Consider the following 144179-nt stretch of genomic DNA (forward strand, 5'->3'; position numbering starts at 1 on the left):
CTAAGGTTCGAAACCGGGTCCTGACACTATGGGGGTGTTTAAGTTGATGACGAATGCGTATTGCTGTTGCTGACAGGCAGTAGACAACAACGCATGTAAAGTCATACTTACGAGGTGATAGCTAAATATAAAGCTTCACATGACAGTCTGCACTCTGCAAAATAAACTTTGCTCCATATCATACTTTCTTCATTCGATGGGAAAGCATATACAGGTATAAAGAACAAAAATATATACGCAAAGACTTAACTGAGTTACAGTTCATAGAAGGACATCAGTCAATTGAAATAAATTCATTATGCCCTAATCTATAGATTATTACAGACAGAAATAAACCTCAGCAGAAATGTTGCTTATATATTGAGTCCGGGTCAAAACGGTGGACACACCTACCCATTCCAGGGTTTTTCTTTATGTTTACTATTTTTACATTGTAGAATAATAGTGAAGACATCAAAACAATGAAATAACAGAACAAATGTTTAATCAAAATATATTTTTTATTTTTGATTCTTTAAAGTAGCCACCCTTTGCCTTGATGACAGTTTTGGACACTCTGTCAACCATCTTCACCTGGAATGCATTTCAATTAACATGTGTGCCTTGCTAAAAGTACATTTGTGGAATTACTTTCCTTCTTAATGCTTTTCAGCCAATCAGTTGTGTTGTGACATGGAAGGGGTGGTATACAGAAGATAGCTCTATTTGGTAAAAGACCAAGTCCATATTTGGCAAGAAGAGCTCAAATAAGCAAAGAGAAACAACAGTCCATCATTACTTTAAGACATGAAGGTCAGTTAAGCCGTAAAATGTCAAGAACTTTGAACTTGTGCAGTCGCAAAACCATCAAGCGCTATGATGAAACTGGCTCTCATGAGGACAGCCATAGGAAAGGAAGACCCAGAGTTAACTCTACTCCAGAGGATAAGTTCAGTAGAGTTAACTGCACCTCATATTGCAGCCCAAATAAATACTTCAGAGTTCAAGTAACAGACATCTCAACATCAACAGTTCAGAGGAGACTGCTTGAATCAGGCCTTCATAGTCAAATTGCTGCAAAGAAACCACTACTAAAGGACACCAATATCAAGAAGATACTTGATTGGCCCAAGAAACAGAATCAATGTATATTAGACTGGTGGAAATCTGTCTTTTTGTCTGATGAGTCCAAATTTGAGATTTTTGATTCCAACGGATGTCTTTGTGAGACGCAGAGTAGGTGAACGGATGATCTCTGCATGGGTTGTTCCCACCATGAAGCATGAAGATGGTGGTGGTGGTGTGATGTGTGGGTGTGCTTTTCTGGTGACACTGTCAATTATTTATTTAGAATTCAAGGCAAAATTAACCAGCATGGCTCCCACAGCATTCTACAGCAATAAACCATCCCATCAGGTTTGCGCTTAGTGGAACTATCATTTGTTTTTCAACAGGTACACACAGGTGGATTGTATTTATCATCATTAGTCATTTAGGTCAACATTGGATCATTCAGAGATCCTCACTGAACTTCTGGAGAGAGTTTGCTGCACTGAAAGTAAAGGGGCTGAATAATTTTGCACGCCCAATTTTTCAGTTTTGATTTGTTAAAAAAGTTTGAAATATCCAATAAATGTCGTTCCACTTCATGATTGTGTCCCACTTGTTGTTGATTCTTCACAAAAAAATACAGTTTTATATCTTTATGTTTGAAGCCTGAAATGTGGCAAAAGGTCGCAAAGTTCAAGGGGGCCGAATACTTTCGCAAGGCACTGTAGTTCTAATATTTCTTAATTCCTTTCTTTTAATTTTGGCAATTTGTGTGTAATTTTTATTGTTCGGTATTTCTGCATTGTTGGAGCTAGAAATAAGCATTTCACTACACAAAATGTGTATTCGACCAATACAATTTTATTTGATATGTACAGTTGAAGTCGGAAGTTTACATACACCTTAGCCAACGACATTTAAACTCAGTTTTCACAATTCTCGACATTTAATCCTTGTAAAAAAATTCTGTCCAAGGTCAGTTAGGTTCACCACTTTATTTTAAGAATGTCAGAATAATAGTAGAGAATTATTTATTTCAGCTTTTATTTCTTTCATCACATTCCCAGTGGGTCAGAAGTTTACATGCACTCAATTTGTATTTGGTAGCATTGCCTTTAAATGGTTTAACTTGGGTCAAACGCTTCAGGTAGCCTTCCCCAAGCTTCCCACAATAAGTTGGGTGAATTTTGGCCCATTCACCACAGAGCTGGTATAACTGAGTCAGGTTTGTAGGTCTCCTTGCTTGCACATGCTTTTCAGTTCTGCCCACAAATGTTCTATTGGATTGAGGTCAGGGCTTTGTGATGGCCACTCCATGTCCTTAACCATTTTGCCACAACTTTGGAAGTAACTTGGGGTCATTGTCAATTTGGAAGACCCATTTGCGAACAAGCTTTAACTTCCTGACCGATGTCTTGAGATGTTGCTTCAATATATCCATATACTTTTCATGCTGAGCAGTCTTTTAGGTTATGTCAATATAGGACTTGTTTTACTGTGGGAATTGATACTTTTGTACCTGTTTCCTCCAGCATCTTCACAAGGTCCTTTGTTGTTGTTCTGGGATTGATTTACACTTTTCGCACCAAGTACGTTCATCTATAGGAGACATTTGCATCACCTTCCTGAGCAGTATGATGGCTGCGTGGTCCCATGGTGTTTATACTTGCGTACTATTGTTTGTACAGATGAACGTGGTACCTTCATGTGTTTGGAAATTGCTCCTAAGGATGAACCAGACTTGTGGAGGTCTACAACTTTTTTCTGTGGTCTTGACTGATTTCTTTTGATTTTCCCATGATGTCACGCAGAGGCACTGAGTTTGAAGGTGTGCCTTGAAATACATCCACAGGTACATCTCCAATTGACTCAAATGATGTCAATTAGCCTATTAGAAGCTTCTAAAGCCATTACATAATTTTCTGGAATTTTCCAAGCTGTTTATAGGCACAGTCAACTTAGTCTATTTAAACTTCTGACCCTCTGGAATTGTCATACAGTGAATTATAAGTTAAATAATCTGTCTGTTAACAATTGTTGGAAAAATGACCTGCGTCATGCACAAAGTAGATGTCCTAACTGACTTGCCAAAACTATGGTATGTTTAACAAGAAATTTGTGGAGTTGTTGAAAAATTTGTTTTAATGACTCCAACCTTAGTGTATGTAAACCTCTGACATCAACTGTATATGACAATGACCCATTAAAATTGCATGTAGCCAGAATATATTAGACAAATATATACAAAGGCAAATGTAATTACATTTGTTTTAAATCTCGATAAACAATCCCAAATAACCAATATTCTCTGAAATATCTATGTATTTTAGAAAATGCTTAATTATTTGTATAATGTTCTTCACATTCAAAGCATTTGTGGTTTTAGTTTCTCTCCTTGTACAGACAATCAGATGGTACTTTCAAGCAACCACAAAAAGCTGCAGTTACGGGACAAAGATTTACATCCTAAATCACTTCTCAGCCCTAGTCATTCTAAACGGAGAAAGAAGTTTAGTACGCAAGCAAAGTCTTCCCAAGGTACTGATACAATCTGTTAGTGGAATTGTAAAATATGAACTATTGATCAAATATTTTTAGCTTAGTGGCAAGTATGTGAAATATTTTCAGGTAAACTTCAGTAACTACAATGCTGTCATGAGTTTCTTGAATGAGAACCAGAACCACTGGAAGTTCATTGTGAGTAAAATCCTTTTTCCAAAATTGATTTAGATACATTTTGTGAAGAGTTATGATGGTTGTGATATGGGTAATTTAATAGTAAAATCATTTAAGGGATCAATACATTTCTATATTGCTTCCCCAGTATCTGCATGAACCATCAGGCCAAGTGTTTTTGGTTGACCGTGCTGGACAGAAAGCGAAGGAGGAATCGGAACATGCATCATTCAAATTCCTTTCTTAGTTATTCCATTCTTCTGGATCTAATACATATTTGCATTTTACTTACATTCATAAGTGTAATAATTTTTTATGACATACTGTGAAAAACTTGGCTGCTGGCTCTGTCACTTTCAGACATGCGCAGAGCAGATTGAAAGAGGAAGGATAGCTCTTGACTTGAACCACAGGGGTTCTCTGTAAAGAGAGAGTAATCCAAAAGGCACAGACACATTCCTTGACTTTCAATTGGCACCCTTGACCTGGGTATTTTCTCCCAATTTGCTCTGTGTTGCTTAGTCAATGGGAACTACATTGCTGGCTCCATCATAAAGTTTTTACACAGTCTGGCAGGCTGACTAAAGTGCCAGAGGTATGAGGAGAGACATCCTCCTTTGTATTTATGGGTACAAATATTTGGATCCTATTCTTGGACAGTTAGAAGACAATGCTTCAATGCAAAAAAATATATAATTTCTAATTACTGTCCATGAGTAACCTCAACCTTGTGGTTCTGAGGGTGTTTCGGCCAATAACGTGCCAACTAAATTCTACCACTGATTAGTCTCTCATGCCCCTATGAACAGGGATACAGGGCAGTAGTTTTTAATCTAAACCATACTTTTTTACTGGAGTACACTAACCCCTAATTGGGGCTCTTTTTTGACACACAGTAGCAGTTTACAGATAAGAAATCAAGAAGATCAAAAAGTAGATTGTTGTAAGTGTGTATTACGTCCTGTGCTGGCCCCATTGTCATATCCATTCTGGATTCTGAGTGGTAAAATCATAGTTGAAAAATGCCTCTATGTATGTGTATACTGTATGTGGGAATAATTTATGTCCGTCCTACATGTAGTGTTGGTACATGGAATATTCTTCAACGGCATATATCATAAATTGCTATTTCAAATAGAAGTATTATGTTAAACAACTGACATTTTCAGATATTATTTTGACAATCACACTTTAACACACTTTGGTACTTACAATTCATTCTCTATTGTCATAGATTTGGTGGGCACTGTCATCTGTGATCTTTGTGATATGACTTTCTTTAAGCACGTACTGATGAAACTGTCACTTAATATTTTTTTCTTTAAATTTACAAACGCTCTACATTTATTCACTCTGTGATAGGGTTGGATCCTATATTGTACATATGTACATGAATTTATTGTGTGGTATCCCAGGAGGTCAACACCGAGGGAAGGGAATAGCGGGGAGGTGCGTGAGGTGATGTTGGCTCCCTCTGCTGGGAATACGGGAGCAGGGCACCCCGACACGGACAGCTAAGTGGAGGTAATTTGAGGAAAGTGCCAACCAGCCGTGGAGGCTAAATAAAAGGAGCACGATGGCACACTGCGGGAGAGAGATGGACACCAGGTAAGCAAGAGAAGGAAGACTGAGCTAAGCCTAAATTATTTATTTGATATATCTATTTTCTGTCTTAAGTAAAGTTGTTTTTCTGACAAAAGCCTCCCTGTCTCTGTGTCAATCTCTGCACGCTCAACCCAACACCCCACGCTTACCACAATAGTTAAATTGACTGTGCATATATGATAAACAGAGAGTAGCAGCACTTTAAAAGAGGTTGGGTGGTGGTGGTGGTGGGGGGGGTGGGGTGGGGGGGGGGGACTCAATGCAAATAGTCTGGGTAGCCATTTAATTTCCTGTTCATGAGTCTTAAGGTTTAGGGGTAAAAACTGGCACGGTCTCTGCTTTCTTAAAGTGGGAGAAAGGCAGGCAGGCTGGCAGATTCTCTGAGCGATGGTCCTAAAGCCAACCATTCAATACGCTAAACAGCCGTTGCATTTTAATTGGGATTGGAATGATTTTTGGTCTTGTGCTAGGGTGGATTTCGTGTTGGATAAGCTTCAAGATTTAAGAGACTTACCCAGTGATATTTTGTATGATATTCATGACATAATCTGTGTTTTAGCACTGTAGTGGGATTGCAATTTTCCTAATAATTCCTAGTTATAAAGTTGTCCTATCATTTACTTGCATCATGTCGCAATGGGATTCATAGGATTTTTGTATTCTAAAATCAAATCAAATTTTATTTGTCACATGCACTGAAAACAACAGGTGAAATGCTTGCTTACAAGCCCTTAACCAACAATGCAGTTTAAAGAAAATACCCCTCCAAAAATAAGAGAAAATAACAACAAAATAATTAAAGAGAAGCAGTAAAATAAAAATAGCAGGGCTATATTTTTTTTACCTTTATTTAACCAGGCAAGTCAGTTAAGAACACATCCTTATTTTCAATGACGGCCTGGGAACTGCCTGTTCAGGGGCAGAACAACAGATTTGTACCTTGTCAGCTCGGGGGTTTGAACTCACAAACTTCCAGTTACTAGTCCAACGCTCTAACCACTAGGCTACCCTGCCGCCCCTGCACCAGAGGGTACTGGTACAGAGTCAATGTGTGGGGGCACCGGTGTCGAGGTAATTGAGGTAATATGTACATGTAGGTAAAATTATTAAAGTGACTAGAGTATCCAATACTCCAATACTCTACTCAGCAAACTGGATGCAGTTTATCACAGTGCCATCCGTTTTGTTACTAAAGCACCTTATACCACCCACCACTGCGACCTGTATGCTCTAGTCGGCTGGTCCTCGCTACATATTCGTCGCCAGACCCACTGGCTCCAGGTCATCTACAAGTCCATGCTAGGTAAAGCACCACCTTATCTCAGTTCACTGGTCATGATGGCAACACCCACCCGTAGCACGCGCTCCAGCAGGTGCATCTCACTGATCATCCCTAAAGCCAACACCTCATTTGGCCACCTTTCCTTCCAGTTCTCTGCTACCTGTGACTGAAACAAATTGCAAAAATCGCTGAAGTTGGAGACTTTTATCTCCCTCACCAACTTTAAACATCTGCTATCTGAGCAGCTAACCGATTGCTGCAGCTGTACACAGTCCACCCATAAATAGCCCACCCATTTTGTCTATGACTATGGTGGCTGGAGTCTTTGACAATTTTTAGGGCCTTCCTCTGACACTGCCTGGTATATTTTTTTAAATAATATGTTGTGCAACTGGCCTGAGACGATTTGAAGTTTAATATGTAGCCTAGTAGGCACACGGTAACTAGCTAGATAACTTAGCTGGTTCATTGTTGTCCATGCAAGGAAGTTAGGCTAGCAAGCATTTTAGCTAGGTAACCTATGACAACAAAAACTAAAAGTGTACTGTATGACAGTGCCACAGACCATTTTGCCAACATGAAAGGGGAGGATGGCAATGGCGTTCAACTAGTCTTAAGTAGGGTGAGTCAACAGTTCTTGTTTTACTTGCGCACACACACATACACACACATACACACACATACACACAATCAGTACCATGGACATGATATTTAAACACATTGAGTGGACTAAATCGTTTTTGGTATCTTTAAGTTTGTTTTCTCTGTATTATACAAAGCATACAGTGCATTCAGGAAGTATTCAGGATCCTTCCTTTTTACACATTTCGTTGCAGCCTTAATCTAAAATGGATTAATAAAATTGTTCCTGATTACAATCTACAAACTACTACCTCATAATGACAAAGTGAAAGCAGGTTTTTAGAAATGCTTGCTCATTTATTAAAAGTAAAAACAAGTACCTTATTTACATAAGTTTTCCGACTTTTTGCTATGAGACTCCAATTTGAGCTCAGGTGCATCCTGTTTCCATTGATCATCCTTGAGATGTTTCTATAACTTGATTGGATTCCACCTGTGGTAAATTCAATTGATTAGACATGATATTGAACACACTCTAATATAAGGTCCCACAGTTGACAGTGCATGTCAGAGCAAATACCAAGCCATGGAATTGTCCGTAGAGCTCTGAGACAGGATTGTGTCGAGGCACAGATCTGGGGAAGGGTGCCAAAAAATGTCTGCAGCATTGAAGGTCAAATCAAGGGAAAGATGAAAACCTGCTCCAGAGCGCTCAGGACCTCCGACTGGGGCGAAAGTTCACCTTCCAACAGGACAACGATCCTAAGAACACTGCTAAGGTAACACAGGAATGTCTTCGGGACAAGTCACTGAATGTCCTTGAGTGGCCCAGCCGGAGCCCGGACTTGAACCCGATCTAACATCTCTGGAGAGACCTAAAAATATCTCTGCCACGACCCTTCTCACCCAACCTGACAGCGCTTGAGAGGATCTGTAGAGGTGAATGGGAGAAACCACCCAAATACAGGTGTGCCAAGCTTGTAGTGTCCTATCCAAGAAGATTAAGGCTGTAATTGCTGCCAAAGGTGCTTCTACAAAGTAAAGGGTCTAAATACGTATGTAAATGTGATATTTCCGTTTTATTTTTTGCAAACATGTTTTTTTAAACTGTTTACTTTGTCATTATGGGGTATTGCTTAGATTGAGGAAAAAATTACAGTTGAAGTCAGAAGTTTACATACACCTTAGCCAAATATATTTAAACTCAGGTTTTCACAATTTCTGACATTTAATCCTGGTAAAAATCCCCTGTAAGGTTAGTTAGGATCACAGATTTATTTTCAGAATGTGAAATGTCAGAATAATAGAGAGAATGATTTATTTCAGCTTGTATTTATTTCATCACATTCCCAGTGGTTCAGAAGTTTACATACCAAATACGAATTGAGTGTAGCATTGCATTTAAATAGTTTAACTTAGGTCAAATGTTTCGGGTAGCCTTCCACAAGCTTCCCACAATAAGTTGGGTGAATTTTGGCCCATTCCTCCTGACAGAGCTGGTGTAACTGAGTCAGGTTGTAACGGTTCTCGCCTGGTGAAGGAGAAGCGGACCAAAATGCAGCGTGGTATTTTTGAGACATGTTTAATGACGATGAAAAACCACGAACAATACAGAAAACAACAAACGGACCGTGAAAACCTATACAGCCTATCTGGTGACAACAAACACAGAGACAGGAACAATCACCCACGAAATACTCAAAGAATATGGCTGCCTAAATATGGTTCCCAATCAGAGATAACGATAAACACCTGCCTCTGATTGAGAACCACTCCAGACAGCCATAGACTATGCTAGATACCCCCACTAAGCCACACACCCAACAACACCCCAAGACAAAACACACCACAATAAACCCATGTCACACCCCGGCCTGACCAAATAAATAAAGACAAACACAATATACTACGACCAGGGCGTGACACAGGTTTGTAGGCCTCCTTGCTCACACACGCTTTTTCAGTTCTGCCCACAAATTTTCTATTGGATCAAGCAGCTGTCGGGAGACCTCAAAACAGTTGATCCACACAGCTAACCCAAAGTGTGCTAAATCGAAACAGAACCGAACACATAAAAAGTGAACCGGTATGGTACTAGGGGTGGTTCAAAAAGTGCATCGGTCCGCGAGACCCCAAATCGATCAAAATGTAGCATGCATTGGTCATATAATTGATTCAAACGTTACGAATCGTCAGTTCACTTTCTTTCTACCTTCTGAAAATACACTAGGAAGAGTGATTCGCACATTGACCAACAACAGAGGTAAAGACAGTTTCAAGTTGGATATTCAACGTATATTTGCTCTTTCAAACCTCCAATAGCTTTCAAACCACTTGAGCCACAGTCTTCAATAAGTGTCATGATGATGGAAAAATTGCACACAACATTGCACAGGTGTTATTTACACGATTTGGACATTAATTCGCTTTCTAAAGCTGATAAACATGTGGAAATGTTTATTGTATTCCTAGTTGAATTAGTTAGGGAGCGTAAACAAAGTACACACTTTTATTTACATTTGAATTTCAATAGCTCCCTGGTCATGTGACCTAATGACTTCAAACAGGGTTCAGAATGTCCACTCAGTGGGCCTACACATTGCACACCCTTTAGTTTGTCAATTTTCATCTCACTGTCACATTCTGACCTTAGTTTTTGACCTGTTTTTGTCTGTGTTTTAGTATGATCAGGGTGTGAGTTGGGGTTGGCAGTCTACGTTTGTTTTTCTATGTTTTGTGAGTTCGGCCTAGTATGGTTCTCAATCAGAGGCAGCTGTCAATTGTTGTCCCTGCTTGAGAATCATACTTAGGTAGCCTGGGTTTCACTTTTGGTTTGTGGGTGTTTGTCCTCCGTGTCAGTGTTTGTCGCTACACGGGACTGTTTTGTTCATTTCACGTTTATTGTTTTGTAATTCGTAGTGTTCAGTTTATGTTGTAAAATAAACATTATGGACTCTTACCACGCTGCATTTTGATCCTCCGATCCTTCACACTCACATGATTTTCCATGAATTTTTTTTAAATTAAAAATGTCAATAGCTCCTTGGTCATGTGACCTAATAACTTCAAGCAAGGTTCAGAATGTCTACTCAGTGGGCCTACACACTGCACACCCTTTAGTTTGTCCATTGTCATCTGACACTTTACTTCAAATAAGTACAAAACATTTTAGTGTTAACTTTCTTTATCCCTGGTTGATGTACATTTCAGAGCCTCTTCGGTGTGGATGGGGTATAGCATACATTTTCAACAACAAAGACAGCACTTCCAGTTTGTGTTCTTTACTCTGTTGAACTCCTTTGTCTTCATTCCTTGGCACAGCAAATAGAACTACCGTTGGCATGCAAAACATTCAATTTAAAACAAAACAAAGCTTAACACGTTATAAATAATATCAAATATCAATGCAGAATGACGAATTAGCCATCCATCGTGTTATTTCATAAAATGTCTTACATGTGTCACTGTTGTCAAAAGATTATAAACATGTTAAATAAAGTTACTAACCCAGTCAGTCTTTGGGCCAAATCCAGGTTCTTTATCAGTGGCAGTTGTTGGCTTGTTGAAATCTGAAATCATAGGCATGAACTGAACATATGGCTGTCCCACACAGCTACATAAATATAAAGAATTCACATTTACTTAGAATTAAATGTCATTACATGCCAGACATGTTTAGTATATCCTCAGCCATTTCTTTTCACAGTTGCTTCATGTGTTTTTGTGAAGGTTCTATATCAATTTTGGAGGAGATGTTGGGAAAGTTCTGTGCAACTACCTTGGCCATCTACACTAAAAAATACAATAGAGTTTTCGACCGAATTGTCACATAACAGCTAACCATTCATTGTTGAAAATATAACTATCAACCCTGTATTACAAAGACCCCACAGGTGAAAGTGTCCTGCTACACGGTGTGAATTATTTCCCCTCCTTTTCACTTTGTCTTTTCCATGGCAGGATCTTCTCATTTTGAAGTATTCTCTTTTTTATGTAAACATAATGGAATTCTTATTAGTTATAGGCAAATGAATACACAGGCCAACATTGTATGCTGTTTTCCTTATCACTATAATCTAGTAGAGGTAATTTCCTTCATGCCCCATTATACATACAGCCTAAATTATAGGCACTGAACAATTTACAGGATAATAATAAAACTAGCATACAGTCTTGGCCAAAATTCTGGAGAATGACACAAATATTAATTTTCACAAAGTCTGCTGCCTCAGTTTGTATGATGGTAATTTACATATACTCCAGAATGTTAAGAATGTGATCAGATGAATTGCAATTAATTGCAAAGTCCCTCTTTGCCATGCAAATGAACTGAATCCCCAAAAATAATTTCCACTGCATTTCAGCCCTGCCTCAAAAGGACCAGCTGACATCATGCCAGTGATTCTCTCGTTAACACAGGTGTGAGTGTTGAAGAGGACAAGGCTGGAGATCACTCTGCCATGCTGATTGAGTTTGAATAACAGACTGGAAGCTTCAAAAGGAGGGTGGTGCTTTGAATCATTGTTCTTCCTCTGTCAATCATGGTTACCTGCAAGGAAACACGTGCCGTCATCATAGCTTTGCGTAAAAGGGGCTTCACAGGCAAGGATATTGCTGCCAGTAAGATTGCACCTAAATCAACCATTTATCATTAAGAACTTCAAGGAGAGTGGTTCAATTGTTGTGAAGAAGGCTTCAGGGCACCCAGCAAGTGCCAGGACCGTCTCCTAAAGTTGATTCAGCTGCGGGATCAGGGCACCACCAGTACAGAGCTTGCTCAGGAATGTCAGCAGGCATGTGTGAGTGCATATGCACGCACAGTGAGGCGAAAACTTTTGAAGGACGGCCTGGTGTCAAGAAGGGCAGCAAAGAAGCCACTTCTCTCCAGGAAAAACATCAGGGACAGACTGAAATTCTACAAAAGGTACAGGGATTGGACTGCTGAGGGCTGGGGTAAAGTCATTTTCTCTGATGAATCCCCTTTCCGATTGTTTGGGGCATCTGAAAAAAAGCTTGTCCGGAGAAGTCAAGGTGAGCGCTACCATCAGTCCTGTGTCATGCCAACAGTAAAGCATCCTGAGACCATTCATGTGTGGGGTTATTTCTCAGCCAAGGGAGTGGGGCCACTCACAATTTTGCCTAAGAACACAGCCATGAATAAAGAATGGTTCCAACACATCCTCCGAGAGCAACTTCTCCCAACCATCCAGGAACAGTTTGGTGACGAACAATGCCTTTTCCAGCATGATGGAGCACTTTGCCATAAGGCAAAAGGGATAACTAAGTGGCTCGGGGAACAAAATATCAATACTTGGGGTCCATGGCCAGGAAATTCCCCAGACCTTAATCCCATTGAGAATTTGTGGTCAATCCTCAAGAGGCGGGTGGACAAACAAAAACCCACAAATTCTGACCCACAAAACCCACAAATTTGATTATGCAAGAATGGGCTGCCATCAGTCAGGATGTGGCCCAGAAGTTAATTGATAGCATGCCAGGGCGGATTTGCAGAGGTCTTGAAAATGAAGGGTCAACACTGCAAATATTGACTCCGCATCACCTTCATGTAATTGTCAATAAAAGCCTTTGACACTTATTAAATGCTTGTAATTATATTTCAGTATTCCATAGTAACATTTCACAAAAATATCCAGACACTGAAGCAGCAAGCTTTGTGGAAATTAATATTTGTGTCATGAGGATTTTTTAAAAGGCAGTATATGAGGCTGAATTAACTGTTTCGCTGCCAGACAATGCTCTGCTGATAGCCAGGTGTAGCAGTGGTAAGGTGTTGGGACTGCTGTTGGGACTCTGCTAGAGGGACAGCTTTATGTAGGCCCTAACAGTTTGTAGGCACTGTTTGTCACCGTTATAGTGCAAATAATACTTGATCAGTTTGGGTTTCTTGCAGTAAATCTGCAGTGTCCAAATTATTTATATCTATGTTCCAGCCCCCAGATAATCCGCTCGAGGAAAATCGGGACCCCAGTTGTATTGTGTGATGCCCATATCCCTATATGTCTCTCAGAAGTATCTATATGATCAACAAAAGCCTTTTTAGCATAGCAGTTAAAAATAGCAACGATGAGCACTAACACATCAACTATAGTCAGGAAGTAATTTAGCATCAAGGACTTCATTCCTCAGTTTGGGCCCGGTCACCTGTTTCTAGCTCACTATTTGCCCTCTAGTGGTTAAAAAAATAATTGCAAATACTATCAGATTTGCAAATGTGTGCTTGTTCAAGGGATCTCGGTGAGATGTGTCTGGTCAATGTTCATTTGGAAGGAAGACAGTAGGTAGGCTACATCACCATTGAATATCTCATGTGCCAGTGTAGGGTGTTGTCTTTCGGATGGGACGTTAAATGGGTGTCCTGACTCTCTGTGGTCACTAAAGATCCCATGGCACTTATTGTAAAAGTAGGGGTCTTAACCCCAGTGTCCTGGCTAAATTCCCAAACTTGCCCTCATACCATCATTGCCACCTAATCATCCTCAGTTTCCAATTGGCTCATTCCTCTCCCCTGTAACTATTCCCCAGGTTGTTGCTGTAAATGTGAATGCATTCTCATTCAATTTACCTGGTAAAAAAAATATATTAAATCAGTATTCCTTTAAAATATTTTTTATGTGTGTGCAATGCATCCTTTAATGTTTATGAACTCAAAAGGGAAAGCTGTGTGTGTGTGTGGAATGAGTGAGTGAGACCTATGATATGGCCAGAGGGTGGAATCTTAAGCGCGCCTGACCGCCTCCCCGCATATCTTGAGCGCACTGGCAGGACGTCGCAGGATCAGAGAGAGGGAAGCTCGAGCTTCTCTCCTTCATGCACACCCCTCCCATCCATTCCCGGCTATGCTTTGGGTATTACGTCACATGTGCTCCCTTAGGTTGCCATAGCAATTTCTTTCCCAAACCCCGTTCTTTTTTATGTCCCTCCTCCTTTCTGGTACGTTCCCAATGGTACAGCCAGCATCTTGCAGCATAATGCTTACAAGACGGTAAACGGGGATTGATTCAGCATTGCAATCGTAATTTCTAGGCTATACCGGTATTTTTTTCTTCCATCGCTGCATTTTTTTCTAGTTATCTCCATGTTCACTTGTATCTTTCTGTGTGTGCTAAGTCGTTAAATGTCTCTCGTCGGAATGTTTTGAACAGAACTGTCACCGGCCTAGGATCGTCGTCAGCTGGCACGGAATGGTATGTTCGCTCGGTGTGGTGTGGTGGAACAGTGATGTTGATGCAGCGGGAACCTGCTGACGGATGGGGTGATGATTATTGCTCTATGGTTAAAGACGTCGACTAATGGCGTTTCTTTCAGTCTTAGAACGCGACAGCGACAATAACAAACCTCTTTTGATTTGACTTGTCCAGTGTTTGTTATATATATGTGGTCAGGGATGGAATTAATAAGGTGTTGATTTGATATGTTATTGATGCAGGACACAAATGTTGTTGTCCACGAGGATGTTTTTTTCTACCCTTGATTGATGGTCCTGCCTATACATGCACCGACATTTCATAACATCCCTTTCATTATCACTAGGCTGATGTGTTAGTATGTAGGCCTATCAACAATTGAGAATATAATATCAACAATGTTGCAATATAAATATGTCAATACATCAATGAATTATATGAATTATAAACGCTATATTATTTAGCGTTTATAAGGCATCGCGATAGGACTTAAAGCTAGATCTGGGCCTGGCTACATTTAACTTACATTTGATCAATTTAAACGGTAGACCATTCAGCCAGGACTTTATATATAGGCCTATGCACCCACTCTCAGATGTCAGCTGAACCTTGTGTGGGCTATGGACTCAATCACCTACAGAATGACTTTGCATCAATGCATCTCCGTTATAAAAGTGCACATTTACAAACTCGTCCAGAAACAAACTAGTTCAGAAAGATCATGAATGAATGGACCACCTGACATATTATTGCACAATGCATGATGAGATGTGAGAGATCTCATGAGATTGGATCTCAAGAGATTTAATACATTATTGATACAGTAACAGGTGCTTGAAATTTGAACACAGCAAAACACACTGATTGTTTTGGAGTTGTCAATATATGAATGGGAGCTTCTTACTGAGTTGTGTTATGCTACGTGAATGAGACAATCATCAGTTTTAAGGTGGTCAATATACTGTATAGCCATTAAGTTGTTGTGGTGATCTTGGTACAATGAGAAAACAAGGTCTCATTAGAATATGTCAAAATAGTGGCCTTCAACCATTATAGTTTTACAGTACCAGTCAAAAGTTTGGACACCTACTCATTCAAGGGTTTTTATTTATCTTTACTATGTTCTACATTGTAGAATAATAGTGTAGACATCAAACCTATGAAATAACACATGGAATCATGTTGTAATCAAAAACGTGTTAAACAAATTATATGGATTCTTCGAAATAACCACCCTTTGCCTTGAAGACAGCTTTGCTCTCAACCAGCTTTACCTGGAATGCTTTTCCAATACCCTTGAAGGAGTTTCCACATATGCTGTGTCACGCCAGGGTGAGCATTCTATGTCCTTTTTTCTATGTTTTGTATTTCTATGTCTTGGCCTGGTATGGTTCTCAATCAGGGACAGCTGTCTATCGTTGTCTCTGATTGAGAACCATACTTAGGGTACCCTTTTCCCCCCATGTGTTTTGTGGGAAGTTAACTTTGTAGTTGTTCAGGCCACATAGCCCAAAGCTTCACAGTTTTTTTTTTGTTCTTCGTTTTGTCGGCGTCATTTTTAAATAAAGTTCAAATGTACGCTTACCATGCTGCACCTTGGTCCAGTCCTTCAGCCAGCCGTGACATGCTGAGCATGCATGTTGGCTGCTTTTCCTTTACTCTGTGGTCCAACTCATCCCAAACCATGGCAATTGGGTTGAGGTCGGGTGATTGTTGAGGCCAGGTCATCTGATGCAGCACTTCATCACTCTCCTTCTTGGTCAAATAGCCCTTACACAGCTGGGAGGTGTGTTGGGTCATTGTCCTGTTGAAAAACAAATGATATTCCCAATAAACGTAAACCAGATGGGATGGCATTTCGCTGCAGAATGCTGTGGTAGCCATGCTGGTTAAGTGTGCCTTGAATTCTAAATAAATGACTAACAGTGTCACCAGCAAAGCACCCCTACACCATCCCACCTCCTCCATGCTTCACTGTGGGAACCACATATGCAGAGATCATCCTTTCACTTACACTGCGTCTCACAAAGACACAGCGGTTGTAACCAAAAAATCTCTCATTTGGATTCAGACCAAGGGACAGATTTCCACGGGTTTAATGTCCATTGCTCACGTTTCTTGGCCCAAGCAAGTCTCGTATTGGTGTCCTCTAGTAGTGGTTTCTTTGCAGCAATTCGACTATGAAGGCCTGATTCATGCAGTCTCCTCTGAACAGTTGATGTTGAGATGTGTCTGTTACTGAAATTATTTGGGCTGCAATCTGAGGTGCAGCTAACTCTCATGAACTTATCCTCCATAGAAGTATGGACTTGGCCCAAATAGAGCTATCTTCTGTATACCACCCCTACCTTGTCACAACACATCTGATTTGCTCTAATGTATTAAGAAGGAAATAAATTCTACAGATGAACATATAACAAGGCACGCCTGTTATTTAAATAATTGAAATGCATTCCAGGTGACAACCTCATTAACTGGTTGAGAGAATGCCAAGAGTGTGCTAGGCTGTCATCAAGGCAAAGGGTGGCTACTTTGAATAATCTCAAATATATTTAACACTTTTTTTTGGTTGCTACATGATTCCATGTGTTTTTCCGTAGTTTTGATGTCTTCACTATTATTTTTCAATAGATAAGATAATGATGAGGATACTGTAGTAGGAAAGTCTGATCTGGTCACTAATTAAATGTTGCAATACGAAAATAAGAACAGACATTTGAATAATGTGTTTTTGTAAATTTGACACCTCAAGAGGTAGCGACAGACTGCAAATTGGCCTTTGACAAATTGTTGTAAATGTGTTTGGAAACATAATCATAAAAGTCAAAGGTTAGAAACAAGGAGTCAATGTCTTAACTGCAGCCTAAAGTCATTTGTATTTGTGTTTATTAAAGATCCCCATTAGCTGTTAGCCAAGGCAGCAGATACTCTTCCTGGGGTCCAAACATTAAAGCACTTACATTACATATAAAACAAAATGTTAAACATTACACCACTACATACAGTGGGGCAAAAAAGTATTTAGTCAGCCACCAATTGTGCAAGTACAGAAAACATGTGACCTCTGTCATTGCCAACAAAGGGTATATAACAATGTATTGAGACAAACTTTTGTTATTGACCAAATACTTATTTTTCCACCATAATTTGCAAATAAATTCATTAAAAATCCTACAATGTGATTTTCTGGAATTTTTTTTCTCATTTTGTCTGTCATAGTTGAAGTGTACCTATGATGAAAATTACAGGCCTCTCTCATCTTTTTAAGTGGGAGAACTTGCACAATTGGTGGCTGACTAAATACTTTTTAGCCCCACTGTGTATTGTCCTGCTAATAACAGGGTTAATGATATATCTGTGAGAATATCCAATGGGCTTTTATATAATTCTAAATTCATCATTAATAATAATCGCTTTGTTCATAAAATAACAATATTTTGGAGATTATTTTGTTTTCAAATAACGTAAAATGAGCAAGAAAAAGGCCATTCTTGAACATGGGGTGAGACTTTGTGACTAATTTGTAAATAAAGGCTTTTTAAAATCTTTTTAGAGGGAGATAAACCTACAATCATGTTTTTAGTGTTTTAGACCGTTGCGCCATTCAGGCGCTGTATAATATGACCGGTCGGGAGTGGCCTATAGTTCTACAGTAAGAGCAAAATAATCCTAACAAAATAAAATAATACAAATCTTAGTGCAACAACAGTTTTAGTAAATAATACTGAAATCATGCACAATTATCAGTTTATATTTAGGTTTATGTCGCCCAGTTCATTGTCAGTTAGAGACACAGTATGACCCAAAAGCATAATCAATGCTCTAACTCCCCCTTGCGCAATGAAGTGGTGACGCAGGGTACCGTACTAAACCACAAATTATCTCAAAGTCCCGCAGCATAATCGCAAAACTTTTAGTGAAGCAACCACTGTAGTGCACTACTTCTGACCAGGGGCCATAGTACACTATGTAGGGAATGGGATGCTATTTGCGACGTAGCCATCTCTGCCCAGCCCCTCCCCATGATAAGCAGCAGCATAGGGAGAGGGATTATGTGTGTGTGTGTATAGTCTCTGCCCAGTCCTCTCCTATGATAAGCAGCAGCATCACATCTGTAACGGGAGCAATCTCATTAAGGGGTCACACAGCAAGGCAGGGGCCATCAAAGGATTTAACAGACAGCATTAATCTGGACTGAAAGCCACAGTGAAACTGATCCTGATGTGTCCTGATATTATAACGTCTTTATGTGGAACAATGGGCTTGAAATAACTTGAGACAGTTTTGCTGTACCTTCTGTCCTCTTTGAATAGAGGACAAGTTTAATTGCTCAGTGGAATTCAATAGTATGCTTTATTGTACTCATGTGAAGACATTCACAAATGTAGGTCACAATTTCTCAAACTACAGTTCTACACTATAAGTAGCACATTAAACCAGAATGTTTAGCAGTAAAAATATATTATTATTGCAAGTGATTTACTTATGTTTAAAGACTGTGCGGAACTGCTTGCTCACTGAAGGGCTAGATGTTCCAAGTGGGTTGCTCCGGCCCGAGCTTCCAGCTTGATTATGTTTCAGGTTGATTTAAGAATGTGATAAATGGACTCACTATCCATGTTCATGTTCCAGCCCTCAAATGCAGCATCAGCAAGTTTCCATTTCACACCGCCATCATTCAGACAGACAGACAGACAGAGAGAGAGAGAGAGAGAGAGAGAGACAGAGAGAGAGAGGTGTGTGTCTGTGAATAACACAAGCTATTCAAGCTGTGTTTTTGCTATTTCTACCTCTTCAAATTCAAATGACAAATTCAAATGACCATCTTTCTATTGTGTATAAAGCTGCCCATTTTAAATGTACATCTAGCAATATGAAATATATTATTAGAACAATGATCAAAGTATTTGTAGAGTATGATCAAATCAGTTAACCTACCTTGTGTGTTTGTCTGAAGACCCGCTCTGTCTCCTTGTTTATGTGCTGGTGTGCATTACGCAAGAGGCAAATTAGACTACGAGAATATCCGAAGTGATGAATTACTTCATGAATGTGCATTGTGTGACTTAAAGAAGAAGTTATTTCACAAGTTACTGAAGTGTGTGTATATAAAACTGTTGTTTATGATGTTGTATGTCCATGGGAAATTACGCATTTATAGTAGAAATATGATTTGGGGCTATCATTCCTAGCTGAAGGGAGTTCCTGGAACGAGTACTTAGGTGCTCAGTTGGCTTTTGACTGGGGGGAGAGCAGGCAATAGGTTGGCTAGAGTAGAGTTAAACCAGAGTTTTGTTATAGAAAATAGAGTTGTTGCCAGAATAGTATATACTGAGAATATCTTTGATTTATTCAAGTCTTTTACAACTTCCTGTTTGTTATTTTCCATACAAAGTTTATTGGCCAATTAGTCCTGCTAATATTTGTAAATATGATTTAACATGATTTGACGTCATTTATTTCTGTGGCCAATGACCTTGAGTCTTCTTGGATGGGGACTTCTAATGTAAATCTATGGCAGTACAAACTGTAGATTTTGTACTTGAGTGACAGAACACTGAGCCAATCATGACGCAACTAGATAACAACATTGCTGTATGTAAAAAAAAAGCAAACAATTGCAAATGTTGCTACATAAGACCGAATCAGGTGGTGAGTCATAATTGTTCAGCAGTCTTATGGCTTGGAGGGTAGAAGCTGTTAAGGAGCTAGAATTGGCGCTCCGGTACCGTTTGCCGTGTGGTAGCAGAGAGAGAACAGCCTATGACTTGGGTGACTGGTCCTTTCTCTGACACCGCTTAGTAATGAAGTCTTGGATGGCAGGTAGCTTGGCCACAATGATGTACTGGGACGTACGCACTACCCTCTGTAGCACCTTACTGTCGGATGCCAAGCAGTTGCCACACCAGGTAGTGATGCAACTGATCAGGATGCTCTTGATGGTGCAGCTGTAGAATTTTTTAAGGATCTTTTCAGTCTGCTGAGGAGGAATAGGCATTGTTGTGCCCTCTTCACGACTGTCTTAGTGTGTTTGTACCATGATAGTCTGTTGGTGATGTGGACACTGCTCCACTACAGCCCCATTGACGTGAATGTGGGTGTGTTCAGCCCTCCTTTTCCTGTAGTCCATGATCAGCTCCTTTGTCTTGCTCATGTTGAGGAAGAGGTTATTGTCCTGGCACCACACTGCCAGGTCTCTGATCTCCTCCCAATAGGCTGTCTCATCGTTGTCGGTGATCAGGCCTACCACCGATGTGTCGTCAGCAAACTTAATGACGGTGTTGGATTTGTGCTTGGCCACGCTGTCGTAGGTGAACAGGGAGTACAGGATGGGGACTGAGCACTCACCACTGAGGGGCCCCTGTATTGAGGATCAGTGTGGCAGATGTGTTGTTTCCTACCCTTACCACTTAGGGGCGGCCCGTCAGGATGCCATTACCACCAGGGGGCGGCCCTTCAGGATGGTCCAATTGCAGAGGGAGGTGTTTAGTCCCAGGGTCCTTAGCTTAGTGATGATCTTTGTGGGCACTGTGGTGTTGAACGCTGAGCTGTAGTCAATGAACAGCATTCTCACATAGGTGTTCCTTTTGTCCAGGTGGGAAAGGGCAGTGTGTAGTGCTATTGAGACTGTGTCATCTGTCGATCTGTTGGGGTGGTATGCGAATTGGAGTGGGTCTAGGGTTTCCGGGATGATGGTGTTGATGTGAGCCATGACCAGCCTTTGAAAGCACTTATTTTAGGCAGGTTTCCTTCGTGTTCTTGGACACAGGGACTATGGTAGTCTGCTTAAAACATGTAGGTATTACAGACTCGGTCAGGGAAAGATTGAAAATGTCAGTGAAGACACTTGCCAGTTGGTCCGTGCGTGCTCGGAGTACACGTCCTGGTAATCCGTCTGGCCCTGCGGCCTTGTGAATGTTGACCTGTTTAAAGGTCTTGCTCACATCGGCTACATCGAGATTGGATACGGAGAGCGTGATCACAGTTGTCCGGAACAGCTGGTGCTCTCATGCATGTTTCAGTTTTGCTTGCTTCGACGCCAGCATAAAAGGCATTTAGCCAGTCTGGTAGGCTTGTGTCACTGGGCAGCTCGCAGCTGGATTTCCCTTTGTAGTCCGTAATAGTTTGCAAGTCCTGTCACATCCGATGAGCGTCATAGCTGGTGTAGTAGGATTCAATCTTAGTCCTGTTTGACGCTATGCCTGTTTGATGGTTCATCTGAGGGCACAGCAGGATTTCTTATAAGCGTCTAGATTAGTGTCCCAGTCCTTCAAAGCGACAGCTCTAGCCTTTAGCTCGGTGCGGATGTTGCCTGCTATCCAAGGCTTCTGATTGGGATATGTACTTACTGTCACTGTGGGGACGGTGACTGAGGTGGTATACTCCTAAATGCCATTGGATGAATCCCGGAACATTTTCCAGTCTGTGCTAGCAAAACAGACCTGTAGCGTAGCATCTGTGTCATCTGACCACTTCCCTATTGAGAGAGTCCTTGGTACTTCCTGCTTTAGTTTTGGTCTGTAAGCAGAAATCAGGAGGATATAATTATGTCTTTGTGCATGGAGTTAAGCTGGTCTAAAGTTTTTTTTTCCTCTGGTTGCACATGTGATATGCTGGTAGAAATGAGGTAAAACGGATTTATGTTTGTCTGCATTAAAGTCCAGGTCCACGAGGAATGCCACTTCTGGATGAGCATTTTCTTGATTGCTTATGGCCTTATACAGCTCGTTGAGTGCGGTCTTAGTGCCAGCATCGGTTTGTGGTGAAAAATATAGAGGAAAACTCTTGGTAGGTAGTGTGGTCAACAGATTATCATGAGGTACTCTAACCTCAGAGATATAACCTGTATATATAGCGTAGGGTCCTACTGGGGAGAATAGGATGGCCAGAGATATTCGGGCCAAATAAAGGATCACTACTTTAGTAATATGCTGCCCAATGCTCAGCCACTATACTATGTAAGGGATATAGACATTCTGTAAATTACCTTGGAAATAATAGACGAGGCAGTGCTGAGTCCCTTCAGGGAGTTCAATTTTCCAAGCTAATGTACAGAATGGAGGCGGTTTATCCCACGTATACCACAGTTGCCAAAGAAAACGGCTAACTACACTGACATCATGGGTGGACTGGCGGCCATTGCGAGTGTATCCATAAGAGCAAAGCAGGAAGTAAAAGCAGGAAGTAAAAGCAAGTGTACTTATCAATATGTGCTGTGATTTGTTGATTCAACTCAACTGACCTTACTAAAAATACATTCTGTAGCATGAGCCACTTCAGTTAACAATTTGAATGAACATTCTACATTACCATGGAAATCATTGCATCATAATACCAGGCAGCCATTGTGTACACATGAGTCAAATTGCCAGTGTTTCAGCCTGTTGTATACATTGTTTTTATATGTCTGCTGCTGCAATTTACTTTAATTTTTTTGTGCTTCTTTGCAGTGCTTCTTTTTTTGCTTCTTTTCATTTTTTTGTGCTTCTTTGCAGTGTTGCAGGACTTGAGACCGGTCTCAGTCCTGAATCCAGTCTCAACACCACATATTGAGTCCCTAGGTTTTGTCTCAGTGTCTGCATTTTTTTTACTCGGTCTCGGACAATGAGGACTCGTAATTTCTTGCCGAGACCAGCAGAGTGAAGAACTCATAATTATCGGCCCCTAAAAACCGCTTCGCCAGGCCATATGTCCACACTCCTTCCATGACACATTAATATCTAGTTGCCTATTGAAACCTGGGTTTCCTGTTTTACTCGTAACATTACTGTCCTTTACTTTTGTTGAAAAATATCCTAAAATGTTGTCGTGCTCATCAGAATTTCCTTGATTCGCTGTTAAGGAAGAGTGGGGGACATTGTTTGGAAGTTGTACACTCACTATTAGTAAGATGAGACCAGAGGAAGTTGTAACATAATTTGTCTTTTTATCTATACTGAACATAAATATTAATGCAACATACTACATGATTCCATATGTGTTATTTCATAGTTTTGATGTCTTCACTATTATTCTACAATGTAGAAAATAGTGAAAATAAAGAAAAACCCTTGAATGAGTAGGTGTGTCCAAACTTTTGGCTGGTACTGTATGTCTAAAAGACACATCTGGATTCAGGTATAGGATATGGTGCATATCCACAAAACTCAAATTATGGATTGAAAATGGTCTCTATTCTCTAGAATATAAAAAAAACGTGTCATGTAAAGATATCCCTTTTCGCCCAGTGTCTTGACCACTACTAAAGTCATTGACAGATCTGAGACCAGGCTACACTGCCAGAGTCTAGAAAGACCCCCACTCTCCTCTACCTTCCACAGGTTGTTGCTGTAGAGAACGTGTTCTCAAGCAACCTAACTGGTATAACAAGGATTAATAAATGAATGAACCTCAAATCTCTAACCTCTCCTCTCTCCTCTGTTTGTGTATTGCAGGTATTTATGAGCAGGCATTTCTTCTATTACTGCGGTGAACCAGTCCTAGATGTGAAAATAGCCTTTTGTCAGGTGTGTGTTCCTTACAGGTAAAATAAGGTACAGTATTCATTCACTTCCATTTCCTCTTCATTGGTGTTATGTCTGTTTCATAGAGCTGGAAAGAGTGTTAGCACTATTGAGGGACTAGGTCTGCCTTAAAATGGTGGTGGTGAAAACCTTCTACGGGGCCACCCATGCTAAAACAGGCTTTGTGGCAAGTGTACCATCTATCCAAATCAATGGTGTGTTTGTGTCATATGATGACCCAACAGGTACTGTAGCCTTGTCCTATACTGTATGTGCTGTAGCTAACTACTTTGTGTTAGAGTTAGTGTTAATAAATCAGTGATTCCCAAACCAGGGGTCATGACCCCATGTTGGGCCACCTATTGTGAAAATGGGGTCCCGGGAGAATTTCCAAAATCGCGAAGAAAAAATATACATACAAAAATATATATATATTATAATATCGTCTTTGTATCTAAACATCATTCTAATGTGGTTAGCCTTAAAAATTTATTTAAATGAGAATTTTTCAAATCTTAAAGAGAAATTCAATCAGAGAGCGCCCTTAGATCATGGGAAAAGGCCACACATGGCTTGGCCCGATATGCTATGAAACCACACACTATTGCAGAGACTTCAAAGTCATTACATTACCGGCCGCCAGGGGCGGACTAAAATAATAATTCAGGCTGGGAATTTGACTCCATCCCAGGCCATCCTGTTCACGCAAACCACCAGACTAACCCTATTTGTTGATGTAACGGGTACTGAACTAGTTATACATTTGGTCACTATGTTCATCTGGGAAGAATAACGCACATAACGCATAACGCACATTACAAAATACAAACACTTAGGCTACTTGTTGGTCAGTCCCATCTGAACACTGAGTTTTCAAGGTAAGCTATGGGTGCACCCTCAAAAACTCACTAGGAATACATCAATCATAGCACATACAAATATACAAGGCTAGACACACAAAACTATTAGCCTACATTTAAAAAAGAGAAGGTGATATACAGACTTAGCTCAAATGTTCAAATGATTATCTTTATATTCAAGCATCAAGCATATCAAAAGTATCAAAAACTTCACACACATTCACTGAACTTGAACATAAGCTACAACAATGTAAGTAAGTATAATACAAAAGTTGAAAAAGCACTCCTCTACAAAAAAAATGTAGATTACAATGTTCACTCACTGGTGTCCATAAAGCAAATAGCACAAAAATAAACACATCTATACACTGAGTCAATGAAATTGAACATTGGCTACATAACTGCAAGTATAATATGAAAGTCCCAAAAACATTTTTAAATTAAGTTTTACCTTTATTTTACTAGGCAAGTCAGTTAAGAACAAATTCTTATTTTCAATGACATCCTAGGAACAGTGGGTTAACTGCCTGTTCAGGGCCAGAATGACAGATTTGTACCTTGTCAGCTAGGGGATTCAAACTTGCAACCTTTCGGGTACTAGTCCAACGCTCTAACCACTAGGCTACCCTGCCGCCCCTGCCTCTGTACAAAAGCTTTAACTCAACAGCAAATTTTCTTTCACCCATCTCTGCCTGTTATGGAAGAGTCATAGCATCACTACTTCAGAGTAACCAGTAAGTAATTACCACTAGTAAACCAGTAGGCGGCGAAGTAACTCACTGCTCTCTGCCATCTTGTCAATGATGTCATCTTTGTCAAGTCCCATAAGAATATCCTTCTCTGTTGCCATCAAAAAGGAATGCTTCAAGGTTCTCTTGAGTGAGGGAGGTTCTTAGGCGGTTCTTCACGAATTTCAGGGTTGGCTACATAACTGCGGTCCTCTCACTAGTCACCTGAGTGATGGATAGAGTGAGGAGGAACTTGTAGCCCAAACCAATGATGTGATTCTCATCCGTGAGCAGATTGTACTGAGAAAGGAGAAGATAGCAGCATATCGGGCAGTTTTTACATGTGGAACAACTTCTGCTCACCAACTCCACATTTTCATCAGGATCCTCAAAGCCTTCCGCTGATTCATCACTGGTGGCGGCGGCCCTGGTGTTGTACTCCTCCAATGCTGACTGTTTCAGTCTTTCCCACTGTTATGCAAGGCTGATCAGTTCAGCTTGCAATGCCTCAACAGTGGCATGTTTATCAAATTCCATTTGCTGAGCTCCTTCATGGCTGTCTCACAGCACTGCATTTGCTGCATAAATGAGGTGAATACTTTCAACAACAGTGTCCAGTACCACATGTGGATCTTGATTTTGTAATCCATGTCTGCATTTAGCAATGGGCTCGTCTTCTGCCAACTCACCTGATTTTCTCTTCTCTTTTTTGTTCTCTTCTCTGGGAGAGCAGTCTGAACTTTGGCATCACAGTCCTGCTACTCCTCCAGAATGCCATTGTCCCACTCAACAAAGTTGTCTGCTGCCTTCTTCACACCCTCAGTCTCAGGCACACTTTCTCAGGTTATCCTCTGTTCCGGTCACCAAGTGCCGTGCTGTTACGATGTCCATGCCACTTGTTTGCAAGTATTTAGAGAGAGGGGATATCTGCTCAAATATCCTGGTAAAACCTCAGCTGTAAGTATGGTTTCATACTTTAGGAGAGCATCATTGTACCCTTGGGCCTTGCTTCGGAAGGCAGGTTTTATGGTCACATCCTTTTCACTTCTTTCCATAGTGATGACCACATCTGTGTAAAGTGCACGGTCAGATTTTGCAAAGCTTCCAAATACTTTCCTCATGGCCTCGTCTTTGGCCCACCAGCGTGTTTCACCAATTACATCAAGCCGTCTGTGAATCCTGTCCTCACTGGTTTCCTCCCATAGCTTCATGTGCTTGTAGGAATCTCGAACGAACACTGCAATGTCATTCAGTAGTGACAAAAGGGATTCACTTGCCACAAAAACCCCAGTGGTGTCAGTTAGCACAAGGTTGAGGACATGTGAGTGAAACCATATGTGTACTTGGTTAGGAGACTCTACTGTGAGCAATGCAGAGAAGCCCCTGTATTGTCCCTGCATATTATCTGCTCTGTCTGTTGCATTACCAACACACTGTTTGATATCTATGTCCATCTTCTCAAGGGGCTGTTTCACAAGGTCCACTAAGTACTGTCCAGTCGATGACTCACAGTCAATGACCGCGATCAGTCTCTCGTGGACAACATCAGTGACATATCGCAGAACTACTGCACACGGGTCTTTGGATGTTAAATCCTATGTTGCGTCCATTTGTATTGAAAACATCCCTGCCTTTCTCACTTCAACAGCAATTGTCTGCTGAATCAACATTCTAATGATTCTGATTTTGCTTAACAACAATATAAGCTCAAGAAACTTGCCATGATTGACTCAAGTCTGCTTGCTGGCTCTGTGGAAAAAGGCTTCTGCACTTTCTCTATGGGTCTTGCTTCTCTCATGTTCCTGTACTCTCTGATGGGCATGTTTCCAGGCCTGCATGCCTCCTTTGACAAATGCACTATCACTGGCTGAAGGTTTTGCAAATGCAAGACATATTGAGCAGAAGTGAGTTACTTCATTGTATGTCAGACATTTTCTGTTTGTGCCATCTTTGGAGTGGAATACATTGGGAATGACACATTGAGAGGATTGTCTCTGCTAGGTAAAGCCCCGCCTTATCTCAGCTCACTGGTCACCATAGCAGCAGCCATTCGTAGCACGCGCTCCAGCAGGTATATCTCACTGGTCACCCACAAAGCTAATTCCTCCTTTGGTCATCTTTCCTTCCAGTTCTCTGCTGCCCATGACTGGAACTAATTGCAAAAGTCTCTGAAGCTGGAGACTCACATCTCCCTCACTAGCTTTAAGCAACAGCTGTCAGAGCAGCTTACAGATCACTGCATCTGTACATAGATGGGCTGTTTACAGATGGGCTATCTACCTACCTACCTCATCCCCATACTGGTATTTATTTATTTTGCTCCCTTTGCACCCCAATCTCTATTCATCTTCTGCCGATCTACCATTCCAGTGTTTAATTGCTATATTGCACTCACTGTATATAGACTTTTTGTTTTATTTTGTTCTACTGTATTATTGACTGTATGTTTAGTTTATTCCATGTGTAACTCTGTGTTGTTGTATGTGTCGAATTGCGAATCTATTTTCCCTGTACTGGGCTATGAATCTCTCACTCTCTCACTCTCACTCACTCACGCACTCACTCACTCACTCTCTCACACACACACACACGAGAATAACTTAAACATGTATTACTTGTGTAGTCATTGTATCCCCCCCCGATTACAGTCCTACTGATAATCTAAAATCATAGCCTACATGTTTAGGTTTGTGCTCTTAAGTTTTACCTGAAGCTCTAGTGCTGCTTCCTTCTCCACCTTTGCAAAGAACATACTCTATTATCATATTTTACTATCATTAGTGTATCAGTAGGCTACATTAATACAGCTCTTTGCAACATTTAGCTGCGTCTGTGGCAAGGACCTTTCTCTTTTTTATTCTCTCCCTCTCTGCTCCACCTTTCCTTTTCCGACCGTCCATTTCGCCGTGCGACTTGTCTAAAATGTTATCGGTAGACAAGCAGGTAGACGGTTGCTATGTGCGCCGTGCGCACCCTTGTGAGAAGACACTGCAGCGAGAGAGTGAGAGTCGCGCCTGATGCGTGGATTCTCCTTCAACTCATTCTTGCTTGCTATATTATCGCTGGTCAAGTTGACTATTCACGGCAGTCTAAAGCGACCCTCAGGCCACCGGGAAATGTCCGCCACTGCCAGCTGCAATTGATGTGGTGAAACAATGTGTGGGGAAGTAGAGGCACAGAAACTTAGATCAATACCTTTGTCAGATAACACTATTAAGCAAAGAATGTATGCTATTGCTAGCAATTGAGACGGAAATCTGACTGAACAACTCAAAAAGTCCCCAATTGGACGTTAGCTGTGAGGGCCAAGACGCCCAGGCTATATTGCCGAAAAATTCCATGAGATCGAATGGTGGGCTTTTGCACAGATGGGGTTCCATCTATGGTGGGAGGGCATTTAGGCCTCTGCACTCTAGTCATGAATGTGTCTCCCTCTGCCATATTGACACATTGTATGAAAGAGCTGAGCACAGAACTCTGAGATATACTGCAGCAGGTAACTTTGATTATAAATCACATCCACTGTGCGCTCGCTTATTCACAAAACTATGTGGAGATATTGATCAGAGCATGACAATGTTTTATTTCACACCTTGGTGGTTATCGAGGGGGAGTGCTGGAAATATTTTTCGCATTGAGAGAGGACCTGTTGTCATTCACAATGGATGTAAAACAATAAATAATAAACCTGGTTGACTTTCTGTGTATGATATATTTGAGAAACTGAATGAACTGAACGCAAGCATGCAGGGGAAATACAAAAACATGCATAAAACAGTGACCGAATCAGTGGATTCAGAGGAAATTATTATTATTGGAGAGAGAGTCTTTCAAAAGCGAAACATGCCAACTTCCATCGGCTGCGCAAGATTCTAACAGAAAACAGCATCAGTAAGTGTCCCACACGAGTGATGACTGCTCACCGCCAACGCTTGGAAGAGCACTTTGGGACCTACTTCTCAATCCGTTTGACTGTGATCCTGGCTCAGGTGACATGCTGGTAAGTGAAATCGGACAGCTGATCAAGCTGTCATGTGACCTAATGCATTCACAGGTCTCTACGGGGGAAATTTGGTTCCTGACTCAAAGGGAATAAATACCCTGCTCCCTCTGAGCATTAATGCCGCTTTCAAAATAACTGGGAACTCGGAAATCTCCGACTTCATACATCAGTGAATTCAAGACAACTGGGAAATATAGCTCTGACTGGAATTTTTTTGTTTTGAATGGACATTCATCTTGAATGACTTTCTGACCTGAAGATCACTGACGTCATGATTTGACCTCTTTTTCAGATTTCCCATTTGTCTTGAAAGTACCATCAGTGCTCTCATCTGCATTAAAACCAAATATCGATCCAGGTTGGATATGAGATGAGGTGATGAGATGAGGTTCACACTTTTGACCACGTCCCCTGATTTTGAGAAGCTCTGACGCGACATGCATCTAGCACACCCATCTCATTAGTGGTGGTGAGATAAAATACACATTAAAAGTATGTGATGGTTAGTTGAGAAGACCATCATAAATACTGTTAGAATGTTTTTTCATTGACTGTTATAGCCCAAAATAAAAAAGTTAACATTGGCTGTAAATTATATACTTTTTTTTCACATGGTCAGGGTCATGAGATTTTTCAAATATCAAAATGGGGTTGTGAGTCAAAATAGTTTGGGAAGCTCTGTAATAGATTGTTATCATCATAGTTGTCATGCCATCCAACAGTTAGCTACATCACATACAGTATGGGACAATGTTACACTACTGGTGCTAGTGGTGATAACGAACCAATGGAAGATTCTTATGTTAGACTGAAACTGATTGGGGTTGATTATTTGTTGCGATTCGAACCACTGGCCTCATATCAGAAATGGCGTCCAACTGTGTAAAATATATAGAAAATATATATTTTGATCATTTGCAGCAGAGTCAACGATGAATGGATGGATACATCTCTGGGATGTAAACCTGTAGTTAATCAAAGCTGTCTAGAGCCCTCTCACTAACTTCAATAAAATATTGCCATTATATAAAATCTTTATTAATTACGATCAAATTAGCCTTGTCAGTTTAATTGTTAGTCGGCTCTAGGATGAAAAGCACGTCTCTTGGTAGAACTGGATTTAATGGACTGACTGTTGATTTTCTTCCCGTAGTCTAGTTCTCTTCAGATATTGCATGTGACCCAAGTGCCACCCTATTTCCTATGTAGTGCACTACTTCTGACCAGGGCCCACAGGGTGCTGTGCATAGAAATATAATTAAAGCACTATATACAGTATCTCTGTAGTGCAAGTTCACAGCTCTCTTATCCAGAATTATGCGGACGTGATTTGTCATGGAATATAGTTGGATTGTGTACGCATCTTTGGACAAGCAATTACTAGTTTGGACTGGACATGTACTGATATGCACACGGAGTCATGTGTGTGGCTCAGTTGGTGAGAGCGTGGCGCTGGCAATACCAAGGCCGTGGGTGCAATTCTTGCAGGGATCACATGGATTTCTTTTGGTGTGGAGCGGTCCCACTCCTTTTGTAATTTCATTACTTTATTGAAGAGATAGTAAAATGATGGAAAGACAGGGGAGATAGGAGGAGCATGAGTCAAATGGTTTTGGGCCGTATTCGAATCCATGCCAACTCTGGCAAACAGTGGGGCAAAATAGTATTTATTCAGCCACCAATTGTGCAAGTTTTCCCACTTAAAATGATGAGAGAGGCCTGTAATTTTCATCATAGGTACACTTCAACTATGACAGACAAAATGAGAAAAAAAAATCCTGAAAATCACATTGTAGGATTTTTTTATTAATTTATTTGCAAATTATGGTGGAAAATAAGTATTTGGTCAATAACAAAAGTTTTATTTCAATAAAAAAACTTTGTTATATACCCTTTGTTGGCAATGACAGAGGTCCAACGTTTTCTGTAAGTCTTCACAAGGTTTTCACACACTGGTATTTTGGCCCATTCCTCCATGCAGATCTCCTCTAGAGCAGTGAAGATTTTCTATGGGGTAGAGATCTGGAGACTGGCTCGGCCACTCCAGGACCTTGAAATGTTTCTTACGAAGCCACTCCTTCGTTGCCCGGGCGGTGTGTTTGGGATGATTGTCATGCTGAAAGACCCAGCCACGTTTCATCTTCAATGCCCTTGCTGATGGAAGGAGGTTTTCACTGTATGTGTGTGCCGGGTCAGCGGCTGGACTACACCGGCCACTGGGATCACATGGAGTTTTAATGCAGACCTACACCGTAGACATACCCACAGCACCATGTTGCATCCCTATCCTGTCCGGTTTATGCTGCCTGCTGGTTATGTCTCCCTGCTAGTTGTGTATGATGATACGCCCACTCTCATGCAAGTCCTTTGCCCACAGAATACTGTACTGTATGTTTTGTTTTTGTACAGTGCTTTCAGAAAATATTCATACCCCTTGACTTATTCCATATTTTGTTGTGTAACAGCCTGAATTCAAAATGGATGAAATAAAAAAAAATTCACCCATCGACACACAATACCACGTAATGACAAAGTTTAAACATGTTTTTAGAAAACTTTGCAAATGTATTTAAAGTGATACAGAAATATCTAATATCTTTACACAAGTAATCACAACCTTGAGTCACTACATGTTAGAATTGCCTTTGTCTTTCTGGGTAAATGCCTAAGAGCTTTTGCACACCTGGATTGTACACTATTTGCACATGATTCTTAAAAAATCTTCAAGCTCTGTCAAATTGGTTGTTGATCATTGCTAGACAACCATTTCCAGGTCTTGGCATAGATTTTCAAACTGCATCTTCCAGTGTCTGGTGGAAAGCAGACTGAAACAGGTTTTTCTCTATGATTTTGCCTGTGCTCTATATTTAGTATTTTCTTTTAATCCTGAAAAACTCCCCAGTCCTTGGCAATTACAGGCATACACATAACATGATGAAACCACCTTATTCTTGAAAATATGGAGAGCGGTACGGAGTGATGTTTTGAATTTGCCCAAAACATATCACTTTGTATTCAGGACAAAAAGTGAATGGCTTTGCTACATTTCTTGCCATATTATTTTAGTGCCTTGTGGCAAACAGGATGCATGTTTTGGAATATTTTTATTCTGTACAGGCTTCCTTCTTTTCATTTTGTCAATTAGGCTAGTATTGTGGAGTAAATACAATGTTGTTGGGCCATCCTAAATGTTCTCCTATTACAGCCATTAAACTCTGTAACTGTTTTAGTCACCATGGTGAAATCCCTAAGCGGTTTCCTTCCTCTCCGGTGACTGACTTAGGAACGGCGCCTGTTTTTTTGTAGTGACTGGGTGTATTGATACAACATCCAAAGTATATTTAATAACTTTACCATGCTCAAAGGGATATTCAATGTGTGCCCATCTACCAATAGGTGCCCTTCTTTGCGAGGCATTGGAAAACCTCCCTGGACTTTGTGGTTGAATCTGTGTTTGAAATTCAGTGCTCAACTGGGGGACCTTACAGATAATTGTATGAGTGAGGTAAAAAATCAGATTAAACACAATTATTGCACACGGAGTGAGTCCATGCAACTTATTATGTATAGTTGAAGTCAAAAGTTTGCATACACTTATGTTGGAGTCATTAAAACTTGTTTTTTAACCACTCCACAAATTTCTTGTTGAACAAACTATAGTTTTGGCAAGTCGGTTAGGGCATATACTTTGTGCATGACACAAGTAATTTTTCCAACAATTGTTTACAGACAGATTGTTTCACTTATAATTCACTCTATCACAATTCCAGTGTGTCAGAAGTTTAGATACACTAAGTTGACTGTGCCGTTAAACAGCTTGGAAAATTCCAGAAAATTATGTAATGACTTCGGATAGGCTAAGTGACATAATTTGAGTCAATTGGAGGAGTACCTGTGGATGTATTTCAAGGCCTACCTTCAAACTCAGTGCCTCTGCTTGACGTCATGGGAAAATCAAAAGAAATCAGCCAAGACCGCAGAAAAAAATTGTAGACCTCCACAAGTCTGGTTCATCCTTGGGAGCAATTTCCAAATGCCTGAAGGTACCACGTTCATCTGTACCCAAGTATAAACACCATGGGACCACGCAGCCGCCATACCGCTCAGGAAGGAGATGCGTTCTTTCTCCTAGAGATGAATGTACTTTGGTGCGAAAAGTGCAAATCAATCTCAGAACAACAGCAAAGGACCTTGTGAAGATGTTGGAGGAAACAGGTACAAAAGTATCTATATCTATAGTAAAATGAGTTCTATATCAACATAACCTGAAAGGCCGCTCAGCAAGGAAGAAGCCACTGCTCCAAAACTGCCATAAAAAAAGCCAGACAACGGTTTGCAACTGCACATGAGGTCAAAGATCGTACTTTTTGGAGAAATGTCCTCTGGTCTGATGAAACAAAAATATAACTGTTTAGCCATAATGACCATCGTTATGTTTGGAGGAAAAAGGGGGAGGCTTGCAAGCCGAAGAACACCATCCCAACCGTGAAGCACGGGGGTGGCAGCATCATGTTGTGGGGGTGCTTTGCTGCAGGAGGGACTGGTGCACTTCTCAAAATAGATGGCATCATGAGGAAATATAATTATGTGGATATATTGAAGCAACATCTCAAGACATCAGTCAGGAAGTTAAAGTTTGGGTGCAAATGGGTCTTCCATTGACCCCAAGCATACTTCCAAAGTTGTGGCAAAATGGCTTAAGGAAAACAAAGTCTGGTGATCTTAGGCTTATGTGCGGCTACATGTTCATGGAAACCCATTCCATGATGCTCCCGACAAACAGTTATTGTGCTGCGTTGCTTCCAGATGCAGTTTGGTACTCGGTTGTGAATGTTGCAACCGAGGACAGGCGGTTTTTACATGCTTCAGCACACGGCGGACACGTTCGGTGAGCTTGTGCGGCCTACCACTTTGCGGCTGAGTAAAACAGCACAATAATATAACTTACAGTTGACTGGGGTAGCAGGGCAGAAATTTGATGAACTGACTTGTTGGAAAGGTGGCATCCACATTGAAAGTCAGTGAGCTCGTCAGTAATGCCAATGTTTGACTAAAGAGATTGCATGGCAGTGTGCTGGATTTTTTATTTTTTTTGTCAGCAATGGGTGTGGCTGAAATAGCAGAATCTACGAATTTACTTTTGTATGTATAGTGTATTTGTTGTATTTTTTGAAACTGCACTGTCGGTTAGGGGCTCGTAAGTAAGCATTTCACTGTGTTGTATTCGGCGCATGTGACTAACATTTGATTTGATTTGAATGAACGAATAAACACACAAACAAATGGACGAAGAAATTACTTAAATGTAATAAGAGCCAGTCAGAGAGGTGAAAGTGACATCACTGACCTTTGTTTGTTTGTTTACTGCAGGGTTTTGGTAAACAATTGGATGTGTCATACATTGGCAAGCATTACAACATGAGCAAATGCAAAGTGGACAACCAGTTCTACAGTGTGGAAGTAGGAGATTCCACCTTCACAGTTCTCAAACGTTACCAGAATCTAAAACCCATCGGTTCAGGGGCTCAGGGAATCGTCTGGTGAGTACTGGAATCCTCATTTTACACTCTTTATAGTGTAGTGAATGAAAATGTACATTATAGTGGCAAAACCAACTGTATACCTTAATATTTGGTTGATGTATAATGTGTTAGTAGATAGAGTTGTGTGGCTGTATGGTCATTGCATTATGATCTTTGCAAAGATGTATACTGTGTATCAAGGTGGCACGTGTATTTGTATATGTGTTTGTACAGTATGTGTGAGATTAAAACCTTGAGTTTGATTAATGAAGAGTTCTAGAAGAATACCAAATTGATTATTAAAGCAGCAATGCTGGGGTTCAAGCTGTGGGCCCACTGTACCACCATCAGGACAAATAGGGCACATCACCTTAGGATGAGCTACTTCTGTAATTTTACCATGCTTGCCAAATATCAGAACTCAACATCAAACAGATCATGCAATATGCGATTGATGTATTTTGGACCATTTGTATTGATGTTGACTACTTTATAAATGTCTTCTTCTCCAGAACCGCTTAACTAATCAGTACCAAATTTGGTACATAACATCTATGTACCCATGTTTTTGAATGCAGGACTGTAGCTCAAACAATATGAGCCAATGAGCTTGCATTAATGTTTTTTCTTGTCCAACAAGGCCACCATGCAGCCAAACTGAACCATACTTTTATTTATTTTTTTTTTTATTTCACCTTTATCTAACCAGGTAGGCTAGTTGAGAACAAGTTCTCATGCACAACTGCGACCTGGCCAAGATAAAGCAAAGCAGTTCGACACATACAACAACACAGTTGCACATGGAATAAACAAACATACAGTCAATAATACAGTAGAAAAAGGCTATATACAGTGTGTGCAAATGAGGTAGGATAAGGGAAGAAAGGCAATAAATAGGCCATGGTGGCAAAGTGATTACAATATAGCAATTAAACACTGGAATGGTAGATGTGCAGAAGATGAATGTGCAAGTAGAGATACTGGGGTGCAAAGGAGCATGATAAATACATGCATACAGTATGGGGATGAGGTAGTTGGATAGGCTATTTAAAAATGGGCTATGTACAGGTGCAGTGACCTGTGAGCTGCTCTGACAGCTGGTGCTTAACTTCTCTAGGATAGGGGGCAGCATTTGGAATTTTGGATGAAAAGCATGCCCAAATTCAACTGTCTGCTACTCATCTCCAGAAGATAAGATATTCATATTATTAGTAGATTTGAAGTTAAAACTGTTTGAATCATGTCTGTGAGTATAACAGTAGAAGGCAAAACCCCGAGGACAAACCATTCAGATTCTTTTTTTTTTAGGTCACTCTCTTTTCAGTGGTTTCTAAGGGACTTACTTGCAGTTCCTACCAGTTCCACTGGATGTTACCAGTCTTTAGAAATTGGTTGAGGTTATTCCTTTGTGTAATGAAGAAGTCCGGCCATCTTGCACGAGGGTCACTTCATGTGTACTGTTTGATAGAGGAGCATGACCAGAAAGCATGCTTCAGTTTGTCTTCAATTTTATTGATTATTTACTTTAAAAATACCTAATGTGTATTACAGAAGTAGTTTGAAATGTTTTGGCAAAGTTTACAGGTACCTTTTGAGATATTTTGTAGTCATGTTGCGCAAGTTGGAACCGGTGTTTTTCTGGATCAAACGCACCAAATAAATGGACATTTTGGATATGTGTGGACGGAATTAATCAAGCAAAAGGACCATTTGTGATGTTTATGGGACATATTGGAGTGCCAACAAAAGAAGCTCATCAAAGGTAAGGCATGATTTATATTTTTATTTCTGCGTTTTGTGTCGCGCCTGCAGGGTTGAAACATGTTTTCTCTCTTTTGTTTATGGAGGTGCTATCGTCAGATAATAGCATCGTTTGCTTTCGCCGAAAAGCCTTTTTGAAAATTGACATGTTGGCTGGATTCACAACATGTGTGGCTTTAATTTGGTATCTTACATGTGTGATTTCATGAAAGTTAGATTTTTATAGGAATTTATTTGTTTGGCTCTCTGCATTTTCTCTGGCTTTTGGCCAAGTGGAACGCTACCACATATCCCAGAGAGGTTAAAGCTAGTGAGGGAGATATGAGTCTCCAGCTTCAGTGATTTTTGCAGTTCGTTCCAGTCATTGGCAGCAGAGAACTGTAAGGAAAGGCGGCCAAAGGAAGAATTGGCTTTGGTGTGACCAGTGAGATATACCTGCTGGAGCGCGTGCTACGGGTGGGTGCTGCTATGGTGACCAGTGAGCTGAGATAAGGCGGGACTTTACCTAGCAGAGACTTGTAGATGACCTGGAGCTAGTGGGTTTGGCGACGAGTATGAAGTGAGGGCCAGCCAACGAGAGTGTACAGGTTGCAGTGGTGGGTAGTATATGGGGCCTTTGATGACAAAATGGATGGCACTGTGATAGACTGCCTCCAATTTGTTGAGTAGAGTGTTGGAGGCTATTTTGTAAACAACTTCGCCAAAGTCGAGGATCAGTAGGATGGTCAATTTTACGAGGGTATATTTGGCAGCATGAGTGAAGGATGCTTTGTTGCGAAATAGGAAGCCGATTCTAGATTTAATTTTGGATTGGAGATGCTTAATGCTTAATGTGAGTCTGGAAGGAGAGTTTACAGTCTAACCAGACACCTAGGTATTTCTAGTTGTCCACATATTCTATGTCAGAACCGTCCAGAGTAGTGATGCTGGACTGGCGGGCAGGTGCAGGAAGCGATTTGTTGAAGAGCATGCATTTAGTTTTACTTGCATTTAAGAACAGTTGGAGGCCATGGAAGGAGAGTTGTATGGCATTGAAGCTTAGTTAGTTATTTAACACAGTGTCCAAAGAAGGGCCAGAAGTATACAGAATGGTGTCGCCTGCATACAGGTGGATCAGAGAATCACCAGCAGCAAAAGCGACATCATTGATGTATACAGAGAAGAATGTCGGCCCGAGAATTGAATCCTGTGACACCCCTATAGAGACTGCCAGAGGTCCGGACAACAGGCCCTCTGATTTGACACACTGAGCTCTATCAGAGAAGTAGTTGGTGAACCAGGCGAGGCAATCATTTGAGAAACCAAGGCTGTTGAGTCTGCCGATAAGAATGTGGTAATTGACAGAGTCGAAAGCCTTGGCCAGGTCGATGAATACAGCTGCACAGTACTGTCTCTTATCGATGGCGGTTATGATATCGTTTAGGACCTTGAGCATGGCTGAGGTGCACCCATGACCAGCTCTGAAACCAGATTGCATAGCAGAGAAGGTACGGTGGGATTCAAAATGGTCAGTAATCTGTTTGTTAACTTGGCTTTCGAAGACCTTGGAAAGGCAGGGTAGGATAGATATAGGTCTGTAGCAGTTTGGGTCTAGTGTCTCCCCCTTTGAAGAGGGGGATGACCGCAGCTGCTTTCCAATCTTTGGGAATCTCAGACGATACGAAAGAGAGGTTGAACAGGACAGTAATAGGGTTTGCAACAATTTCGGCAGATAATTTTAGAAAAAGAGGGTCCAGATTGTCTAGCCCGGCTGATTTGTAGGGGTCCAGATTTTGCAGCTCTTTCAGAACATCAGCTATCTGGATTTGGGTGAAGGAGAAGTGGGGGAGGCTTGGGTGAGTTGCTGTGGGGGGTGCAGGGCTGTTGACCGGGGTAGGGGTAGCCAGGTGGAAAGCATGGCCAGCTGTAGAAAAATGCTTATTGAAATTCTCAATTATGGTGGATTTATCGGTGGTGACAGTGTTTCCTAGCCTCAGTGCAGTGGGCAGCTGGGAGAAGGTGCTCTTATTCTCCATTGACTTTACAGTGTCCCAGAACGTTTTTGAGTTTGTGCTACAGGATGCAAATTTCTGTTTGAAAAAGCTAGCCTTAGGAAAGCTGACTGCCAGTGTGTATTGGTTCCTAACTTCCCTGAAAAGTTGCATATCACGGGGGCTATTCGATGCAAATGCAGAAATTCACAAGATGTTTTTGTGCTAGTCAGGTCTGGAGAGAACCAAGGGCTATATCTGTTCCTGGTTCTACATTATTTGAATGGTGCATACTTATTTAAGATGGTGAGGAAGGCACTTTTAAAGAATAACCCGGTATCCTCTACTGACGGGATGAGGTCAATATCCTTCCAGGATACCCGGGCCAGGTCGATTAGAAAGGCCTGCTCGCTGAAGTGTTTTCGGGAGCGTTTGACAGTGATGGGGGGGGATGTTGTTTGACTGCAGCCCCATTACGGATGCAGGCAATGAGGCAGTGATTGCTGAGATCTTGGTTGAAAACAGCCGAGGAGTATTTGGAGGGCAAGTTGGTTAGGATGATATCTATGAGGGTGACCGCGATCACGGATTTTGGTTCATTGATAATTTGTGTGAGGTTGAGGGCATCAAGCTTAGATTGTTGGATGGCCGGGGGTTAAGCATGTCCCAGTTTAGGTGACCTAGCAGCACTAGCTCTGAAGATAGATGGGTGGCAATCAATTCACATATGGTGTCCAGGGCACAGCTGGGGGCAGAGGGTGGTCTACAGCAAGTGGCAACATTGAGAGACTTGTTTCTGGAAAGGTGTAGTTTTAAAAGTAGAAGCTCAAATTGTTTGGGTACAGACCTGGATAGTAAGACAGAACTCTGCAGGCTATCTCTGCAGTAGATTGCAGTTCTATTTTGTCGGAAAATGTTATAGTTAGGGATGGAAATTTCAGGGTTTTTGGTAGCCAGGATTCAGACATGGCTCGGACATCCGGGTTTGCAGACTGTGCTAAAGCAGTGAATAAAACAAACTTAGGGAGGAGGCTTCTAATGTTACCATGCATGAAACCAAGGATTTTACAGTTACAGAAATCAATAAATGAGAGCATCTGGGGAGTAGGAGTGGAGCTAGGCACTGCATGGCCTGGATTAACCTCTAAATCACCAGAGGAACAGAGGAGGAGTAGGGTAAGGGTATGGCGAAAGGCTATCAGAACTGGTCGTCTAGTGCTTTCGGAACAAAGAGTAAAAAGTGCAGGTTTCTGGGCACGGTAAAATAGATTCAAGGCATAATGTACAGACAAAGGTATGGTAGGATATATTTACATTGGAGTAATGATGAGAGAGATATTGTCCCTAGAGACGTTTAAACCACTGCATATGTGGGAGGTGGAACTAAATGGTTTGTTAAGGCATATTGAGCAGGGCTAGAGGCTCTACAGTGAAATAAGACAATCACTAATCAGAACAGCAATGGACAAGGCATATTGATATTAGGGAAAGGCATGCATAGCCGAGTGATCATAGGGGTCCAGTGAGTGGTTGGGCTGGCTGGAGTCACGGCGATTCAGACAGCTAGCAGGCCGGGGCTAGCAAGCTAGCAGAAGGGCCTTAGGAGGGACGTCATGGCGGAGGAAAGTCTGTTTTAGCCACGGCGTGCGGTGACGTCGATAGACCAGTCGTGATGGATTGGTAGGGTTCTGAGTAGCATAGGGGTCCAAGTCCAATTGGCAAAATAGGTATAGTGGCCCAAGAAATTGGCCAATGGATCTATTCAGCTAACAGTCCAATATGCTCTAGACAGCTAGTGGGCCATGGCTAGCAGATGGGCATTCGGGGGACGTCACGGCGGAGGGGCCTGTTGGAAAAAATCCCTCGGGCAGATTACGTCGATAGTCCAGTCGTGATGGATAAGCAGGGCTAGTAGCTAGTGAGCTGGCTAGCTTCTGTTGAGGGATTTCGGTTCCGATGTAAGTAAAAAATACTTTAGAATAAACAGATCCACACCACATTGGGTGAGGCGGGTTGCAGGAGAGTATTTTGAAGTTGAGGTTTGGAAAAATATATAAAGCATATGCAAAGAAAAAAATATATACATGGGACACGACAAGACGAAGGACAAAGACGTCTGACTGCTACGCCATCTTGGATACTTTACAGTTTAGCTAGACTCCTATGCCTGAGCATGTGTGCCAAATTCCATCACTGAGTCAAACGGATCACGACAGCTCCATTAGAGGCTAAGGAACAATAGCCAATACTTAACTTGCGCATCCTTGGAAAAATAGTTATCCATTTTGACACTTTGTCAATGTTATTCTTCCCTGGTCTGTCTGTCCACTGGAATCAGGGGATCTGGGCTTTTTTAGTCTGCTTAGTCTTGTGCCTCCGCTAGGGCACCACCCGTGCCCTCCTTTCCAAGGCGATTGGCAGTCCCAGCTCTTTGCAAATGTACACAATGTGAGGATTGGGCTAGTTTGTGACCAAGCAGCGTGCCCAGGAGTGGAGGACATCCTGGCCCTGGGAGGAGGTAATGCCATGGAAGCAGGTGGAAGCAGCGAGAGAGGAACGGCGACGAGACCAGGAATCAAGGAAATGACAGAAGCATGAGAGGCAGACTCAAAAAAAAATGGGGAGGCACACTAGGTGGCACACGGGGTGGCGAGCGGAGCAAAGGTGGGAACAAGAACCAACTCCCTGTAATTACGATGAGGAGTTGGTCACGGTTCAGATACCATGTTTTCCGGTTCTGCACACCGTGCCTCCAGTGCGCACCCTTAGCCCGGTGCATTCGGTGCCTGCTTTCCGTACTTGCTGTGCTAAGGTGAGCATCTGTCCGGGACAGATTGTGCCGACTTAGCGGTCCTGGTCTCCAGTGCGCCTCCTCGGACCAGGATATCCTGCGCCAGCTCTACGCACGGTATCTGCAGTTTGCCAGCACAACCCAGTGCGTCCTGTGCCAGCTCGCCACACTTGCCGTGCTCTACAGGATGTATTCAGGCGGCGCGCGTTGTGCCAGCTCCACACACCCGGCTGATCCATGGCCTGAAGCCTCCGGTGATGATCCATGGCACGAAGCCTCCAGTGACGATCCAAGGATAAATTAAAGAGACCTTACAAAACTGAGTAAATAGATTATTCCAAGATAAAGTACAGAATATTCTTATTCAGTGAATTGTGTATTGCTGTTAGTTCGTATGATGAACACACTGTAATTTCTGTTAGGTAGTTCATATAATGAATACTAACGCTGTCAGATACATCTATTATTCCTCTGGAGGCCTGGTTCCAGAATAGTAATGCAACGCTCTGGTTGATTGGAAATAAATTAGATTTTGCTTCTGCTGTGATGGGATTCTGTTGAGTCAGCATTTCGCATACTGAACAGTGTAATAGCCTACACATATATACACACACACGCACACGCACACACACACACGCACGGTTGTTCCTTCCTATTATGGTGACTTCTGACATTCAGCTGATCATTTGACACAAAGATGCCCTCCTTAGAAATGGCTTCCTGTGACTAATGTTCTTATGATCCCAGGGGAACGGTGACAGTACTGTAGGTCATTAAAGATATATTATCTCTGGCTTTAAAGAACCACTGTTGCTCTTTTACTTGGGAGAGGAGGACATGTGTAGGGGGTTTTGTCAGCTGTTAGGGTAACATTGTTTTTATCGCTTTGGTGCGATTTTCACCAGTATTTTCACAACTCATAGTGCAAAACTCAAAACAGATCATCATAGATATTTGTTGCAAAACTCTAAGCACATTTTTTTTTTCACTAGGTACAACACAAAAACATACAGTACATTCGTCACTAAACTTAATCAGTGTTTTATTGCAATACATGTTCTTATAAAGTAATTGCCTTTCACAATGCAATGCTCACAAAACTTTTAAAATGGTTCTCTTCTCATTTGTCAAAATAGATTTACTATTACTTAATCTGACTGCTCTTAATTGATCATCGTTAAACCATTTGGTAAACCTATAGATGGTAAACTGGTTTGTCTACTACAGATTTTGAGAACATAATGAAAATCTATGTCTGTAAATTAGAAACATAAAAAGAATGATATACACAGTGTACAAGACGTCAGGAACAACTTCCTAATATCCTCTTTTGACCTCAAAACAGCCTCAATTCGTCGGGGCATGGAAGATGTCGAAAGCGTTCCACGGGGATACTGGCCCATGTTGACTCCAATATTTCCCACAGTTTTTTCAAGTTGGCTGGCTGTCCTTTGGTTGGTGGACCATTCTTGATACATTTTGATTAAGATTTCATACTAACGGGAACTAGCATTGCAGTTCTTGACACACTGGTGTGCCTGGAACCTACTACCATACCCCATTCAATTTTTTATTTTACCTTTATTTAACCAGGCAAGTCAGTTAAGAACAAATTCTTATTTTCAATGACGGCCTAGGAACAGTGGGTTAACTGCCTGTTCAGGGGCAGAACGACAGATTTGTACCTTGTTGGATCAGTGGTTTGAACTCGCAACCTTCCGGTTACTAGACGCTCTAACCACTAGGCTACCCTAGTGGTTAGAGGCACTTAAAACATTTTTTCTTGCCAATTCACCCACACATACAAAAGCCATGTCTCAATTGTCTCAAGGCTTGAAATTCCTAATTTAATCTGTCTCCTCCCCTTCATTTACAATGATTGAAGTGGATTTAACAAGTGACATCAATAAGGGATCATAGCTTTCACCTGAATGTACTTCCGGCGCCGACAGAGATGGCCGCCTCGCTTCGCGTTCCTAGGAAACTATGCAGTTTTTTGTTTTTTTTACGTGTTATTTCTTACATTGGTACGCCAGGTAATCTTAGGTTTCATTACATACAGTCGGGAAGAACTACTGAATATAAGAGCAACATCAACTCACCATCAGTACGACCAGGAATATGACTTTCCCGAAGTGGATCCTGTGTTCTGCCTTTTTCACCCAGGACAACGGAATGGATCCCAGCCTGCGGCCCAAAACAAAGACGTCGTAAAAGAGGGAAACGAAGCGGTCTTCTGGTCAGGCTCCGGAGACGGGCACGTCGCGCACCACTCCCTAGCATAGTTCTCGCCAATGTCCAGTCTCTTGACAACAAGGTTGATGAAATCCGAGCAAGGTTAGCATTCCAGAGGGACATCAGAGACTGTAACGTTCTTTGCTTCACGGAAACATGGCTCACTCGAGAGACGCTAACGGAATCGGTTCAGCCAGCTGGTTTCTTCATGCATCGCGCCGACAGAAACAAACATTTTCTGGTAAGAAGAGGGGCGGGGGCGTATGCCTTATGGTTAACGAGACGTGGTGTGGTCACAACAACATACAGGAACTCAAGTCCTTCTGTTCACCTGATTTAGAATTCCTCACAATCAAATGTCGTCCGCATTATCTACCAAGGGAATTCTCTTTGATTATAATCACAGCCGTATATATTCTCCCCCAAGCAGACACATCGATGGCTCTGAACGAACGAACTCTTTGCAAACTGGAAACCACATATCCTGAGGCTGCATTCATTGTAGCTGGGGATTTTAACTAGGCTAAACAAGACTCCCTAAATTGTATCAACATATCGATTGCACAACCAGGGCTGGTAAAACCTTGGATCCTTGCTATTCTAACTTCCGCAACACATAAGGCCCTCCCCCGCCCTCCTTTTGGAAAAGCTGACCATGACTCCATTTTGTTGCTCCCTGCCTACAGACAGAAGCTAAAACAAGAAGCTCCCGCGCTCAGGTCTGTTCAACGCTGGTCCGACCAATCTGATTCCACGCTCCAAGACTGCTTCCTTCACGTGGACTGGGATATGTTCCGCACTGCGTCCAACAACAACATTGACGAATACGCTGATTCGGTGAGCGAGTTCATTAGAACGTGCATTGAAGATGTCGTTCCCATAGCAACGATTACAACATTCCCAAACCAGAAACCGTGGATTGATGGCAGCATTCGCGTGAAACTGAAAGCGCAAACCACTGCTTTTAACCAGGGCAAGGTGACCGGAAACATGACCGAATACAAACAGTGTAGCTATTCCCTCCGCAAGGCAATCAAACAAGCTAAGCGTCAGTATAGAGACAAAGTAGAGTCGCAAACCAATGGCTCAGACACGAAGTATGTGGCAGAGTCAATTACGGATTACAAAAAGAAAACCAGCCCCGTCACAGGACTGTCATCGAAGACAGGTTCATAAGGCATTCATAACCCACATAGGCTTCAGGTTGACTTTAGAGGAGCAGGCAATGTATTCCTATGGGGAGAGATGTCATTGTAATCTGTGACATCAAAAAACCCTGTTTTACTGTTAAGGGTTAATGCCACACGGTCAAGGTTAGGCTTGCACAGATCGGGAGGACCTCCGGATTGTACCTGAGGTCGAATTGTGCTTCTCAACCTAACGGTTCTCTCACTGTCACCCAAAAGCAAATTACATTTTGGGCCAGGCTTCATTTTGGGCCTACTTTTTTTCACGGTCGCTGCACTCAGAGCAAGCTACGGTCAAGCGGGGCGTCTCGTTGAACTCGGCACGGCCTAGAGAATATGGAAATGCCATTGCAGGCTCTGTGTGTCTTTAAGCACCGCACTTTGTCACTCCATCCTTGCTGTGTGTGTGTGTGTGTGAGAGAGAGAGCTTTTCTTTGACATCTGTTGGGAGAAATGACTGACTTACAGTGTATGGGGGTTGCCTAATCACACATATGAAGTTTTGAAAAGATCTGACCTTTTTAACCCTTGGAAACAGCCACTATGACACCATTTAAGGCACTTCCGGTTGGCACAGGAAGCTATAAATAAACTCATATCCTGATTGGGGTATGCCTTTACAGAATCCTGAGTTTTAAGTCTTTACGTTAAGAACTGAGTTATTTACGGAGGGTTTAGTGAGTGTGTGTTATTTCAGAAAATCATAGAAAATCACAGAAATCACAGAAATCTTGCAGAGCGCCGCAGCACACTTTAAAAATATGTGTATGAACACCCTGCAACTGGATCTGTAACTGTTTGTTTTTTTTCAAACTATTTTTGAACATCACCAATTTAACATTACGATTTCTCTTGAATGACGATAGATAAGTGGCTGGTTCTTTTTTTATTGACACCAGAGGCTCCTTGACTTTGACGTGAAGCGGAAAATTATTGCTCTATTTTACTTTTGGACCTTTAATCCCAGAAGAATGGCCATAACTCAAAAAACGTTGAGGCCTAGACGCCATCTTGTTATTTTTTGAGGCCTAGACGCCATTATTTTTTTATAAAAAATTAAAGTTTTTAAAAACCTCTAAACGCATGCACAAGCATTTATAATATAATAATAATAATTATGACAAAGCTACGCTCACCAAGTTTCGGCTTCGAAATATTTTCCGTTTTGGAGAAAAGGTCACGTCGTGATTCGTGATGTTTTGTACATTTGCAATATGATTGCTTCTGCCCTCTTGTGGGATTTACCGGGACAGCGGAAAAATTACAATTTGATTATTTTATAAAACGGAAACCGAATGTCAGAGAAAGTTAGTTTGAAAATCCGGTAGGTGCGGCCCTGCCGCTTGGCCCGACGCCGTCCGCAAATTTTACAAACGTTTTCGATCGTCTAGTAAGGGACCGTACATTTGCAATATGGACTTTCTCACTAAACATACGGCAAATGTCAAAATGTTCCCTTAACGTGTTCACGCTACAAGTTCCCCAAGGGCACACCCCCCCACACCCTCAACTCAAAAAGTGCAGCACAGAATGCAAAGATATTCTTAGAAATATTTAACCTCCATACATTAACAAGTCCAATAGCTCAAATGAAAGATAAACACCTTGTTCATCTACCCAGCGAGTCAGATTTATAAAATGCTTTACGGCGAAAACATATATGTATATCAAACCACCACAAAGACACACACGATATGTAGCCATTTTGTCGAACGAAAGATGCAATCACAAACGCAGGATTAAAAGAAAAATAATTCACTAACCTTTTGAAAATCTTTATCAGATGACAGTAATAGGACATGTTACACAGTACACTTATGTTTTTTTCAATAATTTATATCCATAAATCTCTGTTTACATTGACGCCATGTTCAGAAAATGCTAAAAAATGTCTGGAGAAATTATAGATAGCTCCGCCAGATAACAGCAATACACATCATAAACTTTGACTAAATATACATGTTCTATGTATAGTTAGAAAGATACACTGCTTCTTAATGCAATCGCTTTGTCACATTTATTTTTAACGTTACAGAAATCGTTAGCTATTCAATAATCTGAGACGGCGCTCAGACGTAAGCAATATTTCTCCGCTATGTTGGAGTCAACAGAAACACAAAATTACAACATAAATATTCCCTTACCTTTGATGGTCTTCGATCAGAATGTAGTGGAAGGAGTCATACTTACCCAAAACAGCGTTTGGTTTCAAGTCGTGTGTCTTTGTGTTAGCAAATGCGACAAATTCCAGCTGAAATGCATCCAAAATTACTTCTGGTCTCGAGGGGTTGCGCATCAAAACTTCAAAATATTATATGTCAAACTAAGTGCAGAATCAAGCTTTAGGATGTTTATTAACGTACAAAACAATTGGCGTTTCGACCGGACAAAAGCAACTCCTCTCAGACATTGTGGAACGAAGGAATGACTGTGTACAATTCGCGCCAGAACCTGCATCTATTTTCTCGCAACACCCAGTATTTAGCCTGCCACAGGGTCAAAGCTTGCGGGATTTGCACAATTAAATGCTCAAATGATAGAAGACATCTCGCGGAAGACATAGAAACTGATCCCAGATCCATAGCTGGTTGGGAAGGGTGGGGGCGATGACGTCAAAGTTGGCCCAACTTTCCTGATGAGAAAAATAGTTTGGGAGATTGGCTGCCCTGTGAGTTCTGCTATACATACAGACATAATTCAAACGGTTTTAGAAGCTTTAGAGTGTTTTCTATTCAATAATTATTATTATATGCATATATTAGCAATTTTGGACAGATTGTTTTCCAGTTTACTATGGGCACGCCAAAGGGGGCAGTATTGGGTCTAAACCATCTGTCCCAGATGTTTTTTTGGGGTCAAGTTTCAGGAGCTCCTTTGGCACCTGGGACTCAGTGACTGCCTGCAGGGAGGAACTTTCTAGCGGGGCAGGGGAAAAAGAGGGAGAAGCATCAGGGATAGTTGAATTAGAAGGGATGGGAGATGAGGAAATGTTGAACGGGCAAGGAGGCATGGCTGAGTCAAATGGGAATCCTGACTTAATGAGGTGGTGATGTAAAGAGCTTATCCATGTGCTTCCTGTCTGTAACAACCACATCATCAACATTAAGGGACATCGGCAGTTGTGAGGAGGAGGGTTTATTCTCCAGGTCTTTAACCGTTTTCCAGAACTTCTTGGGGTTAGACACACAGAGAGCTCCTTAAAGTAACTAACTTTGGCCTTCCAGATATCTTGAGTGCACTTATTTCTCATTTGCCTGAACACGAGTATGCATGTGCCGAGCCTTTCGCCAAATGCAATTCTTGAGGTGGAGAAACTCTGCAAGATCATGGTCGAACCAGGGGCTGAACCTGTTTTTAATTCTCGTTTCCTTTATGTGGACGTGTTTGTTGAGAATACCACTGAAAATATCAAAAAAGAAGGTCCAAGCGTCTTCGACAGAGGGGATCAAGCTGATTCTGTACCATTTTACAGCGGCCAGTTCATGAAGGAAGGCTTGCTCATTAAAGATTTTTAGCAAGCGTCTATGACAAATCAGAACAGATCGTTTCACTGAACAGACATTCCAAGCTCAGGCTGTAAAACAGTGATCACTAAGGTAATTACAGAAAACACCAAACTGATACCTATCAGGATTATTTGTGAGGATAACATTTAGGAGAGTAGCCTTTTCTGGGTGTTTGGAGTCATACCTTGTGGGATTGGTAATAATCTGGGAAAGATTTAGGAAGCTCTATTGCTTTAGGACTTGGTCAGGTAGTTTAAGCATGTTAACATCAGCATTCAAAACACTCTTCCTTAACCACCTCTCAGTAATGACTAACACATCTAGATTGGAGCTGTGAACCCACACTTTCAATTTATCCATTTTAGGTAATAATCTTCTAGTATTAACGTGCAGAAAACCCAGGCTTTTACGAGAGCAGAAATCAGTGAAGTAGATATCAGAGCACAAGTCAGAATTGGTGCTAAAACAGTAGATGTGCCTGGGTGTACATGCATATTTCCAGATATCATTAACAGTCATACAATCAAACACGGCTTAGGACAGGGAGAGCTTGGCAGTGCTGATTTATGACATCTGAATGTGCATTAGATGGCAACAAGATCATATTGTACAGCATTTTCATCAGGTAACATGAATACAAAGCCAGCGAAAGGTGGTTAAAATAGGATGGGAGTCCAAAAGTCTGTGTAACCAATAGAGAGTCAGAGACCCGAGTGTGGGAACAAACAGTCTGCCCCACGGCTTGGTAAAGAAAGTTTATAGTCAACAAGGCATGCAGGAGTCATGAGGCAAATGGCAAAATGCACACAAAAAAGAAAAATAACGACTTGGGGTTAGCCATTGTAAGTTCAGAGTCACTCGCCCCAATAGTGCGTGTGTGCTGGAGGTGAGCGAAAGCTCAGGAGAGAAGGGGGAGTGTGGTGGAGTTACCTGTACCAGACTGGGAGACAGGCCAGGGCAGGCGGTGAACAGATTGCCAGGTGGAATCCAAGCAGCAGGCAATGGGAGTAGGTGTCACACCCACTTGGGAGAATCTTTAATTGCTGGATTTCTTGTAGAAAATGTCAGTGGATGGCTTCAAAGTCTGCTGCCACTTGTTGGGCCTAAAGGCATCGACACCTCTCACTTCACACCTCAGTGCTAATTGAAGTTGTATCTGGTCTGTCCTAGCAAGCTCAGTTCCAGTTTGTATGGTGTCTTCAGGTCTCTGCTGTTTGTTTGCTAAAGCACCCTGTGTATACAGTTGAAGTCAGAACTTTACATACACTTATGTTGGAGTTATTAAAACTCATTTTTCAACCACTCCACAAATGTCTTGTTAACAAACTATAGTTTTGGCAAGTAGGTTAGGACATCTACTTTGTGCATGACATCATTTTTCCAACAATTGTTTACAGACAGATTATTTCACTTATAATTCACTGTATCACAATTCCAGTGGGTCAGAAGTTTATATACACTAAGTTGACTGTGCATTTAAACAGCTTGGAAAATTCCACAAAATACCTGTGGATGTATTTCAAGGCCTACCTTCAAACTCGGTGCTTCTTTCCTTGACATCATGGGAAAATCAAAAGAAATCAGCCAAGACCTCAGAAAAAAAATTGTAGACCTCCACAAGTTTGGTTCATCCTTGGGAGCAATTTCCAAATGCCTGAAGGTACCACGTTCATCTGTACAAACAATAGTACCCAAGAATAAACACCATGGGACCATGCAGCCGTCATACCGCTCAGGAAGGAGATGAGTTCTGTCTCCTAGAGATGAATGTACTTTGGTGCGAAAGCACTATGTCCACAGTAGAACGAGTCCTATATAGACAAACTGAAAGGCTGCTCAGCAAGGAATAAGCCACTGCTCCAAACCGCCATAAAAAATAGCCAGCCCACGGTTTGCAACTGCATATGGGGACAAAGATCGTACTTTTTGGAAAAATGCCCTCTGGTCTGATGAAACAAAAATAGAACTGTTTGGCCATAATGACCCTCGTTATGTTTGGAGGAAAAGGGGGGAGGCTTGCAAGCCGAAGATCACCATCCCAACCGTGAAACACGGGGGTGGCAGCATCCTGTTGTGGGGGTGCTTTGCTGCAGTAGGGACTGGTGCACTTCACAAAATAGATGGCATCATGAGATAGGACAATTATGTGGATATATTGAAGCAACTTCTCAAGATATCACTCAGGAAGTTAAAGCTTTGTCGCAAATGGGTCTTTCAAATGGACAAGGACCCCAAGTATACTTCCAAAGTTGTGGAGAAATGGCTTAAGGACAACAAATTCAAAGTTTTGGAGTGGCCATCATAAAGGGCTGACCTCAATCATCAAACATTTTTGCAATTGTATAAAAAAATATACAACTGAAATATCACATTTACATAAGTTTTCAGACCCATTACTCAGTCCTGTGTTGACGCACATTTGGCAGCGATTACAGCCTCGAGTCTTCTTGGGTATAAGCTAGGCACACCTGTATTTGCAGAGTTTCTCCCATTCTTCTCTGCAGATCCTCTCAAGCTCTGTCAGGTTGGATGGGGGGCTTTGCTGCACAGCTATTTTCAGGTCTCTCCAAATATGTTAGATCGGGTTCAAGTCCGGGCTCTGACTGGGCCACTCAAGGACATTCAGAGACTTGTCCCGAAGCCACTCCTGCGTGGTCTTGGCTGTGTGCTTAGTGTCGTTGTCCTGTTGGAAGGTGAACTTTCACTCCAGTCTGAGGCCCTGTGTTCTCTGGAGCAGGTTTTCATCAAGGATCCCTCTGTATTTTGCTCTGTTCATCTGTCCCTCGATCCCGACTAGTCTCCCAGTCACTGCCGCTGAAAAACCTCCCCGCAGCATGAGACTGCCACCACCATGCTTCATCGTAGGGATGGTGCCAGCTTTCCTCCAGAAGTGACGCTTGGCATTCAGGCCAAAGAGTTCAATATTGGTTTCATCAGACCAGAGAATCTTGTTTCTCTTGGTCTGAGAGTCTTTAGGTGTGCCTTTTTGCTAACTCTAAGCGTGCTGTCATGTGCCTTTTACTGAGGAGTAAAGGAAGGACAACCTTTATGGCCACTACCATAAAGGTCTGATTGGGGGAGTGCTGCAAAGATGGTTGTCCTTCTGGAAGGTTTTCCCATCTCCACAGAGGAACTCTGTGGAATCATTGGGTTGCAACCATTGGGTTGCACCTGAGCTCAATTTAGAGTCTCATAGCTAAGGCCCTGAATACTTATGTAAGTAAGGTATTTCTGTTTTCTATTACCAAAAATGTCTAAATGTCTGTTTTCGCTTTGTCATTATGGGATATTGTGTCTAGATTGTTGAGGATTTTCGTTTAATCCATTGTAGAGTAGGGCTGTAACGTAACAAAATGTGGGAAAAGTCAAGGGGTCTGAATACTTTCCGAAGGCACTGTATATAGTGCACTACTTTTGACCAGGGCCCCAAAGGGTATGTCTACACTGGTGGTTCTGGTGGATTTTCTCTGGCATCAGAAGTCTGCATTAAAGTAAATCTACAGGTATTCCCTATGTAATTCTAATATCAGCACAAATGGCTTTAGATGGTTACACCCTAGCCTGGTCCCACATCTGTTTGTGCTGTTTGGCATGACAACTACCATAGAAGTTGGCTATACAGCAGAACCAGTTCAGGGACCAGGCTAGTTTACAATCATGGTCAGAACAGACAGAAAGGCCCTGGAAGAGCCCAGGACCACCAATCTTGATCAATAGCAAACCCTTCAATCTTTCACAGGACTTCACTTATCATTCTCATTTGTCTGCCATGTGCTGTCTCTGACTCACTTCCTGTTTTGTCATATAGAAACATAATGACTAGAATGGACAAAGCCCCCCACACGACAGTAAGTTGACTGGTACATTCCTGTGGTTCTAATTCAATGTTTTTGTCCTGTGTTTTCTGCAGTGCCGGGTACGATGCAGTCCTCGACAGAAACGTGGCCATCAAGAAGCTCAGCAGACCCTTTCAGAACCAGACCCATGCCAAGAGGGCATACAGGGAACTGGTGCTCATGAAATGTGTCAATCACAAAAATGTGAGATGTCTCTATGGTTAAACAAATAACAAGATGATAGTCTAGCTGGTGTTTTGTGGTATTTTATTGGCCCATTCTGTGGTGCTGAAAGAGAGTCCCCTCCCCATAAAGTGAGTATGTGACCAGAATACATTTCTTGCCTGTCTGGGGCAATGTGTATGATGGGAATTGATACAGACAGACACATTTTTTTGTTTTTCCATGGATATAATCCTCACAGAGCAGATGTCTGTCTGTCTCTCTCTCTCTCTGTGTCCCTATATCCAGTTTTCAATATGGCAAAAGAAATCAGCAATGTGCTGTTATTGTTGTTGCTGTAGTTGGACTTGGTTAACCTGATACTGAATGTTGACCCAGGTTTTTCTCTGTTGTCTTTCTTTTTCAGATCATCAGTTTATTAAATGTTTTCACACCACAGAAATCACTAGAAGACTTTCAGGATGTGTAAGTACAGTAAACAATATTCAGAGGAAAAAGGAATAATCGTGAGATTATATTTACTTTATGTAGGCCAATTACATTTCTAGTTTCATCAGACTTAAATCTGATTTCAGATGAGCAAGATTATATTATGTAACGTTCAAGACTCTTGTTAAATTATTCTCAGTCTGAGAAAATAACCACTAAGAGTGATGTCAGTGAAAGTGATATTAGTGTAGTATAATTTGAAGCCTCAGGCTCTGTCTTTTTGTACTGGATGATTCATGAATGTGTAGATTGCTGATACTACAGTGAATGGAAGGAAGCATGCTTGTCAGTGCAAGGTAGTGCAAGAAATGGTGTGTCTGAGGAATGGAGTTTTGTTGAATTTTTTGCAGTTTTGGATTGAAAACAAAGTATGTGCGTGAAATTAAAAATGTATTATAGCAATTTAAGTAAGTATGGGGCTTTTCTATGTACAGTAAAAAAAAAAACGTTTTACTTATTATGGGCACCGTCCCACCTGGCCAACATCTGGTGAAATTGCAGAGCGCGAAATTCAAAAATACCAAATTAAAATATTTAACATTCTTGAAAATACATGTGTTATACATCAAAATAAACCTTAATGTCTTGTTATTCCAGCCGCTGTGTCAGATTTCAAAAAGGCTTTATGGTGAAAGCAAACCATGCGATTATCTGAGGACAGCGCCCCGCATACAAAGACATGAAAATCATATTTCAACCAGGCAGGTGCTCCACAAAAGTCAGAAATAGCGACGTAATTAATGCCTTACCGTTGAAGATCTTCTTCTGTTGCCACTCCAAAATGTCCCAGAAACATCACAAATGGTCCTTCGATAATGTCCTTCTTTATGTCCAGTTCACGCGCACCAAAACAGTAGAGTCCACCTGGAGTGACACTTACAATGAATAGGACTACTTCTTCATTTCTCAAAAAAAACATAGTCTTTAGAAATTGTTCTGTGGACATCTAGTGGAAGCCATAGGAACTGCAACCAGGTTCCTAATAATAAGGGTATCCCATAGAAAACAATTGGAAAATCCTATGACCTCAATTTTTCCCCCCTGGATGGTTTGTCCTCTGGGTTTCGCCTGCCATATCTGTTCTGTTATACTCAGACATTTGTTTTCTATCCAAATCTACCAATTATATGCTTATCCTAGCTTCTGGGCCTGAGAAACAGGCAGTGTACTTTGGGCACACTTTTCATCCGGAGGTGAAAATACTGCCCCCTACCCAAGAGAGGTTTTAAGTATGTACATTTTTGAGAAAGAGTATGTAGATTCCCATTGATGTTCTGCAGTGTGGTGTCCATTGTGTTGAGAATAGATGTAAAGGAGGAATAAAGGAGGAAGGAGAGAAAAGATGTGGTAGGGAGGAGAGTGGGAATCATAATTTTTTTATTTAACCTTTATTTAACTAGGCAAGTCATTCAAGAACACATTTTTATTTACAATGACGGCCTACCCCGGCCAAACCCTAACCTGGACGACGCTGGGCTAATTGTGCGCCGCCCTATGGGACTCCCAATCACTGCCGGTTGTGATACAGCCTGGAATCAAAACAGGGTCTGTAGTGACATCTCTAGCACTGAGATGCAGTGCCTTAGACCACTGTGCCACTCGGGAGCCCACATTAGAGTAGGGCCTCTTGGGTTGAAGCATCTCATCTCTTTTATTAGACCTCTGTTCCAGTGAACGTTATTATAACAGTTATGCCGAAGTGTAGGCTATTAGATCCTCTCCTTGTGTTACCCTGTCTCTCTCTGGTGTTGAGGGTTTTCTGAAGCAAAGCTGACAGTGACATTCTGGAGATTATTTTACTAGAGCCATATTCTCCATTGAACATTGAACTTTTTAGTCTTAATCTGTGTCCAGAAAGCCAGTCTCAGCCTCAGTGCATTACCAGTTATGAAAACATATTATAACTGTATGTATCACCATCCCAGGTACCTGGTGATGGAGCTGATGGATGCCAACCTATGCCAGGTGATTCAGATGGAGCTAGACCATGAGAGAATGTCCTACCTGCTCTACCAGATGCTGTGTGGCATCAAACACCTGCACTCAGCTGGAATTATACACAGGGTGAGAAGGCCTGTGTGTGTGAGTGCCTGTGCCTTCACGTGTACTGTAAGCATGTTTGTGTGGCATCAAACACTTGCACTCCGCTGGCATCATACACATGGTGAGACGTCCTCCAACCTAGAAATATAATTAATCAAATTTTCCGTTAGGTCTCCAGCAGTAACCCTAGTCATTGATATTATGTACTAGGATGTTCTGGATATAGTAAACATTACTCATGCTCAACCTTGCACTGCTCATAACCCAGTGGGCAGCGCTGGTGGAAGTTACGTCATTGCAACCGGTTTTGTCTGGTGTGAAACGCCATCTGTCGACATTTAAAATAAAAATACTGTAGTAGCTAGCATCACCCGTTAAACTTTTACCTCAATAATCCTCATCTTTTTGATGTTGCTTTCCATCTGAAGGACCTGAAACCAAGCAATATAGTGGTGAAGTCTGATTGTACGCTGAAGATCCTGGACTTTGGCCTGGCAAGGACTGCAGGCACCAGCTTCATGATGACTCCGTACGTGGTGACACGGTACTACAGAGCTCCAGAGGTCATCCTGGGCATGGGGTACAAAGAGAACGGTAAGACAGGTTTGAAAATGTGTTCTGGTGTTCTAACACTGTAACATGCTACTGGTTGAGTGTGTTCTAATACTGTAACACACCTCTGCTGGGCGCATTGTAACATGCACTTGCACTAACAGCCAGGATTGGGGTCAAGTGTGTGCCTTGAACACCTAATTTTATGCACTGTGTTTCGATTCCAAGTACCCTTTTGGAAATGAGATAAATTCACTTCCGGTAGCTAACTCTAGCCTCCATTGAATGGATTGAGTAAATGAATGTGTAAATAAACCTTTATAGCTCTGTATTTAACTGGTGACATTGGTGATTACTGAATAGCTGTATGGTTCACAGCATACCACCCTGCATCCCATTGCTGGCTTGCCTCTGAAGCTAAACAGGGTTGGTACTGGTCGATCCCTGGATGGGAGATTAGATTCTGCTGGAAGGGGTGTTGGAGGGCCAGTAGAAGGAACTCTTTCCTCTGTTTAAAAAAAAATGCTGCAGTGATTGGGGACATTGCCCTGTGTAGGGTGCTGTCTTTTGGATGGGATGTTAAACGAGAGTCATGACTGGTGTTAACCCTGGTGTCCTGCCCAAATTCCCAATCTGACCATCATGGCCACCTAATCATCCCCAGCTTCCAATTGGCTTATTCATCCTCTCCCCTGTAGCTATTTCCCAGGTCGCTGCTGTAAATGAGAATATGTTCTCAGTCAACTTACCTGGGTAAATATAAAACTAGACTAGACGTAGGCAGAGAGAGCAAACCATGGATTTCCTGCCACCAGCAAAGCCCCAGGAGACTAACTGCTTCTCTTTATTAGTGGAATAGTCATTTGTCTGCATGCTACCTCTCTTCTCTCACACTAATTATTTCTCAGTCTGAATAATCAACCGCCACTTTCAAATTACTTTGTTTCCGATAGCTCTCTACCGACAAGGGTTCTTTCTTAAATCCTCATTCCTCGATTCCTTGCACCCTCTATCATATCCTCACCTCATTCTCAAAACGCATCGGAGGAGAACTTGAAGGTCCAAGGGGAGGGACTGTTACTGTAATTTAATTATTCCAATATGTTTTCATTAATTTAATTCCCTTAATCTATTTTATGAGAATTTGTAAGATTCTTGTTTGCATAAAATAGACGGAGACCAGTCTTATCAATAATAGATAACATAATTTATTCTCGGAGCGCGCTGCCACGTTACCACGAGCAAGAGTTTATATACAATAACATGACATCATTTCATTGCTTCTAGAATGAATCCCCTCCTCCCGACCTAGAATTAAGTGAGTTTAAAAGTTCATTCCAACTCACTAACACTTTCACAGGTCACACAACATAACTGAATTAACTCTTGAACCCTCACCATTATCGATCACCACTTAGCTGACAGCTCTAATTAACAGAAAACCTAGGAATGCACTCACTGCCTTATCTAAAACACCCCAGAGCTAAGTTTTGTCGGTTCAACCATAGGTTAACGACCCTATCTGCTTACTTTATCCACAACCCATTCCTCCCCTGCCTAGTTGAAATGGTGTTCAATAACTTTAATTACTCCTTGTCCGTGTCACATAATCCCTTATTATGAACTCATATTGTTAAACAGATATAATAAAACAGAGTGTAAGTTTACTTAGTTGCAGTTCTATTTAAAATAAGAATATTGTTTAGTCATTTATTCATAATATTCCTAACAGGGACCTTGAATCTTCACCTCTAATTCGTTTTGAGAAAGAAAAGGGAAAGGATGCAAGGGATAGAGGATAAATGAACTGAGAAAGAGCCTACGTTTTCTTTTCTAATGCTAACCTCTGACTTATCTCTCACTCTCTCTTTGTACCTGCAGTGGATATATGGTCGGTGGGGTGCATTATGGGAGAAATGGTGCGTCACAAAATCCTGTTCCCTGGCCGTGACTGTATCCTTATTCAGATAATGTAAATAATGGCCGTTGAGCTAGTTCAAAGAATAAGGGGGCCATTTTCCCCCTCGCAGAGACCGCTGTGAACACTCCGTATCATTTTTAATAAACGGGAGCTGCGATAAAGTACGACCTCACAGAAATTGTTCAAAAAAAGTTACATAAATCGCACTGCATATTACAATTTCACACGTTCCGTATATTTACATTGTGTTAGCTTACAGGGAAGGTGTCTTTGTTGTTCTCGGAGTGCGCTGCCACGTTACCACGAACAACAGTTTATATACAATAACATGACGTCTTGTTTCAACAAGAGTTGTGCATGTCGTGTTTGCAATCATGTTTGGATTTTACACTGCATGTCCAAAAGTATGTGGACACCTGCTCGTTGAACATCTCCATTAATATGGAGTTGGTCCCCTCTTTGCTGCTATAAAAGCCACCATTCTTTTGGGAAGGCTCCACTAAATGTTGTAACATTGCTGCAGGGACTTGCTTCCATTCAGCCACAAATGCATTCGTGAGGTCGGGCACTGATGTTGGATGATTAGGCCTGGCTCGCAGTCGGTGTTCCAATTCATCCCAAAGGTGTTCAATGGGATTGAGGTTAGGGCTCTGTGCAGGCCAGTCAAGTTCTTCCACACCGATCTCGACAATCCGCTTCTGTATGGACCTCGCTTTGTGCAGAGGGGCATTGTCGTGCTTCTACACCTGCATTGCTTGCCGTTTGGGGTTTTAGGCTGGGTTTCTGTACAGCACTTTGAGATAGCAGCTGATGTACGAAGGACTATATAAATACATTTGATTTGATTTGTCATGCTGAAACAGGAAAGGGCCTTCCCTAAACTGTTGCCACAAAGTTGGAAGCACAGAATCGTCTAGATTGTCATTGTATGCTGTAGTGCTAAGATTTCCCAACACTGGAACTAAGGGGCCTAGACTGAATCATGAAAAACAGCCCTAGACCATTATTCCTCCTTCACCAAAATGCACAGTTGGCACTAGGCATTGGGGCAGGTAGCGTTCTCCTGGCATCCGACAAAATCATATTTGTCCGTCAGACTGCCAGATGAAGCGTGATTCATCACTCCAAAGAACGCGTTTCCATTGCTCTGTAGTTCAATGGCGGCAAGCTTTGGAACTCGGTAGTGAGTGATGCAACCGAGGACAGATTTTTAAGTGCTATGTGCTTCAGCACTTGGTGGTACCGTTCTGTGAGTTTGTGTGGCCTACCACTTCGCGGCTGAGTTGCTGTTACTCCTTGATGTTTTCAATTCACAATAACAGCACTTACAGTTGACCGGGGCAACTCTATCAGGCCAGAAATGAACTTTTTGGACAAACTCACTTGTTGGAAAGGTGGCATCCTATGACGGTGCCACGTTGAAAGTCACTGAGCTCTTCAGTAAGGCCATTCTACTGCCGATGTTTGTCTATGGAGATTGCATGGCTGTGTGCTCGATTTTTATACACCTGTCAGCAACGGGTGTGGCTGAAATAGCCAAATCCACTCATTTGAAGGTGTGTCCACATACGTTTGTATATATAGGGTATGAGCAGTTAGATTACGGAAGTTATTTGTATCACAAAAAATACATATTCAATGCATGCTGTGCACTCTTTCTACTGATACAACATTTAGAAAAATAAATACAGACAAATCTATTTATCTTTAGATTATGAGCTCTATTTTAACAAACCTAATGCAATGGTACATCCTAGCGCATAACAGTCTTATGACTAGGGTGGCTTGGAGTCTGACCATTTTTAGGGCCTTCTTCTGACACAGCCTGGTATAGAGATCCTGGATGGCAGGAAGCTTGGCCCCATTTATGTACTGGCCCGTACGCACTACCCTTTTAGTGCCTTGCGGTCGGAGGCCGAGCAGTTGACATACCACGGAATGATGCAACCAGTCAGGATGCTCTCGATGGTGCAGCTGGAGAACCTTTTTAGGATCTTAGGACCCATGCTAAATATTTTCAGTCTCCTGAATAGGTTTTGTCATGCTCACCACTGTCTTGATGTGCTTGGACCATGTTAGTTTGTTGGTGATGTGGACACCAAGGAACTTGAAACTCTCAACCTGCTCCACTATTCCCGCGATTTGACAGTTATGTCCAACAGACGAAAGTGGAAGATCCTTTTGTTAACAAAATTACAAAGGAAAAACAATAAATTACAAAGGAAGGGAAAACATTTTTTTTAAACAATAAATTGCAAAGGAAAAACGATAATAACTTAATGTGCTGAAACAGATTCCCTACAGTCACTGACAACTTTCATTCAATGGGCATAAATAGTCCAAACTTTTCACAGAAGCTGCATGGACAAATATAATGTCCAATGTAAAGAAGAAAATGTAATGTCTGTTGACTGTTTTGCTGCTGGTGATATTTGAATGAAACATTAGCATATAATCATTGATCAGGCTACTCCGCTGGCAAAATCGATGCCATAACCAATTGAGTTACAGCTAAGAACAGGTTTTGGTATGTCACCAGTAGCGCTGCTTGAAATTTGCACATTGGTGCACGTTTTTAAGGACACAACTAAATGATTTCCACCCCTCCCTCCTCAGCACAAGTAAGCTGATATAAGACAAGTAAATTACCAACCCTGGCGCCTGGCTTTGACAAGTCAAAATTGCCAAAGAGCGTGTGATAATGGCAGCCGAAAATAGAGCTCTATGACTCTGACTCTCTGAAGGTGAATCAAATCAATACGTGGCCTGTACTCCTCTGTTAGGTACAATGGTTTCCACGTAGCTCTATTGTCTCTAACCAATCTTGCTACTGTACTGGCTGGCTTCATAACACCTCTAATAGCTCAAATAATATATTTAATAATAATATATCACCATTTTAATAATTCACCATAAATTCAGTAACCCCTAAAAAAAATATTTAAAAAATTCTCCAATCCTGTTTATATAAATGAATTACTTGAAGTATGTGATGACAAAGCCATGGATCCATCATGGAATGACTAATTATATTTCTATGGGAATCCATCCTGTATTTAACCTATTTTATTTTGGCACCCCTTTGGCAGAATGAGACATCCCTCACTCTGAATATTTATTGGAATATTTCTGGCGCCGTGTGCGTCTGCCTGGAGTGTGTTGTGGGGTCAGACACCGTACACCATGCCCCCCAGGTTACATATCCCAGCATGGCAGGGATGGCCCCCTGGAGCTAATGGGAGAGCAACATGCATGCCAATAATTAGCAATAATTAGCATTCTAGCTTTGAGGGTGTGTGTGTGTGTATGTGCGTGCGTGCGTGCATCTATCAGGGTGTATGCCAGGACAAAACAAGGATATTTGGTGGCTCTTAGACAATCAGTCATAAGTAATAATCAATCATAAGTATTAATTTATTCACCAACAGTGAATTGAGTTGAGCCCCTTCAGAAACCTGTATTCATGCTGAAATCCAGAATGCACTATAAGGGCCAATATGTCATCATCCTAACATGATAGTCAATGCCAATCAAGACGCCAGCAGAGTGAAATCTGGAAGTTACAAGAACCTACAGTCCTCTTCTGCATGATGTGTGTTTTAAGAAAAGCCCAGCAAGGACAGTGTGGCGTTACTCACATACTCTTGCTAGATCAGTGGTCACCAACCTCTTCTGAGTCAAGATCACTTTCACAGTCAAAAAGCAAGATCTATTGCTCAGACTTTTTTTTACATTATTACATTTTTTAACATTAACCTAATAAAAACAGCTCTTTAGGAATGAGGTTTGTGCAATAGGCCGAATATATTATCATAGCATATTGGTTATATGACTGGCCTGCCTGTAACGGCGTTCTTTGTTTGTCGCAAGAAAGTCGGACCGAAATGCAGCGTGGTGGTTACTCGTGTTTTTAATGAATGAATCAAAATGACGATTACAAAATACAAAACAACAAAACGGAACGTGAAACCTAATTACAGCCTATCTGGTGAAACTACACAGAGACAGGAACAATCACCCACGAAATACAAAAGTGAAACCCAGGCTACCTAAATACGGTTCCCAATCAGAGACAACGAGAATCACCTTACTCTGATTGAGAACCGCCTCAGGCAGCCAAACCTATGCAACACCCCTACTCAGCCGCAATCCCAATAACTAAAAAACCCCACTATGAAATACAACAACATAAACCCATGTCACACCCTGGCCTGACCAACTAATTAACGAAAACACAAAATATTAAGACCAAGGCGTGACAGAACCCCCCCCCCTAAGGTGCGGACTCCCGGACGCACCTCAAAACCATAGGGAGGGTCCGGGAGGGCGTCTGTCCATGGTGGCGGTTCCGGCTCGGGACGTGGACCCCACTCCATAAATGTCATAGTTCCTCCCCTTTGCGTCCTGGGATGATCCACCCTCGCCACCGACCATGGCCTAATAGTCCTCACCCAGAACCCCACTGAACTGAGGAGCAGCTCGTGACTGAGGGGCAGCTCGTGACTGAGGGGCAGCTCGTGACTGAGGGGCAGCTCGGGACTGAGGGGCAGCTCGGGACTGAGGGGCAGCTCGGGACTGAGGGGCAGCTCGGGACTGAGAGGAAGCCCAGTACTGAGATGAAGCCCAGTACTGAGATGAAGCCCAGCCAGGCAGTTGAATCCGGCAGATCCTGGCTGACTGGCGGATCTGGAAGAGTCTGGTTGACTAGCGGATCTGGAAGAGTCTGGTTGACTAGCGGATCTGGAAGAGTCTGGTTGACTAGCAGATCTGGAAGAGTCTGGTTGACTGGCAGATCTGGAAGAGTCTGGCTGACTGGCAGATCTGGAAGGGTCTGGCTGACTGGTAGATCTGGAATAGTCTGGCTGATCTGGAAGAGTCTGGCAGACTGGCAGATCTGGAAGAGTCTGGCAGATCTGGCAGATCTGGAAGAGTCTGGCAGATCTGGAAGAGTCTGGCAGACTGGCGGATCTGGAAGAGTCTGGCAGACTGGCGGATCTGGAAGAGTCTGGCAGACTGGCGGATCTGGAAGAGTCTGGCAGACTGGCGGATCTAGAAGGGTCTGGCAGACTGGCGGATCTGGAAGAGTCTGGCAGACTGGCGGATCTGGAAGAGTCTGGCTGACTGGCGGATCTGGAAGAGTCTGGCTGACTGGCGGATCCTGGCAGACTGACGGCTCTGGCTGCTCCATGCAGATTGACGGCTCTGGCGGCTTCTTGCAGACTGACAGCTCTGACTGTTCCATGCAGACTAACAGCTTTGGCAGCTCCCTGCAGACTGGCAGCTCTAGCTGCTCCATGCAGACTGGCAGCTCTAGCTGTTCCATGCAGACTGGCAGCTCTGGCTGCTCCATGCAGACTGGCAGCTCAGGCTGCTCCGAACAGGCAGGGGACTCCGACAGCACAGGAGAGAAGAAAGGCTCCGACAGCGCAGGAGAGGCGAGGCGCACTGTAGGCCAGATGCGTGGTGCTGGCACTGGTGGTATTGGGCTGAAGACACGCACAGGAAGCCTGGTGCGGGGAGCTGCTACCGGAGGGCTGGGGTGTGGAGGTGGTACTGGATAAACCGGACCGTGCAGGTGCACTGTAGCTCTTGAGCACCGAGCCTGCCCAACCTTACCCGGTTGAATACTCTCGGTCGCCCTGCCAGTACGGCGAGGTGGAATAGCCCGCACTGGGCTATGTAGGCGAACCGGAGACACCGAGCGCAAGGCTGGTGCCATTGAGCGTCGAGCCAAATGCCATGAAGCCGGCTCTACGCATCTGGTCCCCAGTGCGTCTCCTTGGGCCGGCTTCATGGCATTTGGCTCGACGCTCAATATAGCCCGGCCGATACGCGGAGCTGAAATATACCGCACCGGGCTATGCACCCGCACTGGGGACACCGTGCGCACCGCTGCATAACACGGTGCCTGCCCGGTCTCTCTAGCCCCCCGGTAAGCACAGGGAGTTTGCGCAGGTCTCCTACCTGGCGTAACCATACTCCCTGAAAGCCCCCCCCAATAAATTTTTGGGGCTGATTCCCGGGCTTCCATCCACGTTGCCTTGCTGCCTCCTCATACCAGCGCCTCTCCGCTTTAGTCACCTCTAGTTCCTCCTTGGGGCGGCGATATTCACCAGGCTGAGCCCAGGGTCCTTTTCCGTCCAGTTCTTCCTCCCATGTCCAATTCTCCAAGTGGTGTAGCCTCTCCCACTGAAGCTGCTTCTGTTGCCTCTCCTGTGGCTCCTGCCTGTTAACACGCTGCTCGGTCCGTGTGTGGTGGGTGATTCTGTAACGGCGTTCTTTGTTTGTCGCAAGAAAGTCGGACCGAAATGCAGCGTGGTGGTTACTCATGTTTTTAATGAATGAATCAAAATGACGATTACAAAATACAAAACAACAAAACGGAACGTGAAACCTAATTACAGCCTATCTGGTGAAACTACACAGAGACAGGAACAATCACCCACGAAATACAAAGTGAAACCCAGGCTACCTAAATACGGTTCCCAATCAGAGACAACGAGAATCACCTGACTCTGATTGAGAACCGCCTCAGGCAGCCAAACCTATGCAACACCCCTACTCAGCCGCAATCCCAATAACTAAAAAACCTCACTACGAAATACAACAACATAAACCCATGTCATACCCTGGCCTGACCAACTAATTAACGAAAACACAAAATGCTAAGACCAAGGCGTGACACTGCCAATATTGTTTCCCCCGACAATAATATATTTCAAAACTAAAGCTTTGATAACAAAATAGATCAGTTGGTGTAGAAATTGCTACAAATGCTCAAATCATGACGTCAGTGGTCTTCAGGTCAAGAAAGTCTGCGCTTCAGAAAGATGAATTTCGGACTTTGAATTCCGAGTTGGATGATCGTTTCAAAAACATAATTCCCAGTTCCCAGTTGTCTTAAACGCTCTGAAGGCAGATGTCGGAGATTTCCCAGTTCCCAGTTGTTTTGAACACGGCATTAGTCTCAGCAAAGGGAGAGAGAGAGCAGCAGAGGTTCCGGCTCTCACGTCCCTGCTCTCTCCTTCCTTTCCTCTGGTGAGACTGACCTGGAGAAACTCTAGTTGCACCGCATCCGCATCTGCCTCATGCAAAAATTCATGTTGTTCCTATGACCAGAGAAAGTAAAATATTCATCGATATTAAAATAGACAGGACAAGCTGCTAATAATAAAAATGCACGGCTATCGATACACTTGGCTACTCATTCATTGCAGTGCGGAAGTAGTGAGAAGCATGTTTTATGTTTGTAATAATGATGAATAAATACAGTGTTCACGGGAGCACGTGATGCGGCAGAGCTGAGCAAACGTTGACAAACCGAGCTCTTAGAATAACTTTTATTTTTACCTAAATAACAACGTTGAAACAATATTCTAACATCGGCTGATAAATTGTCAAGTACTTACCTTCCCAAAGAGCCATGAACCTCCGACCGAGAGGCAAGAAGGACAACCAAAACGACGTTGATTCCGAAGATAACGATAACGCTACAGCTAGCAAGATTAGCATTAGCCCTCATAACTCAGACAACAGTTCCAGACTGTTGCTCCCAGCAGCCTCTTGCGAGCCTGCCAACATGCTGGCTACTCTCCTCCGGGAAATTCAGGATGGTAACAAAGGTCTTTCTATGAAAATTGATATGAAATCGTCTGAACTTCATTCTTCCATTGACGACCTGAAATCCTCCATGAATCATCTCCTTTTGAGAACGACTGAGGCAGAGTTGCGCATTAGCACAGTTGAAGACACCATCGGTCGACATGACCAAGTCTTAATACAACTGCAAAAGGACAATGCCTACCTCAAAAATTAGGTAGATCAGATGGAGAACCAGAGTAGACGTAGTAATATCCGTGTGGTGGGATTGAAAGAAGACAGCGAGGGCCGTGACCCTGTCCGTTTCTTCACTCAATGGATCCTGGAGGTCCTAGGCATAATCAACTTCACCAAGCCGCTGGAAATCTAACGCGCCCACAGAACATCAGTGCCCGAAACCCCGGCCAGAAGAGCCCCCACGGGCAGTCCTTTTCTATGTTTATTGTTTCCTTCCTAAAGAGACACATAGATCACTTCTGTGTTCAAAGTTGAAACATTTCCTAATTATCTACATATGATAGATTTCCATTCAGTTACATATTTGAAACCCAATTTATGCTTAATCCACTAAAATATGTCACATTCTATGTAAAAGGTCTTAACAGCCCAATTAAACGGAAAAGAGTCTTATACATACCTTAAGAAATTAAAGGCTGACATTGTGTTTTTACAAGAAATCTTACAGCTAGTGAACACAAGAAATTGAAGAGGGAATGGGTAGGACAAGTTTTTGCGTCCTATTTTAACTCCAAAGCAAGAGGAACTGCAATTTTGATAAGTAGACACATCCCCTTCTGCATCAACATCCCTCTGGTAGGTTTGTTTTGGTGCAGGGGCATATGTTTTCAGAGTATTGGACCCTATTGAATATTTATGCTCCTAACTTCGATGACCATATGTTTATTCAGAATGTCTTCATTCAGGTCACTCAAGCACCACCAGGATAGCTACTGGTTGGAGGAGATTTACATTTTTGTTTAGATACAGTTCTTGATAGGTCCTCTGATAAACCCTCACTTAATACCAAAGCCGGCAAGTTCACCATGTCATTCATGAAAGATCTCAATTTACTAGAGATCTGTAGACAGTTGCACCCACGGGATAGGGACTACTCTTTTTATTCACACCCACACAAGACACACACACACATAGAAAACTTTTTACTTTCGACACAACTGTTTCATAGAGTTCTTAACGTTCTGTGCTTCACGGAAACATGGCTCACTGGAGAGACGCTATCCGATGCGGTGCAGCCAACGGGTTTCTCCACGCATCGCGCCGACAGAAACAAACACCTTTCTGGTAAGAAGAGGGGTGGGGGTGTATGCCTTATGGCTAACGAGGCATGGTGCGATGAAAGAAACATACAGGAACTCAAATCCTTCTGTTCACCTGATTTAGAATTCCTCACAATCAAATGTAGACCGCATTACCTACCAAGAGAATTCTCTTCGATTATAATCACAGCCGTATATATCCCCCCCCAAGCAGACACATCGATGGCTCTGAACAAACTTTATTTAAACTCTTTGCAAACTGGAAACCATTTATCCGGAGGCTGCATTCATCGTTGTTGGGGATTTTAACAAGGCTAATCTGAAAACAAGACTCCCTAAATTTTATCAGCATATCGATTGCGCAACCAGGGGAAACCTTGGATCACTGTTACTCTAACTTCCGCGACGCATATAAGGCCCTGCCCCGCCCCCCTTTCGGAAAAGCTGACCACGACTCCATTTTGCTGATACCTGCCTACAGACAAAAGCTAAAAAAAGAAGCTCCCACGCTGAGGTCTGTCCAACGCTGGTCCGACCAAGCTGACTCCACACTCCAAGACTGCTTCCATCACGTGGACTGGGACATGTTTCGTATTGCGTCAAATAACAACATTGACGAATACGCTGATTCGGTGTGCGAGTTCATTAGAACGTGCGTTGAAGATGTCGTTCCCATAGCAACGATTAAAACATTCCCTAACCAGAAACCTTGGATTGATGGCAGCATTCGTGTGAAACTGAAAGCGCGAACCACTGCTTTCAATCAGGGCAAGGTGTCTGGTAACATGACTGAATACAAACAATGCAGCTATTCCCTCTGTAAGGCTATCAAACAAGCTAAGCGTCAGTACAGAGACAAAGTAGAATCCCAATTCAACGGCTCAGACAGAAGAGGCATGTGGCAGGGTCTACAGTCTATCACGGACTACAGGAAGAAATCCAGCCCAGTCACGGACCAGGATGTCTTGCTCCCAGGCAGACTAAATAACTTTTTTGCCCGCTTTGAGGACAATACAGTGCCACTGACACTGCCTGCAACGGAAAAATGCGGTCTCTCCTTCACTGCAGCCGAGGTGAGTAAAACATTTAAACGTGTTAACCCTCGCAAGGCTGCAGGCCCAGACGGCATCCCCAGCCGCGCCCTCAGAGCATGCGCAGACCAGCTGGCTGGTGTGTTTACGGACATATTCAATCAATCCCTATACCAGTCTGCTGTTCCCACATGCTTCAAGAGGGCCACCATCGTTCCTGTTCCCAAGAAAGCTAAGGTAACTGAGCTAAACGACTACCGCCCCGTAGCACTCACTTCCGTCATCATGAAGTGCTTTGAGAGACTAGTCAAGGACCATATCACCTCCACCCTACCTGACACCCTAGACCCACTCCAATTTGCTTACCGCTCAAATAGGTCCACAGACGATGCAATCTCAACCACACTGCACACTGCCCTAACCCATCTGGACAAGAGGAATACCTATGTGAGAATGCTGTTCATCGACTACAGCTCGGCATTCAACACCATAGTACCCTCCAAGCACGTCATCAAGCTCGAGACCCTGGGTCTCGACCCCGCCCTGTGCAACTGGGTACTGGACTTCCTGACGGGCCGCCCCCAGGTGGTGAGGGTAGGTAACAACATCTCCTCCCCGCTGATCCTCAACACTGGGGCCCCACAAGGGTGCGTTCTGAGCCCTCTCCTGTACTCCCTGTTCACCCACGACTGCGTGGCCACGCACGCCTCCAACTCAATCATCAAGTTTGCGGACGACACAACAGTGGTAGGCTTAATTACCAACAACGACGAGACGGCCTACAGGGAGGAGGTGAGGGCCCTCGGAGTGTGGTGTCAGGAAAATAACCTCACACTCAACGTCAACAAAACTAAGGAGATGATTGTGGACTTCAGGAAACAGCAGAGGGAACGCCCCCCTATCCACATCGATGGAACAGTAGTGGAAAGAGTAGCAAGTTTTAAGTTCCTCGGCATACACATCACAGACAAACTGAATTGGTCCACCCACACAGACAGCATCGTGAAGAAGGCGCAGCAGCGCCTCTTCAACCTCAGGAGGCTGAAGAAATTCGGCTTGTCACCAAAAGCACTCACAAACTTCTACAGATGCACAATCGAGAGCATCCTGGCGGGCTGTATCACCGCCTGGTACGGCAACTGCTCCGCCCTCAACCGTAAGGCTCTCCAGAGGGTAGTGAGGTCTGCACAACGCATCATCGGGGGCAAACTACCTGCCCTCCAGGACACCTACACCACCCGATGTTACAGGAAGGCCATAAAGATCATCAAGGACATCTACCACCCGAGCCACTGCCTGTTCACCCCGCTATCATCCAGAAGGCGAGGTCAGTACAGGTGCATCAAAGCTGGGACCGAGAGACTGAAAAACAGCTTCTATCTCAAGGTCATCAGACTGTTAAACAGCCACCACTAACATTGAGTGGCTGCTGCCTACACACTGACACTGACTCAACTCCAGCCACTTTAATAATGGGAATTGATGGGAAATAATGTAAATATATCACTAGCCACTTTAAACAATGCTACCTTATATAATGTTACTTACCCTACATTATTCATCTCATATGCATACGTATATACTGTACTCTATATCATCGACTGCATCCTTATGTAATACATGTATCACTAGCCACTTTAACTATGCCACTTTGTTTACATACTCATCTCACATGTATATACTGTACTCATACCATCTACTGTATCTTGCCTATGCTGCTCTGTACCATCACTCATTCATATATCCTTATGTACATATTCTTTATCCCCTTACACTGTGTATAAGACAGTAGATTAGGAATTGTTAGTTAGATTACTTGTTGGTTGTTACTGCATTGTCGGAACTAGAAGCACAAGCATTTCGCTACACTCGCATTAACATCTGCTAACCATGTGTATGTGACAAATAAAAATTGATTTGATTTGACTTGAGTGTGAGATGTCGAGTATCTCCCCAGATTGCTTAGTGACCATTCTCCTCTGGTATTATCAATCTCCATTCCTACCAAGGTAAATGGAGCATATACAGTGCCTTGCGAAAGTATTCGGCCCCCTTGAACTTTGCGACCTTTTGCCACATTTCAGGCTTCAAACATAAAGATATAAAACTGTATTTTTTTGTGAAGAATCAACAATAAGTGGGACACAATCATGAAGTGGAACGACATTTATTGGATATTTCAAACTTTTTTAACAAATCAAAAACGGAAAAATTGGGCGTGCAAAATTATTCAGCCCCTTTACTTTCAGTGCAGCAAACTCTCTCCAGAAGTTCAGTGAGGATCTCTGAATGATCCAATGTTGACCTAAATGACTAATGATGATAAATACAATCCACCTGTGTGTAATCAAGTCTCCGTATAAATGCACCTGCATTGTGATAGTCTCAGAGGTCCGTTAAAAGCACAGAGAGCATCATGAAGAACAAGGAACACACCAGGCAGGTCCGAGATACTGTTGTGAAGAAGTTTAAAGCCGGATTTGGATACAAAAAGATTTCCCAAGCTTTAAACATCCCAAGGAGCACTGTGCAAGCGATAATATTGAAATGGAAGGAGTATCAGACCACTGCAAATCTACCAAGACCTGGCCGTCCCTCTAAACTTTCAGCTCATACAAGGAGAAGACAGATCAGAGATGCAGCCAAGAGGCCCATGATCACTCTGGATGAACTGCAGAGATCTACAGCTGAGGTGGGAGACTCTGTCCATAGGACAACAATCAGTCGTATATTGCACAAATCTGGCCTTTATGGAAGAGTGTCAAAAAGAAAGCCATTTCTTAAAGATATCCATAAAAAGTGTAGTTTAAAGTTTGCCACAAGCCACCTGGGAGACACACCAAACATGTGGAAGAAGGTGCTCTGGTCAGATGAAACCAAAATTGAACTTTTTGGCAACAATGCAAAACGTTATGTTTGGCGTAAAAGCAACACAGCTCATCACCCTGAACACACCATACCCACTGTCAAACATGGTGGTGGCAGCATCATGGTTTGGGCCTGCTTTTCCTCAGCAGGGACAGGGAAGATGGTTAAAATTGATTGGAAGATGGATGTAGCCAAATACAGGACCATTCTGGAAGAAAACCTGATGGAGTCTGCAAAAGACCTGAGACTGGGACAGAGATTTGTCTTCCAACAAGACAATGATCCAAAACATAAAGCAAAATCTACAATGGAATGGTTCAAAAATAAACATATCCAGGTGTTAGAATGGCCAAGTCAAAGTCCAGACCTGAATCCAATCGAGAATCTGTGGAAAGAACTGAAAACTGCTGTTCACAAATGCTCTCCATCCAACCTCACTGAGCTCGAGCTGTTTTGCAAGGAGGAATGGGAAAAATGTCAGTCTCTCGATGTGCAACACTGATAGAGACATACCCCAAGCGACTTACAGCTGTAATCGCAGCAAAAGGTGGCGCTACAAAGTATTAACTTAAGGGGCTGAATAATTTTGCACGCCCAATTTTTCAGTTTTTGATTTGTTAAAAAAGTTTGAAATATCCAATAAATGTCGTTCCACTTCATGATTGTGTCCCACTTGTTGTTGATTCTTCACAAAAAAATACAGTTTTATATCTTTATGTTTGAAGCCTGAAATGTGGCAAAAGGTCGCAAAGTTCAAGGGGGCCGAATACTTTTGCAAGGCATTGTAGATGGAGACTAAATTCTACACTCCTAAAGCAACCTGAATTTTGTGCATTCATCAAAGAGCAGATCAATATTTTTACTTTGACTAACAAACCCTCCGCTCCTGACAGTTTCATTCTTTGGGACACATTGAAGGCCTATCTGAGGGGACAGATAATTTCCTATACTAAAGGGCTGAAAAGAAAACACGGTGCGGTACGGAGTGCCCTTGAATCTGAAATCTCCGAGCTAGAGAACCTACCAAAGAGGCCTGACCAAAGATCTATACAGGCTTTTGGTAAATAAAAAACTGGAATATAATATTCTGAACACATATCAAGCTGAGAGGGCCATCACTAAATCAAAACAGCGTTATTACGAGCTTGGAGAGAAAGCTCACAAAGTATTGGCATGGCAACTGAAAGCAGAGGAAAGTAAGAGGACAATTAATGCTATAGAAACTCTTACTAATGAGATATATTTTGACCCTACTGAAATTAATAATACTTTTAAGAAATACTATGAAGATCTCTACACTTCCCAATCAAGCGATGATCTATCAGAGATCGACTCCTTTCTCTTTTCTCTCAACCTCCCATGCCTGTCAGGGGAAGACATCGAGCGCATGAGTGAACACTTCACAGTTCCTGAATTGTTGGAGGCCATTAAATCCTTACCTTCTAATAAATCTTCTGGGGAGGATGGCTTCCCTCCAGAGTTCTATAAAGAATTTAGGGAGCTGTTGGTCCCCTACCTTATAGAGGTACTTTAAAAAGCCAGGGAAGACAACTGCTTTCCAGAGTCTTTCTCTCAAGCAGTGATTACTGTAATCCACAAGAAAGGGAAAAACCCGCTAAAGTGCGCCTCCTATAGACCAATCTCTCTCCTTAACACAGATTGTAAACTGGTCACCAGATGCTATCTAAGAGACTGGAGTCATGTCTTCCCCTGTTGGTCTACCCAGATCAGACTGGCTTCATAATGAATAGATTGTCCTCCAATAATCTCAGAAGGTTCTTTGATATAATTCACCTTGCTAACAAAAACAAAATACCTAGTGTCGCAGTCTCCCTCGACGCTGAAAAGGCCTTTGATAGGGTTGAATGGCCATACCTCTTTTGCGTCTTGGAAAAGTTTGGTTTAGGCACCGTGTTTGTAAATTTGATAAAATCACTCTACAAATCTCCTAAAGCTAGGATTTCTACCAATGGGATTACTTCCTCCTCTTTCCCTCTTTATAGGGGGAACAGACAAGGTTGCCCAATTAGCCCCCACCTTTTTGCCTTCGCCATCGAACCGTTGGCTGAGGCTATTAGAACGTGCCCTGACATACATGGCTTTGAGGTGGGCCCCCATACCTATAAATTATCACTCTTTGCGGATGACCTTGTCTTATTTCTAACAAACCCAGAACACTCCCTCTCTCACTTGCAGATTCTATTGCAGTGTTATAGTTCTTTCTCTGGATATAAGGTCAATTTTGATAAAAGTGAAATCTTACCGTTGTCTGTCTTTGACCATCATACCATCAAGCACAAGTTTCCTTTTAGATGGTCGCCTATGGGCTTCACATATTTGGGCATAATGGTGGATGGTAATCTGAACAACCTCTATAAACTCAATCTGGCCAGTTTGTTGCAAAAAGTGGAGGGTGACCTTTGTAAATGGATGGACCTACCTCTCAATCTACTGTGTAGAATCAATGTAATTAAAATGAATGTCCTGCCCAGATTTCTATATCTGTTTCAATCTCTCCCTATCCCTGCTCCGCAGCATTTTTCCCTCTCTCGACAAGCTGACCAGACGGTTTATCTGGCACGGAAAAACCCCTAGGGTTGGCCTGGATAAACTGACCCTTGATTACAGTTACAGGGGAGACGCTAGCGTCTCAACTGGCCAATTTCCAGGGGAAATGCAGAGCGCCAGATTCAAAGAAAATGCTATAAAATTCAAACTTTCATTAAATCACACATGTAAGATACTCAATTAAAGCTACACTCGTTGTGAATCCAGCCAACGTGTCAGATTTTAAAAATGCCTTTCGGCGAAAGCATTTAAAGCTATTATCTGATAGCCTGCAGCCATCCTCACCAGCAGTAAACAAAGGAGCTAGCGTAGCAGACGCTACACAAAACGCTGAAATAAAATATGCATTACCTTTGACAAGCTTCTTTTGTTGGCACTCCAATATGTCCCATAAACATCACAATTGGTCCTTTTGTACGATTAATTCCGTCCATATATATCGAAAATGTAAATTTTATAAAGAGAGTTTGATCCGTAAAAAAACAGCTTAGAAAAACGCAACGTCACAACAAAATATTTCAAAAGTTGCCTATAAGCTTTGCCAAAATATTTCAAACTACTTTTGTAATACAACATTAGGTATTTTTAAATGTTAATAATCGATCAAATTGTAGACGGGGCAATCTTTATTCAATACATGAACAAAAAGAAAAAAGCTCTGCTCCCCACATCTTGTGCAACTCACAAATGTATCCCCTGTTCCGAGTTGGCCTACTTCCTGTTAAGACAAAGAAATAACCTCAGCCATATTCCAAACACTGGCGACATCGTGTGGAAGCGGTAGGAACTGAAAGTATTTTCCTATTAAATTTTCAATGGCAAAGACAATTTAGGGAAGAGAGATGGGAAAAAAATAAAAATATTTCTGAACAGTTAGCCCTCTGGGTTTTGCCTGCTACATAAGTTATGTTATACTCACAGACATGATTCAAACAGTTTTAGAAACTTCAGAGTGTTTTCTATCCAAATCTATGAATAATATGCATATCTTATATTCTTGGCATGAGTAGCAGGAAGTTGAAATTGGGCATATATATCCGAAGGTGAAAAATCTGTCCCCTAGCTTTAAGAGGTTTTAAAACATCCCCAATTTTAGAATGTACTACTGGGCTGCACAGTCTAGGTTTCTGGCTCAGAGGTTTGACAATGGTCCCTCTCCCTCATGGTTGAACATTGAAAAGCTTGAGGTAAATGATGACACCGGGGCAGAATTGTTTTACAAATGGGACAGAAATTGTATAAAAACCATCACAGACAACCCTTTAATCATACATTCTGTCCTGGCATGGTGCAAACTGCATGAGCTGTTCGGACGAGGGGGATTTCTTTCCCCTAAAACCCCTTTATGGAACAATAGATTGATTCCTATGTTTTTCCAGAATAGTAACTTTAGACCATGTTCTGATAAGGGGATCACTCTTCTGGAAAATTGTTACGAGGAGGGAGTTCTTATGTCTTTTGATCAACAGAAATACCACTTGCCTAACAGGGACTTCTTGAGCTACCTACAACTACAAAACGTTATTAGGGTGACACTCAAGGGACAATGGAACCTACCTAAGATGTCACCTATTGAACAACTCTGCCACGCAGACGAACCACTGTTCAAGACAATTTCCTGTGTATATGATGCTCTTATGTCAGGACTAACACTGCCTGAGCTAGATAAACCCCGACTTAGATGGGGAAAAGATCTGAGTATTGATCTTGATGAGGGTCTATGGAGTGACCTATGCAGGGATGGTGTTACATCCACATTGAACTCCAGATACAGACTGATCCAGTTTAATTTCCTCCATCAGCTCTATATCACCCCATCTAGACTGCACAAGTTCAACCCAGATATCGCCTCCCTATGTTTTAGATGTGGCTCAGATTCCACTTGGCAGTGTTCAAAACTACACGGTTTCTGGCAGGGGGTATGCGATACCATATCCTCAATTAATGGGGTTGCATTCCCTTTAGACCTGGAGGTCTGTCTACTGGGCAACTTTACTAACACCAATCTTAGGCAAAGCCATACTATAAAGCTAACAGAAATATTGCTAGTGATTGCCAAGAAATGTATTGCCTTGAAATGGAAATTGGATTCTTCCCTGCCAGTTGCAATGTGGCTATCGGAAGTTAATCGTTGTATCCCTTTGGAGAAAATCACTTACTGCTTGAGGAATACGTTAATAAAGACATTTTACAGAATTTGGCAACCTTTTATTGACTATATGGAGAATCTCCCCCCACATCTCATTGATTGAATCTCTATATAATCCTCACGTAATGTTTCACACGTAATGTATAATATGTAGCCTACAGCAAGTGATCCAATGTCTCATTATATATTTTTTTCCTTATTGTATGTTTGTATATATTGTCACGAATATTACCGAAGGTGACTCCCCTTCTTGTTCGGGTGGCGCTCGGCGGTCGTCGTCGCCGGTCTACTAGCTATCACCAATCCGTTGTTCTGTGTTCCTTTGGTTTTGTCTGATTGGTATCACCTGTTTCTTGTTTGGTTGTTAGGGTGGGGTTATATATAGTTTGTTCAGCCCGCTTCTGTTTCGTGCGGGCTTGTTCGTCTGTTCTGTGGTTGAGTGTATTTTGTTTATATTTTGGGTTTCGCGCTGTCCGTTATTATTTCTGATCATTTGTTTTCCTACTTTTGTTCATGTTATTTTTCCTGGACATTAAAGCGTGTTTTTTCCCACATCTTTTGGTCTCTGCGCCTGACCTCCACACCTCCTCACTCATTTGTCGTAACATATATAACTATAATATATATATATATATATATATTACACTCGTCTGTTACTGTCACTTTGTCCTATTGTTGTCTAATACCTTTTCACTTTTGTTTTGAATGTTCTTAATTGGAAAATGCAAAAATAAAATATATATATATATATATATATATTTTATTTTTGCATTTTAAAATGTATATATATATATATATATATATATATATATATATATATATACATTTTATATATATGTATATATATATATATGTATATGTATATATATATATAAATGTATATATATATAAATGTGTTCACAGTGCTTAATATAATAAAAACAGCAGCTCTTTGCTGTATTCTTTGACATTCTCTCTCTGGTCATGGTTTTAAAAGTTATGAAATCTCAAGTACTATTGTCCTATTGTTGTCTAATACCTTTTCACTTTTGTTTTGAATGTTCTTAATTGGAAAATGCAAAAATAAAATATATATATATATATATATATATATATTTTTTTTATTTTTGCATTTTAAAATGTATATATATATATATATATATATATATATAATATATATAAATGTATATATATATAAATGTGTTCACAGTGCTTAATATAATAAAAACAGCAGCTCTTTGCTGTATTCTTTGACATTCTCTCTCTGGTCATGGTTTTAAAAGTTATGAAATCTCAAGTAGGCTAGTATCAAACTTTGCTGTGGCCGGAGTCTTGGAACCTGTCGGTACAGTGATTTGAGCTATTGGATTGGCCAGCACAGTAGGCACACATTATTTAGCCACAGATCTCCTGGTCCACCAGGTAGGCAGAGTTGGTCTTTTAAGACAAATGAAATGGTCCCTAATGTGAACACCTCGCCTACCCAGTTCACAACGCTTCTGAATCAGGGTGCATCTACCGCCAACAGCGCAAAACATGAATAAATAAAAAAATGTATCGTTGGCTTTTCTAAAGAAATATTTGGTGATCGACTAGGAATGTCTCGCGATCGACCGGTTGGTGACCACCGCTAGATAATAACTGATAAAGACAGCAGTGTTTTAAGTTTAACAGCCATTGTTGTGGTAAACAAAACTTAACATGTTTGCAATTACATGACAGACAGGACTCACAAAGACGTGGATTTTTTTTGCATGTCTGCGTGCAGTGTGTGGTTGATGGAGTTTGTGTGACATGTGTCATGTATGTATCTGCATATATGCTGGGTGGCTGGTATGGGACTGTGTCTGGCTGCAGTGGACATGTGGTCTGTGGGCTGCATCTTTGGAGAGGTGATAAGAGGAACACTGCTGTTCCCAGGCACCGACCATATCCTTGCCTCCTTGTCTCCTTCTGGTACTGTCATCAACACTATACTGTACACTGCTAGAAGAACCAAATACTGTATAGGGTTAAATGGCTAGCGTCATACATGGCCCTTAAAGCAGTTCTATATAGAACATTTTGAGAGGTATCCTTGCCTCCTTCTGTAGACTGTAACTCGTATCAATACATCGACACATTGGCTGTGCTACTAGTTTACCACAGCTAACTAGCTAGTGATTTCACATTGGCTACATGTACATACTTCTGGCCTTCTTCTAGCCTTTACAATATATCAGGTCTGTAATCGAGATGAGCAGTTTGAACACCATCAAAAAATCTGAACATTTAGAAAATAGCCTAAATTCATGATGAGGGATACTCATATGTATAAAATACAATACTTTATTTTTAATTCAACACAAATTAACATATTTATCTATATGGAACTTTTATGGAACAATTTTTAAAATCAAATTAGACAGCTTAACATCCATGTAGAATAATTTTAAGGAATGAAAGCAAAGGCTCCTCTCACTGCATTGTGTAGATTGGACTCCTTTTCCTGCATTGTGTAGATGTGATTGCCAAAGAATGATGTAGACAAAGAGGAAATGAAAGGGGCGTTCCAGCAGGATGAGGTCATGTGTTTCTGTTTGCCCTGGCTTGCTGGCACTCTCTTTGAACTGGCACCCACCTGTGGGAGATGGAGAGAAAAAAGACCCCCTCAGCCTGGCCACCCTCACACACAAACACACACACCATCCGTTCCCCCTCTGTTCCTATCCCAAAATATTGCTGATAATTCAAATCAAGTTTCAAGTTGATTTGCCATTTGTAATAAATGACATGGAAATCGAGCTCTCCCAATAAAAACTGCATTAAAAACAGCAATTTAACACAAAATCACGCCAATTGGCATTTGGAACTTTGTACAGTACCAGTACAATAATCTGCATATTCATAAAGCAATGGTTATAAATTAGAGAGATAACTAGGAGCTGTTTCAATCTGCTAGTTTTACAACCCACATTAAACACAAATGTGCTTGCAATGTATTTAACCCAGCATTAGGAAACAGTTTAAATCATTTAAAGGGCTTGGAAACCAAAGAGGAAATCATTCCCACCAGTGAAGTGTTGGCTCCGCTCACTAGCACTGTGACGATGTCCCGAATGGCACCCTATTCCCTATATTCTCACGCCTGCTCCCGCATCCCCTCGGGCACTAGGCTGCCCTCCATTACGCACTCCTGACACCATCATTAGGCACATCTGCGCTCATTGGACTCACCTGGACTCCTTCACATTGTTGATTGACCCCTCTATAAATGTCTGTTTCTCAGTTTTGTTCCACGTGTCAGCGTTATTGTCGATTTTGTTCCCCCCGTCCAGACTCTGTTCTTGTAATTTTTGATGTCCGTTTTCTATTAAATCTTCACTCCCTGTACCTGCTTCTTTGTCTCCAGCGTCTGTCCTTATAGAATGCTGACACCACTATTTGATGCAAAGCATTGTTTTTTGTTTTTGGTGGTGACGTCGGGTCTGGGTGCTGCTGCTGATGGAACCGGGGGTGCCTCAGGTGGGTGGCGCCCCTAGAGGGGGGTGTACTGTCACACCTGCTCACACTTCCCCTCGCCAGGCTGCCCTCCATTACGCACACCTTTCACCATCATTAAGCGCATATGTGCTCATTGGACTCACCTGGACTCATTCCCGTTGTTGATTGCTCCCTCTATATCTGTCTGTTCCTCAGTTTTGTTCTCTGTGTCAGCATTATTGTTGTAATGTTGTTTTGTTCACCCTGTCCAGATGCTGTTCTTGTTTTGTTTGAAGTCCGTTTTCCATTAAATGTTCATTCTCTGTACCTGCTTCTCGTCTCCAGCGTGTGTCCTTACATATATAGGGGCCCTGGTCAAAAGTAGTGCACTATATAGGGAATAGGCTGCCATTTGGAACCCCTTTAAGGCTATGGGAAATGGGGAGGGCTATAACATAATAACAAAGCTTTAGTATTAATAGGGTCTTTCTTATAGCAGACTAAAGCAGTGGAATTACCATTGCAGATGAGATGGGGAGAGGGGGTGAAGTCTCTGAACAATAGTACTTTCAGACAGGACTCTCTATACATTGTTCTGACACGTACATCTGGAGAGTTTTGCATCAGTATAGATATTATACTAGTGTTTATTGTCGACAATGTAGATATTTTATCTATTTAATTTGTTTATTTGTCAGGGACCATGCACAACACATATTGCACAATTGGCAAACTCCATTCCATTGGAAATCCCTCCCTACAAGTTGACACCTTTTTGCAGTGATTCATAGGATTTACAAGGACTTGTTCATTTGTGAACCCACTCACAGTCCATACCGCAACTGCACAATGTTGATCAACATCTGTTTGACTGTCAGAGTAGGAAGAAATCTGTTTGTTTACTATGATTGAACTAATTAAATATGGAAGAGAGAACTTGTTTAAGAAATGGCAGATTATAGAAAAGTTGTCTGTTACTGTTACACTTTGCTCATGTCCCTCCATTTAGTGATATGTCCCAATGTGGCTCTTACGCATCTGCTTGTAGGACTATTGTAGGCCTATGCAATTGTCCCCTTCAATTGGTTAGTGCTATATATTAAAGCCTATGTTTTTTATTTGAGACAGCCAAAGTGCTGTCCTGTCCAGGTTTGTTGTGTGTTTTTCTTAACCCCACCCCCTATCAGATATCGACCAATGGAATAAAGTGATTGAGCAGCTGGGCACACCCTCACCAGAGTTTATGAAGAAGCTGCAGCCCACTGTCCGTAACTATGTAGAGAACAGACCCAAATACGCAGGCCTCACCTTTCCCAAGCTTTTCCCCGATTGCCTCTTCCCTGCAGACTCAGAGCACAACAAACTCAAAGGTAAGTGAGACAATAAAGTATTCTATAGTCTAATAATTCTGGTATTTCTCATTCTATGCTTACAGCCCTAGAGTATGTGTGTGGAGGTTGTGTAGTTTGAGGCAATGTGGCTCGCGAGGTGCCAGCCTAATTTAAGTAATATAGCTTCACTTAAATTGGTTAGATGAATTCAGGCAAATCTCCTGCTTTTGATGTTATACCAATTGATTTTTTTTTTACAGAAGTTAAATTAACTTTTCTCGCCTGCTTACATTTTTCATTTCAACGGGGTAACTATCAACCACCCAAAGTGATGGGATGATTACATTACTATTGTAGCAGGAGGCAAATGGTCAATATAAAAGCCATGTACACCTCAAAAACTGGAGACCACTCACTTTATTGTGCTTGAAACCAAAATGTCCTTATATGCAGATGATGGAACATTTTATTTGATTTAAAAATGATATAATTGACAGTAATGGGAATTTTAATATCAAGCACTGTGGAATAGGCATAGGCTGTATAGGAATAGGCAGTTTATTAGGTATAACCATCTAGTACCGGGTCGGACCCCCCAAAACAGCCTGAGTTCTTTGAGGCATGGATTATGCAGTGTGTCGAAAACGTTCCACAGGAATGTTGGTTCATGTTGACGCAATTACATCATGCAGTTGTTGCAGATTGGACCACGGTACATTCATGCTGAAAACAGCCCGTTCGATGCTCTATGGTCAGCAACAATGTTTTGATCAGCAACAATGTTCAAATACACTGTGGCATTCAATTGTTGCTCACTTGGTATCAAGGGACCTAACGTGTTCCAGACAAACAGTCCCTAAACCACCGCCACCAGTCTATACCGTTGACACCAGGCAGGTTGGGTCCATGGACTCATGCTGTTTATGCCAAATCCCGGCACTGTCATCAGCATGATGCCACAGGAAATGGGACTCAGACCGAGCAATGTTTTTCCACTCCTCAATTGTCCAGCGTTGGTGATCGCATGCCTACTGGAGCCGCTTCTTCTTGTTTTTAAATTCTAGGAGTAGATCGACGAGTTTTGCATTCCGAGATGCAGTTCCTCACACCACTGTTGTACTGCTCTGTTATTTGTCTTTGTGACCCGCTTGTTAACTTGTACGATTCTTGCCATTCTCCTTCGACCTCTCTAACCAACAAGATGTTTTTGCCCACCATCCGTCTTGCTTCTTGCCGTCTTTCTTCTTCACGGTGCTCTCTATGTGGGTGGACCAATTCAGTTTGTCTGTGATGTGTACGCCGAGGAACTTAAAACTTTACTACCCTCTCCACTACTGTTCCATCGATGTGGATAGGGGGGTGTTCCCTCTGCTGTTTCCTGAAGTCCACAATCATCTCCTTAGTTTTGTTGACGTTGAGTGTGAGGTTATTTTCCTGACACCACACTCCGAGGGCCCTTACCTCCTCCCTGAACCGGGTTTCCGGTTCCGGGTTGGAGCGAGCGGTCGCATCTACACTTCGGTCCGCAGGTAGTATAACTTTTCATTACATTTCATTATAGTACAACGGTTTGATTTGTCTAATCTTAGCAATTTCTTCTTAGCTAGCTACATAGCCGTCTTTGTATCAAAGATAATTGTGTAATTATCGTATTTCGTCGTCCTAACGTAGTCTACACTGCTATCTGCCCAGCAGCTAGCTAACGTCCACTAGCACAGCAGCTAGCTAACGTCCACTAACGTCCACTAGCACTGTAGAAACTATTACACTCAACGACTCGATTAGTGTAGTGTTAGCTAGCTACATAGTTGTCTTTGCTGTCTTCGTATCCAAGGTAATTGTGTAGTTTAGAGTGTGTAGACTTAGAGTGATTATCTTAATTTACCGAGGTTAGCTAGCCAGCTATTTGTCGTCCTTAACGTAGGCGTCACTGCTAGCTAGCTAGCCAACAGCTAGCCAACGTCTTCCGAATTGAACTTCAACAACCCGGTCAACATTCCGCCTCGCTCCACATGTAGTATCACATTTTCATTTCACTTCATTACAGTACAACGGTTTGATTTGTTTGATCGTAGCTAGCTAGCTACATAGCCGTCTTTGTATCTAAGACAATTGTGTAGTCTGGAGTGATTTTCTAGGTCAGCTAGCCAGCTATTGTCGTTCTTTTAACGTAACGTTACGTAATCAACACTGCTAGCTCGCCAGCTAGCCCCGAATAGCAGCACTGTAGAAACTATTACACTCGACGGAACGACTTGACTAGTGTAGTGTCAACAACGTAGCCACTGCCAGCTAGCCTACTCCAGCAGTACTGTATCATTTCAATCATTTTAGTCAATAAGATTCTTGCTACGTAAGCTTAACGTTCTGAACATTCGATAAGTGTAGTCCACTTGTCATTCCAATCTCCTTTGCATTAGCGTAGCCTCTTCTGTAGCCTGTCAACTATGTGTCTATCTATCCCTGTTCTCTCCTCTCTGCACAGACCATACAAACGCTCCACACCGCGTGGCCGCGGCCACCCTAATCTGGTGGTCCCAGCGCGCACGACCCACGTGGAGTTCCAGGTCTCCGGTAGCCTCTGGAACTGCCGATCTGCGGCCAACAAGGCAGAGTTCATCTCAGCCTATGCCTCCCTCCAGTCCCTCGACTTCTTGGCACTGACGGAAACATGGATCACCACAGACAACACTGCTACTCCTACTGCTCTCTCTTCGTCCGCCCACGTGTTCTCGCACACCCCGAGAGCTTCTGGTCAGCGGGGTGGTGGCACCGGGATCCTCATCTCTCCCAAGTGGTCATTCTCTCTTTCTCCCCTTACCCATCTGTCTATCGCCTCCTTTGAATTCCATGCTGTCACAGTTACCAGCCCTTTCAAGCTTAACATCCTTATCATTTATCGCCCTCCAGGTTCCCTCGGAGAGTTCATCAATGAGCTTGATGCCTTGATAAGCTCCTTTCCTGAGGACGGCTCACCTCTCACAGTCCTGGGCGACTTTAACCTCGTCTACCTTTGACTCATTCCTCTCTGCCTCCTTCTTTCCACTCCTCTCCTCTTTTGACCTCACCCTCTCACCTTCCCCCCCTACTCACAAGGCAGGCAATACGCTCGACCTCATCTTTACTAGATGCTGTTCTTCCACTAACCTCATTGCAACTCCCTCCAAGTCTCCGACCACTACCTTGTATCCTTTTCCCTCTCGCTCTCATCCAACACTTCCCACACTGCCCCTACTCGGATGGTATCGCGCCGTCCCAACCTTCGCTCTCTCTCCCCCGCTACTCTCTCCTCTTCCATCCTATCATCTCTTCCCTCTGCTCATACCTTCTCCAACCTATCTCCTGATTCTGCCTCCTCAACCCTCCTCTCTTCCCTTTCTGCATCCTTTGACTCTCTATGTCCCCTATCCTCCAGGCCGGCTCGGTCCTCCCCTCCCGCTCCGTGGCTCGACGACTCATTGCGAGCTCACAGAACAGTGCTCCGGGCAGCCGAGCGGAAATGGAGGAAAACTCGCCTCCCTGCGGACCTGGCATCCTTTCACTCCCTCCTCTCTACATTTTCCTCCTCTGTCTCTGCTGCTAAAGCCACTTTCTTCCACTCTAAATTCCAAGCATCTGCCTCTAACCCTAGGAAGCTCTTTGCCACCTTCTCCTCCCTCCTGAATCCTCCTCTCCCCCCCTCCTCCCTCTCTGCAGATGACTTCGTCAACCATTTTGAAAAGAAGGTCGACGACATCCGATCCTCGTTTGCTAAGTCAAACGACACCGCTGGTTCTGCTCACACTGCCCTACCGGGTGCTCTGACCTCTTTCTCCCCTCTCTCTCCAGATGAAATCTCGCTTCTTGTGACGGCCGGCCGCCCAACAACCTGCCCGCTTGACCCTATCCCCTCCTCTCTTCTCCAGACCATCTCCGGAGACCTTCTCCCTTACCTCACCTCGCTCATCAACTCATCCCTGACCGCTGGCTACGTCCCTTCCATCTTCAAGAGAGCGAGAGTTGCACCCCTTCTGAAAAAACCTACACTCGATCCCTCCGATGTCAACAACTACAGACCAGTATCCCTTCTTTCTTTTCTCTCCAAAACTCTTGAACGTGCCGTCCTTGGCCAGCTCTCCCGCTATCTCTCTCAGAATGACCTTCTTGATCCAAATCAGTCAGGTTTCAAGACTAGTCATTCAACTGAGACTGCTCTTCTCTGTATCACGGAGGCGCTCCGCACTGCTAAAGCTAACTCTCTCTCCTCTGCTCTCATCCTTCTAGACCTATCGGCTGCCTTCGACACTGTGAACCATCAGATCCTCCTCTCCACCCTCTCCGAGTTGGGCATCTCCGGTGCGGCCCACGCTCGGATTGCGTCCTACCTGACAGGTCGCTCCTACCAGGTGGCGTGGCGAGCATCTGTCTCCTCGCCACGCGCTCTCACCACTGGTGTCCCCCAGGGCTCTGTTCTAGGCCCTCTCCTATTCTCGCTATACACCAAGTCACTTGGCTCTGTCATAACCTCACATGGTCTCTCCTATCATTGCTATGCAGACGACACACAATTAATCTTCTCCTTTCCCCTTCTGATGACCAGGTGGCGAATCGCATCTCTGCATGTCTGGCAGACATATCAGTGTGGATGACGGATCACCACCTCAAGCTGAACCTCGGCAAGACGGAGCTGCTCTTCCTCCCGGGGAAGGACTGCCCGTTCCATGATCTCGCCATCACGGTTGACAACTCCATTGTTTCCTCCTCCCAGAGCGCTAAGAACCTTGGCGTGATCCTGGACAACACCCTGTCGTTCTCAACTAACATCAAGGCGGTGGCCCGTTCCTGTAGGTTCATGCTCTACAACATCCGCAGAGTACGCCCCTGCCTCACACAGGAAGCGGCGCAGGTCCTAATCCAGGCACTTGTCATCTCCCGTCTGGATTACTGCAACTCGCTGTTGTCTGGGCTCCCTGCCTGTGCCATTAAACCCCTACAACTCATCCAGAACGCCGCAGCCCGTCTGGTGTTCAACCTTCCCAAGTTCTCTCACGTCACCCCACTCCTCCGCTCTCTCCACTGGCTTCCAGTTGAAGCTCGCATCCGCTACAAGACCATGGTGCTTGCCTACGGAGCTGTGAGGGGAACGGCACCGCAGTACCTCCAGGCTCTGATCAGGCCCTACACCCAAACAAGGGCACTGCGTTCATCCACCTCTGGCCTGCTCGCCTCCCTACCACTGAGGAAGTACAGTGCCCGCTCAGCCCAGTCAAAACTGTTCGCTGCTCTGGCCCCCCAATGGTGGAACAAACTCCCTCACGACGCCAGGACAGCGGAGTCAATCACCACCTTCCGGAGACACCTGAAACCCCACCTCTTCAAGGAATACCTAGGATAGGATAAACCAATCCTTCTCACCCCCCCCCTTAAATGATTTAGATGCACTATTGTAAAGTGGCTGTTCCACTGATGTCAGAAAGTGAATTCACCAATTTGTAAGTCGCTCTGGATAAGAGCGTCTGCTAAATGACTTAAATGTAAATGTAAATGTCTGTAGACCGTCTCATCGTTGTTGGTAATCAAGCCTACCACTGTTGTGTCGTCCGCAAACTTGATGATTGAGTTGGAGGCGTGCGTGGCCACGCAGTCGTGGGTGAACAGGGAGTACAGGAGAGGGCTCAGAACGCACCCTTGTGGGGCTCCAGTGTTGAGGATCAGCGGGGTGGAGATGTTGTTACCTACCCTCACCAGCTGGGGGCGGCTCGTCAGGAAGTCCAGTACCCAGTTGCACAGGGCGGGGTCGAGACCCAGGGTCTCGAGCTTGATGACGAGTTTGGAAGGTACTAGTGTTAAATGCTGAGCTGTAGTCGATGAACATTATTCGCACATAGGTATTCTTCTTGTCCAGATGGGTTAGGGAAGTGTGCAGTGTGGTTGAGATTGCATCGTCTGTGGACCTATTTGGGCGGTAAGCAAATTGGAGTGGGTCAAGGGTGTCAGGTAGGGTGGAGGTGATATGGTCCTTGACTAGTCTCTCAAAGCACTTCATGATGACGGAAGTGAGTGCTACGGGGCGGTAGTCATTTAGCTCAGTTACCTTAGCTTTCTTGGGAACAAGAACAATGGTGGCCCTCTTGAAGCATGTGGGAACAGCAGACTGAGATAGGGATTGATTGATTATGTCCGTAAACACAAGTAGCTCCAAGTCTGAGAATTAGTTTATTACAGAGAATTAAATCATGTTAGTTAGGGAACCAATAAACTTACTGAAGCCGTTCATGTTTGAGCCAATTGTGCCCCAGAACAAAAACTTAATTCTCGTAGTAGTAACAACACAGATATGCCGCCTGAAACACCTCAGCTAGAGGGTCTGCGTAACCAAACACAAACACATGTGAGTGGGGATGCTGCCAGATAATGGCTAGAGTAGGAATGTGTGTGTTGTGCTGTATCGCCACCATTTCTCTACAAAATCCCAGCGGAAGGTGGCTGTATTACATCCAGTCAGAGGTTCCTGTAAGTCTGTCTGGATGGCAATGTATTTATTGGACGTGTCACTAATTCTTATGAAGGACTTCCTCGCAGAAGAGGTTACTCAAGCAGTCAGCAGCCGATATGCCAGTTAAATAGTTGGTGAAACGTTGCTTGGTTATAAATTGTTTAAGGTTAATATCAGTAGTGGATAGGTGCTCATTATATACAATCAGTATCCTATAATGATATTTATCCCCAGCGCTGTTCAGCGCGATGGTATGACATTTACCTTTTAGATTAGACTACCGGAGTTCGAATTGCAGACAGCATCATGATTCATGAAATCTCATTCTAACCAATAATGGAGCGTGCTCCATTACACATTGTGATTTAGTTTCGGTATCAGGCTAACATTTCTAATGATTTTGTTTGCAGAGCATACAGGCTAGCAGTTTATTGCCAGTTCACCCTATGGGCACAAGGGATAATTGGATGAGGTGAGAGAGAATACAGAAGACGGCACGCAGTATACAGTAGATGGCACCCTATGTCCGGAATACAGTAGACGGCACCCTATGTCCGGATTACGTGTGCATGCCCAAATATGCTCAGGACATCCGGTCAGGAAATCCTGGCGGGAAGTTATCATGTGCTCTAGGGCGTGCCCAAATATGGGCATCCAGTCAGGGCATCCTGGCGGGAAGTTATCACTTGGTTATGCCCATATAAGTGCATCCTGTTCCGGTTGTCACGTGTTAGTGTGTGTTAATTTATGCATATATTGCATCTATTCCTTTGAAGTTGTCATGATGATTGATGTGTAGGGACCTCGTTGAACTGGGGGGTGGGGGTGTTTGAATCATTTCAAAGAGGATGGCCCCACACCCCCTATTTTATTGCCCTCTGGGCTGTTGTCTATGAAGCAGGAATGTCCTGGGGGTATTATTATGTTGGGGGAAGACGCATTATAAATAAGACCCAGAACAACACAAGCGACCATGATAAACCACTAAAGAAATTAAACATGGATTTTGTGATCAGCGGCAAAGCAGTGATGACCGTAACAACGGAAGCAGGGCCGCGGTTGAAACATAGAGAAAGGGCTGCGTATAAAGCAACAATATACGATGCGCCAAAAAAGCGGTTTCTAAATGTGTATAGAACCCAAATACCACCTGCAACGTCGCTGAAAGATCAAGTGATGATGTCTAATGGACAGCAATGGGGTTATCAGTTTGATTATCATGCCTGTAGAGTGAAACTCTATACCGTAGCCGAAGGAGAAGAAAATACAGACCAGACTTTAGGAGTGGACTACGGGCTTGAAGACTGGCAGGTTTTTCGCAAGGTTGTGTGTCCCAAACTGAGAGTTATCACAAAGGGGTATAGCGTGTTCACGGGGTACCAGACCCATTGGGAAGGTGCCCCTGACTCCTCAGAGAGAGTATTTCACAGAGTGAAAATACAAAGAAAGATTGGACTTCCATGTGGGTGCGTGGAGATCTATATCAGCAACGAGGAAGTCCACAACCAAAATATTTGTGATGGTGGCCTGACTGGGGATTTTAGGTTGTGCGTGCTTATTCCTTTTAAAAGTTGGGAACTAATAGAATTGAAAATGTTAGTTGATGGACGCTCTTTGTACAGAGCCAACAGCGGCAGAGCATTGTTGGGCTCAGGGAGTGCATAATATATACGAATCCTGAGGATTTAGATTCAAAGGAATCCCAAGAAGGGACATCCTCAGAAGGGTCAGCTCCCGAAGAAAACTAAGTATGTGGCTGCGTTAACCACGCCCTGATACCAAAGGACTGGTTCAACAATAAAAGGAGTGCCCATAAATCCTCCGGTTCTTCATTTCAGCATATAACATGGATATTCATACAACATACCACGACTCCGATATGTCATGGGTGCCAGCCCCTAAGGACTCTATGCCTCGCAGCCCACCATTCTACTCCCCCCTGGCAAGACCCCTGACACACCCTACATGTACACAGCCTGAGGATGTGTTTGATGGGGTGGTCAGTACCATTTTTGTGGACACCATCAAGGCCTCTGTAGCCACACTTTTATTCGTGGTGATTGGAGAGTATTGAAGAGAAAAATGCGTAGGTTGTGAGATCAATCACCCCAGCCAGCTCCGACATCCGTGTTTATACGAGCCCCACCACCCAGGTGGTACAGTGGTCTAGGGCACTGCATTGCAGTGCTAGTTGTGCCACCAGAGACCCTGGGTTTGAGCCCAGGCTCTGTCGCAGCCGGCTGCGACTGGGAGGTCCGTGGGGCGACACACAATTGGCCATTGGTTGGTTGGCCATTGTGCGTCGCCCCACGGACCTCCCAGTCGCGGCGGTCCGCGACAGAGCCTGGGCGCGAACCCAAAGTCTCTGGTGGCACAGCTAGCGCTGTGCTAGGGAGGGTTTGGCCGGTAGGGATATCCTTGTCTCATCGTGCACCGTGCACAGTACACGCTAACCAAGGTCGCCAGGTGTTTCCTCCAATACATTGGTGCGGCTGGCTTCCGGGTTGGATGCGCGCTGTGTTAAGAAGCAGTGTGGCTTGGTTGGGTTGTGTTTCAGAGGATGCATAACTTTAGACCTTCGTCTCTCGCGAGCCCGTACGGGAGTTGTAGCGATGAGACAAGATAGTAACTACTTATAATTGGAAACTAAGAAATTGAGGGTAAAAATAAAGGAATGGTAGAATCAAAGTAGACTATAATATATGCCATTTAGCAGACGCCTGTATCCAAAGCGAACTGGGTACAGATCATAGTCCTTGCATCTATAGCTCTGTCTATGAATTTGAAAGTTGTTACATTTCTCCAGCCCAATCCCTCAGCTTTTTACCGAAAGAGGAGTAGGGAGACACTGTGTAATTGTTTCTACTGCTGATTGCCATTTAAGAAATTAAGATGCAGATTAAATAGATACCAAAATATGTTACATGTACTATAAAAATGGCCCATTACTCAGACAGCATCCAGCACAGCAAACAATCAATCACTCAAATGTATTTTACAAAAGCCTTTTTTACATCAAAATAATAAATGTCAATTGGCTTTTCATAGCTGAGTATTCACAGGTTGAGAGAGAGAATCGAAACAGCAGAACTGGGACAAGTTAGCACATCCGTTGATGTAGAAAAACAATTCCACTCCGATGTGTATTTTTGAATTCTGGTCTTCACTGATCTCACTCTCCGTCAACTCCATCTGTGGCTGATAGGGGCAGGACTCGGTTGTATACTGATGGTCGTGAGCGCAATCCTTCTGGGCTCCAAGCTCTTTAGTGATGAAGCACAGGAACACTCTGGCACCTAGGGGTCAGTTTGGCATTGTCACACCCTGACCATAGTTTGCTTTGTATGTTTCTATGTTTTGTTTGGTCAGGGTGTGATCTGAGTGGGCATTCTATGTTGTGTGTCTAGTTTATCTGTTTCTGTGTTTGGCCTGATATGGTTCTCAATCAGAGGCAGGTGTTAGTCATTGTCTCTGATTGGGAACCATATTTAGGTAGCCTGTTTGGTGTTGGGTTTTGTGGGTGATTGTTCCTTGTTCCTGTGTTAGTTTGCACCAGTTTAGGCTGTTTCGGTTTTCACGTTACGTTTATTGTTTTTGTATTGATCTTGTTTCATCTTCATTAAAGATGTATCTAAATCACCACGCCGCATTTTGGTCCGACTCTCCTTCACACCAAGAAAACCGTAACAGGCATGCAGTACTAACCTGCACAGTCTCCTCCAGGATGAAAACAATTTCAGGGAAGAAGATGTCATCCTAAGACAACTCAACCCAAATATATCAGTTGGCATTTAACAGAGCTTCCTTTGATCCAGCTTGTATGCTTTGTCAACACACACACACACACAGCAAATACTGGGACATTTATTTTCAGTCTAGCTTAAATGAGGAGGAGCTAACAAAACATTACAAAAACAAATCTGTCAACAAAATGTATTACAGGACTAGACAATCTGAGGTGGAAGCTACATTAGCTACAGTAACTACCTAATAACAGGTGTACAAGGAGAAACTTGCAATTTTAGTTGCAGTTGAGTTGCTTGCTAACGTTATTTGCTGGGGGCTGTTACACAAAACACTTCAGATGCAATTAGCTAGTTACCTTCAACTAGAGTTGCAAAGTTGTCCAGTGTCTAACGCTAGCCTAGTCAACAACAGTCATGACCGGTTAAAACCTGTTAAGGCTAGGGATAATACTGCCCCCTTTGGATGAATTGCGTTCCCATAGTAAACTGAAAAAGAATCTGTCCAAAATTGCTAATATATGCATATAATAATTATTATTGGATAGAAAACACTCTAAAGCTTCTAAAACCGTTTGAATTATGTCTGTAAGTATAGCAGAACTCACAGGGCAGGCAATCTCATCCAGAAAGTTGGGGCAACTTTGACATCATCGCCCCCATCCTTCCCAAACAGCTATGGATCTGGGAACACTTTCTATGTCTTCCGCGAGATGTCCTCTATCAGTAGAGCGTTTAATTGCACAAATCCCGCGAGCTTTGACCCTTTGGCAGGCAAAATAGTGAGTGTCGCGAGAAAATACATGCTCGTTCGGGCGCGCTTTGGGCACAGAGCTTCCTTTGATCCAGCTTGCCTGAGAAGAAGTGTGATTGTCCGGTTGAATTGAGAATTGTTTTGTACGTTAAGAACATCCTAAAGCTTGATTCTGCACTTAGTTTGACCAGTTTAGTCAACATATAATATGTCATTTTGAAGTTTTGATGCGCAACTGTTCGGGACCAGAAGTCATTTTGGATGCATTTCAGCTGAAACTTGTAGCATATGCTAATACAAAGACACACGACTTGAAACAAAATGATGTATTGGGTAAGTATGACTCCTTCCACTACATTCTGATTGAAGACCATCAAAGGTAAGGGAATATTTATGTTGTAATTTTGTGTTTCTGTTGACTCCAACATAGCGGAGAAATATTGCTTACGTCTGAGCACCGCCTCAGATAATTGAATAGTGAACAAATTCTGTTACGTTGAAAAGAAATGTGACAAAGCGATTGCATTAAGAAGCAGTGTATCTTTCTAACTATATGTAGAACATGTATATTTAGTCAAAGTTTATGATGTGTATTGCTGTTATCTGGCGGAGCTATCTATAATTTCTCCGGACATTTTTGAGCATTTACTGAACATGGCGTCAATGTAAATGGAGATTTATGGATATAAATTGCATATTATTGAAAAAACATAAATGTACTGTGTAACATGTCCTATTACTGTCATCTGATGAAGATTTTCAAAAGGTTAGTGAATTATTTTTCTTTTAATCCTGCGTTTGTGATTGCATCTTTTGTTCGACAAAATGGCTACATATCGTCTGTGTTTCCATTCCCCTTTAACTTCTTGAAACTCCCCATCCCGGATCCGGGTTTGTGACTAAAGCCTCAGGCTCATTAGCATAACGCAACGTTAACGATTTCTGAAAATCGCAAATAAAATGAAAATAATGCGTCTGCTCTCAAGCTTAGCCTTTTCTTAACAACACTGTCATCTCAGATTTTCAAAATATGCTTTTGAACCATAGAAATTGACTAATTTGTGTAAGAGTATGCAAAGCTAGCATAGCATTTTGAGTAGCATTTAGCACGCAACATTTTCACAAAAACCAGATAACCAAATAAATAAAATCATTTACCTTTGAAGAGCTTCTGATGTTTTCAATGAGGAGACTCTCAGTTACATACCAAATGCGCAGTTTTTCCTGAAAGCGTCTGTGTGTAGGAGAAATCGTTCCGTTTTCTACATTGCGTCTGGCTACCGAAACGAACCGAAAATTCAGTCACCTACAACGTAAAACTTTTTCCGGATTAACTACATAATATCGACCGAAACATGGCAAACGTTGTTTGGAATCAATCCTCAAGGTGTTTTTTCACATATCTCTTCATTGATATGCAGTTCGTGGAAGCTTGCTTTCCTCTCTGTATCGCATGGAAAAATACTGGCAGGTGACTTTTGCGCACCAATTTCGGCGCAGGACACCGGGCGGACACCTGGTAAATGTGGTCTCTTATGGTCAATCTTCCAATGATCTGCCTACAAATACGGCACAATGCTGCAGACACCTTGGGGAAACGACAGAAAGGGCAGGCTCATTCCTCTCGCATTCACAGCCATATAAGGAGACAATGGAAAACAGAGCCTCAAAAATCCTTGTCATTTCCTGGATGCCATCTCATCTTGGTTTTGCCTGAAGCTCACGTTCTAGGGCACGCACAGAGAATATCTTGGTATTTCTGGACACGTCAGAGTGTTTTCTTTCGAATGCTATCAATTATATGCATAGTCGAGCATCTTTTTGTGACAAAATATCTTGTTTAAAACGGGAACGTTTTTCATCCAAAAATGAAATAGCGCCCCCATAGATGTAAGAGGTTAAGCCTTGACTGTGGTGCTATGGAAACAGAGGGAGAATCTTAAAGGCACTGTAAACTATTGTCTCACACCTTGGCTGTGTCTGAAATGGCACCCTCTTCCCTATATCGCATACCTCTTTTGATCAGAGCCCTATTCGAATTTAGTGCATTACATAGTATAAGGTGCCATTTCAGATGCAGACTGTTTGATACAGTGTTATTGCTGATTGATTTTCTTCCTCTCTCATGTCCTTTCTCTTGACTCTGAACCCTGTATGGAACCTGAATCTGCTTCTATTTCTGTCTCCACAGCTAGCCAGGCCAGAGATCTGTTGTCTAAGATGTTGATTATTGATCCAGCCAAGCGGATACAAGTGGATGAAGCCTTACAGCACCCCTACATCAACGTTTGGTACGACCCAGCCGAGGTGGAGGCGGTGAGTAGGAAAAGCAATGAAGGAATTAGAATGACGTCATTCTATGTGGATGAGTATGTACCCAGCAAGCACATACAGTACCAGTCAAAAGTTTGGACACACCTACTCATTCCAGGGTCTTTCATTATTTTTACAATTTTCTACAAAACTATGAAATAACACACATCATGTAGTAACCACAAAAGTGTTAAACAAATCTAAATATATTTTAGATTTTAGTTTCTTCAAAGTAGCCACCCTTTGCCTTGATCACAGCTTTGCACACTCTTGCTTGGCATTCTCTCAACCAGTTTCATAAGGAATGCTTTTCCAGCAGTTCTAAAGGAGTTCCCACGTATGCTGAGCACTTGTTGGCTGCTTTCCCTTTACTCTGCGGTCCAACCCATCACAAACTATCTCATTTGGGTTGAGGTCGGGTGATCGTGGAGGCCAGGTCATCTGATGCAGCACTCCATCACTCTTCTTGGTCAAATAGCCCTTACACAGTGTGTTTTGGGTCATTGGGCTGTTAAAAATGAAATTATAGTCCCACTAAGCGCAAACCAGATGGGATGGCATATCACTGCCGAATGCTGTGGTAGCCATGCTATTTAAGTGTGCTTTGAATTCTAAATAAATCACAGACAGTGTCACCAGGAAATCACACCATCACACCTCCTCCTCCATGCTTCATGGTGGTAACCACACATGCAGAAATCATCTATCATCTGTTCACATCTGAGGTGCAGTTAACTCTCATGAACTTATCCTCTGCAGCAGAGGTAACTCTGGGTCTTCCTTTCCTGTGGTGGTCCTCATGAGAGCCAGTTTCATCATAGCGCTTGATGGTTTTTGCGACTGCACTTGAAGAAACTTTCAAGGTTCTTGAAATTTTCCTGATTGACTGACCTTCATGTCTTAAAGTAATGATGGGCTGTCATTTCTCTTTGCTAATTTGAGCTGTTCTTGCCATAATATGGACTTGATCTTTTACCAAATAGTATCTTCTGTATCCCCCTCTCTTGTCACAACACAACTGATTGTCTCAAACGCATTAATAAGGAAAGACATTCCACAAATTAACTTCTAACTAGGTGTTAGAGGAATTTAATAATCCCATAACACTAGGCACACCTGTTAATTGAAATGCATTCCAGGTGACTACCTCATGAAGCTGGCTGAGAGAATGCCAAGAGTGTGAATCTCAAATATTAAATATATTTTGATTTGTTTGACACTTTTTTGGTTACTACATGATTCCATATGTGTGAGTAGGTGTGTCCAAACTTTCGACTGGTACTGTAATGTTCTGAGAACCATATGTTTCTTAGAGCTTGGTGATTGCATGGTTGTATTTTGCATACAACCTTCCCACAACTTTTTGGGAATGGTGCAGGATAGTTGTTTGGCATTGGAAAATTCTTAGCACATTTAAGGAACTTGACAAAAACAAATGTATTTTCTTGGTATTTCATTACTAACAGTTATTTAAAAACATTCCGTTCTTAGCTTCAGCAAAACGTATTGAAATATTAAATACAAGTTTTAAGGAAATTGTTCAATTAATACAATTTCACAGGAAAATAATCAATTAACCAGAGTAAATCATTCTCAGAACATCCCTACAACCTAAAAATAAACGTTCCCAGGAAGTCAAAATGTTCACTTCTGTTTTCAGAACATTAAAAAAAAATCTGTTTTACCTGTCATAACCAATGTGAAACCAAAAACATACATTCCCACATTCCCAAGGCACCAAATGTGCTAGCTGGGTAGCCAGGATGAGAGTGGCAGCCTTATAGATTATTATATTTTTTTTAATTTGACCTTCATTTAACTAGGCAAGTCAGTTAAGAGCAAATTCTTATTTACAATGATGGCCTACCCCGGGCCAAACCCTAACCCGGACAATGCTGGGCCAATTGTGCGCCGCCCTATGGGACTCCCAGTCACGGTTGATTGTGATACAGCCTGGAATCAAACCAAGGTCTGCAGTGATACCTCTAGCACTGACATGCAGTGCCTTAGATTTCTGCGCCACTCGGGAGCCCAAGATTAGTAGCCCTTGCTCAATCCTATAGCTCAGTGCCTATTTAGTTAAGCCTGTTTCCATTTGCCTTGTTTGTATTAGAGGTGTGAAGATATACACTGCTCAAAAAAATAAAGGGAACACTTAAACAACACAATGTAACTCCAAGTCAATCACACTTCTGTGAAATCAAACTGTCCACTTAGGAAGCAACACTGATTTAAAATAATTTCACATGCTGTTGTGCAAATGGAATAGACAACAGGTGGAAATTATAGGCAATTAGCAAGACACCCCCAATAAAGGAGTGGTTCTGCAGGTGGTGACCACAGACCACTTCTCAGTTCCTATGCTTCCTGGCTGATGTTTTGGTCACTTTTGAATGCTGGCGGTGCTTTCACTCTAGTGGTAGCATGAGACGGAGTCTACAACCCACACAAGTGGCTCAGGTAGTGCAGCTCATCCAGGATCAATGCGAGATGTGGCAAGAAGGTTTGCTGTGTCTGTCAGCGTAGTGTCCAGAGCATGGAGGCGCTACCAGGAGACAGGCCAGTACATCAGGAGACGTGGAGGAGGCCGTAGGAGGGCAACAACCCAGCAGCAGGACCGCTACCTCCGCCTTTGTGCAAGGAGGAGCAGGAGGATCACTGGCAGAGCCCTGCAAAATGACCTCCAGCAGGCCACAAGTGTGCATGTGTCTGCTCAAACAGTCAGAAACAGACTCCATGAGGGGGGTTTGAGGGGCCGACGTCCACAGGTGGGGGTTGTGCTTTACAGCCCAACACCGTGCAGGATGTTTGGCATTTGTCAGAGAACACCAAGATTGGCAAAAAAAATGTAATTGGCAAATGATGCAGGTTCACACTGAGCACATGTGACAGACGTGACGTGACAGAGTCTGGAGACACCGTGGAGAATGTTCTGCTGCCTGCAACGTCCTCCAGCATGACCGGTTTGGCGGTGGGTCAGTCATGGTGTGGGGTGGCATTTCTTTGGGGGCCACACAGCCCTCCATGTGCTCGCCAGAGGTAGCCTGACTGCCATTAGGTACCGAGATGAGATCCTCAGACCCCTTGTGAGACCATATGCTGGTGCGGTTGGCCCTGGGTTCCTCCTAATACAAGACAATGCTAGACCTCATGTGGCTGGAGTGTGTCAGCAGTTCCTGCAAGAGGAAGGCATTGATGCAATGGACTGGCCCGCCCGTTTCCCAGACCTGAATCCAATTGAGCACATCATGTCTCTCTCCATCCATCCATCCATCCTCCACCACAGACTGTCCAGGAGTTGGCGGATGCTTTAGTCCAAGTCTGGGAGGAGATCCCTCAGGAGACCATCCGCCACCTCATCAGGAGCATGCCCAGGCGTTGTAGGGAGGTTATACAGGCACGTGGAGGCCACACACACTACTGAGCCTCATTTTGACTTGTTTTAAGGACATTACATCAACATTGGATCAGTCTGTAGTGTGGTTTCCCACTTTAATTTTGAGTGTGACTCCATGTCTAGACCTCCATGGGTTGATACATTTGATTTCCATTGATCATTTTTGTGTGATTTTGTTGTCAGCACATTCAACTATGTAAAGAAAAAGTATTTAAGAATATTTCATTCATTTAGATCTAGGATGTGTTATTTAGTGTTCCCTTTATTTTTTTGAGCAGTGTATATAATGTAGGTAAATGGACAGCTTTCTTTGTATGTTAAGTTCCCCTCTCATAATGGTTTCTATTGGAACTGTCCAGAGAGTGCCTTTTTTTCTTCTTTTTTTTCACCTCTCATAATATTTATTTTTTGGTCACCCCTGCTTGTCTTCATGGTTTGACCTTTAATGGCCATCTCCGACCCACTTAGGCTTATCTGGTATTGCGTAATCATAGAAACATGTTCGCATGTTACTGACCATCATGTACTGTAGATACAGTGCCTTGCGAAAGTATTCGGCCCCCTTGAACTTTGCGACCTTTTGCCACATTTCAGGCTTCAAACATAAAGATGTAAAACTGTATTTTTTTGTGAAGAATCAACAACAAGTGGGACACAATCATGAAGTGGAACGACATTTATTGGATATTTCAAACTTTTTTAACAAATCAAAAACGGAAGAATTGGGCGTGCAAAATTATTCAGCCCCTTTACTTTCAGTGCAGCAAACTCTCTCCAGAAGTTCAGTGAGGATCTCTGAATGATCCAATGTTGACCTAAATGACTAATGATGATAAATACAATCCACCTGTGTGTAATCAAGTCTCCGTATAAATGCACCTGCACTGTGATAGTCTCAGAGGTCCGTTAAAAGCGCAGAGAGCATCATGAAGAACAAGGAACACACCAGGCAGGTCCGAGATACTGTTGTGAAGAAGTTTAAAGCTGGATTTGGATACAAAAACGTAATAGGCATAATAGGCATAATAGCAGGCATTTATTGAGGACCACAGGTTATGTGCTTATGTGCTTATGTATTAAGTATAGTCATTCCCTCTTAAAGACCTTTGTCATTATGAGATGATAGTGAGATTGGGAAAAATCCATATGCAGGCTGTCTCTTGCTTGATTAATTATTTAGATGCATCACACACAAAGTAGGCCTATTTGCCTATGCATAATGAAATACAGTAGGATTTTTTTAAATGTTTTTTTATTTCACCTTTATTTAACCAGGTAGGCTAGTTGAGAACAAGTTCTCATTTACAACTGCGACCTGGCCAAGATAAATGGCTTTCCCTGAACCGTAATACAGTGAAACATACAGTACATAGGACTGGCATGGTGCATTATAAGCACATGTATATATGTTCCCAATAATGAAATGTAGTACAGTGTATTCAAAAAGTATTCAGACTCCTTGACTTTTTTCACATTTTGTTACATTACAGCCTTATTCTAAAATGTATTAAATCGTTTTTCCCCCTCATCAATCTCCACACAATACCCCAATATGACAAAGCAAAAACAAGTTGAGATTTTTTTGCAAATGTATTGAAAATAAAAATTTATATTTCGACTCTGTCAATCACCACATCCTCATCGGCAGACTCGACAGCCTTGGTTTCTCAAATGATTGCCTCGACTGGTTCACCAACTGCTTCTCTGATAGAGTTCAGTGTGTCAAATCGGAGGGTCTGTTGTCCAGGCCTCTGGCAGTCTCTATAGGGGTGCCACAGGGTCTTGGACCGACTCTCTTCTCTGTATACATCAATGATGTCGTTCTTGCTACTGGTGAATCTCTGATCCACCTCTAAGCAGACGACACCATTCTGTATACTTCTGGCTCTTTTTTGGACACTGTTAACAACCCTCCAGGCGAGCTTCAATGCCATACAACTCTCCTTCCGTGGCCTCCAATTGCTCTTAAATACAAGTAAAACTAAATGCATGCTCTTCAACCGATCGCTGTCGGCACCTGCCCGCCTGTCCAACATCACTACTCTGGACGGCTCTGACTTAGAATATGTGGACAACTACAAATACTTAGGTGTCTGGTTAGACTGTAAACTCTCCTTCCAGACTCACATCAAACATCTCCAATCCAAAGTTAAATCTAGAATTGGCTTCCTATTTTGCAACACTCATCCTTCACTCATGCTGCCAAACATACCCTTGTAAAACTGACCATCCTACCAATCGTCGACTTCGGCGATGTCATTTACAAAATAGCCTCCAATACCCTACTCAATAAATTGGATGCAGTCTATCACAGTGCCATCCGTTTTGTCACCAAGCCCCATATACTACCCACCACTGTGACCTGTACGCTCTCGTTGGCTGGCCCTCGCTTCATACTCGTCGCAAAATCCACTGGCTCCAGGTCATCTACAAGACCCTGCTAGGTAAAGTCCCCCCTTATCTCAGCTCGCTGGTCACCATAGCAGCACCCACCTGTAGCACGTGCTCCAGCAGGTATATCTCTCTGGTCACCCCCCAAACCAATTCTTCCTTTGGCCGCCTCTCCTTCCAGTTCTCTGCTGCCAATGACTGGAACGAACTACAAAAATCTCTAAAACTGGAAACACTTATCTCCCTCACTACCTTTAAGCACCAGCTGTCGGAGCAGCTCACAGATTACTGCACCTGTACATAGCCCATCTATAATTTAGCCCAAACAACTACCTCTTTCCCTACTGTATTTATTTATTTTATTTTGCTCTTTTGCACCCCATTATTTCTATCTCTACTTTGCACATTCTTCCACTGCAAATCAACCATTCCAGTGTCTTACTTGTTATATTGTATTTACTTCACCACCATGGCCTTTTTTGCCTTTACCTCCCTTATCTCACCCCACTTGCTCACATTGTATATAGACTTATTTTTCTACTGTATTATTTATTGACTGTATGTTTGTTTTACTCCATGTGTAACTCTGTGTTGTTGTATGTGTTGAACTGCTTTGCTTTATTTTGGCCAGGTCGCAATTGTAAATTGCGAAACTTGTTCTCAACTTGCCTACCTGGTTAAATAAAGGTGAAAAAAATAAAATTAAATAAAAATATATCACATTTCCGTAAATATTCAGACCCTTTACTCAGTACTTTGTTGAAGCACCTTTGGCAGCGATTACAGCCTCGAGTCTTCTTGGGTATGACGCTACAACCTTGGCACACCTGTATTTGGGAAGTTTCTCCCATTCTTCTCTGCAGATCCTCTCAAGCTCTGTCGGGTTGGATTGGGGAGTGTCGCTGCATAGCTATTTTCTGGTCTCATCAGAGATGTACGATCGGTTTCAAGTCCGGGCTCTGCCTGGGCCATTCTCGGACATTCAGAGACTTGTCTTGAAGCCACTCCTGTGTTTTCTTGGCTGTGTGCTTAGGGTCGTTGTCCTGTTGGAAGGTGAACTTTCGCCCCAGTCTGAGGTCCTGAGCAGTCTGGATCAGATGTTCATCAAGGATCTCTCTGCACATTGCTCCGTTCATCTTTCCCTCGATCCTGACTAGTCTCCCAGTCCATGTCGCTGCAAACCATCCCCACAGCACAGCATGATGCTGTCACCACCATGATTCACTGTAGGGATGGTGCCAGGTTTCCTCCAGAAGTGATGCTTGGGTTTCACCAGACAAGAGCATCTTGTTTCTCATGGTCTGAGAGTCCTTTAGGTGCCTTTTGGCAAACCTCAGCCGAGCTGTCATGTGCCTTTTACTGAGGAGTGGCTTCCGGCTAGCCACTCTACCATAAAGGCTTGATTGGTGGAGTGCTGCAGAGATGGTTATCCTTCTGGAAGGTTCTCCCATCTCCACAGAGGAACTCTGGAGCTCTGTCAGAGTGACCATCAGGTTCTTGGTCACCTTCATGACTAAGGCCCAATTCTAGGAAGAGTCTTGGTGGTTCCAAAGTTCTTCCATTTAAGAATGATGGAGGCCACTGTGTTTGTCGGGGACCTTCAATGCTGCACAAATGTTTTGTAACCCTTCCCCAGATCTGTCCCTGTCTCGGAGCTCTATGGACAATTCCTTCTACCTCATGGCTTGGTTTTTGCTCTGACATGCACTGTTAACTGTGGGACCTTATATAGACAGGTGTGTGCCTTTCCAAATCATGTCCAATCAATTGATTTTACCACAGTTGGACTCCAATCAAGTTGCAGGAACATCTCAAGGATGATCAATTGAAACAGGATGCACCTGAGCTCAATTTCAATGCTCATAGCCAAGGGTCTGAATATGTAAATTAGGTACGTAAATACGTACATTTCTGTTTTTTATTTTTAATACATCAGCAAAAATATCAAGAAACCTGTTTTCACTTCATCATTATGGGTTAGTATGTTTAGATTGAGGACAAAAAAAATATTGAATCCATTTTAGAATAAGGCTGTAGCAATAGAATACTTTCTGAATGCAGTGTATATTAGTTTGTATTTCAGGCTACGACTTTATATAAAAAGAAGTGTATCAATGCCTCTCAACAAGATCAATGAATAAATTGATCAAGTTTATTGTTACTTCCTTATTTGAGAGCGAATCACACTACTTCACTATAATATCTTTCTTTGAAAATAGGAATATGCATTTTAAAGTATTATGACTATGTTAATGTATATATTTAATTTGTAGCTTGCCTCATTCTTTTGTTAAAACATACATTTTAGTTTATCATAGCAAATATTACCAAAAAGTGATACCCTACATGACGATGCTAGTTGATGTAGCATATATGAGGATGTATAGATGTGAAATACAGTATATATACTGTATATATATTATATTTGCCATCTATGGCATTACCATTTCCCTGAAACCAATGTTGTACTGTTTTTTTCCCCCCTCTCTATTGTCATTTCATGCTGATGAAGGCCAGGGATCTCGTCCAAATATCAATGGTAAATAAAAACTATACTACCTCAAGAGAAATATATCATACAACATATAGAGCATTGCAAACATGATATGACCAGATATGACTGTACAAAACTGTACTACATATATTTTGGGGCGGCTGTCCAAAACCCAATCTTCAGCTCTTTTTCAATGACCTCTTAGAAAAATGGTGCTACCTTTTTGGTTGTAAGTGTACAGTATATAGGACAGCATATAAAAACTGTACAGCATATAGAGCTTTACAAATATAATATAACCAAAGTTGCACCATCCAAAGACACCCCTCAGTAACATGTTCTATAAGGCACATACATAATGACTTCTAAGGGAATTTATAATGAGTTATATTACATTTTATTGTGCATTATAACACTTCTTTTAGATGACATGGCAGAATGTATATGTGCTGTGTCTGTGTGGCTTTCTCCTCACTAATGGAAAGCAATATAGGCTGGCATGCCTATAGGATGTTAGACAACAACATATTCATATGGAAATATTTGAAGGGCCTGGTCTGTACGTTCTACAAGTTAAATATTATTATTATTATTATTACATCCCCAGAGGAGGTGTTGTCCTTCTTCCTGTCAATCATCTAATCATAAAGGAAAACTAGAGAAGATTGTCTTAGTTGTTCAGAGATTCATTGTTATGAAAGAGGCATTGTAAATGATTGTAAGAAATATCTTCCGTTTCTTTCATTCTTCATCTCAATTCGGTAGCATATTGTCATCCCAACCCACCTCTGTATCTTAGCATTCTCTCTCATGATCTCTGTTCTACTTTTACTTGACCTTTACACTAGTTCTGTGCAGTGAATGGGTTTGGCGGTTCATACACCTCATGCAACTGATGCTGAGAGTGTATATTATGTCCCCACTGCTGATTTACAGAACTCTCATGCATTGTTTGGATGTGTGTGTGCATGTCTGCGGCTACTACATATTTTGTAAAGATGGCTAGTGTTGCACATATTTAGAGCTTGTGTCATTTAATTTATAGTTGAAACTTTAAATTGTATTCTTTTCAAGGGATAATTTAAATGCTTGTCATGATACTGGCAGTTCTTAGATATCACCAATCTGTTATCCATTGCTAAAACCAGGTTCAGCAAACAGTCGATGTATCTTTCTCCCTCCAGCCTCCTCCTGCTATCTACGACAAACAGCTGGATGAGAGAGAACACTCTATCGATGAATGGAAAGGTAAACATGTCATATTCCTTTATAGTTACTAATTCTATTGCTTTGGATGCTTCTTTTGGGAGTATCTCTGAATAAGGTAGGATCTCTGAATAAAAGCTAAATTATTTGTAAGTTGTAACGTTTGTGGTCTCTAGGGAGACAATTCCCAACTTACACTTCACTGCTTTTCTCTATTCTCTTGTGTATCTAGTTACCTACTGTAGAAGCTTGTCAACAATTATGTATTCCTATCTGTTTTCTATTTGTTTCTGTTTACTAACTTTGTATATTAACATTTCCAATGACCTTGTAGCCTTCCCATGATAATTAGACTTACAACAAGAGACAGCTAAAGCAGAGAACAGATTTCTGTGCTGGTATTTTAATGTTTTTCCCTCCCCTTTTCTTTCGGTCTCTCCCTCTCCTTTCTCTCTCTCATGCTCGCTCTCTCTCTCTTTTCAGAACTAATCTACAAAGAGGTGATGAACTTTGAGGAGAGGACGAAGAACGGGGTGGTGAAGGGACAACCCTCTCCCTCAGGTACTCTCAGTGCATAACCTAGTCCCTCTGTAAGTTGATTTAATAAAACTGTATAATTACTGGGGTCTTCTTGTAACAGAAATCCATCTGTGCGTTGTTGACCCATGCGTCTTTGTCTCCCATCTTGTTTTCCCGAGACAAATATAATTGATAGGCTACATAAGTGTTATATCTGTAGGAATTTGTAGAAGAGTAATTATATCTGTATGTAAAAGTATCCATCTAAACCAGGGGTGGGCAACTCCAATACTAGAGGGTGTGATTAGTGTCATACTTTTTCTCCATCCCTATCCAACACAGCTGATTTTCAATTGCATTCTAAACTGAAGATCATGATGATGAGAAGGTGATTATTAGAGTCAGGTGTAGCAGGTGTATATCTAGTCAGGTGTATATCTATGTATGCAAAACTGTGTTTTGTGTATGTTTAGTGATTCATCTTTATTTGAATGGTATTACTGTATGCAATTAAGTGTTAAGAAAGATATATGTGACTCCACTCTATATTGAGTAACAGAGCAGTGTTAATGTGGATTGATTAAAAAGGTTGCTATCCACCTACTCTCTGCAAATATCATGTAGGCTGTTTTTTTTCACATCTGTGTACGCACTGTCACATATCATGATTTAAGGCTGGGGTCCTTGGTCCATACTCTTCTAGATAGCACTAGAACTCATCTCATTTTCAGTAAAAAATAAAATGTTGGAGTGTTTACCAAAGCGGCAGCTGCGTATCATTCACCTGTATGGCCACTGTGGAGCAGTGTGGAATCATGATGGCACAGTATTGGTAACATTATTATGGCGTCCATCCAGAGTCTAGTGTTGCTGAGAGAGGAAAACAACTTGTCTCGGTCGTTCTCTGCAGCAAATTTCTGCAGAGAATGTTTTCTGGATGGCTTGGGATCTACAGAGAGTAAGCATGTTATTCTGTTATTGGACAGAATCTATGTATGAACCCTGACATGCCTGTTATGGGCTCTTGGACAGTGATACGGCTAAACTTCTACCTTGGGATTGATTTAATATGCAGTGTGATACTGTAGCTCACTCCCTTCACTGTCCCTCATCTTTCTACCTTTCTCTGTCTCCCTTCCTCTCTAGAACTCTGCAATTAAGCAGATGGGTATTCCTAGTGCTGAGGACAGACACAGTGCAGCTGAAGAGCCCCAGATGGCAATATTTCACAGCAGTAGCAGTACTAGGCTCTAAAGCCCTGCCTTTCAGCACCACTTGGCTCAGGGCTTACATAGATGGATAGCATTAGAGTAAGCATATTATTCTGTTATTGGACACAATCTATGTATGAACCCATAAATGGTGATTTTGCCTCCCTGTTTTATTGGAGGTCAGATGAAATGTATTCCACTGTCCTGTCCACCTGCCTCCCACTGCTACAGACACAAACAGGAGAACTGGTCTGCCTACATATCACTGCACCATTGGCATGCTCTGGACAGAGAGGGATCGTTTTAGCAAGCCTTAGCAAACTCACCTTTTCTCTTAACTGGCTTGTTACATTTACATTTTAGTAGACAGATACAGAGCGACAAAGTGCATTCATTTTTCATACTTGTCACCCATTGGGAATCGAACCCACAACTCTGGTGTTACAAGTGTCATGCTTTACCAATTGAGCCACACAAGACCAGGTACAGTAGATCTTTTGTATCTGGTCATCTTTCGTAGTCTGATGCTTTGTCTAGGACAAAGACTTTAGGTTTGCTAGCTACCTACGATAGTTTAACGCCACAGATTCAACAGGAAGCTTAAATGTCTGCTCCGGGAAGATAGGAGTATACAAATAAATAAAACTGTTCTATCGCTATGGGAGCATAGAGCTTTTACAAGAACCAAACACCTTTTGTCTTCCTACTTGCTTAAATATTTGTATCTTTAGTTTAAAATTCTGCTCTTTAACTTGGTCAGTTTCCCAAACTCGGTCCTGGGGCCCCCGTGGGTGCACGTCTTGGTTTTTGAATCAGCTGTGTGGGACATCATGAACAAGGTGACCCCTCATCTATTTGTTTTCTGCTAATGTTTTTATACAACCATGTCATAGGATGCAAGGGGTTACCCATTCTGCCATACCATGTTATGCTGGTGTCAATTCCAGCCCGGGAAAACAGAACGAGCTCAATCAGATTTTAATCTACAAGAAATTATAGATAGAGCCATTTGCTCTGAAGTTAAATGAAATAGACCTATCTAATTCTCTAAAGGAAAGATTAATGAGGACCTCTTGAGTTCGGCATATTACAATAAGATGTCTGAACGAGTCATTTCAAATGAATCAATTCGTAACCCTGTGGGAGAGGGAAGTAGCTTGAGGTAACATTCTTGGTGCGAACAGAAGCCACTGGGGACGAGTACAAAATCTTAATCCAGGAAAGGAATGACGGGCCAAACCCAAATCTCTCTAGTACTGTAAATAGATATTCCCACTCAACCCGGTCGAAAGCCTTCTCCGCATAAAGAGAGATGACGACCTCTGGCTGTCGAGTTGAGTGGGCAGAATAAAGAACTTTAAATATCTGCCGCATATTATAGAAAGATTGCCTACCTGAGAAAAATCAGGTTTGGTCAGAGTTAATTATATTAAGCATCACTGTCTTTAAACGGCATGAGAGGACCTTAGTGAGAATTTTATAATCGCAGCACAAAAGGCTTATGGGGCGGTATGAGCCACAGTCTAGGGGGTTCTTGTCCTTTTTAAGAAAAACAGAATGGGTCTCCTGGTTAAATGTCTGGGGCAGTTTCTTACTAGAAATCATTTCATTGTATATTGAGCTGAGCCTAGGGGATAGTTTAGAGGAGAATGCTTTATAAAATGCAATAGGGAAGCCATCAGGCCCAGGAGCTTTACTGCTCTGCATGGACTGGATTGCCAGAGTAGTTTCATCATCATTTATTGAGGCATCCATGTTAGTTTGTTCATCTAAGATGAGACAGGGGATGTCCAGATTGTCTAGAAATACATGCATACGAGATGTGTCAGGAAGAGCCACTGACGAGTAAAGAGCAGAGTAGAATTGCTTAAATTGATTGTTGATTTATTTGGGATTGGTAGAAGTTAAATCAGCTGCAACATACATTTCAGGTATGGTGCTGCTAGCAGCGGATTGACGAAGCTGGTGAGAACAACTTGCCAGCTTTCTCTCCGTGTTCATAAAATGTCTGCCTCGGCTTAAACAGAAGCTGCTCCGTTTGTTCAGTGGAAAGATTGTCAAATTCCGATTGGCAGTCTCTTTGTAGAGTTCAGGAATCGGAGAAGAGGCATATCTGTTGTCCACATCTAGAATGAGTTGAGATAGCTCCGATAAGCGTTTAGTGCGCTGTTTATTGTCATACGCTGTGTATGAAATCATTTGGCCCCTTAGATATGCTTTTAACGACTCCCACACAGTAGAGTGAGACACGTCAGGATTGCAGTTGATCTGTAAAAAGTCATCAATGTGAGTTGATATGTATTTTTTAAAGGCACTACAGTATAGTAGTAGTGGGTCAAGTCGCCATGCGCGTTGTGATGCAGTACTGTCCGGAAAGCGGATATCTAGCTGACAGGGCTATGGTCTGAGAAAATGATGCTGTGATATTGGCTATTAGTTACAAAATGAATAATTATATTATCCAGCAGGAAAAAGTCAATCGTAGTGTATGAGTGGTGGACTGGATAAAAAAAGGAGTACTGTTTAGCAGTGGGATTGCTCCTGCTACATGGATAAGACAAATTATAGGATTCTAGAAATTATTTGATTACTGCACCTGATTTTGAAATTACATTGTTGGGCTTTGGTCTAGATCGGCCTAGACTTGGATGTAATACACAATTGAAATCTCCACTCAGTATCAAATTATGAGAGTTAAGGTCAGGAAGTGTTGCAATGAGGTCTGAGAAAAATTGAGCATCATCCCAATTAGGACCATAGAGGTTAGCCAGAACAACCTGTGTGTTAAAATATTTCCCCATCACTATAATACACTGCTCAAAAAAATAAAGGGAACACTTAAACAACACAATGTAACTCCAAGTCATTCACACTTCTGTGAAATCAAACTGTCCACTTGGGAAGCAACTCTGATTTCACATGCTGTTGTGCAAATTGAATAGACAACAGGTGGAAATTATAGGCAATTAGCAAGACACCCCCAATAAAGGAGTGGTTCCGCAGGTGGTGACCACAGACCACTTCTCAGTTCCTATGCTTCCTGGCTGATGTTTTGGTCACTTTTGAATGCTGGCAGTGCTTTCACTCAAGTGGTAGCATGAGACGGAGTCTACAACCCACACAAGTGGCTCAGGTAGTGCAGCTCATCCAGGATGGCACATCAATGCGAGATGTGGCAAGAAGGTTTGCTGTGTCTGTCAGCGTAGTGTCCAGAGCATGGAGGCGCTACCAGGAGACAGGCCAGTACATCAGGAGACATGGAGGAGGCCAACAACCCAGCAGCAGGACCGCTACCTCTGCCTTTGTGCAAGGAGGAGCAGGAGGAACACTGCCAGAGCCCTGCAAAATGACCTCCAGCAGGCCACAAATGTGCATGTGTCTGCTCAAACGGTCAGAAACAGACTCCATGAGGGTGGTTTGAGGGACCGACGTCCACAGGTGGGGGTTGTGCTTACAGCCCAACACCGTGCAGGATGTTTGGCATTTGCCAGAGAACACCAAGATTGGCAAATTCGCCACTGGCGCCCAGTGCTCTTCACAGATGAAAGCAGGTTCACACTGCGCACATGTGACAGATTCTGGAGACACCGTGGAGAACGTTCTGCTGCCTGCAACATCCTCCAGCATGACCGGTTTGGCGGTGGGTCAGTCATGGTGTGGGGTGGCATTTCTTTGGGGGGCCGCACAGCCCTCCATGTGCTCGCCAGAGGTAGCCTGACTGCCATTATTTAACGAGATGAGATCCTCAGACCCCTTGTGAAACCATATGCTGGTGCGGTTGGCCCTGGGTTCCTTCTAATGCAAGACAATGCTAGACCTCATGTGGCTGGAGTGTGTCAGCAGTTCCTGCAAGAGGAATGCATTGATGCTATGGACTGGCCCACCCGTTCGCCAGACCTGAATCCAATTGAGCACATCTGGGACATCATATCTCGCTCCATCCACCAACTCCACGTTGCACCACAGACTGTCCAGGAGTTGGTGGATGCTTTAGTCCAGGTCTGGGAGGAGATCCCTCAGGAGACCACCCGCCACCTTATCAGGGGCATGCCCATGCATTGTAGGGAGGTCATACAGGCACGTGGAGGCCACACACACTACTGAGCCTCATTTGGACTTGTTTTAAGAACTGTAGTGTGGTTTTCCACTTTAATTTTGAGTGTGACTCCATGTCCAGACCTCCATGGGTTGAAAAACACAATCAAGTTTACACATAGGGAAGGGATTCTGGAGGGAACCACCTCGGTTACCTAATGTATCTTATGCAATATGCATATTTTAAGGATAAAATATATATATATATATATATTATATATCCCCGTGACCAACCCCATCCACTTGGGATGACTTTAAAAAAAAATGATTGGAAAACAAACTCAGTATAATTCAACATTTGTATAAATGTAACCCTCGGTTAAACATCCTAACAAGCCAGAACACCGGCAAACGTTTATTCATCTTAAAAGCATAACTGTCCACTCACCAAACTCTTGCTTCCAAGATGAAACTTAAGACAAACAGGACTGCCTATTGAAAGACATTTGCCTCAAATATATTTATATTGTATTAGAATACTGTCCTGTAGCCTAAGCATGTCTGTATGTTTGCAGAAATGTATCACCATCTAGTGGTAAAAAGTTGCACATGAATGCTGAAATGTCACCCTGGTCTGTAATGTTTCCAAAGACAGGTAGGTAGATAGGGAACTACATCTTAACATAAAAGTATTACATTCTTATTATTACAATAATGTGATATTATTGTATTTAAGGAGATAGCCGACAGAGTACCCCAGCCTTAACTCGCCTCTCACCTGTCTGGTGACACACTGTGATGTGTTTGTATGTGGGGTTCTGGGTGTACTATTTGGTTGTGTTGTGACCGAGTGTCGAGTTTCTGTGTGGGGTTATGTGTCACAATAAGGGTTGTGACTGACTGAGAATGTCTAGTAGTGTCTGTGGCAGAGCTGGGGTCAATTCCATTAAAATTACAGTCAATTCAGAAGGCAAACGGAATTCCAATTCCACATTTTTCTAATTGAAAAGCACTGAGGTAAATTGGAATTTGAATTTCAGTATACTTCCTTAATTGACTGGAATTTAAATGGAAATGAACCCAACCCTGGTCTGTGGGGCTCTTAGTTCGTTGTAACCCGGCTGTCTGTTGATTCCCTCAGCACAGGTGCAGCCGTGAACAGCAGTGGTGAGAGCCTCCCTTCCCCCTCCGTCAACGATATCTCCTCCATGTCCACCGACCAGACCCTGGCCTCAGACACTGACAGCAGCCTGGAAACCTCCGCAAGACCCCTGGGGTGTTGCAGGTGACTAGCAGCCTGCCTGCGCAACCCAATGTTCTTCAGAAGGTGAAACGCAATGTCCAAACAACCAACCAACCCACCAAAACCTGAAAAAGAACAAAGATTATTAAAAAGAAAAAAAGTATCATCTTAAAAGGGATTTAAGAAAACATAAAGAATAATGATTATGAAAGTTACGCTTGCATTTTCATTCAAAAAGAAAAAACAATGAAATATGAACTTCTTGTTGCTTTACTTATACACCCCATCCTTCCCCAAAAATATGGCACCATTAAAAAAATGTTTTTAAAAACACTGAGACAGTCATCTTTCTGTGAAGTGTAAATTGACCGGCTGCTGGTAACCAAAATTCCTTGCAGGCGCCTGTTCTTCAGTCGATGTGGCAAAGTGGGCCCTTTTCATACATTACTGTTCAGCAATATACACTGCTCAAAAAAATAAAGGGAACACTAAAATAACACATCCTAGACCTGAATGACTGAAATATTCCTATTAAATACTTTTTTCTTTACATAGTTGAATGTGCTGACAACAAAATCACACAAAAATGATCAATGGAAATCAAATTTATCAATCCATGGAGCTCTGAATTTGGAGTCACACTCAAAATTAAAGTGGGAAACCACACTACAGGCTGATCCAATGTTGATGTAATGTCCTTAAAACAAGTCAAAATGAGGCTCAGTAGTGTGTGTGGCCTCCATGTGCCTGTATGACCTCCCTACAGCGCCTGGGCATGCTCCTGATGAGGTGGCAGATTGTCTCCTGAGGGATCTCCTCCCAGACCTGGACTAAAGCATCCTCCAATTACAGTCTGTGGTGCAACGTGGCGTTGGTGGATGGATCGAGACATGATGTCCCAGATGTGCTCAATTGGATTCAGGTCTGGGGAACGGGCGGGCCAGTCCATAGCATCAATGCCTTCCTCTTGCAGGAACTGCTGACACACTCCAGCCACATGAGGTCTAGCATTGTCTTGCATCAGGAGGAACCCAGGGCCAACCGCACCAGCATATGGTCTCACAAGGGGTCTGAGGATCTCATCTCGTTACCTAATGGCAGTCAGGCTACCTCTGGCGAGCACATGGAGGGCTGTGCGGCCCCCCAAAGAAGTGCCACCCCACACCATGACTGACCCACCGCCAAACCGGTCATGCTGGAGGATGTTGCAGGCAGCAGAACGTTCTCCACAGCGTCTCCAGACTGTCACGTCTGTCACATGTGCTCAGTGTGAACCTGCTTTCATCTGTGAAGAGCACAGGGCGCCAGTGGCGAATTTGCCAATCTTGGTGTTCTCTGGCAAATGCCAAACGTCCTGCACGGTGTTGGGCTGTATGCACAACCCCGACCTGTGGACGTCGGGCCCTCATACCACCCTCATGGAGTCTGTTTCTGACCGTTTGAGCAGACACATGCACATTTGTGGCCTGCTGGAGGTCATTTTGCAGGGCTCTGGCAGTGCTCCTCCTGCTCCTCCTTGCACAAAGGAGGAGGTAGCGATCCTGCTGCTGGGTTGTTGCGCTCCTACGGCCTCCTCCATGTCTCCTGATGTACTGGCTTGTCTCCTAATAGCGCCTCCATGCTCTGGACACTATGCTGACAGACACAGCAAACCTTCTTGCCACATCTCGCATTGATGTGCCATCCTGGATGAGCTGCACTACCTGAGCCACTTGTGTGGGTTGTAGACTCCGTCTCATGCTACCACTAGAGTGAAAGCACCGCCAGCATTCAAAAGTGACCAAAACATCAGCCAGGAAGCATAGGAACTGAGAAGTGGTCTGTGGTCCCCACCTGCAGACCCACTCCTTTATTGGGGGTGTCTTGCTAAATGCCTATAATTTCCACCTGTTGTCTATTCCATTTGCACAACAGCATGTGAAATGTATTGTCAATCAGTGTTGCTTCCTAAGTGGACAGTTTGATTTCACAGAAGTGTGATTGACTTGGAGTTACATTGTGTTGTTTAAGTGTTCTCTTTATTTTTTTGAGCAGTGTATAAACCTCCATTCACTTTCCCCTATGCGACTGTATTGCTATGTTTTAATAACCTCTAGGTTTGGTCCTTGGGTTTGTCTCCTGTGTGGGTGACAGATTGGTGTGCTTTCATGTGATTATTTCCGCAGGTGTTAGTACTTGTGCTCGACACTGCATAGCACCCCCACCCTTTGTAAATATGTAATTCTGTACAGCTGTGAGACACAGACAGGCAGACAGGCAGACAGACAGGCAGACAGACAGACAGACAGACAGACAGGCAGGCAGGCAGGCAGGCAGGCAGGCAGTACTGGATGTTCTTCTGTAGCACACCTTGCCACATGACATCACCACCTTGACCCCTGACATTTGACCCCTAAACTTTCACCCATTACCTTTTAGTCCTGCTGCATGATTACAAAAGCTAACACTAATTATATGATAAATTACAACTATAAATACTTTTGTTTATAATACCATTTAACGTAATTGAACTTCTTTTCAACCATATTGGTGACGAAACCTGTGGATGGGGAGCTTCGGTTGATGATGGATATATGAATATACATACAGTGTGTGATCTTCTGCAGGTTTGGGTTCAATTCCATTTCAATTCAATTCAGTCAATTCTGAATGTCAACTGAAATTCCACATTTCTCATTGAAATGCATTTTTTATTTTTTTATTTTACCTTTATTTAAATAGGCAAGTCAGTTAAGAACAAATTCTTATTTTCAATGACAGCCTAAGAACAGTGGGTTAACTGCCTTGTTCAAGGGCAGAACGATAGATTTTACCTTGTCAGCTCGGGGATTCGATCTTGCAACATTTCGGTTATTGGTCCAACGCTCTAACCACTAGGCTAGGAAAATTAGAATAAGAACTAGAATTAACTGAATTGACATGTAAATTCACCCAAACCCTGTTGCTGAGCTGGAACCTTAAGTTCTCGTAGTTGGTTTGTGTTTTTGTGAAATGAAATCTCTTCTGACTGCATCCCTGCACCACTCCACTGTCTGTGGACAGTCCCACCCACAGCCTTGCATGTCATTCCCAATGTCACCTCACCACAACCAGGAAGGTCACTCATTCTGTTTCTGTGTCACTACTGTGGTGTGAAGGAGAGTAGTTCAGGAGACAGTCGCCTTATATGTGTATTACTGTCAGAAGCACAGAACAGTTTGGGGGGGGCGGGGTTACCTCATTTTTTTGTTTGTTTTGTTCCTCAAATTGCATCCATTTTAATTTACATTGAATGAGTACTACCTTAATGCCATATTTTGTACAAAAGGGAATCCGATGATATACCGACTACCTATAAAACCAATCATGTTAAATATCATTTTTGACTGGAAGTTTATTTATTATTGATTTATTTATTATTTTCATTGACTGAATCAGAATAATGGGAAGTGCCTTGTTTGGAATGATGCCGTTTCCTCATATTAGATATACAACGATGCGTGCACTGAAATTAAGCTAAAGATTGACGGACCCCATTACTGAGATGCTGAATTTAGGTATTATTTGAAGTGGAATATGAAGTTGGTGTCTGTTAGGATTGCAATATTTATGGTAACTTTCCCAAAATTCTGGGTTTTTCCGTAAATATCAGTTGGAGGATTCCCAGTTGGAAGATTCCCTCACTGATTATTCCCTTGTCCAACCAGGATTTTCTGGAAAACCTGGACATTTTTTGGAAAGTTACCAGAAATGTTGAAACCCGAGTGTCTAGCGTGTCCTGTTCGATCTGATTCTGCATGATGTCACACCCATTGTCTGCACATACTGTAGATGCACATAGTCACCACTACTGACCAATGCCCATGTCCTCCCTATTGGAACGATACTACGTCCATGACCATGTTATTGTTGCATCTTTGAATAACTAAATAATGTAGAATTTAAACCTACTTTTTAAAACACAATGGACTTATCAGATAGTCATCATCATATACATGTTCTTCTGACCTATGTAGTTACCTAGAAACTGAGCAGAATACCTCCTAATTTGTATGGTTTTGTTTTGTATCTGTAAATGTCTTATTTGATCAGTGTCCTTACATTTCAATAAAGGGATGAAATAATCAGTTTTACTTTTGTTTGTATACTGTATATAAGCATGAGATCCATACGTAGTAGTTTAATCTACTACACTTCTAGATTAATCAGTTTACAGAAACATTGGGAGATTGGTTGCGATAGCAGCAATGTTTCATTGTGTGCATTTGTCTTGTTATTATGACATTCAAATTGTTAAGGCATTCCTGCATGTTTGTTGCAAGCCAGTGCATTAGCAAAAATGTATAACTTTCTTGCTTGCATGGACAATACCATATAAATACTGTAAATAGATAGTATGTCATAATTAATAAAAACCTATAGAAGTAATATTGATAGTCTCATTTCAATTAGAATTACACCCTTATTTCTAATGTCTCCATACTGTAAATAAGTGGCCAATTACTTGTAAGTACTGTATACAGTACAGTACACTTCAAAGAGCTAAGCATACACTTTAAAGAGCTAATAAAGTGCTAAAAGGGGGTTCTGAGATGTATCCAGGATAGAGCTCGGCTTCCCGTTCACAGGCTCTAAGAAATGTTTTAGAACGGGGTAGAACTTTAATCTATATAGTATTTCAGATCAATTAACAACAATTTTCTTACCACTGGTTTATGCTTGCCCTACAAAGGCAAAACTAAGTAACTACAAATTTGGTCAAAAATCTTTGATCTTTTGAAATGGCCAGGTATATTATCTGACGAAATTTGAAGATGTTTTTGCTATTGTATGTGTAGGATAAAAAGTTCACAACAAATAAACATTTTTGCATTTAATGATCGTCCCTGTACAGTTTTAGTTGTTAGTGAGAGATTCAGTCTTTCAAAACAAGGACCCGCTTCACTTCAGTAATAATAATGACAAACGTGTGGGTTCTTATATTTAAAAACATCCAGTGGAAAATGTACAACAGCACATCAAGCTTCTGTCTGATTTGTGTGTAGTATTAACTAATTTCCACCATACTGCTCTACAAAGTCAAAATGCTGTATCTACACCATTTTTTTACTGCAAAATCTGACTTCAAAGTAGTTTTCTGTCTAGACAGATGGCAATTTCTGATACTCCATGATATATTCTGATCAACTGGCTTGTTCTTGTGTCAGGAAACGAAATACCACATTAAATCAGAAAAGTACATATTCTAAAGTGCTGGAAGTGGGCCTATTTTATTCCAACTGCTTCTTTTAGACAGCCAGCACATCAGTGTGTACTGTAGGTGTCAGAAATGAATGTGAACGATGTGGTTTCCTACTATACCTATGACTCCAAATAAATCAGCATTTGTCAGCTGAATTTAATGGGAAAAGGCATGTGGACAAAGGGCGTTATTTTAACAATGTTCTCAGATGTTTTGGGCCTTAACTTTGTACACTATGTTATGAGGACCCTCAGGGCAGAGGAGTCAATGTAAGGGTTTTCTTTAAACTGTTGTGTGTTCTTGTTATGTAGAGTATGTCATTGGAAATATGATGAGGGGATATACAGTGTATTTGTGTACAGTCACATTAAAACTAGAATTAGACTTGGTTGGGACATTATGGTTGGGGAAGGGGTATCAATACAGAATGATCATTTCTGTAATTTGAACTGAAAGTGTTTGTGAAAGACCTACCACACAAAAGCTTTGACTAAATTAAATTTTGCCTTTACAGTTAATTAATTGTCTACGAGGCCTGTCTGCATTGCTCAACCGTTGCATTTATGCCATAAGATATCTGGCATAACATTCATCCAAAATATCTTTGACGAATTTCAAATGAGTCTATCCTAGTCATTGAAACAACAATGCTAGTGTCCATTATTACTTCTCGGTGTTCCATCTATAACAGCGCAAGAAACAATTATTATAGTTAAACCAAGGGGCTGATGTTGTGAATAGCTAATAATGTTAGGAACAGAACAGATTATAGTAGATGTTGAGAGTTGTTATGTGAAGTTGAAATCTAAACAAATGATTTGGTTCATCTGAATCAGGGCTTTTCAGATTTTTTTCCATTCCTTCTCTTTTTCTGATGTAAGTTAGTGAACCATTTAGTTGACATGATAGTTATCACTTTGAAAATAATTTATCTTGTTCACGCTGACAATCGATCTCAAGCTCCAAAGGCTAGCATTCCAATCAAATAAAACAAAAAAACAAAAAAAATAACTGAGAAAAAAATAACTGAAACCTGTTTAAAACACTTAACATTTTAAAAGCAGTGTATGTAAAAAAAATATATAATTGAAAATAAACCAACTTTGAACTTGGGAATGAGTATGCTTTTTTTATATTGAGAATGTTTCTGTGTGTGTGTGCGCACTATTGTCGTTGGCCTTACAGTGCTGCCTCCTGTTCATCTCCCATATCTCCCTTAGAAACAGGGCGGAGTTGGCATGGCAACAAAGTTTCTTGTTGAGTTTGGTATGTTCCAAATAGCACCCAGTGTTGTTGCGGAGACCTTATCATGAGTCATGACTGCAGTGAAATTCTACATGACCGCTGAGTCACGGTAATCTTCTCTGCACATGAGTTAGTAGTACCCAGCTCGCTAACAATCATCAGGTTGCTAATGGCCTGGTGCTTAGGGCTCTATTGTCCCTCTAACCACTCTGAAAGCATCAAAACATCATCTTAGTCCATGCCCCTCTGACATTGCTCGTCCATATATGAAAGAAGTTCAACAACAGGTTGAAACTGAGTGGAAAACAGGTTTTGAAACATCCACAAAAAACATAACAACAATGAAACAGCAGAAAAACAAACAAATTGGTCTAGCCTAAATTTTGAGCAGCCTAGAAAAAGGGATTTTTTTTATATTTTCATAATTAATAGGCTGACACATTACCTTTAGCAACAGAATATCTCCCCATCATGCGTTTCTCATCCCCTCTCTCCATTCGTTTCTCCAGTGGGTCTGTCAACAGTTTAATGAATTATGTTTAGTTGTGAAAACATGTTACTATCGATGTTCCCATACAGACTTCACTTGGTTTCCTAAATTAAGCACTGGGTAGCTGCAGGAACAGGGTTGGAGAGCCCATGGCATACAGAGTTTGGTCAGCGAAATAACAGGAGTAACAGGAGTAGCCCTGACATGAGTGAAAAATGTAATGATGGGAAAGTGGCCTCCTTTCGCTATTCGAGGGCATATGGATGACATCTTTTTTGTTCATGCCCATTTCATAATGGGTCATATTAGGGGGGTGCTCCCTCTGCTGTTTCCTGAAGTCCACAATCGTCCTTTGTTTTGTTGACGTTGAGGTTATTTTCCTGGCACCACACTCCAAGAGCCCTCAGCCTACAGGGAGGAGGTGAGGGCTCTGGGAGTGTGGTACCAGGAATATTCCACACTCCCAGAGCCCGCAGCTCCTCCGTGTAGGCTAAGGGCTCTGGGAGTGTGGTGCCAGGAAAATAACCTCTCACTCAATGTCAACAAAACAAAGGAGATGATTGTGGACTTCAGGAAACCGCAGAGGGAGCACCCCCTATCCACATCGACGGGACAGCAGTGGAGAAGGTGGAAAGCTTCAAGTTGGTCCACACACACAGTCCACCCGCAACAGCGCCTCTTCATAAGAGGCTGAAGAAATGTGGCTCTTGGCACCTAAAACCCGCAAACTTTTACAGATGCACAATTGGGATCATCCTGTCGGGCTGTAATCACCGCCTGGTACAACTGCAGCCTCCGCAACTGCAGGGCTTTCCAGAGGGTGGTGCGGTCTGCCCAATGCGTCACTGGGGGCAAACTACCTTCCCTCCAGGACACCTACAGCACCTGATGTCATAGGAAGGCCAAAAATGTAATCAAGGACAACAACCACCCAAGCCACTGCCTGTTCACCCCGCTTATCATCCAGAAGGCGAGGTCAGTACAGGTGCATCAAAGCTGGGGCCGAGCGACTGAAAAACATCAAGGCCATCAGACTGTTAAATAGTCATCATGAGCACATTAGAGGCTGCTGCCTATATACATAGACTGGCCACTTTAATAAATGGATCACTAGTCACTTTAACCTCTTGATGGGGGCGCTATTTCATTTTTGGATAAAAAGACGTGCCCGTTTTAAGCGCAATATTTTGTCACAAAAAGATGCTCGACTATGCATATAATTGATAGCTTTGGAAAGAAAACACTCTGACGTTTCCAGAACTGCAAAGATATTGTCTGTGAGTGCCCCAGAACAGATGCTACAGGCAAAACCAAGATGAAACTTCAACCAGGAAATGAGCAGGATTTTTGAGGCTCTCTTTTTCATTGTCTCCTTATATGGCTGTGAATGCGCAAGGAATGAGCCTGCCCGATCTATCGTTTCCCCACGGTGTCTGCAGCATTGTGACGTATTTGTAGGCATATCATTGGAAGATTGACCATAAGAGACTACATTTGCCAGGTGTCCGCCCGGTGTCCTCCGTCGAAATTGGTGCGTCATCTTCAACTGCACGTCTTTTTCCAAGCGATTCACCGGAGAAAGGAGACTACCACGAACAATATATCAATGAAGAGATGTGTGAAAAACACATTGAGGATTGATTCTAAACAGCGTTTTCCGTGTTTCAGTCGATATTATGGAGTTAATTTGGAAAAACAGTTTGCCGTTTTGATGACTGAATTTTCATTTTTTTTTGGTACCCAAACGTGATGTACAAAACGGAGCGATTTCTCCTACACAAAGAATCTTTCAGGAAAAACTGAACATTTGCTATGTAACTGAGAGTCTCCTCATTGAAAACATCCGAAGTTCTTCAAAGGTAAATGATTTTATTTGAATCCTTTTCTGGTTTTTGTGCAAATGTTGCCCGCTAAATGCTACGCTAAATGCTACGCTAGCTATCAATACTCTTAAACAAATGCTTGTTTTGCTATGGTTCAAAAGCATATTTTGAAAATCTGAGATGACAGTGTTGTTAAGAAAAGGCTAAGCTTGAGAGCTAGCACATTCATTTCATTTCATTTGCGATTTTCATAAATAGTTAACGTTACGTTATGCTAATGAGCTTGAGGCTATAACTGGATACAGGTTTTTTTCATAGCCAAACGTTTCTACATTGTAGAATATCTGTTCTAGAAGACATCTAAACTATGAAATAGCACATATGGAATCCTGTAGTAACCAAGAAGGTGTTAACTTCTTCGATATAGGGGGCGCTCTTTTAATTTTTGGATAAAAAAACATTCCCGTTTTAAACAAGATATTTTGTCATGAAAAGATGCTCGACTATGCATATGCAAAGAAAACACTCTGACGTTTCCAAAACGGCAAAGATATTGTCTGTGAGTGCCCCAGAACTAATGCTACAGGCGAAACCAAGATGAAATTTCATACAGGAAATGCCCCAGATTTTGAATCCGCTGTGTTCCAATGTCTCCTTATATGGCTGTGAATGCGCCAGGAATGAGCCTACACTTTCTGCTGTTTCCCCAAGGTGTCTGCAGCATTGTGACGTATTTGTAGGCATATCATTGGAAGACTGACCATAAAGAGACTACATTTACCAGGTGTCTGCTTGGTGTCCTCCGTCGAAATTATTGCGCAATCTCCAGCTGCGTCCACTTTTCCATTAGGTTCAGAGGAGAAAGGCAACTGCCACGAATGATTTATCATCGAATAGATATGTGAAAAACACCTGGAGGATTGATTCTGAACAACGTTTGCCATGTTTCTGTCGATATTATGGAGTTAATTTTGAAAAAAGTTTGGCGTTGTAATGACTGAATTTTCGGGGGGTTTTCTTAGCCAAATGTGATGAACAAAACGGAGCGATTTCTCCTACACAAATAATCTTTTTGGAAAAACTGAACATTTGCTATCTAACTGAGAGTCGCCTCATTGAAAACATCCGAAGTTCTTCAAAGGTAAATGATTTTATTTGAATGCTTTTCTTGTTTTTGTGAAAATGTTGCCTGCTGAATGCTAGGCTTAATGCTATGCTAGTTATCAATACTCTTACACAAATGCTTGTGTAGCGATGGTTGAAAAGCATATTTAGAAAATATGACAGTGTTGTTAACAAAAGGCTAAGCTTGTGAGCCAATATATTTATTTAATTTCATTTGCGATTTTCATGAATAGTTAACGTTGCGTTATGCTAATGAGCTTGAGGCTATGATTACGCTCCCGGATACGGGATTGCTCGACGCTAGAGGTTAAACAAATCAAAATATATTTTATATTTGAGATTCTTCAAAGTAGCCACCCCTTTCCCTTGATGACAGCTTTGCACACTCTTGGCATCCTCTCAACCAAAGTTGAAGCACAAGCACTCTGCTACACCCAAAATAACATCTGCTAAACATGTGTATGTAACAAATAACATTTGATTTGATTTAGAAAGTGTGTGTCCTCAGGCCTGGAGCGAAGCAAAAGTCATTCCTCTACTTAAGAATAGTAAAGTTGTCATGCTGGTATAAAGGATTTTGGAGACGGGCGCAGGAATACACCCAAAACAAACATGTATACAAAAACACTGGGCTGTACCCAAACAAAAGAGCGAGGGTAAATCTTGTTGACCGACACGGGAAGATACCCATAATACACAGTATATATAGCACGTAGCATAACAGCTGCACCAACTCATAGGTACTCACACCACCAACGGACATGGGAACAATAATCGACCCCACCATCGTGAACAAAGGTTACATTTTTACAAATACAATCAGTGGGAATAGGGGCCAGGTGTGCGCAATGAAAGTTCCAGAGGGATCTGTGACAAAAGCCCCCTTTACTGGCTCAAATAGCTGACCAAGCAGCCTGTTATCAACCCTTAGTAAACTTTTTACTTTCAGCATGCCTATAGGGAAGGACATTTAACAAGCACAGCACATAGCACAAATGACCAATGGTTGACTGAGAGAAATTGATGATAAAAAGAATGTGTGTGTGTGTTCTGTGTTATTATGACTTAGAAGTGTCAACCTGATCAAATCCTTCTAGTAGGACATTCAGTGATTGGCTTTGTAAAAAATTACTATCAACAGTGTACAGTGTAAAATATCAAATACTCAGATCTGGATTGAAAAATAGGCTAAATCATGAGAAGTTACAAATCTAGGCTTTGTCTACACTCAAGTTAAATAAAGGATGCAAGACATGAGCTCTAGGACCATGCCTCAGGACTACCTGGCCTGATGACTCCTGGCTGTCCCTGTCCCCAGTCTACCCGGTCTTGCTGCTGATCCAGTCTCTGCTGTTTCTGTCTGCAGCCATTGGAACCCTGACCTGCTCAGGGCTCACCTGAGGTGCCACCTTGTCCCAGACCTGCTGTTTGATCGTGTCTCCTTCTACCGGACCTACACGTCTCAACCCCTAAATGCTCAGCTATGAAGAGCCAACTGGCATTTACTCCTAAGGTGCTGAACTATTGCACCCTCTATAACCACTGATTATTATTTAACACTGCTGGTCATCTATGAAAGTTCTTCACATCTTGAAGAACGATCTACCCTAAATGGCTGTACTCTTTTATAATCTCCATCAGCACAGCCAGAAGAGGATTGGCCACCCCTCAGAGACTGGTTCATCTAAGTTTCTTCTTAGGTTCCTGCCTTTCTTAGGGAGTTTTTCCTAGCCACTTTGCTCCTACACATGCATTGCTTGCTCGTTGGGGTTTTAGGTTGGGTGTCGGTAAAAGCACTTTGTGACAACTGCTGATGTAAAAGGGGCTTTATAAATACATTTGATAGAGTTCTTGTATATGCTTCTATTCATGTCAGTAACTCTAAATCTAAATATGATATCTTACATTCCCTCAATAGGAAGTTGTACCTTAAAACCTGATGGGGCTACGGGTTCCCAACTAGGAACACACCCCCCCCCCTTCAGCCCACAACGATGGCGCAGGGAAAGCAAAAATATTCTTAAAAATATTTAACCTCCACACATTAACAAGTCCAATAGCTTAAATGAAAGATAAACACCTTGTTCATCTACCCAGCATGTCAGAATTTTAAAATGTTTTACAGCGAAAACATAGCACATATTTATGTTAAACCACCACTAGGGAAACATACAATATGTAGCCACATGGCTATGCAAATTAGCACAATCACAAACGCAGGATTAAAAGAAAAATAATTCACTAACCTTTTGAAAATCTTCATCAGATGACAGTAATAGCACATGTTACACAGTACATTTATGTTTTTTTCAATAATATGCAATTTATATCCATAAATCTCCATTTACATTGAGCCATGTTCAAAAAATGCAGCAGAAATGACCGGAGAAATTATAAATATCTCCAGCAGCTAACGCCAGATAACAGCAATAAACATCATAAACTTTGACTAAATATACATGTTCTACATTTATTTAGAAAGATACACTTCTTCTTAATGCAAACGCTGTGTTACATTTATTTTTAACGTTACAGAGACGGCGCTCAGCCATTACCGTTATTTCTCTACTATGTTGGATTCGACAAAAATACAATTTTATAACATAAATATTCCCTTACCTTTGATGGTCTTCGACAAGAATGCCGTGGAAGGAGTTATACTTACCTAATATAACGTTTGGTTGCAGTTGGTGTGTCTTTGTATTAGCAAAAGCTAACATCTTCAGGTGAATTACCCCAAAAAGGACTTCTGGTCACGAAAATTGCGCATCAAAACTTCAAATTTACATATTATATGTCGACTAAACTGGTCAAACTAAATGCAGAATCAAGCTTTAGGATGTTTTTAACGTACAGATTAAATCAAACGTAACGAACTCACTTCAACCAGCTTGGAAAAAAATGTCCGTTTTTCCAGAGCGCGCTCCTGAAAACTCGTGACACCTCAGTGTTTGGCCCACCAAGCAGTCAAAGCTCGTGCTATTTTCTCCGTTGCACGTCTCACTGTAAGACGGGAGCGCGCTGAAGAGATAGAAACTGTTCCCAGAGCCATAGCTGGTTGGGAAGGGTGGGGGCGATGACGTCAAAGTCAGAGGAATTTTCTAAGGAGGGAGAGATAGTTTGGGAGAATGGCTGCCCTGTGAGTTCTGCTCTACATACAGACATAATTCGAACGGTTTTAGAAGCTTTAGAGTGTTTTCTATTCAATAATAATTATTATATGCATATATTAGCAATTTTTGACAGTTTTTTTGTTAGTTTACTTTGGGCACACCATTCATCCAAAAGGGGGCAGTATTTCCCATAGCCCTAACAGGATTTATTAACCTGCCAACACTTTTTCCTGGACTTTCCTGCTGGGGACAGGGGGCTTCAGGTTTGGCAATGGAGGGCCTAGAGAATTGGAATATTAACAATAATTAGTGCCCACATTTATGAATGAATTCAATTCTGTTTGGGTTGGTGTGTATCTCATCTGATTGAGAATTGCTGATGATATACTGTATGTCTATTATTTTATATGCCACCGAACCACACAATTCTATCTAGTGACAGTGCACACAACCGTTCGCTTATTTTACTAGGTCAAAAATAACATCAATAACATCAGACCTGGCAAAGAGGTCAGAGCTCTCAAGTAAAAGGCATATCCATTGCAGCAGCTATGGTATGGATAAATACATTGGGACACCACCACAGCTGCATGAATGTGTGATCTTTCTAGCTAATTTAACAATTTCCAGACCCAACGAATAACAGAAGAGTAGGAAGGCTATTGTTGCTGTATTGTAGCCTACTGTACCCCACCCCATCAACCAGCTACTAGCTAGTGACAAGGCTACGTTGTTATCATTTAATAATAATGTTGTACTGTAGCCTACTGCACCCCATATCAATCAACTTACCAACTAGTAGTGACAAGGCTATATAGTTGTCATTCAGTAATACTGTAACAGTAATGTTCCTTACTGTACACCACATTAACCATCTAGCTAGCTAGTGATACAGGCTTTTTAACAAAATATATATCTAGCTCGCTAGTATGATTGCATATAAAGCAACTTTACAGATGATTACAAAGTTCGAAAGCAAAGTTCACTTACCGATCTGTTGCTCTTGGGAACTAGATGGAGGCATCCAAATAGTAAGGGAACATCCCCCTGTAATGGACAAAAATTAATGGGAAGTCATTGGCACTGGACAAACCATGTACACAGTGTCCAATACCACTCAATTCGGCGTTGCTTGGTTCAAAGGTGATTGCAAATGCCATATGGCAAATGCCAGGTGAAACACTTTAAAAATCCAACAGGTGGCGAGCGTGCGCCACCATGGTTATTCATATTGCACATGCAACACAAGTCAACATCCAAAAGATTAATTTTGAAAAAGTGAAGAAAAAAATCTAAAACCTAGCAACCCCTTAAAAAGTGCTTTCTGGACCGTTTTTCGAAATTCTTTTGATTTTTTTTGTTGTCAATTACACATGTGTAAGAACTGTATGAATATACTTTTGTCCAATTTTATTATCATATTTTTTTTTAAATTTTAACCTCTTGATACTCCCCATCCCGGATCCGGGATCGTGAATAAAGCCTCAGGCTCATTAGCATAACGCAACGTTAACGATTTCTGAAAATCGCAAATGCTCTCAAGCTTAGCCTTTTCTTAACAACACTGTCATCTCAGATTTTCAAAATATGCTTTTGAACCATAGCAAATCAAGCATTTGTGTAAGAGTATTGCAAGCTAGCTTAGCATTTTGCGTAGCATTTAGCACGCAACATTTTCACAAAAACCAGATAACCAAATAAATAAAATCATTTACCTTTGAAGAGCTTCGGATGTTTTCAATGAGGAGACTCTCAGTTACATAGCAAATGTTCAGTTTTTCCTGAAAGAATCATTGTGTAGAGGAAATCGCTCCGTTTTGTACATCACATTTGGCTACCGAAACGAACCGAAAATTCAGTCACCAAAACGTCAAACTTTTTCCGAATTAACTCCATAATATCGACCGAAACATGGCAAACGTTGTTTAGAATCAATCCTCAAGGTGTTGTTTCACATATCCCTTCATTGATATGCAGTTCGTGGAAGCCTGCTTTCCCCTCAGAATCGCATGGAAAAATACCAGCAGCTGAAAATGACGCACCAATTTCGACGGAGGACACCGGGCGGACACCTGGAAAATGTAGTCTCTTATGGTCAATCTTCCAATGATATGCCTACAAATACGTCACAATGCTGCAGACACCTTTGGGAAATGATAGATAGGGCAGGCTCATTCCTCTTGCATTCACAGCCATATAAGGAGACAATGGAAAACAGAGCCTCAAAAATCCTGCTCATTTCCTGGTTGCCGTTTCATCTTGGTTTTGCCTGTAGTTCCCGTTCTGGGGCACTCACAGACAATATCTTTGCAGTTCTGGAAAATTCAGTGTTTTCTTTCCAAAGCTATCAATTATATGCATAGTCGAGCATCTTTTTGTGACAAAATATCTTGTTTAAAACGGGAATGTTTTTCATCCAAAAATGAAATTGCGCCCCCAGAGTTTCAAGAGGTAAACTTGTGCATAAGGCATATGTTTTGTCCATTTGCAATATGATTTCATAGGAAGTCAAAAGTCAAAGTCAAAAGTCACTTTTTTTGGCCAAATGCAAGAAGTATCCAAATGCAATATGAAAGATTTGAAAATGCCAAATCAGGGTGTTATGTCCATTTGCCATGTACCATCACAAATTTGACATGCTCAAAAATCCTGCAAAAATGCAAAATTGACTGGCCTGATGAACTCGGGCTGGGTAGTGATAGTTGTTCCTTTCCATCGCTCGTTAGGGTTGATTTCAGAATGTCACTTTGGTGATGGTACATCACTGTTTAAACATATTGCAAATGGACAATAGTCACCAGCAAGTCACCGTCCATCAGTCAATTAGATATCATTCTGACACCAAACTGATACAAACTAACACCAAACCCACTTTTTCCAACTCATTTAGTAGCCAACTATCACATACTTCAGAGCTGGCCCAAAATTCACAAAGCCTTCTGTTCAAACCCTAATAAAAACGTAAAACATGTAGTTACGTTCTAGCTGCGGGTCCAGTCCTGCCATTATGTGTAGGCCTATGTGAGGCGACCCCGAATCCCAAGTTTCAGCTCGATAGGTCATTTGGTGCCTGAGCAAGACCCTAATTGGTGCTGAAAATCCACTTTTTTCCATGCCTTGCTACGGGGTCCTTGAATGAGCAATCGGACAGAAACATTGGTGTCCATCTATATGGGCCTAGGCGGTCGTAATGCACCGAGTCTTGCGACTCTGGGACATTTCTAAATGTTGTCATTTTCATGATGCAAAAATGAATTGAAGTTATTGCAAATGTACGAGGCTGTTTCTCGGTCCGAGAACCTTCTAGGAGCCACGTAACTCACCACACACTATCAACCTGGGGTCTAGAAAAGGTTTCTAAAGTTTCGGAACTCTAAGTCTGACGGTTCTTTAAAAGTTCCAACAAGGTTAACAAATACCGTCAGTGTATGTCTCTACGCACCCCAATGTGTCCCTCCTTCCAAGCTGTGTGTGTGTGATTTAGTTTTTCTTTGAAATTGTATGGGAAAATGACTGATTTACAGTTCATGGGGGTTGCCTAATCACACATATGAAGTTTTGGAAAAGATCTGACTTTTTTAACCCTTCAAAACAGACAGTGTGACCAAATTAAAGGCACTTCCGGTTGGCACAGGAAGCTATAAGTAATCACATACCTTTCTTAGGGTATGCTCTTACAGAATCCTGAGTTTAAAGGCTTTATGTTAAGAATTGACTGATCTACACAGGTTTGAATATAGTGCTTTTCATATAATGACAGGTTATGTGTTTCAAAACACTTTTAGGGTGAATTTAATCACTTCCGGTTGTTCCAGGAAGCTTAGAATCAACACAGGTAGACCTCATAGTGGCTTGATGGATTGTCATCGAAGACAGGTTCATACGGCATTCATAACCCACATAGGCTTCAGGTTGAATTTAGGGGTGCAGGCAATGGGGAGAGAAGTCATTGTAATCTGTGAGAACAAAAAACCCTGTTTTACTGTTAAGGGTTAATGCCACACGGTCAAGGTTAGGCTTGCACAGATCGGGAGGCCCTCAGGAACGTACCTGAGGTTGAATTGTGCTCATTCTAACGGTTCTCTCACTGTCACCCGAAAGCAAATGACATTTAGGGCCAGGCTTCATATTGGGCCTTCTCTTTGTCAAGGTCGCTGCACTCAGAGCGAGCTACGGTCAAGCGGGGCGTCTCGTTGAACTCGGCACAGTCTGGAGACTATGGTGGTGCAATTTTTAGTGTTGATTTCAGAATGCCATTTTGGTGATGGTCCCTCTCCGTTTAAACATATTGCAAATGTACAAAAGTCAACTAGCAAGTCAGTGTCCATCAGTCAATTAGATGTCATTCTGACACCAAGCCCACCTTTTCCAACTCATTTAGAAGCCAACTATCACATATTTCAGAGCAGGCCCATAATTCACAGCGCCTTCAGTTTAAAACATAATAAAAACGTAAAACACATAGTTACGTTCTAGCTGCGGGTCCAGTTCGGACATTATGTGTTGGCCGCAAACTAGATGGCGTCTAGACCTCAACGTTTGACGTGAAGCGGACAAATTATTGCTCTATTTTTATTTTGGACCTTTAATCCCAGAAAAATGGCCATAACTCAAAAACCGTTGAGGTCTAGATGCCATCTTGTTTGCGGCCAACTGCCCATTATGCCAAACCTACGCTCACCAAGTTTCATCTTCGAAGTCTTTTCCGTTTTGGAGATAATGCCATGTCGTGATTCGTGATGTTTTGTACATTTGCAATATGATTCCATTTGCCCTCTTGTGGGATTTATTGGGACAGCGGAAAAATGACCAAAATTGGATTATTTTATAAAACGGAAACCGAATGTCCGAGAGAGTTTGTTTGATGACTTCCCGGTAGATCTGGCCCTGCCGCACGGCCCGACGCCGTCCGCGAAGTTTACAAACGTTTTCGGACATCTGGTAAGGGACCATACATTTGCAATATGGACTTTCTCACTAACCATATGGCGAATGTCAAAATGTTCCCTTAAGGTATGGAAAGGAAAGGGGGATACCTAGTAATTTGTACAACAATGCATTCAACTGAAATGTGTCTTCCGCACTTAACCCGTTTTAGGACCACTATTGTTTTCACTATATCTTTTTCCTCTTGGGGATGTCATTCGAAAACATTGTTAACTTTCACTGCTATGCGGATGACACACAGCTGTACATTTCAATGAAATATGGTGAAGCCCCAAAATTGCCCTCGCTAGAAGCCTGTGTTTCAGACATAAGGAAGTGGATGGCTGCAAACTTTCTACTTTTAAACACGGACAAAACAGAGATGCTTGTTTTAGGTCCCAAGAAACAAAGAGATCTTCTGTTGAATCTGACAATTAATCTTGATGGTTGAACAGTCGTCTCAAATAAAACTGTGAAGGACCTCGGCGTTACTCTGGACCCTAATCTTTCTTTTGACGAACATATCAAGACTGTTTCAAGGACAGCTTTTTTCCATCTACGTAACATTGCAAAAATCAGAAACTTTCTGTCCAAAAATGATGCAGAAAAATGAATCCATGCTTTTGTTACTTCTAGGTTACTTCTACTGCAATGCTTTACTTTCCGGCTACCCGGATAAAGAACTAAATAAACTTCAATTAGTGCTAAATGCGGCTGCTAGAATCCTGACTAGAACCAAAAAATCTTACTCCAGTGCTAGCCTCCCTGCACTGGCTTCCTGTTAAGGCAAAGGCTGATTTCAAGGTTTTACTGCTAACCTACAAATCATTACATGGGCTTGCTCCTACCTATCTTTCTGATTTGGTCCTGCCGTACATACCTACACGTACGCTACGGCACAAGACGCAGGCCTCCTAATTGTCCCTAGAATTTCTAAGCAAACAGCTGGAGTCAGGGCTTTCTCCTATAGAGCTCCATTTTATGGAATGCTCTGCCTACCCAGGTGAGAGACGCAGACTCTGTCTCAACCTTTAAGTCTTTACTGAAGACTCATCTCTTCAGTGGGTCATATGATTGAGTGTAGTCTGGTCCAGTAGTGTAAGGGTGAACGGAAAAGCTCTGGAGCAACGAACCGCCCTTGCTGCCTGGCCGATTCCACTCTTTCCACTGGGATTCTCTGCCTATAACCCTATTACAGGGGCTGAGTCACTGGCTCTTTCATACCGTCCCTAGGAGGGGTGCGTCACTTGAATGGGTTGAGTCACTGACGTGAACTTCCTGCCTGGGTTGGCGTCCCCCCTTGGGTTGTGCCGTGGAGGAGATCTTTGTGGACTATACTCGGCCTTGTCTCAGGATGGTAAGTTAGTGGTTGAAGGTATCCCGCTAGTGGTGTGGGGGCTGTGCTTTGGCAAAGTGGGTGGGGTTATATCCTTCCTGTTTGGCCCTGTCCGGGGATGTCATCGGATGGGGCCACAGTGTCTCCTGACCCCTCCTGTCTTAGCCTCCAGTATTTATGCTGAAATAGTTTGTGTCGGGGGGGCTAGGGTCAGTTTGTTATATCTGGAGTACTTCTCCTGTCCTATCCGGTGTCCTGTGTGAATTTAAGTATGCTCTCTCTAATTTTCTCTTTCTTTCTCTCTCTGAGGACCTGAGCCCTAGGACCATGCCTCAGGACTACCTGACATGAAGACTCCCTGCTGTCCCCAATCCACCTGGCCGTGCTGCTGCTCCAGTTTCAACTGTTCTGCCTGTGATTATTATTATTTGACCATGCTGGTCATTTATGAACATTTGAACATCTTGGCCACGTTCTGTTATAATCTCCACCCGGCACAGCCAGAAGAGGACTGGCCACCCCACATAGCCTGGTTCCTCTCTAGGTTTCTTCCTAGATTTTGGCCTTTCTAGGGAGTTTTTCCTAGCCACCGTGCTTCTACACCTGCATTGCTTGCTGTTTGGGGTTTTAGGCTGGGTTTCTGTACCTCACTTTGAGATATCAGCTGATGTACGAAGGGCTATATAAATAAATTTGATTTGATGTCTTTATTTTTCATCTGACATTGTGACATCAGTGTTACATGAAAGTTGCTTGTCATTGTTACATGACAGTAGATTGTCGTAAGACAAGGCTTCATGAAGTGTGATCTGGAGCTTTCTTGGATCCACAAAATAACGTGCTTTTGGAGAATGCGGGCATCGATTACACTACCTCTCGCATGCTAAGCAAGCACCCTACCATTTGATCAAATTCTCCAGCAAGGTTGGAATTGCCACATGGAGCAACCAACAGGGTCCAGTCTTGTCAGGCTATTCTGTTGGTGGACTTGTTAGTTTACTTACGCGCCAGCACTTGCAGAGGCTCGGTACATCTCAACAATTGTGCACCATAGCCAGTGGCAGTTTAGCTCAGTCGGTTTGAGCATGGTGCAAATAACCCCAAGGTCATGGGTTTGATCCCCATACTGTTCGTGAGGTAGATTTTAAGTGTCAAATACACACATGCGTGTGTATTGTCAAGAGTGCCACAGAAATAAGTTAATCTACTTGCAGAAATATCTCAGTTGGGAGAGTTATCCTGAAGATTTTAAGGTCCCTGGTTTGATCCCGTGTTTCGGCATTAGTTGTTGTTCTTTCATTATGCTCTGCTTTGGCTTCAAGGAAACTGCCCACAGCTTTGTTTATGGGCCTCAATGGTGTGTGCTTCGCTGCTCCTCTGAAAGCAAGTAATGTCTGTCTTTTTCATCTGACATTGTGACAAGCAGTAGGTTGTGGAAAGACAAGGCTGCATGAAGTGTGAACTGGAGCTTTCTTGGATACACAAAAAATGTGTTTTTGGGGAATGTGTGCATCAATCCCACTACCTCTGGCATGCTAAACAAGCACTCTACCATTTGATCAAATTCCCCAGCTGTTTGGAATTGCCACAAGGAGCAACCAAGAGTGTAGTCTTGTCAGGCTCTGCTGTTGGTGGACTTGTTAGTTTGTGCGGCAGCACTTGCAGAGTCTTGGAGCATCTCAACAATTGTGAGCAATAGCCAGTGGCTGTGGTTCATTTTGAGTGTCAAAATTGTGAGTCACATGCGTGTGTATCGTCAAGGGTGCCACAGCATTAAGTTTAGTGACTTTCTGAAATAGCTCAGTTTGGAGAGCGTTAGACTGAAGATCTAAAGGTCCCTGGTTCAATCCTGTGTTTTGGCATTAGTAGTTGTTCTTTCTTTATGCTCTGCTTTGCCTTCAAGGAAACTGCCCAAAGCTTTGTTTGTGGGCCTCAATGGTGTGTGCTATGCTGCTCCTCTGAAAGTAAGTATCTCAACAATTGTGTTCCCTAGCCAGCGGCCACTTAGCTCAGTTTGTTCAAGGGTTGTGCTAATAACTCAATCGTCATGGGTTAGATCCCTGTACTGGCCATGAGGTACAAAATTGAGTTTCAAAATTGTGAGTCACGTGTGAAATGGACAAAAAAAACTCCTGAAATTGACAAAAATAAATGGGAACATATTGGCACCATACAAAACATATACACGGTGTCCAATACCACTCAATTTGATGTTGTTTCATTCAAAGTTGATTGCAAATACCATATGGCAAATGCCAAGTGTAACACTGCAAAAATCCAATAGCTTGCTAGTGCACTCCACCGTAATATTTCATATTGCAAATGTTTTGTCAAACTTATCACCCCCTTAAAGTGCTTTCTGGACCATTTTTCAAAATTCTTTCATTTTTTTTGTCAATTACACGTATATAAGAACTGTATGAACATACTTTTGTCAAATTTTAATATCATATCTACATATATATATATATATATATATATATATATATATTTTTTTTTTTTTTTTTACTTAGCCATATGTTTTGTTCATTTGCAATATGATATCATCGGAAGTCAAGTCACATTTTTTTTTTGCCAAATACAATAAGAAATGTCGAAATGCAATATGAAAGATTTGAGTGGCAAATCAGGATGTTATGTCCATTTGCCATGTATGATCAATGGAAATCGGTTTACAAACCCAAAAGTCAGTGAACCATGTACAAAAGGCATTTATGATATGGCCAAAATGATATAAAGCACTATGTTAAAAGGTAGCCCTGCAACGTCTGTGAGTATCCCAGCCAACAGTTCTGTTTTGGAATATCAGTATTGACACAGAGAGTTGTTAGTGAAGAGCAGGTGAGGGGTTTCTTAACCTCTTACACTTATGGTGGCGCTATTTCATTTTTGGAAGAAAAACGTTCCCGTTTTAAACAAGATATTTTGTCACAAAAAGATGCTCGACTATGCATATAATTGCTACTGTTCGAAAGAAAACACTCTGACGTGTCCAGAAATACAAATATCTTCTCTGTGCGTGCCCTTTAACGTGAGCTTCAGGCAAAACCAAGATGACTTGGCATCCAGGAAATGACAAGGATTTTTGAGGCTCTGTCTTTCATGATCTCCTTATATGGCTGTCAACGCAAGAGGAATGAGTCTGCCCTTTCTGTCGTTTCCCCAAGGTGTCTGCAGCATTGTGACGTATTTGTAGGCAGATCGTTGGAAGATTGACCATAAGAGACCACATTTACCACGTGTCCGCCCGGTGTCCTGCGCCGAAATTGGTGCGCAAAAGTCACCTGCCAGTATTTTTCCATGGGGCACAGAGAGAGAAGCAAGCTTCCATGAACTGCATGTCAATGAAGAGATATGTGAAAAAACACCTTGAGGATTGATTCCAAACAACGTTTGCCATGTTTCGGTCGATATTATGTAGTTAATCCGGAAAAAGTTTCACGTTGTAGGTGACTGCATTTTCGGTTCGTTTCGTAGCCAGGCGCAATGTAGAAAACGGAACGATTTCTCCTACACACAGACGCTTTCAGGAAACACTGCGCATTTGGTATGTGGCTGGGAGTCTCCTCATTGAAAACATCAGAAGCTCTTCAAAGGTAAATGATTTTATTTATTTGGTTATCTGGCTTTTGTGAAAATGTTGCGTGCTACATGCTACACAAAATGCTATGCTAGCTTTGCATACTCTTACACAAATTAGTCAATTTCTATGGTTCAAAAGCATATTTTGAAAATCTGAGATGACAGTGTTGTTAAGAAAAGGCTAAGCTTGAGAGCAAACGCATTATTTTAATTTTATTTGCGATTTTCAGAAATCGTTAACGTTGCGTTATGCTAATGAGCCTGAGGCTTAGTCACAATCCCGGATCCGGGATGGGGAGTTTCAAGAGGTTAAATCGCTCTCCCTCGAGAACGGTAGACCCACTTTTAAAAGCGTTTCCGCCCTTGAGAAGCAGAGAAGTAGAGGAAGATTTTATGCCAAACTATGTTTGTGTAACTGTTTGTTTAGTGGTCAAAACGATAGTTGTTTGGGAAAGTAATAAATTGCCTTGCTGCTGGCATGATTTACAGACACTTGAAAGTGAGGCAATGGGTTACGAAAACGGCTATAGTTACAGATTGGTAGCCCCGATTTGAAATCCACATTTTTCTATGAAGAGCAGAGAAGCAGGGAAGATTTTAGCTTGCGGAACTTTTTTCCTCAAAAATGCTCAAAACGACCGTTGGTTGGGAAGGTTGAAAAACACGTGGCAATGCAGTTACAAAAACAGCTGTACCGTAAGTTCCGTATGGAATATTTGGATTCTGCACACAACTATGAATAGCAGAGAAGTAGACGAATATCCCATTCACTCTAACTTCTTGTCTAACTTGTTGCAGTATTGGTCAAAATAGACAATGCTTGCCAAAATGTTACAGAAACTGATGTTGGTGCTTAATACTTCAACTCCTGTAACTTTTGATGCGAATATCATTTTTGTCTCCAAACTCCAGATTTGAGTAGCAGAGAAGTAGACGAAGCTGTAACACTTGACATTTCTTGTCTAAGTGGTTGCAAAGTGGATTTATTAGCTGATTTGTGTCAAAAATAGCTTGATTTCACTTACAAAGAATGTCACTTGGAAGTGATGATGTCACAATGTGGCACTTGAGTTTCTTGAGAGATCCAATGAAAGCGGAAGGAGGACATAAAGAGGACAAGAAAGTGAAAAAAGGAAACAGTATAACAGATATCAAAAATTCTACACAAACAACTTGATCGAGACCGTTGCGAATTTGTTGATATTGGAACGGCATTTCTAGCTTAAACGGTGTAGGAGGAGTGTCTCTCTCTCAATTCTAAGTGCAGCATATTGGACGACTCATTCGCGACTTTAAGTCATTCCTGTTATCTCTTGAGCATCCCATGTATCTATAGCGTTGCATTTCTTCCCCATCTTACTATGGATAGGGTTTGGTGCATTCCGGAGTTCACTTATGGTCCCACAAAGGCAATCTTAGGAGAAATTAATTTTAGCATACTGTAATGCCTGTGCATACTGTGCATAACAAAACATCATTATTTTCATTATCTTCAAAGGAATTTCAGACTCTGCAGTCCTGCTGGGAGGAAATATATTACAATAAACAGGTAATATTCAACCCACAAAAACATAAACAACAGAAAGAGTTGTATTTCAAGACAGTTTAGAGAAGGTGGTCATAAGAGTTCTTAATATCACTTGCAAATTGTGAGGCATGAGCAGTTGTGAAATGTTGCAAGAGGCCCTTCTGAAAGCACATGTTATGGTATTTCGTGGCACGGTCTCACACCTTACCTCATCTTGCAGATTAAGCTCATGGTCCACTATCTGCTGCTCCAGAGTCAAGGCCAGGTCCCGCCCCATGTCGCCACGGAGCACATGAGCAACTGGCTGGTGTCTCAGGGCAAAAAATCCCTTAGGGAGAGTTGAGTACCACGTCAGCACTCACCTTCACTGCCATTCCCTGCCACCAGCAGCACTCCAGGAGGTGTGGGTAAAATAAACAACAGAAAATTCAGAAGCCAGGAAAGTTGAATTGCTCTGTGTTTTATTTGAAGGGTGTGGAAGGAAACCCTGGAGGAGGGAAACGACCTCGCTCGGCTGGTATTGGAATGAGTTAGAGACATACCAGAAGTTAGTGAGCTCTTTACTAGCCTTTCTACAACGAGTTAGCACAGCAGAATAGATATGTTGTGAAATTCACCACTAACACAGAGGCAGATCCGGATTCTCCTCCTGAATGTGGTGGACATCACCCCTAACACAGAGGCAGATCCGGCTTCTTCCAACCTGAATGTGGTGGACATCACCCCTAATACTGAGGCAGATCCGGCTTTTTCCAACTTGAATGTGGTGGACATCACCCCTAATACAGAGGCAGAGCCCATCTCTTCCCTCTTGGAGGTTGTGGACGTCACACCTGAAGAAAAGACTCTCACGATGGCCGTCTTCGCCACTCTGCCAGCTGACATCCAAGCAGGCGAGTAACACTTAGAGAGCACTCTGACAGGTGCTGTTTGTCATGACATCTTAGTAGAACCTTTCAACTGGCCAGTGTTTTGAAGCTACGGTTTGCATTTGCTTACATTCTGTTCCTCTTTTTTCCCTTTCCAGAGGATGTTGCTGTGTTCATCTCGGATGTCACCCCACACGTCACCAAGGACATGACACTGGATGTTCCATGCAGAGCTAGGAAAGGGGCAGTCCGGCAATTATTTTGCAGGCTTTGGGGGGCAGTGTGCTGCTGCGCCTGCCACAAGAAAGAGGAGGAACAATATTAATTATTCATCAGACCTTCAGAAATGCGATTGAACCATAGACCATTAAATTATTTGCATTATAATTGGACTCAATTCTGCTTTTCTTCTGTTTACTACTTAAGTTCAGAACTTTTCTATAAACGTTCACTTTGCAAGTGTGGAGTAGGTTGTGTAAATAAGTGGGAAACATCCCAATTTTAATGCTTTGAATAATTTACTTTGTACATTTAAAAAAAATCTATTATTTCACGATAAAAATTTATCATAGAATTATCATAGAAAAGGATAAGCGCAACTCTTGCCCTCTGCCTCTACCTCTGTGTGGTTCATCTCAACCAAGAGGTTGTGTGGGTTGTCTTTCTCTCTGTGGGTGTGAATCACTATGACCTCTCCCTCTGCCTGCCATTTTGCTGATCAGAAGCTTTCTGATTTTTCTTGCTCACGTGAACAGGAGGAATGGCCTCTGGGGTAACCTCCTCCTCTATCTAACGCCTCTTCCACCTCCTCTTTCTGGCTGTGTTCGACTGAGGTCACTCGTTCTCTCTCGCTGGGTGTTGGATAGTTCCTCCTCCTCTGTGTCTTTGTGAGTTTGGAGGGAGTTATCCTGTTCCGGCTCCCTCTAAGGGTGTGCACCGTAATCTCTTTCGGTGTGTTGAGGGGTTCAGTAGTTTTGGAGGGAGTCTGAAGTTCGATCTCTAGCGATGAGTGTGGGGTCTGTCCCCCTCCATCCTAAGGAGGAGCCAATGAGACGTGATGAGGCCAAGGAAAATTACTCTGCAAGGACAGGACACATCACAACACTGCTGCTCATTCATATTCAAACACACCTCAGAGTACGGACACAAACATGGACGCCCCCCCTCCACACACACACAATAAACTTACCTGTACATATCAGAATCATACATTCGACAGCCACCTCTTCCCCCACATGTATTGATCCCCCACCTCAAACATGTTGAGTCAATTCCAGATGCTGGAATGGTGCTGGAATGCAGGTGCAGTAGGGCCTAATATGTAATGATGTGATAGCATGTGTAACCCATATCCTGTGTTGGTGTTGTTGTTTTTTGTATTATTTAACTTTTATTTAAACAGGGAGTCACACTGAGATGAAGCATCTATTTTACAAGAGTGCCCTGTAAAAGTTGAGGTCATATTGAACAGCTATCAGAGAGAACATTCTCTACATAGGAATTGCATACCATATTTTTTCCATACATCAAAATAATACTTTATTGTCAATCAGCAATTACTTACCTAGATAATGCCTCAACAAGGCCCCAGTTAATGGTTGAAAATAACTTATTTCAGTGCCAATGAGTTACACTGAGTGTATAAAACATTAAGAAACCTGCTCTTTCCATGCGAAATGCTGACCAGGTGAATCCAGGTTAACGCTATAATCTCTTATGGATGTCACTCGTTAAATCCACTTAAATCAGTATAGATAAAGAGGAGGAGACAGGTTAAACAATATATTGTAAGGCTTGAGGCAATTGAGACATTGATTGTGTATGTGTGTCATTCAGATGGTGAATGGGCAAGACAAAATATTTAAGTCCCTTTGAACAGAGTATGGTAGAAGTTTGTATCAAGAACTGCCATGCTGTTGTGTTTTTCACACTCAAAGAGTTTTCCCTGAGTATCAACAATGGTGCACCACCAAGGTGGGAAACTCAATAAGAAGGTGTTCTTAATGTTTTGTTCACTCAGTGTAGATCAATCCCTAGCATATACTTTCATTTGTATGTGTACTGATACTGTAAATACACAAATTATATTAATGTTATCTACAATATATTATAATACCGTAAGCCTCCCTGCTGCAGGGGCATTTCCTCCTATAATTCTGAGCTGATTTTATTCACTTCAGCAATATTTTGTATCTTTGTTCATTTTCACATTCATTGTGTTTGGAATGGCACTGTTACTACAGGAGATGATGCTTTCATAAAGTATTTGATGTAAGTATGTTGAGGTCATATTGAACATCTATCATTACCTATAATGTTCACTGACTGAACATTCAAAATTACCATAGCAATTATTGACGCATTCACATGCCATCGGAAACTTGGAACCTCAGAGTTAAAATGAATGTACGTTATTAAGCGCAGAGCTTCCTACTGGTTGATTCTGATACTTCACAAAGGGTATAGGGTAACAGTCAGCAATTGACAGTGAGCAATGAGCAAGATAAGCATAGACGGGAAGTTGACGGTAGCTTATTATTAATGGAAAGAAATTGTATTTCTATGGTTGCAGTCCTCAAAGATTGAATTGCATTGAATTGAATTAATCAGATCCAATGATTTACAGCCTGTAGGGTGGGGTACCGCTAGTCATCATTATTATAATCACCATCTCAATCATTATCATACCATCATAGACTTATTCTTCTGTATCTGAGACTCATCTGACACAACCTGAGACATAGAAGTCTGCAACCTGACATGGTGTTCAGCGTCCCCTGCATGTGGTTAATCGACTGCTTAACATCGTTCAGCGGGATCTGAATCTCAAGCCTGCAAGAAATCAGGTGGTTCAACATATACTGAGATGACGAGAGGTTTTAGACCATGCCCATTGGACCATCTTTAGGATTCTTTCTCACTTAACACCAATCTTATTAGGAATGTAACTTTGTGCAGAAGATGTTACTATAGTTTTATTTAACCCCTTGGGTTGTGCCGTGGCGGAGATCTTTGTGGGCTATACTCAGCCTTGTCTCAGGATGGTAAGTTGGTGTTTGAAGATATCCCTCTAGTGGTGTGGGGGCTGTGCTTTGCAAAGTGGGTGGGGTTATATCCTTCCTGTTTGGCCCTGTCCGGGGGTGTCCTCGGATGGGGCCACAGTGTCTCCTGACCCCTCCTGTCTCAGCCTCCAGTATTTATGCTGCAGTAGTTTATGTGTCAGGGGGCTAGGGTCAGTTTGTTATATATGGAGTCCTTCTCCTGTCCTATTCAGTGTCCTGTGTGAATTTAAGTGTGCTCTCTATAATTCTCTCTTTCTTTCTCTCTCTCGGAGGACCTGAGCCCTAGGACCATGCCTCGGGATTACCTGACATGTTGACTCCTTGCTGTCCCCAGTCCACCTGGCCGTGCTGCTGCTCCAGTTTCAACTGTTCTGCCTTATTATTATTTGACCATGCTGGTCATTTATGAACATTTGAACATCTTGGCCATGTTCTGTTATAATCTCCACCCGGCACAGCCAGAAGAGGACTGGCCACCCCACATAGCCTGGTTCCTCTCCAGGTTTCTTCCTAGGTTTTGGCCTTTCTAGGGAGTTTTTCCTAGCCACCGTGCTTCTACACCTGCATTGCTTGCTGTTTGGGGTTTTAGGCTGGGTTTCTGTACAGCACTTTGAGATATCAGCCGTACGAAGGGCTATATAAATACATTTGATTTGATTTATTTAGAAGAAAAAAAGTGTACTTTGTCAGGCGGCTCCAGTGAGCTCAGCTGGCAGGTCTTGCTCACTGTTGGAGCAACGGGAGCCAAATTAGAGGAAAAATATCTATGGTTGTTCAGCAATGAAACGTTCATGGCAAAAATGGGGATAGTCCTTCCCTGTGAAAAGACAGCTGGGGTTTACTTTCTCACTTTGAGATAATGTAATACAATCTCTAAACCCATCAGAAGTGTAGTGCTTACCTCCATGAAAATATTGGTCCATGTTATTTATTTATGGCTGCATTGTCCCAATGTTGACACCTAGTTCCAACTTGTGATGAGAAGGTCTTGATGAAACGATCAAGTCAACATTTGTTAGACATTTCAGAGATAGCAACAATTGTACATGAGACAGTGCTTCCAGATATTGAGGTATCTTCCTTCTGAGGTATGTAAAACAAATCTGGAGTGTGAGTACTCATATGAAAGTTATCCATGATTCTAGATTAAGCCAATCATGTATGTGATTTACCATCCTATGGGTTAGCAATGGAATGATTGCTACACAGCTTTCAGGAGACTTTATGTCTTGGGCCTGGATGAATCATTGAAATACAAGTAATATTGTGAATTTGTGATGAATAATTGCAATTGTAAAGTAGGCTATATCTTGATGCATGTCCTTACCTTGGACAAGCCTATCCAAAAGGCCTATTGTTGGGGAATAATCAGAATTAGTTGGGTAACATAGATAAGATGTTTTATATTCATTATATGCTTGTGAGTTACTTCTCATCATAATGTCTATGTTTGGATAATACTGTTGGCCGGTTGCAGTTATCTGTTCTCTTGTCAAGGTTTCAGTTACTTGGGCCGCAGAGAGGGGAGAGGTCAAGATTGTATTCATATGTAAACATATCTTTTAAACCAATTATATCTTGGCTCCACACAGCCAGTCACTGTGTCTCTGTGATCTTGTCAAGGAGGGGTGTATTTGATATATGCCTGTTGATATAGGTTTTGTTTTATGGTCCTGAGAGCGAGATAAGAACATAGTTTAGGAGACAAAGGTGAACGATAATTTATAGCCAATTCTGTCTGGCTATGTGTGTCTTTGCTATAACGGATCTCAGTTGCAATGTGTAAGGACTCTCAGAGAATTCATTTATAGACACTGAATTGATCTGAGAGTCACAGGGTTGTGATGGAGCTCATATAATTAAAGATGGACTTTATGATAACTCTGACTTGTGTGTGGTTTGCTCTCATGATTTGGTAAATACAGGACATTTCCACTACTCTATCCAGTCGTGCTTGAAGATACCTTTATGGGGTTGTTCACTAGTCTAGGTGTTTTGTATGTCTATGGTTGCCTTGATTGGCTCTCAATTAGAGGCAGCTGTTTATCGTTGTCTCTGATTGGGAACCATATTTAGGAAGCCATATTCCTTGGATCATTCTTGGGTGATTGTCTATGTGATTTTGCATGTTTGCACTCAGTGTTGATAACGGTCACGTTTGTTTGTTTCGTGTACTTCGTGTTCATTCGTCTTACATTAAAAGTATGTATTCACATCACGCTGCGCTTTGGTCTCCTCACTACGACGATAGTGACAGTTACTTATCTTGAAAATGTTATATGCAAGGATGAAAACAGAAGTGAATTGAACTTTAACCATTGAGAAAACAAAGAAGAAATTGAACCTCTGGTTGAGAGATATTTATTTACACGGGCGGGTTTTATTATCCAAAGCTGAAGGGTTATCCAGGTTGGTTTATGTCTCGTTATCACTTGACTTACACCCTAAATTGTAAAGGACTTAGATAAGATTATTTATAGTTTTATTTGATATCCACAAAAATGATGTGGATATATTGAAGCAACATCTCAAGACGTCAGTCAGGAAGTTAAAGCTTGGTCGCAAGTGGGTATTCCAAATGGACAATAACCCCAAGCATACTTCCAAAGTTGTGGCAAAATAACTTAAGGACAACAAAGTCAAGGTATTGGAGTGGCCATCACAAAATTCAGTCAACTTATTGTGGGAAGCTTGTGGAAGGCCACCCGAAACGTTTGACCCAAGTTAAACAATTTAAAGGCAATGCTACCAAATACTAATTGAGTGTATGTAAACTTCTGACCCACTGGGAACGTGACGAAAGAAATAAAATATTAAATAAATCACTCTCTACTATTATTCTGACATTTCACATTGTTAAAATAAAGTGATGGTTCTAACTGACCTAAGAGGAATTTTTTACTAGGATTAATTTCAGGAATTGTGAAAAACTGAGTTTAACTGTATTTGGCTAAGATGTATGTAAACATCAGAAGTGCACACTACACTACTTTTTTGATGTATCTTAGAAGTAGAAGTAATATAGTCAACTATATACAACTTCTACTACTACACTTTATATCATCCAATAATATATAATGAAAAACACTCAACATGAAGAATGAATGCATTTTTTTTTAAATATAGATTAGGTGCTCTTCTTTTTATAGCAGGAAGTAAAGGGACTGGAAAAGGCTTTGCCTATAGCTGAAAACATCCTGGAAATGAGCGAACACTTCCTTGGTTTGTTCTTGGTGGAGCATACACTCTCTGTTCGGCAGGATTCTTGATCATTGACAATTGCTGGGGGGAAAATGTAAGCATAACATTTTCTATAACTGACCCCAGTTAGTGTGAAAAATTTGTATTGCATTATCATGATTTAAATTGTAATATTCTAAATAATTTACAAATGTAGGGCGGCAGGTAGCCTAGCAGTCTCAATCCGCCTATTTAACGAAGAAGTGTTACATAGACACCCCCAGGGCTTAGACTGTTTAGTGCCAAAAAGAAGTGGATAAAAACATTTAAAAAATATATATACATATAAATATATATATATAAATTCATCAACTTTCTCTCAGTTTTAGGACAGACACTTCAATTCCATGTAGTAAATCTGTTATTCAATGCGTTTGTATGGGCAAATAGGAGTAAGGCCGATACAAACACCTCGCCCAGACAGGGCTTAGACTCTTGTGGGTTAAAAAGCATGATCATTACAAAGGTGCAACTCGTGCTGGAGATAAAAGGCCTTGATAAATGTGCAGTTTTGTCACACCACACAATGCCACAGATGTCTCAGAAACAGAGACAGAGAAAAATAGGAGCAAGGAAAAATGCTGGTTGACTAGTTCTGAGGGAGCGTGCAATTGGCATGCTGACTGCAGGAATGTCCAACAGAGCTGTGGACAGAGAATTGAATGTTTATTTCTTTACCATAAGCCGCCTTCAATGTCGTTTTAGAGAATTTGGCAGTATGTCCAACCGGCCTCACAACCACAGACATGGCGTCGTGCTGGCTGTAGGGTTATGGTGTGGGCAGGCATAAGCTACGGACAATGAACACAATTGCATTTTATCAATGGCAATTTGAATGCACAGAGATACCGTCACGAGATCCATAGGCCCATCGTCGTGCCATTCATCTGCCGCCATCACCTCATGTTTCAGCATGGTAATGCATGGCCCCATGTCGAAAGGCCTGCGTACTCACCAGACATGTCACCCATTTAGCATGTTCGTGTACAACAGCGTGTTCCAGTTCCCACCAATATTCAACAACTTTGCACAGTTATTGAAGAGGAATGGGACAAAATTCCATAGGCCACAATCAACAGCCTGATCAACTCTATGCGAAGGAGAAGTATCACGCTGCATGAGGCAAATGGTGGTCACACCAGATACTGACTGGTTTTCTGATCCACGCCCCTACCTTTTTTTTGTATTCCCAGTCATGTGAAATCCATAGATAAAAGGGCCTAATGAACGTATTTCAACTGACTCATTTCCATATATCAACTGTAACTCAATAAAATCTTTGAAATTGTTGCATGTTAAGTTTATATTTTTGTTCACTGCCAATGGACAACCCATTGATTATGTTCATCAACTCTGATAATTCTTCTGATGAATTGGAGGCCACAGAACAGGTACCCATGACCTGATTGACCATTGTATTGGTGAAAAGGCTCTTTGTGTCACAGGAAACCTGTGAGGAACTAATGGAGATGGCAGAAGAGCTCGGGATATGCCAACTTGTTTCCTGCAGAGAACCATCAGAGTTGATAGTTTGGCAGAAATCGCATCCTTGTGATAGTGGAGGAAGCCAGTTGACAATCTGCTGTAGCAGACATTTTATTGACTCCGTAGCAAAGGAGTACACAAGGTCAGATGGAAACTCCCTGGATTCTTCAGAAGCATTCAATCCTGTCTTCAGCTTCAAAAGAATAGAGTCAGACACGCTCTTGCCAGCTGGAACAAAAAGAGCCTTGGGGGTGGGGACTTTTTATGAGCTCATAAACTTTGTCAGTGAGCTCATGTGAGAAGTTCTGAAGACCGTCCCTGGGGCTGAGTCTCGCAAGTCTTCTTGTAAAAGAAGTGACATCATCTGCAGTGGCTATGTGTTCCATATCTTCTCTTGGAATGACATCCATAACAGTATCAACTATGGCAGAGATGTGTAATTGTGTAATTTGTTGACCCTTGTGAATGAGATGAGGAGTCACTCATATCAATGACCGAACTCCTAATGATAGGACAATATATTTCAACAGGCCACTCATTGGGGACTGGAGTGCCTGGAAGAGAATTTGTAAAATCACTATGAGTCCCTCTGGTCATGGCAGAGGTGATGGACAGGGAGGACTTTGAGGAGGATGGCCGGTGTATCTCGTGTCCATCAGTTCTCACCATGTCAACATCCTCCAACATGGATCCCATGATGGAACGAGTCAAGAGGCCTTTGAGGTGCTCATCCTCTGTGACATGGACACTCTCCTCTGGATTGTCATCAGAGTCTGACTAATTAAGGCTTTGGAATAATTTACCATGCTGGTCTGGCTGCCTTCATGTTCACTGTAAGTCATTTGTGTAGAAGTAGCTGTTCTGCATATGGATTCGGCATGTTTGAGGGCCTCAACCACATTGTCTAGGAGGACCGGTTGTAGCAAAAAAATTGAACACATTGTTGAACAGGTTAACAGTGCCTGGCCAAATTATCTTTCCTTTCACATTGGCCCCATTGTGAACACTGACAGGAAGGGTTGAAGCTGACAGGGATCTCTCTAACTGGCCAGACACTGAAGCATCAGACATTTTAGTCATCTGGGTGAAGCTATTAAGGTCTTTAGTGATGCTTATGACAATGTTGGATGCTGCAGAATTGGTGTGCAGAGAAGAGGTGAACAAAGATGTAGTTCCACTCTTCTGAAGGATTTTGACATCTCTATCATCACCTTCATTACTGGACTCTGCACAAATGTCTGCACTTCTACCATCAAGGCTGGTATTTATCAATACCAATCAACCTGGTTGAAGGATCACACCAGCCACACCAGCTTTAGTTTGAAACTCCTCAGTACATAGTTTGTCAAAGGCTGTGGATTTAAGACTTCTAGAGGATGCCTCCTCCTCATCATTGTTGATCTCACCATGCACATTGTCCTGTGTATTGACAGCATAGTCATCAACAGATAAATATGGTTTGGAAGCGGCAAGGACATCAATCTGAGAAACAACGGCATCCAAAAGCTTGGACAGGTCTTCTGTATCTACTTTTAGGCTAGAGAGGCATTCCTCCATGGATTCCTCAGAGTGATACACAGTGAGGATTTGACTAATGACCTCCTTGGTACAGGCTTGAAG

The 144179-nt window shown here is 42.2% G+C and overlaps 1 protein-coding gene across 7 annotated transcripts; it reads left to right on the plus strand.

The window, feature by feature from the left end:
- Positions 1–14130: 14130 nt before the first annotated feature.
- On the plus strand, positions 14131–113617 carry LOC135517580 (mitogen-activated protein kinase 10). Of its 7 annotated transcripts, XM_064942010.1 has the most exons (15): positions 14131–14177; positions 14338–14379; positions 23814–23885; positions 34844–35013; positions 52356–52485; positions 52871–52929; positions 54879–55017; positions 55425–55590; positions 57430–57501; positions 79590–79772; positions 92897–93021; positions 101319–101345; positions 102485–102548; positions 102990–103067; positions 109418–113617. In XM_064942010.1, exons 2-15 carry the CDS (start codon positions 14377–14379, stop codon positions 109558–109560), a joined length of 1431 nt encoding a protein of 476 aa, XP_064798082.1. In that variant the 5' UTR covers positions 14131–14177; positions 14338–14376; the 3' UTR covers positions 109561–113617. The 7 variants fall into 7 exon arrangements, with proteins under 7 accessions (XP_064798082.1, XP_064798084.1, XP_064798087.1 ...); XM_064942012.1 differs by having other exon boundaries at positions 14143–14379; positions 23814–23912; XM_064942015.1 differs by having other exon boundaries at positions 14143–14379; positions 109413–109511.
- The last annotated feature ends 30562 nt before the right edge of the window (positions 113618–144179 follow it).

Source organism: Oncorhynchus masou, chromosome 28 (genome assembly GCF_036934945.1).
Source record: "Oncorhynchus masou masou isolate Uvic2021 chromosome 28, UVic_Omas_1.1, whole genome shotgun sequence".
NCBI lineage: Eukaryota > Metazoa > Chordata > Actinopteri > Salmoniformes > Salmonidae > Oncorhynchus > Oncorhynchus masou.

What these genes read in the sequence shown, in the direction of transcription:
- LOC135517580 (XM_064942010.1), top strand. An exon ending in CCTGTTCCCTGGCCGTGACT is followed by an intron (nt 57,502 to 79,589) that starts GTATCCTTATTC and finishes ACCCCCTATCAG; the next exon opens with ATATCGACCAATGGAATAAA. An exon ending in AGAGCACAACAAACTCAAAG is followed by an intron (nt 79,773 to 92,896) that starts GTAAGTGAGACA and finishes CTGTCTCCACAG; the next exon opens with CTAGCCAGGCCAGAGATCTG.